Here is a 144,179-nt window from a genome sequence, read left to right as displayed (position 1 = left end):
CTAGAGTTTTGTTTTGTTTTTGCTACTCATTTTGCACAATACAATAAGCAGTGTAATTTTCAAAGAAAATAATTTATTGAAGATAGAAAATATGACAAAAAGTGATAAATTGCTAACTGTTGTGTCTTTTGTTCTTACACCACCAACATAACAGGAAGGAACCACACAGGCACAATGGGGTCCAAAATAACTGGGTGTACTAACTGTATAATAAATGCAAGGCCCAGCTACATATTACATAAAAAACTAAAAGACCATTAAGATTGCAAAATCAAGTACTTTAAAGTTAGGAAACACCAGAGTTAAGTTTGCTGTCCTTACTCAGATATCTGCCATTGAAGTCATAGTTGTTCAGACTAAGAGCCTGCTCCATGTGAAATGCCATGGAAATTAATGCTGCTGCAAACAAATCCTCTTGTGTGGAGCAGCTTGCAGGATCAGGACCTATTGCTGTATATCACCGAGCGTAAAGTCAGTTTGGGTGGGAAATGGGTATCTATTTCCCTTACTTATACTTTGGTATTTTCTGCTGAGAACAGTTAATGAGAATTGCTTTTGTAAAATATAGTGGTGTCGCTCACGCCACATTAGACTTAAAAATAATGAGAAAAACAGTCATTCATTTAATTCAATTCTCTCTTAACCCTTTGGACCCCACTTTACATTTTTAAAGAACCTCCTTGTTGGCCTGCAAAAAGAAAAAAAAAAAGTCAGATAAATTGCTCCAGACTACTACAACTCCCAAGCACAAAAGGGTGCCAATCAAAAAATGATGAAGGGAGAAATATGTAGAAATGTCCAAGTGTCGATGTGCATTCTCACTGTCGTTTTTTATTCATAATAATAAAAGCAGGGCAATGGTGCAGCAGGCCTTAGTTCCCTGGGGACCTTCATCTTTAATATAGTCTCTTAAAAATACATGCATTGCTACATTTTTCATTACCCTTAATTTTTTCATCAATCATGTTAATTTATACAGAAGGGCACTTAATAATAGCTAATTAACACTTATGACTTTTGAAATTAAAAGACCTTTGGAGAGATTACTGCTGATTGAGAAAAGGTTTTTTGTTCCTCCCATTAAAAACAGAGAGCAAGAGAGAGAGAGAGATTGAGATTGAAGATGGGGCCCAGGCATTTGCGGGGAACTTTTCTTTTCTTGCTTCACTGATCACACATCAAATGAAAACGGCAAAGGCCCACAAAGAGGCAATGATGCTATTAGCCACCACTCTTGAAAGATGCCATTATTTTAACTGATTATTAAGCAGTATATATATTATTCAGAGTGACCTTTAAATAGGTGGAAATTAAATTATAATTTACTGGGGAGATATCTGAAACCATGTAGTTATTACAAAAAAAACCAAGTGCTGGCACATTGTTGTGAAAATATGTTTTATTACTACAAAATGTAGTGAAGAGAAAAAGCATTGGATTCTGACAGCCAATAAAAGGGCTTGCATATGTATAAACAATATTTCTAAATGAAAATTAGAACTCTTACAAGGGAAGGTTGCCCGTGTCTAATTCTTACCTGTGGTATCAGATGGGTACCTCTTTCCCTTTATCTTCCTTAAAAAATGCTGTCTCCTCCTCCCGCCGAGTCTCTGTGTTAAGGGGTTCTAATGTACTCTAAACCCACATGATCCTCCTGCCAGCAGGTTTTGTATTCATGCTGTCCTTTCAAAATCATTATTATTTTGTCCCACCAGTAGATGTCTCCCTTTCCTGTCAGAACCTACAGAGTCACTCAGCTTCCCAGTGTGTATAACATCTCCCAGCAATCTGGTAGTGATGATGGGAAGTCCAATTTAGGATGAAAGTATTCCACACCCAAAGTAGCATTTAATTGCCTCCTTTTGATTCTGCCTTATTCTAATTGTCAAAGAGCCTCTGGGTAGCCTATTTAATACATTGCAGGGTTCCTTCTACATGCACATGACCATGATTTCTTTACTGTGAGGGTAGGTGGCAACCTGTAGCAAATAGTGATTTTTGGTGTATTTTCTGCCTACTATAATGCAGGCTCATGCAATGTGAATGGCGTGGTATTATTCATATTTAACATACATTTTTCGATTTTTTTTTCAAACAAGTTGCCAACTCTGCAGCAGCAGTTAGAAGTCCACATTTCCCAGTAAATCCTGTATTTCTATTTTTGCCTATTACTAATTTAAATCACGCTGGATGCTTTTCAGCTACAAATCAGATTCAATAAAAATCTAATCCACAAATGCAGTAATAGTAAGGATTAAAAAAAAACCCTAGATGGATGTATTTATGAAGTTGATTGAGCATGACAATCTCTGTTTAATAATCTTATGAATTGTTTTTGAGCTTTAGGGTATCATTTCAGCAGTTAAACACAACTGTACAAGGCTATATCATAGTTAGGGAGATCAAAGTCCACTTTTACAGTCAGCCCATGGCACTGATTACCAGAAGTCAATGGGAGCAATTAAAAAGAAAATGTATATACATCATAGAGATACACAGGTGGCTTCAAATCTCTCTCTTCATGGAATTTGATGAAAGAACAATCAAATTTTGAATTGTAAAACCTCCTTTCACTCAGAATGCGGCTCAATTTTGTTCTGAAATTAGCTCATTGTTCCTGAAAAATAAATCTGTCTGGCGCATGAGTTCCACAGACATGATCACCTCCTGACGCAAGGCATAGTGGTAGAGGTTTCAAAAATATCTCCACACGAGTGGAGATCCTTTCCAAAAAAGAACCAGAAACCAATTAACTAAGTGAATAATGGATTTTTGGTTTGGGGTCCAAACTGAAAAATCCAGGGAAAAAAAGCCAATTTGATTAGAACTGGAAACCCAAATTTTTAGTTGAATTGAAAACTTAAAATAATTTTGTTTTGGATCAACAAAAACATTTCAGGTTGACAGGAAACAATTCTTCCCCCAGTTTTTCAGTGTATTTCAAGTTGACTAAAATGTTTCAGCTGACTCAAAATGATTTATTTTTCTTTTGCTTAGCGTTGGCCACTTTCAGGTGTTTTTCACCCCTTTTAATGGTTTTTTTTGTTTTTAAGATTGGACTAATTTGAAAATGAAATACCATTTCAAAATGGAAAGATAAAATGAAATGAAATGTTTTGATGTTTTGGATTTTTTCCACAGGTCTTTTCAGCCAAAGCTAATTGTTGAATTTGACTTGAATTTGGGAATAGTTTTGTAGGTTCCCTCACCGCCCTCTCCCCCCCAAAAATGCATTCCGTGAAAAAACTATTGACTTGACATATTTCACCCAGGATGTCATTGGTGTGCAAGAGTGATTGGAAAGCTTCCCTGAAAGAAGGAGGGCCGAGATTGGGTGGTAATTGTGTATACACGTAAAGCATATGTATATATATTCTGAGAGAATCCACAGTTATAATTTGATTGTGAATGAGATTAGGATTCAGTCAAATTATTCACTTACAGCAGAAAGGGGTTGTTCTGACGGAATCTAAAACCATAATGTTTAGGATTCAACTCAAAAGACTGATCTAAGCAATATCTTTTTAAAAGAAAAAATCTTTACTAAATTTTAAAATAACCAGTATGGTTACATATCATCTTGTTAGTATCATGCTTTCTTGCTTCTCCCGAGCACACACAACTGCTGGAAAATAAACCATACTTCCACCTCCCTGAGTGAGAAGTTGAGGACACCAGATAGTCAGTGGCAAGAAGCCTGACAAAGAATCCGAATGATGTCATCTGGGACAATAGTTGCATCATAGGGGTCATGTAAATATAAGTGGCAGATATGGCATGCAGCATCATAGTCAAAGCACACTGGCTAACCAAGGTGTCTTTCTGACCAAACCCTTCAATATGGTGGAATGGAGGGGTGCCCAAGAGGCTTTTGTCTACCTCAATATGGGCCTGATCCAAAGCCCACTGAAGTCTTTGGGAGTTTTTCCATTCACCTCAAAGGGCTTTGAATCAGGCCCTATGTGCTGAATGTTGGGCAACTAGTCAGGCTAGTGTGATATTCAGCATGTTAACCAGGCACAACTAAGCTTATAAATGATAATTCGTGGGTTCTATGTATTTACAGCTGTGGACTCAGCTCTGGTCTGATATTCTCTGCATTAACCATATGACATCACAACTATCTGAAAACTCCATTGGGGAATGGAGTTAGCCTATAATGGTCCCATTTTCTCCATATTGTATGGGTTTTTTCCCCCAATTTTAAAAAATCAGTATTTTATATAATAAAAGACATTTTGAACGCTGAGCCACAAATGAGAAAATGGATCTAATTTGTCCTGACAGATCTTGTAAACTATGGTAGAAGCAGCATTGTCATCAGTGATGTTTGCTAGCAAGGCTGTATATGGTTGGACCGGAAAGGTGGCAGGGGCAGCTATTGATCTTACATTAATGGGAGCAGCCAGCTGATACTCAGAGTCACAGAAGTAACAATACAGGAACCCTCTGCAATCTAACTTTGAAACTTCTAAACATCGTAATGAACTAAAACGGCATTTACACTTTAACAATGTCACACGTGTGTGCTACATGACACTTTGCCAATAATCACTTCAACAGTACTCATTTTGACATCAGCGTGTGTTGTGACAAAGGGAATGAACCAAGCATGTTTTACTGTATTCTATTAGATTGGAGGGGGAGGAGAATCAAAACACCCATCATTATATTTTGGCCATTTACTTGAAAATGGCTACAGTAGTTACAACCAAAGTCCCCCATATTGGAATTTCATGCTACAAATAGCTGCACTGTTTAAAATAAAACCAATATGCTATATTGTGTTGAATGGCAAATTGCCTGAATAATAATAAAAAGAACACAGAAGAAGCTAAAGATCGACAATATAATAATTTTCAATAAAATGAAGACATTTTTCTAAGTCATCTCTTCCTTTGTGAAGCCCATAATTCCAGATTACAGATTTCCCCCACCTCCAAGCATCTCTGTATGGAAGAGCAAACATTTAGCATAATAATAATATTGTTAACATTTTAGCATAATAGCTAATATAGCTTATTGCATTATGAACATAAAAATTGCCATATTGGGTCAGTTCAATGGTCCATTTAGCCCAGTATCGTGTCTTCTGGCAGGGGCTAGTGCCAGCTACTTCAGAGGGAATGAACAGAACGGGGAAGTTATTGAGTGATCCATCCGCTGCCGTCCAGTCCCAGTGTCTGTCAGTCACAGGTGTAGGGACACTCAGAGCGTGGAGTTGCATCCCTGACCATCCTGGCTAATAGCCATTGATGGACCTATCCTCCATGAATTTATCTGAATCTTTTTTAAACCCAGTTATACTTTTGGTCTTCATAACATCTTCTGGGAACGAGTTCCACTGGTAGACTATGTGTTCTGTGAAGTAGTACTTCCTTATGTTTGTTTTAAACCTGCTGCCTATTAATTTCATTGGGTGACCCCTGGTTCTTGTGTTATGTGAAGGGGTAAATAATTCCTATTCCTTTCTCCACAACAGTCATGATTTTATAGACCTCTAGCACAGGCCTCTTTAGTCGTCTTTTCCAAGGTGACCAGTGCCAGTCTTTTTAATCTCTTCTCATATGGAAGCTGTTCCGTATCCCTAATAATTTTTATTGCCCTTTTCTGTATCTTTTCCAATTCTAATATATCTTTTTTGAGATGGAGAGACCTGAGCTGCATGCAGTATTCAATGTATGGGAGTACAAGGGCGTTATATAATGGCATTATGATATTTTCTCTTAAAAGATCTCAAAGCACTTTGCAGACACTAATGAATTAGGCCCCTGATCCTGCAACATACAGTGGACAAGTGGAACTGGAGCCCCATAGGTTTCAGTGGTGGAAAAAGAAAAAAAAGTTCAGGATGAAAAAACTTAATCCTCATTCCTTTGTGTTACATTATGTAGGGGTTACGATTATTCCCTTACATAACATGGTATGACAAAAAGTGATGTCTCAAAATGTACCTACCTTCATGTACTACTTTCTCTAATTTCTAAATAATGTACATTTATGAAAGTTTTGGGATGCTATCTTTTTTTGTGGGAAAACCTGGTATAAACATTTCTTAGAAAGTCAGAGAAAGAAATATATCTTTGTGCAGAGGGAAATAAAATCCAAGAGTCCATATTCACTCAACTCCAGATATTTTACTATACTATAAATCCTCACATACACCCTGAAAGGAGACAGCATATACTGTTGTGTACCAGACTATTTACTTCACTGGTGACAGACCCAGGTTTTAGGTGTCAGAAATTACTTCAGTACTTGAGTCTAAACAAATTGGGTGAAATCCTAGCTCCAATTAAATCAATGGCAAAACTCTCATTGACTTCAGTGGAGCCAGTATTTCACCTGTGGTGTTTGATTTTTGAGTAAACATCAGAACTAAATTTTGTTTTAGGGTTTTATACTTACACCCATTGCCATAATATCTGAGCATCTTCCACATAAAATTGGTCAGCAGTAGTAAATTCCCTAGTGGAATTCATGGAATTGCTGAAACAACTCCCTTTTTGGGGTAAAAATTTTGCTTGAAGTAGGTTGCTTTCCTTTTTGGGGGGGAGGGGAGAAGGTTTGTGGTAGGGGAGTTGGTAGGGGTTTGGGAATAAAAGGGATGTTCAAATTGTGAACATCACTTGTGGTGAATAGGCTTTCTCAAAATGAGAAAGGTAACCACACAGGCAGTCATTAAAGTGGTATTGCGAGGCTAATGACCCAGGTTTACCTCTTGGCAGCAAGCTAAGGAATGTAGAAGTAAGGGGTTCCAAACACCAGGCTAATTGTTGGTTCAGTGCTGTGTGGGTAAGCCAGAGCAGTTGTAGTGTGACCCTGTGAAAAAGCAGAGATAGAGAAACAGTCCTTTCTTGAACATGGGTTTGGCATGCCTAGCTTGGGATTTGAGTTTTTACTGTTGTTCACAGAAGCAGGACTTTGTGTATATTTCGGCATTTAAATAGATTACCCTGATTCCATGTCACTGATTTCTCCTCCCACAAGGCTAGAATTTTGACTTTCCATTTGGCCAAAGGGGCAACATTTATACTGTGCTTTTAAAAGTCCATTTTGTGTTCACGTTTGCAGATCTGTTTTCCACATTAAAAACAGAACTTCCATCCCTAAAGAGACATTATGGATCATTTGGAGGCTTGGATGAGTGCACAAGCATTTCCAGAATATACATATTTAAAATTTTGGTTTCTGTAAATATTACCAGGAACTTTGAAATGCATTTTCAGCAAACATTTATGCCAGTAAAACTTAAACCCTCAAGTATTTTTGGAAAGAAGAAACAAAATGGCACTCAGATACTATAGTAGGCACATATCGGGGTGATTTTCTAAAGCCACAGTTATCTCTACCACTCGATACCAGGGGACAGTAAGGACAACCACAGCTTCACATACATTGACCTGTGAGAACCATGGTTGCTGTATGTGTAGCCAAAATGGACTGAAATGGACATGAATGTTCTTTTCCCTTGTTTAGGTTTGTTCCATTAATTTATTTCAGAAGTTTTTATTGCATTTGTTTTTAATTGCACACAGTTTCTATGCACTGGTTCTGGTACATAACACAATCTATTTTGGGAGCATAATGTATCTTTATTATTTCACAACGTATGATACAGAATGTCTAGAACTACTGAAAACACTCCTTGTTATTGTATAGGGCGTCAACTCTCATGGGATCAGTGACAAACACAGTGTAATAATTATAAAAGTATATCAAGCACCACAAACTTAATAGGTGTGTTAACAGACAGCGTTATATTCATAGATGTACACCAAGCACCACATCATTCCTAACAGTTCCCAAAACTACAGGGCCAGGTGGAGCACAGCCCCCCACACCACACTTCTGTGGCTGATTGTTGAAAAGCACTTTCAAGGCCTCCCTCAGCCACATAGCTCTGCATTGTGCTCTTCTAATAACCCTTGTGTCTGGCTGTTCAAACCCCACAGACCAATGTTCCACTTTTGCCCTGGCGGCAACTTTCCCCCACTCAGCTCACAGATATTATGCAGGGCATAATAGGCAGCTATAACCATTGGGATATTTTTCTCACTGAGGTCCAATCTTGTGAGTAAACAACACCAGCATTCCTTCAAGCTACCAAATGCACATTCAACTGTCACTCTATACCTGCTGAGCCAAGATAGCTATGCCAGCAAAACCCACAGTGTAGATGCAGCTACATTGCCAGAAGCTACGCCAATTGAAGTATTATAAAGTCATTCAGGAGGGCGCTGGTCCTGCAGGAAAACTTTCTCCTCTGGGGATTATGCTGCCATATTTATGCAGACACAGCTATGTCAACAATGGCTCTGTACCGTAGCCATAGCCTTATACTAGTGTAGCTTGTTCCCCTTCCCATACAGGAATAAGTGATATCAGTGTAAGAACTTCCATACTGTTATAATTGTATCCATACTAGGGATATTGTACCACTTTAACCACCCTGGTATAATTAAAGACGTACAACTTTATAGTGTTGACCAGGCCTGTCTCTCCGTGACAGAAATGTACCCAAAGACCATAATGAAAAAGGAAAGGAAAGGACAAGGGGGCTTGTATTTTTACTTAAGAAAGGCAGATATTTATTTTATTCATCTTCAGCTGCTACCTCCAAAATTCACCCTTTAAAATGACATCCCTTTTTATTTCAGGGAGCAGGGGACGATGATCTTCTAGTTTCTTCTTTCCTACAAATCCCCTACATATGAGTCTTACTTTAGCACAAGAAAAGCTTGTGTTCTATCCTGGCATACTCATTTGCTCTAGGTATTTTGTAACCCCCCGCCCCCATCCTTCCCCTGATCTTGAGAGTTAAAAAAAAAATAAACCCAACCAAACAAATAAACAATTCCTAGAGGGAAAATTTTCAAAAGTGCTTCAGTGACTTCATAGCCCAAGTCTCATTTTCAAAAGTGACGCTGGCACTTAGGAGCCTAATTTCCATTGAAGTCTTTACAGCTTTTTCAAAATTTTACCCTAGATCTCTAGATAAGAAAGACTCTACCACTGTTCTGGGATGGAGTTCATCCATCCGAGTCTCTACGTCAGTCGTTCTCAACCTTTTTTTCATTTGTGGACCCCTAAAAAAAATTCAAATGGAGGTGCAGTCCCCTTTGGAAATCTCAGACATAGTCTGCGGATCCCCAGGGGTCTGTGGACCACAGGTCAAAAACCACTGTTCCGTGGTAAAGATAACCTTTGTGGACCCGTTAGACATAGTCTGCAGACCCCTAGGAGTCTACAGACCACAGTTTGGAAACCACTGTTCTACATACCTTCCCTGCACATAAGGAACAACACACACACTCACACTGTGCTTGCCACAGAAACAGCATTTAAAACACACCTAAAATGAAAATAACCAGGCAACTTATTAGTAGTAATAAAACAAATAAAAATAATCATTAATAATAAACTCCAGACAAGGCAGGAAAGGGGTTAAGCAGTTTGTACCAATTATTGACTACAAGATCTGCAAATGATTGCATAAAATTTCCAAAATATGCCTGCGAGCTTCTATTATTGATGTTATGCCCCGGGAACTGCACATATGGGTTTAATTGTCTAAACTGTTTTATTAATTAAATTGCTGTGATTTACCTTTCCCATGTTAGCATTTACAGTTTATGAAACAGCTCGTAATTAGAAAATGACTGTACTGATGTTGCTTGTTTACTTTGCAAGCAATACATAATAGTGCCACATTCCTCCTTTAAACCCACCCTCCCAGGCTACCTTTTTTCTCGTCCGATTAATAGGCAACTGCTGCTGGAGCGTTAAATTGCTTTTTGGGTGTGTGTGGGAGGAAGATAACTGGCAGGGTTACTGTTTCAGCTGAAGTGTAAAACAGCAGCCATTTATCCAGACAAAAAGCTTGATCCAAAGCCCATTGAAGTTAATGGAAGTCTTTCGATTGCCTTAAACGGGTTTTGGATCAGGCCCACAAAGTGAAAATCAGGAAATTCCTTTCCATGGAATCTGACTCCTGGCTAGTCTAATGCTGAGCTCTCTAACCACTCAAAGCTCTGGTCAGGCAAACGCTATTTTATTTTTGTAGCCAAAGGTATTTTGATTTTTCTTTAATGACTCATTTAATCATTTTCTAAAAAATGTACAGCTAGATGCCTTGTAGTTGTACAGATCTGGATGTATTCATATTAGAGACAGTGGAGAGGTTTTGTGTATAATAATATGAAGTCATTGGATGGCTGATTTAGGAGGAGATGGATATTGAAATAGTTACTTACCTGGTTTAAATGATAATTTATCTCTTTTTGAAAATAATTATTCAAACTATAATTAATCTCTATTTAGAGCAGAATTTTTTTGGTTTTTGTTTCCCTTATAAGGGAAATGCAGAAGCAATATATTTTGAGAACTATAGTATAGTTATTTTTAAGGACAGAAGGGACCTAATCGGACCTGCAAAACATATGCCATAAAATTTCAGCCAGTAATTCCTATAAATACTCTTAGTTAGTTTGATTATGCTGCTTTTTCCACAGTGATATGATCTTACATTGTATGGCAGCTTTCATCCAGATGAACTCCAAAATACTTTACAAACTTTACTAATGGACTGTATAAACTCTGAACCCAATCCTGCTTTGATCAAAGTCAATGGCAAAACTCCCATCGACTTCAAAGGGTGGAGAATGGGGCACAAAGCAGTTCCTTTAAAAACATGACCTGGCCATCATAAAAACAACTGTGCACAAGTGATGACAGAGGCAGTGCTCTGTGTATTGCTTTGTTTATGCTAAGAAGTAAATTGATTCATACATTGGGAAGAAATGGATCTTTCAGTGAAATTTGGCTTTAAAAAGCATACTGACAGGAATTCCTAGTGTAAATAAGAAAAAACAGAACACATTTAAGATAATAATGTGGGCAGAGAAACCTTGACAACATTACATGATAATATGTATGTTCCACACTGCAGATAGGCAAGTCCACTCTTTTCTACAGACAAAACACACGGCCAGTGTCTTGCCTATGTAAAGGGCTATTTGTTCTACTGAGATAGCACGAAAGGGCCTTAAGACTGCCCTAAATTGCCCCCCCCCCCCATACCACAGAGCATAGGGATTTGACTTGGGAGTGCTATACTTTGGCTTTCCTTGCAGGTGTTAATGGCTACTGGGGGCAGAGGGCTGTCCCAAACCAGGGCATTTACAGAGCCTTAGGGCTGGCTGCTTTAATTGGCAACAGGGGCTGAAGCAGCCCCTGGCTGCCTTGCTTGCTTGGTTGAGCACAAAGCTGGCTTAACAGGGACTTTTTCTTCTCTCACCCCATCACCCAGTGGAAGCTCTGGCACAATTGCGGATCGGGACCATCACGTGTGTGCAATAACTGTCATTAAGGAGAGGGAAAATAAGGGAATTACATGTGGAAATATTGGCTGGAAGTTCTTAGGGGCAGAAATTTGTCAATGGGTGTAGATTGTCATCGCTTCGGTCACTGTAGCTCGTATAATTTACACCAGCTAAGGATCAGCCCCTTTGGCTTAAAAACAACCTTTTATGGAGAGTGTGGTGGGGTGTAAGCTCCACACAAGTGAACAAAGGGTTAACTGGAGTCTGAGTGCTGATTTAGCCCAATGGCCTGCACTGGGAGAGTGAATCAGGCTTGATTTGTTATCACGCTCAGCTGGGGAGAAACTGGATGTTCTTCAGAAAGGAAGGAAGTGAAAGCTATAAGGTCAGAGAGACAGACAGAGATCTCTTCCTCCCTCCCCCCCTGGGGTCAAGCAAGTTGTGGGAGAGGGGCTACTAGTCCTTGTAGCAGGCCCTGAAAAAGGGGCTAGGCTCTAGGGAAGTAGCTTCATGGCTTGGTGTTCTGCAACAGAAACCCAAGGAGAACCCAGTGGGACTGAAAGGTAAAGCCTGGATGGGTGGAGGTTGTTTTGGTTAGATTTTTTGTCTGTTGGGGAGAAACCTGGGAATCGTCTACTCTGAGAGAGGAGTGGGGCTGCAGAGGAGCTCTGATGGAGCAGAAGATGCTGTGTTGATAACTAGTTGTATTGGACACTGGTCACCCAGAAGGGGTGAGACTTCAAAGTGACCTGGCTGGAGGGCTAAGTTAAGAGATGCTGACCACCAGAGTACTGGAGTGCCTGTTAGTGGGGGACATCAGATGAGGAGAGCCTGTTATGTCATATGCAGCTATGAGAGAGTGCATCACCGGTGAGTCCATTCTTCTGCAGATAGCACTTGATTTTGTTCAGATTCAAGCTAAAACAATGGGTAAGGGGAGACAGGATAGCTGCCTGCATGCATAGGAAGGATGTAAATGTGAAAGTAGAAGAAGAATTTCTTGCAACCCAAAGGCTGTAACTATTAAAAAAACTGAGCAAAGTAAAATGAACAAAATCCTAACACAGCGGTGTGTGGTGTACTCTCCTTAGGGAGAATGGTGGAACTTCTTCTTTCCATCCCCTTCTTTCCAAAAGCTTAAGATATTGAAAAATCCTGAATAGGGTATGGACTGGATTTGATGTAATAGGCCACTTCCATCTCCAATTTGAATGATATATTGGTTCTGGTTGTCCTCCTTCCCCTTTTTCTCTAATAAGAAATAGAAGTGAAAGTGACAAAGCAGTGCAATACAGCATAGCAAAGATCTAGTAAAATGGGAACCTCAAAGGAAGCTTTTAAAGCCTTATTTAGGCTCCTGAATAGTGACCTGTCTTTCAAAAGTGCTGAGTAAAGTAGTTTCTATTCAGTTCTGTGGGAGCTGCTGTGTGGACAACACTCTTGAAAATCAGATCTCTTGTGTAGGTGCATAAATGTAGCAGTCTGTGGAATGTAAGATTGGACCTCAAAATAACTGGAAACAATATAAAAATTGGTTTGATAGGTAAAAACTGCTCCCACGCAGGCCTCTGCAAGTATAATATAAACTATATTTCCCTTTCAAAGCAAAAATAGTATATCACTGTAGAAATGTTCAGTCTCAGGCTAAGCTTCTCAAATGTTTAAACCTCTTCTTTACTGTCTTGGGCATTTAGTTGGGGAGAAATCCAATTATAGATAACAAGCAGGAAATGTATTGATCTGGATGCTCTCAAGAGCTGAGGCCTGATTATTTCTTACACTAGTGTGAAGCAAGATGAACTCCATTCAAATCAATGGAATGATGCCTGTATAAATTGGGAGAAGTGACAAGAAATTAGGCTCTTTTTCTATCACCGCAAAAGATGCGGGTGACTAAGGCCTCGTCCACTCTTTGGCTTTGTTTAGTCTAGGGAAATTTTGGTGTGTTAACTACTGTTTGCCCCCCACCCCCGCCCCAGTACACTGGTAATACCCAATGTGTCCTAACACAAAATTGCTCTTACCAATGCACACAGGTGATCACATACACATTTTGGTTAGGCTTGCCTTTAAGCAACGGTAACCACTATGTGATTCTCCACTACCTACTGGTGCACAGTCCACATGGACAAATCACTTGCTTAGTGATCCTAACAGTGCAAACAGTCCTCTCACAATGCACCACTCGCTACTTAGGTGGTCTTTCTGGTTTATTTTCTGAACTCTAGTGCTCAAGGGTCAAGCAAGCTGGGCGTCATTTACATTCTTCAGGTGTCTCATTCCTTTGCAAGAGGAAATCAGAATCCCAAGGAGATGCACTTTCTGGACCTGTGAAGCAATACTTCTGTTGGTTTGCAACTGCAGAAGGTCTGCCTGTTTGTGTATAGTAAAGCTGAATCTTGAAAAATGTATCTGTATAACTAGCACATCAGTTATACTATTCTTTAATATGATTAAAACAACAATTCACACTGTAAACTACTTCACTATGACTAATCCAAATCAATTATTAACTGGGAGAAAGAGACGCATGAGATCATCAAATGTATAATCTCTGCATTACAAAACACACAAAAGAGCACTTTAGCAGTTGATGCCATAATAATTCTAGCCCCATCGAAACAAGATACACCCTAATAAAGATCTTATTGAACACCCCGCAGCACCAAATGACTCCTAATTAATTAAATAATGGCAACAGTTCACTGCTCCATCTCCCATTCCCTCCATCACTTTGAATGTGTGTGCACAGAAAATTTCTAATTTGGGAGGTAGGTTGACAGCCCCTCCTAATAGCAGCATCAGGTACAAAAGCCTCGCATTGTGTAACCCGCGGTGCCTACATTGCTGGAAGTCCCACTGTGTTCTCATGTTATGCTCACCTTAGCTCTCAGATACTAAACATGCAACCTGTCGTCCCTGCTGAACTCTGCTACTGCCACAGCACATGCCACTGCCTGGCTGCAGCTACCTCAGAAACCTTGCTACGGCTTTTCAAAAGCTCCAGCAGAAACCTTTCTTGCCAAGCAAGAAATGAGAGCTGAGCATTCCTTCTGGCGTCCGTTTTCAGCAGTGGCCTTGGAAATTGCACTGGTACCTGGGCAAACTGGGGAATTTCCAGAGTGGATCGCCGGAGTTTGAGCTCCTCTTCTTAGGCTTACCCTGGTTCTCCTCAAAAGCCTTTCAGAATCTCCTAGAAGCCATTCCTCCAGAGAGCTGTTGGGAGCAGTGCTGATAATCAGAGGGAGTGTAATGGTGCTGCCCAGCACAACTGTTTAATGTGGGGCTAAACTGCAACCCAAGCAGGACTTGTTAGTGCGGGAACGGCTGCCCTACTGGTGCCTACACAGGTGCTGTCCCACCCATTCACTTACTAACACTTCAGTTCTCTAATATAGACACAGCCTGAAGCAGAAGGAAATGATAAAAGAGCATCAGCATAGTATTGAACTCATTTGCATCTGTCTCTGCCCATGTTTTGGGGCACCGAAGAACTGACTCACTGTATATGTAATAAAAAAGGCAGAGAGCTGAGTGCCTCGTAGGAGGTACTCATCAGTTCAGAGGACCGGAACCAACCTATTGATACCAACTGATGCCTAGCAAGAGTCTCGCCCCAATAATCTGACTTCCCTGCATGCCTTTTTATTTTAATAACTAATATAGCGTTAAAAGAAAAGGACTTGTGGCACCTTAGAGACTAACAAATTTATTTAGTCTCTAAGGTGCCACACGTCCTCCTTTTCTTTTTGTGGATACATACTAACACAGCTGCTATTCTGAAACCTAATATAGTGTTAAATGCTTTGGCAAAGTGTTCTCTTAATAGGGTTCCCTGACTGACCTATTAAATACATGGCCTGCAGTGTGGTGTGGTTACACAGTTTGGATATTCTGTTAGAACATTGTGTAGCCAATACACATTGTCTTGTACGGAAATAAAGGGTTGTAAGAGTAAAGTAAGTGAGACTGGAGCCTTCAATACCTATATGTTAATGCTAAAGTAGCATGCTAAAATGTGATACTTTCATTCCATCTCTTGCCTCTATAGTAGGCTGACCCAAGTGCTGTCTTCATCTAAGTGGTGTGAAGTTTTGAAAGACTTGCTGGTTAATAGACATATTTTAAATATTTACTTTTTATAATTAAGTGTAAATAAATTAAATTGAAGGAGAAACTTCTCTAAGGCCCCCCTTTAATATCAGGTAATCGGCACATTCACCACCTTTTTGATCAAGGGGACTGTAAGAAGGCATGGATAGCAGAGCAAATCACTGGGAGTGTTTTGAAGAGTAAGGTCTAAAACACAAATGACAGGGAAATAAAGGAAGTATTTTTTTTAAGGAAGAGGGACTAATTCATAGGAATATTAAAAATTCTGCACTCAAACTACCTTCGTTCTTAGTGAAATATGATTTCCTAACTTAGGGTCTGACCCAAAGCCCATTGAAGTTAAGGAGAGGTTTCCCACTGACTTCACTGGGATCCGTAAGCACAACTTCCCTCTAATTGTGCTATTTTGAATAGAGTCAGGAATGTAATTTTTCTCTTCTCCTGTATACAACACAGACTCCTGGCTTTGATATGATGTCTGTCCTGTGGCCAGAATTTTCAGCAGGACCCAGCCCCCACTCTTATGGTCAGATTTTCAAAACTGCTCAGCTACTTTTTAGGGACCGAGGGCAGATCCTCAGTGGATGTACATTGTCATAGTTCTATTGCAAAACTACTTCAACCCACAACAGCTGAGGATCTGCCTCCAAATGTTTAGATGTGATCAGCACATGGAGTGTTGAGTTCTTTTGAAAATCTGCCCATTGGTACTATAAAGGGAGCTGCTGGGTGTTGGGAACTTTTGGAAGCCTGGCTTTATTTTGGTGCCTAAATGGGCACTGAGCACTAGGAAATTTGGTCCTGAACTTTTTTTTTAAATGTAGCCCTGTGTCTGTATGTGAAATGTGTTCCATATAAATACTATTATAACATTTCCTCCTGTCTGGACAGACAGTACAGCCTAATATCTGAGTATCCATAATTCCTTAAATGGTGTTAATACATATATTTCACAATGATCTAATTCCATAATATATACATAACTCTTAATACCACTTGTGTACATATATCACACAAGAATATTAATGATCAATGAGTTATATTTTTTCAAATGAAACATCACAAGGCATATTTATTGTAATAATCTTTGTACAAAGTATGCAGGGTGTGAATACAGGCGTGCTTAGTATCACAACTATACTAATGGCCAGATTATAGTGCACCCATTTTTGGTACCCTGAAGGGTGAATTTGTGTAAGCCAACTCCTTGATCTTATCTCTTGTAACAATCTTAATCTTACCTGAGTGACACATTTTATTGCATTTTTTTAAGTGCTGACCAAACCCTGTATTTCTCTAGAGCACGTAGGGGCCACTACTGTGAATTTGTCATTAACATGCTAAAGAGTTATGCTCCAAGAATAGTGTGACCTATTTGTCTGCATTTTAATAGAACTCTCATCTAGAAAGATTTGAAAGCGGTCTTCGCCAGACACAGGCCGTGTTCATTAGAACAATGAAAGGGTTTCATTTGAAATAATAACAATATATACTTCTACAGTGCATTCCATTCAAGCAACTCAAAGCACTCTGCAAATTAATTGTGCCTCACTGCACTCCTGTGAAGTCAGTATTAGCCCCTATCTGTCTAACATCTTGTAGGACGTAGTGTCTAGATGCCTGAACGCGGAAACTGTAGTAGAGTGATTAGCCCTAAACCTCACTTTGAGTCAGTTGGAGAGCTGGGGAAGGAACCCAGGAGTCCTGATTCTCTCATCTTCCTGAACTACTACTAGAAAACATAGCTACACCTGCAACACGAATATACATAGACAGTACTGACGATTGGGAAAGAATTGATTGATTAAATGTTCATATAGGGCACAATTTTAAAAATCTGATTTAAATGTGAATGCATAAATATCAATTTAAGTGGCCTTATTTTCAAAGATACTGAGCACATGGAACTAGAAATCAGGCCACTTGTATTTATGTGCCGAAATATGGATTGAGCACCTAACTCTAAACATCCACTTTGAAAATGTTGATCTTTTGTCAGAGCAGAAGAAAAGTTGGACTGTTGGGTGTTACAGGCTTTTTGTCACTTACCAGTTTGAGACCTCTTCACACCAAGGCTATGGGGCAATATAAATAGGTCAGGAGTTTTCACAGGAGCACATGCAAGGATTGTACTTCTGAAAAGAAAAGGCCTGTGCCTACAGAAGGGAGCTTAAACACGCTAGTAGCTGTGGACCATAGCTGGCTGGCAACATATTTATCTGTGACGTTTTCTACCCTTTCCATAGTGGACCCTATCTTCTGCTGATGTAAAATTGGTGTGGCTCCATTGAAGTCAAGGGCATATTGCACAGTTGCAATGAGGAGAACTTGCCCCTAAAATCCACACTGTAGTAGGCAATCATCTGCCTAATGTTGAGGAGGTGTTTTAGTAGGAGGGTGGCAGAAAACATTGGGACTGCTGCCTAGAATGAGTGCCAGCATCCCTCTGATGATCCTTTGCATGTATTTCCCATGTTCCCTAATGCCCTGCTACTTGGTTCCTGTGCCAGCTGACTCCTCTTAAGGGTTTAGTGCATAGCAGGTAGAACAAACATTCTTACCGTACCCATTGCAGAATTTAAATGTATAAAACTTCAATTATGCCCTCTTATCAGTTCTATTAAAGAAGCCATGCACTTGAGGGAAATAAATCCAAAAAGTCTCTGCTGGAAAGAATGGAAAAAGGTTTTTCTCCCTTTCTATTTGTAGTTCATCTAGGCAGGGTTATGAAAAAGCAATTGCCTTTCATCTTTGGGACCACAGTTAAAATACGCATCCAAAGAAAAACTGTGAGCTGTGCTCTCCCAGCTCACTCCATATTCTTGACAGCTTTTCATATCACATTAACAGTGTAAATGGGCTCAATTAAATTTATTAGGTCAGAACAGCACAGGGAAGTTTATCCAGCAGCTTTTTTTTACTGTCTGGTTAAGTAGTCATTGGTAACTTTAAACCCTTTTGTCCGCCGTCTATATGAGTGGATTAGTGAGTGATACTGTGAATTATCTATACCTGTTCTCTAGAAACAGTTATATCTTGAGATAGGGAGACCCTGTGGTCCATCTATGCTTATCTGTGTATATGTTGTGCACTAGTGAACTACGCAGAGCTACACAGAACATGGAGTAAGCAAGATACCTGCCTTGAGGAGGTTATAATCTGAGACATGAGAAACAACAAATCAGATGCATAGTTACCTTTTTATATGAATATTAGTACTGCTCAAGGTGGTGGATTAAGACTAACTAGCTTCAGGACAGTGTGTTTGAGGAGGAATTTGTGGGAAGATGGGTGGGAGCCTATCTTGCCAGAATATGGTGGATTATAGACATAGCATTGAGGAAGAGGCAGAGACTGGAGTTACAAAAGGAGTGACTTTAGTAGTCAAATCATTCTATGCTAATATTGTCACATTAGGATCTATTAGAGGTCAAATAGAAGAGCTATCACCTTCTAGAGTACATAACATTTTCTCATTGACAGGCCTCTCAGGAAGGTGCTGGTGCCCTCTCAGGGTTTCAATGTTTGTTCAAATTCACTGTGTTCTTTTGATCACTGACTTTATCTGGACTGTATTTTCTTAGGGCTTGTTTCCACTTACAGTCGATTGATGCTGCGGCAATTGAGCTACCGGGGTCGATTTAGCGGGTCTAGTGAAGACCCGCTAAATCGACCGCCGATTGGTCTTCTGCCGGTACTCCACTGGAACGAGAAGCATAAGGTAAGTAGATGGGGGAGTTTCTCCCGTCGACCCAGTGCAGTGTAGACACTGTAATAAGTCAACCTAAGGTACGTCGACTCAGCTTCGTTATTCACGTAGCTGGAGTTGCGTAACTTAGGTCAATGTAACCCCATAGTGTAGACCTGCCCTTAGAGTGAGTGCCAGTAGTGGGCAGTGTATGATAAACAGATGAGCAAGTTTGATTGAAACTGAAAGAGCATAAAACAGCATATACATCTGCTACATACTCTAGACTTGTTAGTGTAGTCATTTAGAGCCCTCCTCTAAATAAATAATTTTGTCCTGTTTGCAACTTTGCATTGAAATTTTTCCAGTTTCCTTCCTGAGGTTAATTTGACTTTTCAGCTGAATCACTCCATAGTTTTTTCTGCCTTTTTTGTCCAACATAGAAAGTCTTATCACAGAAACGATTCCATACGGTACAGTCAAAGAAAGGTGGGTGGTATTTTTCTGAAATGTCTCCTGACTGAGCCTTATGTATTCTTCTACATCAGCTGTCATCATACTATGCTGAGATGTAACAGTTCAAATAAAAATCCAATATTTCTCAGTTGTAGACTTTGATAACCTTTGAATTTGGGGTTGTCTGCCAACTAACAAGTAGGGTAGATATTCTTATAAGCACACTTATTTAACCATGAGGATACTGCCACTTTTTTATGATGGAGTGCCCAGAAATATCACCTGTTGAAATAACCAGTGAGTGTCTTTTTTTTAAAGAAACAAACAAATTGGCTTATTTTCCTCTGCTCCTTTTATGCTTGAGTCAACAGGTTAGATCCCATATGCATCTTTAAAAGTAAAACATAACAAAGTTTTCCAGGCTGTAGCGTTTGGAACACATAACATGTCTGGCAGGAGAATTAATGCAGATTTGTACAGCAGAAGGAACAGAAATAAGTTTAGAACAGCCAGGAGGTATGATGGAGAAAGGAAGTGTGAAAAAAGTAGAGGGAAAGAGGGAGCTGAGCATTATAAAATGGATTAAGTCAATATCTCTGGTTTTTCAGTTCATGTTGTCTCAGCCATATCAGTGTTTGGGGGAGGGGGTGGCGCAATTTAGACCGAGTGAGCAGTTGTCACCATCTGCTTTGTAACCTTGTGTGTCTCACAATGCTTTGCCATTGTAACTCACAACCAGCCTACCAATATACTTGGTTTACACATGCATTACAGCCATAATTCCAGCATGTATTCATAACTCTTAATACACATTTGCATCCATATATCATGCAAGAATATTAATGATCTGTGAGTTATTAGTTTTCAAATGATACCTCACAAGGCCTATTTTGTACAAAGACTATTACAATAGTGTGTAGGGTGTGAATACGGGCTACTTAGTGTCACCCTCAAATGTGTTTGGTACCTTGATCTGTATTGTTTGTGATCATAAGGTCACATGCTTGAATACAAACTCCAGATTGAGTGATCATGGTAATTTACTGCTTTGTCATGTGACTGCTTTAGGCTTTTGCAATCCAGGATATTTTTAAAGCCCATTTTCCCAATGAAGATCAGTTTCCCATTAGGATAAAGAGAGATTGTTTACTGTACATTCTTCAACCTAGTGGCAAAACTGTGAATAAACTTCAATGGGCAACCCCATGTCACTAAGAGCAGTAAATCGTGAGGTGCAACAATCCAATTTAAAAGTGATGAATCAGTTGAGTAAAAATTGTCATTAGCCCATGACAACGCTTGTGAGATGCTTCTCAGGAGGTGAAAGGACATTTTGGTAACAGAATTAAGATACCTTATAAAGAAAGAGTTGGGAGTTAAAAATGGATCTCTGTTAGCAAGAAGGAATATCAGTAAAGTTCAGAAAGGTTAATATTGTTGCATCTAGTGTAAAACTGCTCCTTTATGTATTTATATTTTTCTGAAATATAAATACCTATTTACATTATTAAAAGAGGATGTAATTAAGTAGCAAGGTTCTTTTCTACTTCACAGGAAAAATCCTGCCAGTACTGTGGCAGTAGGCCCAGGGGGCTGCATAAGAGCACAGTAAGTGGAAGAGAGAGGGAGGAAACAGAGAATGTTTAACATTCAGAATTTGTCCACAGCCGATAATTTATTGGAACTCATCTGTAACAAGGCCTGGCACTGATTTATAAGTTGATTTGAAAAATAAATAAAAGTGATAGAAACCTGCATTCGGTTTTAATGATAGACTGTTGCAGCGTGAAAAGTAAGGATATGAAACATTGCAAGGAAATTAGATATTATGCCCTGAAGACAACAGCAGCTACCAGCCCATTAATTGTTAGATATTTATTATTAAAAATTTCTTTTCATGAGTGACTGCAGAATATTTGCTCTGTTAAAGTTGTTGAGTTCTGACATGAATGAAGTGTATGGAGCTAATTTTTTTGTCGCTCTGTGCGAGTATGTGTATTTGTGTGTGTGGCCGACAAGGCAACTGAACCGAATAGGTGATGAATGTTTACGGCACAAACACACAAGTGCTGCCTCTAAATTGACACAGAATAGGGCAAAGGAATGCTGGGAAGTTTGCTGCTGCTCTGTACTTTAACAATGGAGGGCTAGACTATAACCTGAAATAAAGGGTCTGCTCCTGCTCCCAGTGAAGTTGATGGCAAAACTTGGATAGACCTTCAGCTGGTGTAAATTGTCACAGCTCAATAACAATTTATACCAGCTGAGGATTTGTCGTGCACTTTGCCAGAAGTTAGTGTACTGCATGATCACTTATCTGTGCAAAAAACACCATGGAGCAGGGTGTTCATAACAGCCTGGAAGAGGGAAAAGGAAGGTAGGTGTACGTTTAAAAACTGGTCCTGAGTGGCATGTTATCTCAGCAAACTAGATGCTGTATTTTTGTCACTCTTGGTAAAGTTATTTTTTTTAAATAAAATTTAGCACTAATGAAGGATCCACAAAAATGAGACCATCAAACGTTTCCCTCCTAACCTTTCTCATGCTGCTAATCTGCCACTAAAAATGACCCTTTAAAAATGCAATATGATTGGGGGAAAGATAGAGATCATGCACATTTATTGAGATGGGACTGATGCTTCCTTAAGGCACTGGTCCAGCAGTTCTGTGACTTATTCCAAATTTTACCACTGATCCGCTCTGGGATTTTGGGTAGGTTCATTTCATTTTTCCGTGCCTCTGTTTCCCCATTTGTAAAATGTGTACAAACACTTACATTGTTTTGTAAAGCACTTTGAGGTCTACAGATGAAAAGTACTGAGGGGGAGAGGTGTGTGTGTGTGAGAAATATTTGCTATTTGTATTGCACCTAGTGGCTATGGCCCCATTTTACTGGCACTGTAACAGAGATAGTCCCTACCCTACAGATCTTATGTTCTAACTAAAAGACTTTGATTATTTTCGTTATTAATCCAGCAGTATTGTATTAGAAAGAGAGAAGTAAGATAAAGCAGGGCAGGAAATGTTTTCCTGTCCTGCTAGAATTTTTGAGATTGAAACACGTTCTGATATCAAATTTTGGGATGAAAATCTCCATGAATTGACTATGTGGGGGAAAAAAATCATATTGGGTCAATCAAAATGTTATGATGATTTCGAAAGGTTTCATTTCAGTTCTGACCCTTTTTTTAAAACTACAAATTCAAAGCTTTTAAAAATGTTGAAATGGGATGTTTTGAAAATTTCAAATTTTGTTCTCCCAATTTGAAAAAAAAATGATGGAAATCTGTCAAAACCGCAAACTATTTTGGTTTTGATGAATCGGCATTTTCTGATGGAAAAACGTTTCATTACAAATTTTTCGACCAGCTGTGTAAGAGAGACTAGGTCTATTTTAAGTCTGTTTGTTACTTAGACCATAAGCCAGGGGTAGTCAGTTACTTTTTGTCAAGGTCCAAAAATCTTGGTCAAGGTATAGTCAAGGTCCAGACTCCCAGAGAAATATTTTTCATACTGCAATGATGATGATCAAATAAAAAGATTTCATGGTCTGTTCAAAAGCATCTGGTGGTTTGGATTTGGCCCGCGATCTGTCTATTCACTACCCCGGACATAAACTGTTTGGGGCAGTGACCACCTTTCCATCATGTGTACAGCACCCAGCACAATGGGGCCCCAATCATGTTTGGGACCTCTTAGCTGTATCAGAATAAAAACGTAAGTAATTATTTTTGCCTCTGTGCCTCCATTTTTTCCTACTGACTAACACTGTAACTAACCCCATGTTTCTATTGCCATTTATCATGGCCCATTAGACCAGTTGTATTTTACTGGGGGATTTTCAAAGGCATGAGGGGAGATTAGGTGCACAGTTCTCCCACTGAAAGCCAATGCGAGTTGGGGGCCTAAACAGTCCTTTGTGTTTTGAAACTCTCCCCTTACATAATCAAACATAATTTACAGTTTGAAGCGAATGTCTGTATTCGTGTTATGTTTACAAGCCTTTTTAATGACAATGAAGTCTGTGAGGCCATGAACTTTGTTTTTCAAAATATGGATTTAAAAAGGGAACTTGGTTATGTTTTATGCAGCGCAAGGAAGACAGGCAGCTATTAAAGAAGATTCACGGTTATAGGCACATATTAGTGTTGAGATTCTCTCTTGAAATGAGAAGTTGTAACATGAATTTGCATAATCCCACATTAAAATAAATTATTCCCTCCCTCAAGGCCCCACATCACAGCTAGAGCTAGACAAATAATTAGTAACATTTTTTTGATCAATTTCACCTCTTTTTCTGTTTGTGAATTGTAAACTAATGCAACATAAGTTTCTTAAATGTATTTACTCAAAATTATTTGCCCAAATATCTGAAGAATTCATGGTCTGACGCTCATTTGCAAGTGGTTAGGTGCAAGTATTAGGTGGTCTAGATGTTTTGAGTGGGTGCATAGGTCATATGATACATTTTTGTTCCCTGACTGGATGAGTGGAACTTGTAGAATCAGCATTACTTTGAATATACGGGATTAGAACTCTGAAACTTGCTTTCTATAAAATATAAAATCCATTGTTTCCATGACCATTCTAACCCATAACTCATTCACGAGGGCATGGATTCTCAGCCTAGAGGTCATGACCGCTGGAGTAGTCACTAACCAAGCCAGAATTTATCCATGCATTTTTCTTTAAAAAGTAATTGCTCAGTTCTTGTCACAGCCACCCTTCTGCCTGCTGCGGAAGAGCGCATGGGACTCCACTCAGTACACGTGGCAGCTGGGGGATTGAAAGGCTGTGAAATGAATTGGGGTCTCTGGCATGGCCATTCAGAGCACTATTTCTGGGCCACCAGGGCAGCCCTGGAAGGTATTTTTAAATTACATTTTTCATTTTAAATCACCTAGACCCAGAGTGGTTATCAAGCTAATGAAATTCTCACATCCCTCTTTCTGCTGATGGGAATAAAGCATGCAGTACTGTGTCCTAAAACTATAGCATAAAAGAGCGACCTAAATGACACCACAATATAAGAGTAAAGAAGAAGAGGAAGGGCAGTCATGTTAAGGCCCCAGACTGGGTCTGGGGAGTTCAGGACCCAATTCCCAGCTCTGCCACAGATTTCCTGTGTGACCTTGGGCAACATTTTAGCTCTATGCCTCGTCTGTAAAATACGGATAATATTTCCTTCTCTTCCACCCTTCATTTGTGACTGTTTATTTACATTATAAGCATTTCTGGCTTTTACTGTGGGGTTGTATAGGGACTACCACATGGGGGCTGCTCGGCACTTCTGTAATAAGTATTGCAGTTGTTGCTGTTAAAGGATTTCCATGCAACTTAAAATTAAGGGTATATATTATCCCAATACCAAGCATTATAAACGTAGGAAATGCAGAATGTTTGCATTTGAATGAAATTAAAGTAAAACATGTAGTTAAGGCACCCAAACAACCTTACCTCTGCCCTGTAGTGATGTGTTGATTTGCTATACTGGTGAATCTGTCTTGAAAAGATAGCTATAACTACACAAATATGATTAAAGCATTTTAGTATTTAAGTCCCAGATTAGATTAAACTGATTTTTTTAAGGACAGATTTTTTTTTCATATTTTCCCTTCCTCCCTCATTCACTAGAGGGCAGAGTTAAGGTTATTGGAGTTTGTAGTGCTTTGTTTTGGGATACCTACAATATCCCTGTAACATTCTGTAACTCCTAAATTCCAAAATATCAAGCGTAATCTCAACCTTACTTCCATTTTAACTAGTTTTTTGCCTGGCAATTTCCTTAGGTATATTAAATTATTAAACGTTTCATAAACACTCAACAAGAAACCCAAAGAGAATGCTATCATGTAATATTTCTAACTATTTGAAGATCTACTCTATCAATCTTAAGTCATCTAAAAAAAATTCTAACTTTTCAGGACAAATTCACAAGACCGCCAGTAGCACGGGCAAGACAGTGCACAGCAGCCAGTTAAATTGGGGTTACACCTGTTTTGCATTGCAAGAGCAATGCAAATCAGGCAAAATGGGCTGAATTTGACTCTTTAATTTGCAGTTGACTTACTGGTACAGTGGGCTGTGCTAGTCTGGTGCTATGTAAAGTGAGAGCCCAGTCCTGAAATCTCAATGTCTTTGTGCTTTTAAGGGCTTCCCCAGAGCTCCTGACTCAGTTCCCCTGGCAGTGCTGCACTGAACTAGAGGTGGCAGTGCCGTGGGTTGTCTATCAAATACTGAAACCCACGCTGGTATGAAGCCACGGAACCTCTAAAGAAATAAACTAACGGGGTTCTTTATAAATTCTCAAAAAAAAATCAAATTGTATTAGAAAGTGCTGTAAAACTGGGGAGGATACACTGTCTTTTTCATACAAAGCAAAGATGCAGAATCCCTGCTTTAAATTCAAAACAGAATTCAACCTTACTTATGGAGAAGCGACCAGTGCTTCCACAATAACCTGTACCATTTTTGGTTTTCAATAATTTCCATGGGCCTCAATTTGTATCCAAAATGTTTCTCTTTAAAAGTGATTGTTAGTTCTGCTGCATAAAAAGATTGTTTTCTGCATATTAAACATATGAGCTGGTAATAGGACTCCTGTATTTCATCTACTAAGAGAAGTATTTTAATTATTTTACTTTTCTTTAGGACAGATGTTCTTCCTGGGCTGCATAATAATACCAGCTCTTTCCTTTCAACAGGAAATCACAAAGATAGGGGGTTGGGTGGTGTAACTTGTAATTCCTCCTTACGTTGAAAGGAAAACAGAAGTCTTAGAATACCAATCTTCAATGCAATGAAATGAACAGACTTGCATTGCATGCTACTTACTTGTGTCAATGGGTTTTATGTTAGTTTGGGAAGCATGCTATTTCTGATTAAATCTGCAAAGATTTGCCATCACTGAGCTCCTTGCAAATCTGCAAGCTACATTTGTATGTACATGCTAGAAGTGTATGGAAACATCCGATTGAATGGAATTTAATGGTCATGGGTGAAATCTGTGAGTAGGATGAGGGAGAAGTTCCACTCCCCACACTGACTTCAGTTCCCTCCCTTAATGGTTGACTGGTTCCCATGCTGTGGTCCCTCCCCATTGCTAATCAGAGTAGCATATACCAAGACAAACCAAAGCTGGCTGATTGCCTGTCCTCTGCAGAAAGACATGATTACATGTTATATAGGACTATTTGAAAATTTCCCATAAATACTTTTTTTACATAAAGCAGGTTTTGACTAAACTAAAATTTTTGAGGAAAGTGCTTGTGCTTTTAAGAAATGTCAGTATTTTGTCAGAAAACAAATTTTTTTCACTTTTTTTTTGCTTTTAGATGACCATTTTTCAGGTTTCAGTGTTTTGAAGAGAAGTTGAAATTTTCCATGGGGGAAAAAACCCATTTTCCAACCAGCTCTAATATTATCATATCCTTTATCTGAGTTGTCATAAATATAAAGGTAAGGGTAAACACCTTTAAAATCCCTCCTGGGCAGAGGAAAAAACCCTTTCACCTGTAAAGGGTTAAGAAGCTAGGATAACCTCACTGGCACCTGACCAAAATGACCAATGAGGAGACAAGATACTTTCAAAGCTGGAGGGGGGAGAAACAAAGGTTCTCTCTGTGTGATTCTTTTGCCAGGAACAGAAAAGGAATGGAGTCTTAGAATTTAGTAAGTAATCTAGCTAGATATGAGTTAGATTCTGTTTTGTTTAAATGGCTGATAAAATAAGCTGTGCTGGATGGAATGTATAGTCCTGTTTTTGTGTCTTTTTGTACCTTAAGGTTTTGCCTAGAGGGATTCTCTGTTTTGAATCTGATTACCCTGTCAGGTATTTACCATCCTGATTTTACAGAGGTGATTCTTTTACTTCGATTAAAATTCTTCTTTTAAGAACCTGATTGTTTTTTCATTGTTCTTAAGATCCAAGGGTTTGGGTCTGTGTTCACCTATGCAAAGTGGTGAGGATTTTTATCAAGCCTTCCCCAGGAAAGGGGGTGTAGGGTTTGAGAGGATTTTGGGGGGAAAAGAAGTTTCCAAGCGGGCTCTTTCCCCGTTACATATTTGTTAGACACTTGGTGGTGGCAGCAATAAAGTCCAAGGGCAAAAGGTAAAATAGTTTGTACCTTGGAGAAGTTTTAACCTAAGCTGGTAAAAATAAGCTGTGGGGACCTGCATGAAAAACCCCCTATCTGTACCCTAGAGTTCAGGGGGGGAAGGAACTTGACATGAGTACTGCATTCCTAGCACCTCAGGGTGCTGGAACAATTTTTATAGTGGAGGTGCTGAGAGCCACTGAACAAAACTGTAAACCCTGGATATGATAGAAACCACTTCAAAGCACCCCTAGTTCCAGCACCTATGTACCATGATTACTACAGGGTATCAAAGCTATAGATACAAGTGTTCTCTGAAACAGAATTTAAAAAATGACATTGAATTGGGAAGCAATACCAGTTGACTTAGCTGAACCAATCACAACAGCATCAACTGTTCAGAACTATTAGTAATCAATCCATAGTTTAAAAACAATCTGTAAGAGGTGTAATTAAAATACTTCTGAATAAGAAATTCTAGTAAACCATAATTTGCCTTTGGATACCAGTACTCCGTGGACAAACAGGCAAAATTCAGTTAAAATAATTTATCAAGTACTTGCTCAACTCTAGTTATTCCACATATTACAAAGAAAGCATCAGCAAGGGCATTATGTCTACACACAATTGATTCCTATTAATCTAGAGACGGAAAAATGTGGATGGGTTTAATATGTGAACCATAATGGAATCACATTCGCTAGAACTGGTCAGCGAGATGAATTGTATTGATCCATCATTAGGGTAATGTATATAAAAAGTTGCACATTGCTCTGACTAAGCAAGGGCGTATCTTATTTCTAGAATACTGGTTAATATGAGATGCAACTTGTCAGGATATTGGTCTTTTGATAGTTCAGTATTAATAGCTTGAAAAGAACCAGTGAGAACTTGCCTGTGTTAGCACAGGAGCTAGATTATACCACCCTTATACAAATAGCTCCTTACCCCTTGTGGAAAGATGCTTTTGTAGTTTTTAGACCAGACTAGTACTCAAGAGAGATGGATTCAATTCCTTGCTTTGCCTTAGACTTCCTAAAGCATCTTGGCCAAGTCACTTAATCTCAATGCTTTAGTTTTCCATCTGTATAATGGTATAACATTTCCCTATCTCACATGAATGTTCTGGGAATAATTCTATTAATAGTCCAGGTGGTGTTCAGCTAGTTAGTTACCCTAATTAGTTCTTTACCTGACAAGTGGGGTGGCTACTCAAGCATTCCCAGAATACTGGGATCGGTGCACGAGGTCATGGCGGCAGGGTATGGGATGATCTTCAAAATGGCATTTCTCCATCCGATATCAGACAAAACCACACCTGTTTTTGTCTCGGTACTGAAAGGGGGACAAATCTTAGACAAGCAGGAGTCTCTGGATTAAAACTAGATGAATGGCCTGTCTACTGACAAGTAGTCTCTCTGGTCCAGATTGTAAAGGTATTTGCAGTGCTGACCACAGCATCGTCTAATGTGTAGCTGATTTAGGATCCAAAATCTCTTTTTAGTTGCAGCCTCATCATATCAGAGGACAAAAATAAAGCTTTTTGCCTCAAATAACTTAGGTAATGGATGGACTGCCAGCCCTCCCTGCTGTGGCAATTTTGAGCAGATGTTATATACCACCCTATTTGCTGTTGTGATGAGGCTTTAGACATCTGCCATTATTTATTACAGAAGGCTGAGGAAATAACAGGTCACCACTCCAGCTGAAGTGAGAGATTAATAGAAGGGAGAAAATGGAGGAAGATAAGCAGAGAACACTTTGTAAGTGCATCTCAATAATACACCAAGAAGAGGATAAAAGGCTAATAACTACAGATTTACTAAGAATCCTGGTCTGCACAAATCCCAATTAGTTTAAAAAAAATTGTGAATGAAAGTGGCAGTGATTAGATTTTTAAAGTGTGGCTTTAAATCATTGCCAAAATGAACCGAGCATTGGAAGATGTGAGATTTGAGTTGAATCGGAGTGGGAAGGCTGAAGAAACTGACCCACTTCCTGTTGCTTCATGCAAAAGGGCAAAAACTTTTCTTTATTGCCCCACATACTCAAAGCATCAGTGATGAAATGCTGACTCATCCTTCTAATGTGTGCATGCCAAAGGCATAACGTTGTATCCTCCTGCAGTGAGGATAAGCTGAAAGAGGCCAAGAATCCACCACTTGCTGCCCTTAGCTTGGAAAGGGGATTGTAGTAGCTATAGCTGTATAAATGTGACCCTAATCCTCTTATTTTTGTAATACTTCATGGTTCTTCTGTTACTACTTCCTCTCCTTCCCCTAAATATAGTCAAGGATTATTTGTATGCACCATCACAGCTTTCCCCAGGGAAGTCTGTGTGCCTAGAACAGAAGGGTCCAACTCATTCAGGGCCAAATTCCATTTTTTAACTGTGGGCCTCTGTCCATAGTGGAGCTCCCACTGATGTCAGTAGCAGAACCACAAAAATACATCAAGTGGGCTGGATCCAGCCCTGGGCTGGGAATTTGACACCATTGGCCTGGAATCTTCATTCTCCCACCAAAGCTCTAGGTACCTCTATATATGAATGTTAAATAAAGGGATCAGACTTGTAAGCTTGACTGAAGTTTTTTTTAAAAAGGGATTTGGAGAAGTGTCTTTACAACTGTAATTTAGCTGTCCTATTACTTATGGAGAAACTACATTCTTTCCAACATATGCAGCAAAAAAGGACTCTGGTACAAGATGTTCTGCTGTATCTTTCTGATACAAAACTGAGTGGCAGATGTGTATAATTTTAACCCATAGGTATAAAGAGCTAATGTTTTCTCTATTTACTAATAGCACTGCTATTTAGAAACAACATTTGTGCAGAGTACATTTTCCAAGTTATTAAAAAAATCTGCAGAGAAATAGCTGATGTTAGGATTGTTTCTGCAGTGCAAGATTAACTATCTCAGACTTTGTTAATCCAGCTCTGCTTTACCCATATGCCTGGAGAGCCAAAAGTACTAAGTAATAGCTATTCTCACCACAAGCAGGCATGTCTGATTTGTTAATCTGAGGTTGTTTTAATCCCAGGAAAAATGGAGTTTGATTATTGAGCTGGTATAGCTAGGACTCACTCATTTATTAAGGGTGTGGATTGTGGGACAGGAGGAGGACTGGGTATGATTCATAACAGGGATTAGTTGCCTTTGAAATCACCTATTCCCTAGGTATTTAGCTCTCAAAGGTGAGGATTTTTATCATGAATGGTGATGCAGCACAACAGCAAAGTTACACTTCCTCCCATGAAGAAGCATGAACACTTACATCCAGATTTTGCCCTTGATTACACCTGCACAATGGGGCTATACAGATGTGACTGAGCGCAGAATTTCTGTCTATCCAAGAGCTAATTTTGAATTGTGTATTAAGGCATCCAGAGAATTCCTCAACTATAACTTCCCATTTTCAAAATATGAAAAAATTTCCATGTAAAAATGATCCAGATTTGGTGTCTTACTAGGAGGTCGAAGGAGGAAAACACAGTGCCTTTTGATATATTTTTGGATTGTATATTTCTTGGAGCAAGAACTGGAGTCCTCTATGGACTCAATCAGGAGAGTAAAGGCTAGATTTTCAAAGGTAATTAGCACCTAAAGCTGCATAGTGAGGATTTATTTTTTCAGAAGAGCCTAACATGCTTATGTGCTTTTGAAAATCCTGCTAGTCCCTATCTGCATCTTTAGCTTTAATATAACTTACTTGTGTACCATCCATGTGCTGTACAAAAATATGGCTTAGTCCTGAAAGCTTCCTATGAGGCTCTAAGGGTCAGATTTGCTAGGTTATTTAGGGACCAAAAAGTTCTGTGCTTTCTCCTGTGACAGCCAGTATCCCACCCTCTTCTTTTTGTTTCCATAGTGTTAAAAGAAATAAAACCTGTATGTGTATGGGGGGGGGGGGGAAAGCTTGTGACAAACATAGAAACTAAAAATTGAGGCAGTTATTCCATGTTGAACTCAAAAGTTGCATGTAATTTAGAAATCCTTTTAATATCTAGATACAATAGGATTGAGCTAATGATGTCCAAATCTCTCCAAGGCCAATCTTTAAGTTGTCATAGGAATGGGGAGTCATGTATTAGTTCTAGTCCCAGTTCACCATAAAACAGGCAACTTTGGGCAAGTCACAACCTCTCTGCCTCCTCAGCAGTAAAATAAAGGTTTATTTCTGCCTCACCATGATACTGAGAGACTAAAAATGATGGTAAACCACTTGGGTAGTCAAGTAGAAGGAACTATATAAATATTAAAATTAAGATATAGTATTAGGAAAATGAGTTTAAGTCTTTCATCTAACAAACTGAGCAATTACCTACACTATAAGAACCACTTCATTTAATTTCTGCCCCAACTAGTAAAGTTTGGCTTTATTTTTCCAGCTCCCCAGGCTGTACAACTATAAACATGGTCATGGCCAAGGGAAAAAAATGCCATGTCTAAATAAGGAATGGTCAAACACACAGCGTGGTTTGTGCATGGGAGCAAAGGAAGAAGGAAACAAACAACACCGATCAGTGAGGCAGGCACTCATCTCTATGGGTACTCCTACCTTTCTGTCTCAGGCAAAATGGCAGAAGTGAGATTTTATGGAAAGACTGCATGAGACTAAGGACATGGATTGGTGAACAGGTTTGGGGAGGGCATTCAAGCATGAAGGAAAACATGAAATTACTTTATTTACACAAATTAGATGTCTTCAAGTCACCATGGCCTGATGAAATGCATCCTAGAATTCTCAAGCTGACTGAGGAGATATCTGAGCCATTAGCGATTATCTTTGAAAAGTCATGGAAGGCGGGAGAGATTCCAGAAGATTGGAAAAGGGGCAAATATAGTGCCATTCTATAAAAAGGGAAATAAGGACAACTCAGGGAATTACAGACCAGTCACTTTAACTTCTGTATCCAGAAAGATATGGAGCAAATAATTAAGCAATTAAGTTGAAAACATCTAGAAGATAAAAGGTGATAAATAATAGTCTCAAGGTCCCTTCCAGTCCTATGATTCTATGAAAGAGAGCATTGAAACACTTGTGAGAAAAGTGAATGAAAGGGACATCAAAGCTGTTGTCACTGACACAGACTAGACTTGGTGTCCTCACACATTTTCAAAGTTAGAGGCAGGGGCTGTGTGATTATGTAGGGTCTAAGACAAGTAGTAGTAGTTAAAACTTGGAGCCCAATGACGGAGTGATTTAAGAGGAGGACATGGCATCACTGAAGTGATGGGAGATGATGCAACAATCAGAGAGAGAAGTGTGTATCCCTAAATTTTACATTAAAACTAGCCACTGACTGTCACCACCTACTATGTTACCTAGACTAAATCTATGATGTCACAAAATGCTGAATGTGTGATATTTTGAAAGTTAATTTTTATAGGTTCATACACACACACACAAACCAACAAATGTTCGAATAATACCTTGGCAGAACTGACATAGGAAGATGACTAAAGAAACGAGTTAATGGTTATCAGTTACTTTAATACCTTTGGCATACGAAGGTGCCCAGGAAATGCAATAATGCAACTTCACAGGGGAAAGCCATAGCAGATGTAATCTCTTTTCAGAGAATTGGGCCCCAGTCCTGCAGTGGTGTCTGAGTGGACCTGTGTGCCTGGGCTGTGCGCAATCCTATCAGATCTGATTGCAGAACCCAGGCCACCTGAGGTTTAGAATTCACTTTCATCGCATTTTATCTAGATGTTTTTTAGGATTAGTCCACACATCTCAGACCTCTTCAGGGAAGGAAGTTCTGTGGGGAGAAGGTGGGAAATAGTTTCACTCATTTAATGCTTAGATTGTCAGCTTTTTCAGATAGGGGCCATCTCTTTGTTCTGTTTGTACAGTGCTGAACCCAATGGGGTTCTGGACCTTGACTGAGGCTGGTAGGTGCTAATGCAATACAAATAACCAGCTTTACTGACCTGATATAAAATGCCATTTTATGAATAGCATGCATATAGGAGGGAATGTTCCAAAAAAAAAAAAGCCTTAAATAAAGAACACTTGAAGGTGTGTAAATTTCTCTTACCACTTGCATTATAAAGCTCATTATAAAATAGTAATTCACTGAAGTGAATATTCTCTTAATGTCACTACACCATAGTATAAGTAGCATTCTGACTACAAGCCATGAAATTGAAACAGACCACGACTGGTGGCAAATTATAGGCTTTTTCTCGCTTTTGTGAAGTTTGCCCTTGCATAACTCAGTTATATACAGAGGATTAGTGAGTATTAAAATTCACACCTATGAAAATACCAGCTCCCCGCCCCACAAAAACCCAACCCTTTAACTTGCTCTAGCAACTCTAAACCCACAACAAGATTAATTTGAGAATGTATTGCAAATTCCAGAACATCTATAATCTAAAGCAAGCAATTATTTAAAAAACTGTACATTTTCTAATGTGCAGTCCACTAGCTCAATCTTGTATGAAATAAAGAAAGTTATTCAGTTTAATTCCACTAACACTACAAACCATTACCAAATGGTGAAATTTCAGACAAAATGCTGATAAGAACATTAGTCGCTGCAATCTGTATCTTTTAATTTCAGTCAGAAATTGTGATTGGACTGATTTAAAATATATGGATGTACCAAGGATACAATTAATACTTATATAGTAATTTTCATTTGAAGACTCTACTGACCTTTGTTAAAATTTCTTTATTCACATTTTACAGATGGAAAAATTGAGGCACAGATACAGAATCCAGTAAATCAGTAACACTAACCACCAGATTATAGTGAGGCAGAGAACATTGCAGTTAAGATTCCATTACCCTGGTTTCACTTGCTCAAAAATTCCTGAGAAATTCCTTTGGGACTCACCTCTTCCATTCTTGGTCTCCAGCCAAAGGTTAAACCTTTGCATCAAAGGTTGCAACAAATCTGAGAGGAATCCATTCACCTGTTCTTGAATTAAGGAAGACTGAAAACTTTTTTTTTTTTTTTCAGAATTGGTAAAAAATTAAATACCTGGAAACTTCCCCCCTCCCTTGCAAACTTGGCATGTGACTTGCCCTCATTGGGAAATAGCTGCTTAAGGAACAAGAGCTGTGATTGGTGAAAAAAATACATCTGAACTTATTTCAAATTATCTGATTGGCTCTTAATCACTATTCCATCAAATTTAAGATTGTCACCATCTTCAGGCTCCTCTCTGTCCCACCCTGCTTATCCCTTGTCAATTTTCATGTTGCCTTCTACTCTCTCCTCTCTGCCACTGTTTGAGTCTCATTCACTTGTCAGCCCCTCAGGGCTTGTCTACATAATCACTTAGTTTGTGGCAAGCTGGGCTGTAAATCAAAGAGGGGTAGATCAAAGCACACTAAGGAACCATTAGTGTGCAGCAGCAGGGTCCACACGGACACTTAGTGCCTGGAATATATACATCACAGCTTGCCACAAACTAAGTGACTATGTAGACAAGCCCTCATACAGTCACCTCCATACCTTCTTTCATCCAGCCCCCTATGTATGGCATAACCAGTTAATGTTGTGAGTCCAGTAGCTAGGAGTTTAAGAGAAATCTTCTTACTATATGTTCCATTCTATGCATCTGATGAAGTGGGCTGTAGCTCTTAAAAGCTTATACTCAAATAAATTTGTTAGTCTCTCAGGTGCCACAAGTACTCCTGTTCTTTTTATCAAATATTGTGAGACTCTCAATAAAATTGAGAATTAGCAACGTGATGCACTTGAATTCTTTGAGAGTGTTTACAAGCACGTGGACAAGGTTGATCCAGTTAATGTGGTGTACTTAGACTTTCAGAAAGCCTTTGACAAGGTTGCACACCAAAGACTCTTATTAAACCTAAGCAGTCACGGGATAAGAGGGGAGGTCCTTTCATGGATCAGTAACTGGTTAAAAGGTAAGTGTAGGAATAAACTGTCAGTTTTCATAATGGAAAGAGGTAAATAGCGGAGTCCCTCAAGGATCTGTACTGGGACCTATGCTCTTCAACATATTCATAAATGATCTGAGAAAGGGGATGAACACAGGGCAAAGGTTGCAAATTATATAAAATTACTCAAGGTAGCTAAGTCTAAAGCCGACTGTGAAGAGTTACAATGGGACCTCAACCTAGGTGGACCAGCATGGCCTCCAAGATCACCCAACGGTACCTTGCCCCTAGAAGGTCTCTCACTGCATCAAAAAAAAAAAAAAAAACCCCAGACAGAACTCATCCACAGAAGGACCAGTGTAGTTCCAGAAACTCCCACGCAAGACCACATCCCTAAAAGGGCCCGTACTGGTGCCTCCAAAACTGTCCTTCCTAAAAAGACCAGTGCTGCCCTAAAACCTGTAAGGGAAGACACTGTCATCATACCAGAGATCCTGCCTCAAGATTGGTCAAAAGGAACTCTCAACACCGGGAGGAAATGAGGCAACAGGCTAATTCCACAGCAATTTTCCAGCATGAGCCTGCAGAGATTGAGCAGCCAGAGGAGCAACAGCCTTCAGCAAGAGCTGCCACACCATGGCAAGCCACTTGGATGGAGGAGTTGGCAAGGACAGCCTCCTTTGACTTAGACCTCCTTGTAGACGGACTCACTAAAGACCTGTCTGCAGAAATTGTATCTATGAGAAAGGGAACTCAAGAGAACACACCGACTGCTCACAGAACTCCTGTGTTGGGCCATAACATCATCATCAGAGAAGCCAGGAGAAGGAACATCAGTTGCTGCTACGATCAAGCAGCAGGATCCAGAAGCTCTACCGGTCAAACTGCCCTAAGGCTATGAAAGAGAAACTTGAGATGGGTCCTCATCCTGCTGCGCAATCCCATCCGAGAGACTATTCTCTTACTTCAAGGGTGTGTTTGAGCCTGTAGCTCAGAACGAAGTGCAGCGTCCAGGGTGCCTTCATCCTCTACCCCAGGTTGACTACGCAGGAGACCTGGAACAAGACTTTACATCATGGGAAGTAATGACCAGACTTACAAAGACCAAAAACACATACCCACGAAAAGATGGCATTCAATATTACTTCCTGAAAAAATGAGACCCCGGTTGCCTGGTATTAAATGCCATTTTCAACAAATGCAAACCGTTCCGCTGTACTTCCAGCTCCTGGAAGAAGTTTATGATGGAGCTCATCTACAAGAAAGATGAGCAAGACAACCCCAGCAACTGGAGACTCATCTCTCTCTGTTCCACCATGTACAAACTGTACGCCAGCTGCCTCGGGGCTAGGATCACAGACTGGTCAGTGAACTAAGGAGCCATCAGCTCCATCCAGAAAGGCTTCATCTCAAGCGAAGGCTGTTATGAACACAATTTTGTCCTTCAAACTGCCATTCACATGTCCAGGAGGGCACGGGAGCAATGTGCCACAGCGTGGCTCAACCTGGCTAATGCTTTCGGATCGATGCCCCATCAGCACACTTTTGCCACACTGCGAGAGTTCGGGATGCCCTGAAAATTTTCGCCAACCGGTCCGGGAACTTTATGATGGCTGCACCACCACCATTCGCTCCATGGAAGTAGAGACACCTGAAATTCCTATCTATAGTGGAGTGAAGCAAGGCTGTCCCCTCAGCCCCATCGTTTTCAACTTAGCCATGGAGCCGCTCATTAGAGCCATCTCCTGCGGTCTAGGTGGTTTCCTTGAGTGAATATCCTGGCCTATGCAGACAATCTGATCCTGATTGCAGACAACCCTGAGAGTCTCCAACAAATGCGCAATGTCACGGGCCAGGCTGCCAACTGGATGACACTCTGCTTCAATGCCAGGAAGTGTGCATTTCTGAATATTGATGGCAGTGGAAGGGACTTGGTCTAGACAACACAGTTTCAGATCTAAGGTGAACCCATGATCTTCCTCAAGGATGGGCAAGCATACCAACATCTCAGCATGCCCATGGGTTTCCGCATCCAGCAGACACCTAAGGATACCATTGCAGAGATCCTACGAGATGTAGCAAGGATGGACTCCTCCCTGCTACCACCATGGCAGAAGATCAATACCTTGAACACCTTCCTGATCCCCCGTATTTCATTCGTCTTAAGGGGATCTGCCATGGCGAAGCTACCTCTTAACAAAGCAGACAACACAGACAGCTAGTGAAGACGTGGATATTTCTTCCTCAGAGGACCAGAAATGAACTGGTGTACATCTTGCACAGGCACGGTGGTGCCAACGTCCCTCATACGGGTGATCTGTGACATTGCAATGATCACTCATGCCTTCTGACGTGCCCAGACGCCACAGTTAGGAACATCGTGGAAAGTGCTATGCAGGATGCCATCAAGAAGTGAATTGAAGGACCCTTTCCAAGCAAGATGTTGCTATCCTGAATGGCTCCCTGGAAGGCAAATTTGAAAGGGGGGGGGAAGACTTTTTGCTTCGTTCTGGATTCATGCCCACAATGCTACTGGAGAAGTGTATCGGCTGCCCCTGGATGTGGTGTGAGGAACACCACGAGCTGAGTATCCTGGTGCCACTGGCACAGATGAAGAACATGGAGTGCACAATGATCACTCCAAGAGCTAGAACCATGCTGGGGAGGACCTTGAAAGATTCCCTCCACTTGCAGTACATAGAAAATCTGAAATGGAAGCCAGACCACAGGAAGGACTTTTGAGGTGACGTGCAAGTGGGACACGAGCAACCACTTTTTCTCCCTGGGGGCAGCTTCACCCGATTTGCTGATTGGTGGTTCATCCACAGGGTCTGGCTCAACTGCATTCCGCCGAATGGACTTCCGCCAAGGGAACTGGAACAAGCAATGCAGGAAGTGCAGCTATGCCAATGAGACACTACCCCATGTCCGGTGTAGCTGCAAGCCCCATTCCAGAGCCTGGCAGCTGTGCCACAATGCCATCCAAGATTGCCTGGTCAGTCATCCCGCCACCTGTAGGGAAAGTCGCTGTGAATGTCGCCATCCCTGGAATGGACAGACAACTGTGACCGGACATCATCATCACCAACGAGGACTGGAAGAAGATCATGGTGGATGTCAGAGTTCCCTCTGAAAACAGGACTACTGCCTTCTGCGACACCCAATCTCGAAAGCTGGAAATATAGGCTCCTCTGGCCAACACCTTGGGAGCTAGGGGCTATGAGGTTCAAACTCACATGCTGATCATCGGAGCTCTGAGCACATGGGACCCCAGCAAGGAGTCAGTGTTGAGAAACTGGAATTGGTCAACACTACGCTCAGCTGACGGGGCAACTCATGATGTCGGATGCCATCAGGTGGTCAAGAGACATCTATCTAGAACATATCACCGGACATTGGCAATAACAGGAGGGATGAGTTGGAGCGCTGATGAGAAGCACAGTCAGGAAAGTAACTCGTACTTCCCTGGTGGACTGTATTTTCTAGTTCCATGGTGAGAACTAATGTACAACAATGATTGCCATTTCATTATGTACTAATGCTTAGATCACAAACCCAAAAGATTTTGGAATAGTTCAATCTCTGCCCACTTTTTTTTTTTTCATCCAATGTTTTCCCATCACAAATTGAGAGTAGCCAGTGCTGAGCAAGAGCATGCTTAACTGCTGAAAAGACTTTCCAGACAGCAAGGGGATGGCCAGCTCCTGGGAGAGGGGTGAGAGTATTTAGAAGTGAGCTGAATTATTGGTTTTATGGTGGGATCTTTTAACTCCACACTGCACCCAATTAAATACCTGCTATATGAGAGAGTATGGGCAGATAAAATGGAGAGGGGTGTTGTTAGTTAAGTTTGTTGCTTGCCCCTTGAATCCATCCCTGTGTCTCTCATTTACCCACACTTCCTGATCAATATGACCTTGTGTGTGCACTCTGTCCATTGGAAGAGAAATCTCACTGTCATCTACTTATGTTTGGAGTTAAAGCTTTAATTTGAGGACAGTGAAGAGAAATGATGTTTAATATATTAACCTGTGTGCTGTTAGAGAATTTTCACTCACTGTTTTATACCAGTATAGTAACAGCAGACAACTCCTCTGATGGTGAGAAAGTACTGCAAGCAGACAGAGATCTTGGTACTCTTTTTTTCTACACTGAGATTAACAGTAATGTCTATGTGCACTCTTTAATAATTTTTAAAAGCTGAAGGGGGGGAATGGAAAAAAATCACGATTCTTTCAATCTCAAATTTAAACCATTAATCAGATTTTGATTTCAATAGAAATGCCAATTATATTAACAAATGTACAATGTTGAGAATCTCATCAAGAACTTAAACTGAATTTTTATTTAAAATGAAAAATCATGACATACCGTATTCTACCTCTTCCAACTTTAAAATTTCAATTTGGTCAATCCGTTGCTGATTAGCTTCCATTAAGTGTTAATACAGTAGTACTTTTAAATAATCCCAGCCCAACAATAAAAACAAAGAACCACTAATCTCAAATCAGCCACATCTGATATGATAAAAATGCCCAAATTAATGTGCTACTGTCCCCCATTTGGAACACAGTATTTCAGCAGTCTGCCAGGAGTTGCTTTCCTTCATTGGCTTGATAATGCCTTCTGACAATGGTATATAACACCTATGATGAATTCAAGTGCTCTGAAGAGAAGGCTCACATAAAACTGTTCATTTCAGCCTTCAGCTCTTTTGGTTTTAATAATGTTCCCTTTGGAAAGTGAACCAGTTGAAGACTGTTCCAATAAAATAAGTCAGATTCAAGACATGGCATAAAACCATTGTCTACACAGTTTGTGACAACGTCCTTGTCTGTCTGTCTTCCACAGTTTTGTTGCAAAGACCTCGTAGTGAAGGCAGCTTGATTTTATCCATATTTTTACTGTAAACATTCAGAAATATACCCAGGACAACTAATAAACCTGACCACACGTACCTGAAGGGTGAAAAAGAGGAAAATAATCATAGTATTAACAGTTTATTTGTAATGTGCCAATGATGTGCCTCACATTCTACAAGACAAAAATAAAATCTCTGCCTCAAGAAGCTGACAATCTAAAAGATGGTCTCCAATAAGAGAAAAGCAAGTGGTAGGACCCAGTCAAGGTGTTAGCTTAAATCTTTAATTTTTATTATCCTCTCTCCTTCCTCTTAGGTAAGTAGGCTGGAGAAGGGAATTTATTTGACATAACCTGTCCGCATATACTAAGCTATAATTAATTGTAATGGTTCTTACCTATATGAATAAAATACCTTCAATCCGCTATACATTCCCATGTTTATAGGAGCTATATTTTATGACTACTGCTCCTACATAGGGCTCTTTTCTCCATCATTATCTTGGATTGCCTGACTTCAGCACCTTTTTACATAAGATTTTCTTAAACTACCAAAAAATCCCCCAACCCCTCAAAAACCCATCACCTTCCACCCACCCCCAATATGTACAATGGATTTGTCTTCTAATGTTTTTGGGGAAAAATGAAATTATTCTCTGACATAATCAACAAACTAGCCAATATTTACAACCCATTTCTATTACAAATGTTTGAAAGTTGAAGAAAATCCTACTCAAACATTTTGATGGTTAACTGGTAATGTTATTCAATTTCAGTGATCAAGAACCTGATTTTATGAAATACACAAGCCATAAAAGGACAATTTGATACTTACTGGAATGTGAATGGCTTTGCAAAGAACAAAAAAGAAAGCACAATGGTCATTGCCTTTCTTCCTGTTGTTACTGCAGAAGAAAAACAATGGTTAACTATAATTTAGATCTAGTTATAATCCAACTAAAGCTGTTATTAGGAGGTATTAATAAACTAGGTAATTAAGGGCCTATCTATAGCAGGGATAGTTATATTGGTGAGCTTCACTGGTACAAACTGGTAGATGACTCGACCAGTGTCAAATAGGGGGTGTGTCTTCTCCTGGTTTGAAACTGGTGCAGCACATCCAAAGTGAGGTTTGCATCAATATAGCAAAACCAGTAAAGATATTCCTACTACAGACACTCCGAAAGTAACCAGACTCATTTATCCCAATGCTCACTTTACTCACCAGATCACAGGTATCATGGGAATGTGATAAACCATCTTTGAAACTGCTACCAGTTGGAAATTGTGAACTAGATTGTGTACATTTTTTAAAACAAAACTAAGAGTTTAAAAATGTTAAGGACTTGGATATACTGTATACTTACTATTACAATCTTTCTTTCTTTTGGTCAGAATCTACCGGCATAGATCCTTGCTTTTGGTTTTATTTTGAAGGGGATAGGTATTTGCATCTTAACTGTTTTGAAACTATTTACATAACAGCAGGCCTCAGTACAGAGAAATAACTCTGGTGAGGACACTGAACATGACAATGGATTTCAGAAGGCCACATTGTACTATTTCACTAATCTTTGCCTACCTGTGATCTTGTCACTAAAGACTATCTGAATTGTAGTTTGAGGACATAATCCTATTAACAGATTTAGGTAAAACTATAACCTGCTGGGTTACACCAAAATTAAACACAACTTCCATATATTGCATTGAAATATCATATGAATTATCTAGTCTACATGGCCATGTTCTGACTTCATAACTGTTTATATAGCAGTCAAATATGAAACTGCTCAACAACAACACTCATAGATGGTAAGGTGAATCTTAAACTTTTCCACAAGTGTTCTCTTAAAACTAGGATTAAAATGGACAGAAGTGTTCTCTTGTACCTTTGCTTTATCTTCACCTGATCTCAACTTTTTTTGGTAATTATCTTTACATTTTAAGAAGTTTATGCACATCAAATAATGATTTTCAATTACATGAAAAATGAAGGGAATAAAAAAATTGAGTTTTAATTAGAAAAGAGTTTAGATGAATAATTAAAAAATGGTTAAATTACATGAGTTTTTCTAAGTACTATTATTTCTGTTCTTTCACCAAATCAGTTATTAATTAAAATATTTATGTAACCACTTCCTTCTAAATTAAGTGATTTCTCTTTTTTTCCCAATTAAGTCTGATAATTTCTCATTCTGCTAATAGAAACACAATTTTCATTAAACTCTTTTCCCCTTCTTGCCCAATAAGGGGAAAGATAGGGTAGTCAGGGGGCAGTAATGAATGGGATGCTCTTCCACGGCATGGTAAACTTTTCCCCATTGCTACAAGCAAAGTAGAAAGGAATAGAGTGCCAAGACTGTCAAGGTCAGGCACAAGAATTCCTGGGAAGGTTTTGCTATTCCAGCATTCTTTAACACAGTAAAATACACTTTTTAAAAACTGTTTCAAGGCATGAAACAACTTCTCTCATCCATGCTCATTTGAAATCAATGCATACAGTGAACTTGGTTAAAAAAGCAAAACTCAAACTATGAGAGTGGCAAACTTGATTAAAATCCTGTATAATAAATTAGATAATTAATATTTTAAGTCAAAACTGTCCATATTCTCCCTTCCACTACAGTAAATGAAGAACATTACCTTACACAAACCAGCTTTGGGGGCAGAGGGAAGGGAAGTAAGTTCCCTGGCATCCTCCTGCTCTCCCCCCCCCACTCCCCAATCCCTTGTGACTGACGTTTGTCGTTATAAAAAGGGGTCACTTGAGGTAGACATAGCCTGACGTAACTGTTTTTGACACACAGCTATTACATCCATATAAACTACAGGGGGATCAGGCACACAATTTAGTCTTGTGAAATATATCCAAATGAAATCTTGCGCTCTCAAAGTCTAACAATTCCATTGTTTTAAACAGCTCTGGGTATGACTGTGTGTCATAGTTGATTATGACAAGGAGCGTTAATTTTACAAGGAAAGAAAAAACCCAAATCTCTCCTGACTTTTTGTGTTGGAGACAACTTGATAAAGTCATTTCGAGACATCCTAATAAGGTCCTTTCTCCCCCTTCCGATTCAAAACCAGAGACAACTTTGATATGCAAGCAGCTTCTATGATTGCTGACTTGTAAGGTCACGATCGTACAGGATAATAATGTTCACTTAGAGATGTAATTTTGCTGTAGCGAGTTATACTACATTAAAGTAACACTATGTGCTAAAATATTATGACCAGCTCAATGATGAAGGCTGAGTGAACACAGATGTAAGCCACAGTAAATTAGTACAGATAACCCCTAAATCATGGTTTGTCATACTCTCCATTCTGGTAATACATTTGATTTTAGAAACTATTTAAAGCTTAAACAAATTATTGATAAGTAAACATATTACTCCTGACAGTGGAATCATCCTCCATTAAGTATGTTAGGCAGACAAAACATTAATAGACCAAATCAGTGGTTTTCAATCTTTTTTTACATTTGCCGATGCCTAAAAAAATTTCAAATGGAGGTAAGGACCCCTTTGGAAATCTTTAGACATACTCTGTGGACCACAGGTTGAAAATCACTGGACTAAATTAATACTTCCCTGTTGGAAAAAGTACTGGTGTCCAGTGTTTCATGTAGGATCTGTTTAGCACTGATCATTTTTCATTATTTTAAACTGCAGTTCCTCTTCTCCGAGCAATGGGAGGAAAAAAATTCATTGCTAGCACATTCCGTATGTCGGTTCCAAGACTGAGTGAAGACTGAACTATTTTTAGTGTGCACATCACCCCGCTGCACTGCGAAGTTCATGCATAAGCAAGTAAGGTTCCTTGCTGCTGTGGCACTAAGGGCTTAGTAACTTCAACATTTATGTAGATGGCAAATCTTCTGAGTTGGCTCAAGATTTTCATGCTCACCACACAACTATCCCAGATGACTGACTACTCAGCATATGTAGCTGGGCATATTCTTGATATACTACTTGGATGGAATCAGTGGTTTGGAGACTGGAATTTCTATCTAGGTCATGGATGTCTCATTGCCACAGATCGCCTTGATACTTGTCAATCTGGGTACTGACCTGCACATGGATACAGACTGCATGGGTGGTGCTGGCATATCCTCTCCTGCTAATGAGTGGAAGTCAAGTGTCCATGCCATCTGTAGACGATACTATCAATAGTACTGATCCTGAGACTAGTGATACTGTTGATGCTACAGGTCATAAGATTTGCCTTTGTACCCAGACAGGACAAGGGGACCCTAGGGTGGCTTTTTTCCTTTCTTGTGGAACATTCCCAGAGAATGGAATTGGGTATCTTCTTTCCTTAGAACACTCTCTTGAGTCCCACAGGATTCCATCTTGTCACCTCTCTTGTTCTTTGCATATATGTTGCTCTTAAAAGCATTAATAATTACTTAAGTACTTTCAGTATATTGATGACACAGCATAGTAGAACTATGTCTTCTGACGTACCTAATGCAGTCATGTGCCATACTAAGCATCTGGCAGAAAATGGAGCATATATAAGGACTATCTGGAACAAGATCGGAGTAACACTGCAAGGTTGGGCAAAGCATCTGGAAGATTAAACAAAGAGTTTATCTGCATCTTTGATAGAAGGTGTTGTCTGATACCTCCCAGCACAGGTTGCATTCCAGATATACAGTAAGACTTCCATCTACTATTAAGAAATCAAATAGCAACTTCCTTGGTTTGGAAGAGAGAGAGAGCTGGTGGCAGGGTATTCAGCTTTGGAATTCACACACTCCCTTGGTTTAAAATAGTTTTTATCTGTTGACCAGCAGGGCATGCTACAAAGCCCATCTGTTTACAAAGGCTTTTGTGATGGATGTAGTAAAATGGAACTGGTGAAGGTTGAAAGGTGAGTTGGTGTTGTGGGGAGGGAAGAGTATTCTGACTTTTTTGCTTCTACTTGACTGGTTGTTGTTTAAACTTCTGAATGAAGGAGAATGACTATTGGACTTATATTTATAGATGGTATTTTTAATGGCTGTCAAGGATGCCTAGCGCACAGGACCGGCACTTATTTTGTATTTATATATATTACAAAAAAAAAGCTACAAATCAAAACTAACATAAGTCAGATAGGATAAGATGCCCTGTATCTCTAAGTCCTGACATGTACAATTCAACATATTTTGTTATCCTAGTCAAATGAACAAGCAAGAGTGCAGGGATTGAAAAGACGATTTGCTGCTCTTGATTTGTTTTTGCACCAAACCTGCAATGTACATTTACTATTGCCTTAACAGCATCTAAGTATAAATGTCTGAAGGTTCAAGGCCTTAAACAGAGTGCACTACATTAATCTATTGAGAATATATGTAGAAACGCTTCCTGGAATTTCTGAGGCTGTGATTTTATGTTTGGGAAGCATGATACTGCCTCTTGCACATATGTGCCCCATTTTATTTTAACACTTTTTCCTCCCTGTCCCAAATAAGTCTTACCTTTTTGCTTATATTTTGGTGCGTATTTCTGATTCCACAGATCTGTCAAGTGTATTGTTTATGTATCTAGCAGGGCTCCTGGTGTTCATATATTTGTGCACAAAGCCCTTCTAGGTGAAGGCACTGGGTTAGAAAGAACCTTGGTTTCCAAATATACTGCAATAGAGAAGTCATGCTACATGAACTCAGGTAAATCAGCTCAGAGAGTAGAAGCAAGAGAAAGCAAGAACAATTCTCACAAGCTTTGTCCTAAATGGGAAAATAGGAGTAGATTCTTTTTATATTAAAATACTAAATATGTAATTTGTTCATACCTGTTACAGCTAGAAGGGCACCGAAGATTTTAATCAACGCTAGAACAAAGGATATTCCAAAATATCCAGTCAGGGAAAAAAAGAATGCATAACCATAGGTCTGAACTGGATGCTGCAAAAACAACAAAAAACCTGTTAGGAAAATGCAAAACAAACCCTGAGGTGTTGCAAAATGAAATAAAACTATAGACTTTAATCAACTGCGTGAGCAATAATAAGATGTTTAACAATGCATTCATGCAAAGGTTCTTATTTCATTTTCATTAAATAATGGAAAAATAAAATTATGAACTCTGCTATGGGACTTTTTTTAATTCACCTACTCTATTGATCAAGGACTAAAAAAAGGATTAATTTGTAAGTTGGACAAGTTTACCTGTACTCCAGATCAGAAAATTATGTTAAGAGAACAGCAAGACTTGTCACACTATATTAACAATAATCTTTACCGTGAGGAGTCCTCAGTACACAGAACTATTTAATCTTTTTAAAATAAAAATATTTAATTGTGTTTACCTTTGAACAAAATGTTACTGCAGGGCTTAATCCACTACTGCATGTCAATCCCAATAAAATGTACACAAAACCTATTGAATAGGAATACAGAACCTGGAACAGTTAAAATAAAAATATTAGCTAGTTCTACTAAACAATTAAAGTAGTAAATTAAATGCTGAGTTAATATACTCAATTTTAAATGTAGCACATAACATCCTCAAACAGTAGTATTCAAGTAACTATATGAAAAGTGAGAGTGGGTAATAGGATCATGATCTTCCATTTTACCATCACCCCACAGAAAATAAAATCTTTCATATGCAGGAAGTCAGTTACTAATATCCTCAGGCCAGAACTAAAAGAGAAAGCAGTTACTTCGAATTCAGGATTTTGTTGTTTAAGTAAAACTTCAAACAATTATAAATACATGCAGTTGTTTTAACTATTTTTAATTTACAAAACTCCAAGTAAATACACTTATAAATTACACAGACAAAACTACATTGTTAACAAAGCCAAGCATTCATAAATTTGGAAATGCCTGAATTAGGGTTGCCTGTGCAACCTTAATTCAGTCCGCTTGAGCATGTGCATCATGACAGTCTTTAATTTACATGACCACATATTTTTTCCACAGAACCCCTGCCTCATTTAGTGAGAAGGATAGCCAGTGTAAATGGCTAGCTATTTAACATTTCATTTTATCTTCATCATTTGGTGTGTAGCCCTGTGTATTTACTGCACATCATCCGAACACTGCACTAAATACAGAATTAATTTCCTCATGGGCTTTTCTACTATAATCTCATAGTATCTCGGTTATTTACTGCCATAAATGAGTTATCTTCACAACACCCCTGTGAGGTGAGATGGCATTTTCCCCCAATTGTCCAGATCAGGAAATGAGACACACAGACTAGACCAAAATTATCAGAAGTGTCCACTAATTTTGTGAGATAGATTTCAGACATCAAGGTCTTGATTTTTTTAGAGTACTTAATACTTTATGCATTTATAGCATAGCTCCTACTTCTGTTATAGTTGTGAGTGCTCAAGCACTCCTTCAGATCTGGCCCTACATGTCTCCTGCTGGGCATTGAGAAAACATGTAACACACAATTAGTGGCCATTGTGAATAGTTTGATTTAAGCAACTTGCCCAGCTTAGGAACCATTTGGTAGAACTGGCGGCGGGAGTGGGAGGTTAGTATCTCCACAATGTATCTCTTCAATAAACTCATGTACGTGTGTGAGGGCAGAGGCAACAGCAGGAACTGGAGGAACTGAGGAGTAGGTAGGAACTGTTAGCACCCATCTTCTCAACCTGTAGCCTGCTCATTCACTGTCCTACCGTGCCCCCGCCCACCAGGTGACAGAAGCAGGGACAGAATCCAATTCTCCAGGGCAGCATTAATCTGTTTTGACCATGACAGTCCCTTCTCTTCCCACAATAATCCCCTGCCTCACTCACTAAACACTTACCAACTTCGTCAACAAATGAGGCAAAGGTCCTAAGGACAACAAATTCATACATTACACAATCTCGAACAATTCCCAAAGCATTGTCCAGTGTGTGCACAGAACAAGGCAGATGTCCTGTGAAAAAAACAATATGCAATCAAAAAGATTTTATTATAATGCATATGTACAAAGGGGTCAGGTAAACTTAATTCTTGCATTTCCTAATTTTTGAGTGCTTGACTTTGCAACCTTAATGTTCTTTTAACATCTTTATGGATGCCTCTTCCTGAATTCTTTAAAAACTTAAAAAATTAGAAAAACAAATTTCATCATCATGTAGAACCATATTGACCATTCTGCCCCAGTAAGACATCACACAATACTCTACCACTGTAGTTAATGGAGTAACTGGTGTAAGTAGAAGGCTGTTATTTTGTATGTGGAATTGCCACTACAGGCATCTATAGACATATATTTTGCCAGTGGGTTTCACAGCTATTTGTTCGACAGCAAAGCAATGTGGAGACTATATGGAATAATAGCTTCTATTCCAGGCTTTGTAGGGGAGTGTTCTCTCGTAATTAGACCCTTCTGCCACTGTTCCTATGACAAAGTATTAGGGAATCTTAACTATAGGAATCATTATCTTCACTGAATACAATTTGAAAAAGCAAATGTAATTGAAGAAAAAATGTTTTGCGTTATAAAATATGTACTGAAATATACTATTGAAGTAAACTGATAATTACAATGCCAAAGTCACAATTTTAATTATCAGTTTGAATAAAATCCAGCAATAGCAATATTTTTTAATTAGGTTAACTCCAAAAAATGTGTCCACTTACTCTGGCCTTGTTGTCTACTATGAAAATTGTATTAATTCCACTAAGGGAAGAAAGCCCACAGAGTTCTCAGAACCATATTTAACATTTTCATTTTGACTAACAGATTAAGGGATTGGCTATTAATGTGTATTTATTCCAACGAACATCAACTCTTTTTCTGAGCTCACGGGCATTGAAGTTACTTCACACTTTCACTTCATTAGTACTAGACACTTGTTGTTTTGATTAGCTGCAGGTTCTTTTACTTGGTAGAACTTGTTCATATCCCTGGTGGTTTTATTTTTCCCTTTCTGCTATGGTCTTCAACAAGACAGTAAGCGTATATAATGGTAAAATTACCAAAATTGTTTAATCTTTACCAATGTTTTGTATTGCGAATCATTCTTTCCTCAAATCTTGTTGGCACTTAGGAGGACAAGGATTTTAAAAAGAGCTGATTACTGCTTCAAAAAGTGATGAAGAGCTTCTGGGCTTCAGAAGAATTTCAAAATCCCATACTGCTCATTATTATAAAGGCACTTAATTTTCAAGCTCTGATTATTTTCTAAAGTAATTTCTAATGGGGTTAGTCATAGTGCCTCTGTTCTGTACTGAGGATAGATTACTAAACTCTGATGAGGTAAAGTTTTAATGGATGTGCCTCTATTGATATCTATATATAATGTAAATTTTATCAAAGTTCAGAGGAGTTCTCCAATCATTTTAAACTTTTCAGCCACATCTGCTGGTTCTTTTATTCTAAGCTTTATGCATCACATTTTGTATCTTTTGGAACTAAATAACATTTGTCAAGTCAATCTGAAGATTTTGTCACTGCTCTTTAGAAAATTAACTATTTCAGAAGGTTTTTTTTTTTTTTTTTAAATAAAAAGGGTGTCGGTACCGTTGTGGTTTCACTTTAACAGCAGTCAGTCACTCTTGATGTTTAGTCTGTTTTTTTACACTGCTTATGGAAAAGGTAGTTTAACTCCAAGTTCTGGATTTTTTTTTTTTAAATCAGTTACAACGTTAAGTCCATTAGGATTCTATCAGTTTTTTCAGCAGCTCTGGACAATCTTGACTACAGCAGGTGTTAGAAACTGCATATGTATATATGCAATACAAATATTAAATGTTGGACTACTTTCCCATATTATTATCTGGGGCAATTATGCAGTAGTGTCAACTCACTGCCCAGTGTTTTTTGGGGTTTGATATCCCCTGTCTACTTGCTCTCCCCTATAAATGTAATTTGCCAATACAATTTCAGATTTCACTGTTATGCTACTAGTCCCACAGTTGTTTTTCTTAGTTACATCTACAGCACTATAATATGGATGGTTGCTAATGGCGCCAGATTTTTAGAAGTATTTAGGTGCTGAGTGGGATTTTTAAAAACATTGAAATCAATGGACAAAATACAAAATAATTCAAACTAAGGGAACATATTATATTTTTATTAAACCTGGAGTACATTAATTATATGGAACACCCTCCATTGATTTCAGTTATACCGGAAGGATGCATAAACAAAGATTATACAAAAATAGGAAGTATATCCTTTGTATAGACAGGAGAGATTATTTCAACTTCAAAACTTGTTTCATTTAATAATGTACACAAATGTGTACCTTTTGATGGTAAAAAATGAGTAAAGCAGCACAAGCACTTTCTTTTTATATGCATGATAAACAGATTAAGTTTTGGTTTGCCATTACATGATCGGTATATCTTGACTTTATGTAGAGTATCTCTTAAAAACATGAGAGAATTCCAACTCCATATGTATTGGTATAGTCTGTCAGTGATTCTCAACCGGGGTAAGTGTATCTCTGAGGGTACGCAGAGGTCTTCCGGGGGTACATCAACTCATCTAGATATCTGCCTAGTTTTACAACAGGCTACATAAAAAGCACTAAAGAAGTCAGTACAAACTAAAATTTCATATGACTAGTTTATACTGCTCTATATACTATACACTGAAAAGTAAGTGCAATATTTATATTCTAATTGATTTATACTATAATTATATGGTAAAATGAGGAAGTAAGCAATTTTTCAGTAATAGTGTCCTGAGATACCTTTGTATTTTTCTCACATTTTGTAAACAAGCACTTTTTAAGTGAGGTGACACTTGGGGGATAAACAAGACAAATCAGACTCCTGAAAGGGGTACTGTAGTCTGGGAAAGTTGAGAGCCACTGGTCTGTGTGACAGAACACTAGATTAAAGAGTCAGGTATTTACCATTTCTGAATTGGAACCATTGTGCAACTTCATAGCTTTTTCCTGCACGTTTCCTATAACAGCATCTGCACAGAGAGCAAGGGATATAAGGACCACACCTGCAAAGAAAAGAAAAAGGGGGAAAAACAGTATTAATTAATAAGACAAATGCCACTCTACACTCGCCCTGTAGCGATAGGTGTAGTGTAAGATGCTAACTCAAACAATTTTCACTGTGCTTATACTGGTTTAGACCTTAAGTTCTAGAAGGCAGGAATTGTCTTATTTTACACAGATCAGCACCATAGGGCACCAAATCCTGATATAGGCATCTGGGCTCTCATGCACTACAAATAAGTAATAATGATTAAACTTTAAGATCAAATTAATGCTGAATATTATTTATATAAAATAGGTATGTCCTGTTGGAAAGAAAATAAAAAGCAAAAGCAGTATATTTAACAAACACAAAAAAGGAAAAACACAGAAATACTGAAAAAACGACAAAACAACAAAAGCAAGAGGATTCACAGTGAAAAGTTTTCAGTTTTCTGAACTACTTTATTTGCCTAGATGCTGTTCAGGTACAAGATGAATGTACGCCTTTATGTATATGCTGCACTACTTGGCCACAACAAACTCACTGCATGGCAGGTAATGTTATCAGCTTAACAATAACAAAAATTAATAACTCTTTATCCATCACAAGTCAATTAATTTCTAAACTTTGATTCTTTCACTATTTTACCAACTAGTATCTCTGCCATTCCAAGAGTTAGGATTAACGCTGGATACTGTATGAAAACATGTTGGAATCCCAGCTTTGATAAAAGTATAACATTAAATTAATTAGCAGCACACAAGGTGTCAAAAGTTAGTAATGTCCATTTTCTATTTTGTTTCTTATACCATGACCACCATAATTGAATGGAGAGAGCAAAAACAGGAAATAAGTAGGTTAATCAGCATGACATTACTTAAGATTTCATATTTCACTTGTAGAGATTTTGTTGGACTAGTACAAATACTTTAAGGAAGGAATAAACTTTTCCTATCAGAAAGGGAAATGATTGATCCTTGGGACTGTTTGAATTGGAGAACTTTTTAAGTCCCAAATTTCCTTAAATTTAGTTATAAAGTTGCCTCCATGCTACAATTTTGGGCCTATTCCATTTTCTAACCACCAGGAAGCAAGCAGAGGGGGAAGAATCTATAATCTATTCAATCAGGTATCTAGGGGCACTGTTACAACAATGGCATTGTATATGCCAAAAAACGACTTCATATTTTGCAGCAGAAGCCAGAACAGGAGTAATAAGCCTGTAGAAACACCTGATGCCTGAGTGAAATGCATTGATGGAAAAACAGGCCCTATGGGACTTCATTAGTGTGTTTATAACTTGTGGGGGTGAGTGTGTGTGTGTGGGGGGGTGAGGGTGTGTGTGTATTTTTTTTTGTTTTTGTTTTTTTTAAATAAAAAACACTCTTTTCTCCCTTAGTGAGAGGAGCACATAGTAGCTGGTCAAGGAAGTTTTGAGTCAGTCGTATTTCCTACATTTTTACATCACACCCATTATATGACTTTTAAACTATACTTTTTCACATACTGTGTCAATCTGTAGCTTGAATCCATTACAATGCCAATATGGGTGTACCAGTATAAAATAAGATAATGCACATAAACCAGTTTAATCTCATAATTCGATAGTTTTATTTAAAGACACAAAAATCCAATCCATACTACTGACAGAATCTGAAAAAAGTTTTCTTAAAAAAAAAAAAAACCCAAAACAACACAAAGGGCCTGATTTTGATTTCACTTTACATCAATATAAATCAGCAATAACTCCACTGAAATCAATGATGGTAAACGGTAAGATCTGAACCTGGTCCAAAGGCTTAAGACCTAGCAGGGCAAACATAATTTGAATCAAATGGACCATTTCCTTTGTACTTCACAGATTCGGGGGGCCAGGGGAGATTTTGCACACACCATTTTAAAGAAAATTCTTTGCTATATTAAGATTGTGTGGACTAAAACTTTGCACTAAGTTTCTAAACCACACACCTTGCATTTAAGAAAAAACACACTTGCCTCCAAAATGGGTTATTTAAAGTTAATGAATAACTAACAAAATTACCTTCAAATTCAAATGCTTTATAATGTATTTTAAAAGTCCACACTACAGGTGATTAGCAGAACACACTAAAGTTACTCAGCCAAACACCATTAATTAAGCTCTGGGCTAAACTGTGTCTCCCATTGCAGATGTAGGCTTGAGGAGATGTGTGTGCAGGAAATTTGTATCCCATATTCCTTCCATGCAGGGACCAACCATGATAAGGTTCCCATCACTGGAGAGTGGATAGATAGTACTGCCAGTAGAGTGGCCAGAGGAGGAAGAGTTTGTTGCACAGACGTATCATGATGTGCCGCTTCCATGCATCCTCCCAGCCAGTCACTCTAGATATTAGGCCTTTAAAAGGCATGATACTTCCAAGCGCTACTCAGTCAGACAATGCCAAAGCCATTACTGAGCCCTAAATATGAATTCTACTTTTAAAATATATTTCCTTCCTTGGTACAAGACTGCACTGGGAAAAGTAAACGTCTGTTTCCTTTGCCAACATCTTTAGTACACGAATGGAACACTGCGTGAGGTATGTTTCATTAAGTCTATTTGCTGCTTTTGTACAGCAATGCTGATCCTGGACTCCACTGCTATTAAAGAGCCTTAAATCTAATTTACAAAATTCTGATGGCACAATACGGGCAAAGTTGTTCATCCAGCTGATGCTTTAAATACACTCAGGTTTTATGTTTGTAACATTCATATCAGACAGCAAAGATTACTTGTTCCGTTTAACCTCTCAGCATAGTTTTGCTTCCTTAGGCAAAACTGTGACATGTAAATAGATTTGCCCTTGACAATGTGCACGTTTAAAGAATTTTGATTAAATCATGAATGTAAAAAGAAAAGCTCCAGATCAAAATCATACTAGTTTGTGTGTAAATGCTTCTAAAAAATGCATTATTATAAACCACTATAAAGGAGGAAATGTGACATTATTTAGTGACTAGCAACTTGGTGAAGTGATAAGACAATGAATTCTTAGGAATTTGTCATTTTAAAGTTACACTGTAGAGTAAAAAGTTAACATTGTTTTGAAAAAAGAAAAGGAGTACTTGTGGCACCTGAGAGACTAATCAATTTATTTGAGCATAAGCTTTCGTGAGCTACAGCTCACTTCACGAAAGCTTATGCTCAAATAAATTGGTTAGTCTCTAAGGTGCCACAAGTACTCCTTTTCTTTTTGCAAATACAGACTAACACGGCTGTTACTCTGAAACCTGTCATTGTTTTGAATGCCTCAAGAAGCTTAAGTCTATAGTTCACTTTTCTTTTCACTCTGATCTGCATACACTTCAAATGTCAATATATATTCTGTTTCATAGAGGCACCATTACTATGCTTTTCTTCAGTTTGCTGTCCCTTTGCAGAGAAAAAAAATTACATAAAATTATTAAAGGACAAGGTACATCAAACTACATAGTGAGAAAATTCTTAGGTTAATTCCACTGGCTTCAGTCGAGTTACTCTTGATTTATACTGGTGTAATGTCAGAAGTAAGCCCACTTTTTAGGAAATATACTAAGCTGCCTCCTACCGCCATCATTCAGCTAAAATAAAATAAAATATCCAGCTTCTAAACTGCAGAAGCCCCAATTCAGACTAGATTCTATGACCTGGACAGATACAGAATGGGAGGAAGGTGCAGAGAGGTAACTTGCTCAACTTACACAGCAGGTAAACAGTAGAGCAGGAAAGAACTCCGACCCAGTCTTCTGAAAGAAGACTCTCTTTTGAGCCCCAGTCCTGTGCCCTAACCCTTCAAACCTGTCTTTCTTTATCCTTTTGTATCGTATGTGTCAAGATAGATCTTTGGTTGAAATGGGTCCTAAATGCCTTAAAAAGGAAAAAAGCAGTGCTGTTTGTTGTCCTATATAGATAATACTCAGACTACATACAGAAGATGTACTTGCATCAAATTACTGAAGGCGTTAGGACCAACATGGTCCTCAGTCCTTCAGTTTGTAGAAAGATATTTTCACACAAATTTAAAAATAAAAATCTGACATTTTAAAATCTGATTTTAAAGAACGTCATTTAAAAATAGCTTTTAACCATTAAAAACCTCAGTAAGAACGTATGCCTAGATGTGTTTTTCCTGGGATATACTCATTTGGTGGGTGCCAAAAAACATACCCACATGTTGTACTCCAAATACATGTCTCTTTGTTCAACTACACATCTAGTCTCTTGTTCCACTATGTACATGTATACAGTAGATCCTATAATTTAGATAGGTAGCAAGTCATTTTTTCCAGTTGTAATACCACTAAAGTGACAAGCATTATAAAGCCAACATAGCAAAACAATGACAAGACTAAATAAACATCTGAGTTTAGACATCACTACTATTTGAGCACTATTCAACACTAGATGGATAACATTTCTGAAAAGGAAAGGTTTCTTCCCTAAAAAAGGGCTCATTTTGTTTAAGGATCAATCAAAGCTAGAATGAATGAAGGTCCCACAATGAATTGACAAACAATTACTATGTCTCATCTGAATCTCTTGAAATAAAAACAGCTTCAATATGGACAGCTCTAAATTTCTACATTGTACATACATGTTACTATTACATTAACTCCAGTGCCTTATTATATAGCACATAATTCATGGTTACTGCATGAAACAACTTGAAATTGCACGATGTGGGCATTAAGTATGTGTAACACCAAACAATCTTGCACTAAAATTGTTTTAATGTCACTGGTAAATTAGTAAAATATGAAGCAGTGTGTTTACATAATCCTAAGAACATATGTGCAGTTCCACTGTGAGGTATGCTTTCCAGAGGTGTACTCTTTAGAAAGCATATACAGTTTTAAAGTAGCAGCATGTAGAGTAACAGAAAGGCTGACAGACTTGCTGGCCTCAAGGGATTTGAATGGTGATGGATATCAAAGTCTATAGTCCATTCCACTTTAAGATGGAATCTGAAGAGGCCCTACCTTTCTGTTGGAGTTTGCTAATGCTGATTTCAAAGTCTGAAGCCCTGTAATACACCAAGTGCAAACTGAGATGACTGCTTATTCAAATATATATATTCACGATATTGTAGATGAAGCACTGAATTAAAGTTGACTGTTTCCAGTTAAAGAGCCTTTTTCAGTCACTTATAACTTTATTCAACTTTCAGGTGACATTTTTCCAGTTTGAGTGTCAGTGCAAAAATGGTTAAGCCATTTCTGAGTAAGAACATAATGAAAATAAGTAAATTTGTCTTTATTTAAAAAAACTGGCTTTTTTGGACAGTTCGAGTACCTCTGGGGAAAGGGGCAGAAACTTGAAATTAGTCCCAAGGTTAGATCTGTTGTACTTTTTGGTGGGCCAGTGAAAGTTCCTTTTGATTTCATAATTTATACAAAAATGAATGCATAGTGATCCTTTTCCTTTTTAATTTTAGATAGGAATTTATGAAGTATCACATCAGTTAAAATATCTTCTGCTATTTCTAACTTACATGAAGAAATTGTATGTCAAGAACACTAGTTCTCACTGAGGACTAATTCTATAGCAAATATGAGGTAAAGAAAAAAGTTAGTTACCAGCTGCAAGAAATAAGTCTGAAAAAGTTAAAAAAAACCCACCACTTTTTATTCTATTTAAAGTATTTCAAATGGAATTTTATGAAACATCTCAAGATATATTTACTTTTGCACTGAGATCCACCAGAGATATTTCAGCTCCAAGGGTAATATCTGGGGAAGTTTTAAGTGCTTGAGAACTGAAGCTTAGAATGATAGTGTCTCTTTTATTATAACTGTAGTGCTGCTGGTAAAATAACAAAATTTACCTTTTTACTATGACATTCCAAGGCAGTACCACCAAAGGCTCCCGCTTTTATGCAATGCTCATTCTAGGCAACATAAGAATGATTAAACCATAAAGTAAAATGAATGCTGCTTTACCTGTCAAGTTGAAATTTGGTGCGATTGTGCTGTCAGCTAAAGTAAACCATATTAGGCCAAGACTCATACACATTGCAGCAGACACGTCTGCAATATTATAACGTTTTCCTATACAAAAATACAAACAAAAAAATAAGGCCATGTAATAATAGTCTTAATTTTAACTCCCCTTTATTAAGGAGGGAATGGCAGACAAAGGAAAAAAAACTCCCATTCAGTATGCCACCAAAACATATGGACCTAATGTTCTCCCTCCCAATATTTGAGTAGAAGGCCCGGCTGCAACTCTCCACGATAGCAGTTCTCAAAAACTTTTTTCATAGTACATACCACATCTCCACAGAGAAATCTTGTGAGCAATAGCTGTTACCATTCACAATGGTACAGGCCACATCTCCTCCCCTAAAGTGACTATACACCTCTTTGGCAACTACAGCAATTATTTACATGGAAAAGTAGATTTACAGATGTATTTTAGTTATCTTTAATGTAACATCACAGAGGAAACAAGGAGAGCCAGTACCATTTAGTCAGCCAGTTATCTGTAGAACATCAGCAAAGGCTCAGCAGACCAGTTTGGGAACTGTTGGTCTAGAACTTAGCAATGCAGCCAGCTGTATTTTGGGGGGTCCTGAGAATGTGATTTGAATAATATATTCCATTGCTTCCCAAGGAGTTGTGTGCACCATATAAGTGGCCAGAAATAACTGTTTAACACGTACATTTTAAACTATGTTCTCAGCTTTCAAGAACCTAGCACTATATAATCCAAAGGCACTATACAAATATTACCTACAGAGACCTGAAAGCTCCAAATTTAAATAAGAGGATTTAATTGTGAGACAGACCTGAGTTGTTAGTTGCACACACATTTACTTTTTAGTATAAATTTGCATATTTGATTTTCTTCTTTAAACTGGCTTATTATTGCTTCAGTCTCAATACTGAAAAGTGTAATATTCCACTGTAACTACAAGACAGAACTACAGTAATAGGAATACTACATTCTGGGCTCAGTTCTGTAGTCCTTTGCCATGTGGAGAATCTTAGGGTACGTTTACACTGTGAGTGCCAGCAAATGTCAGGGCCTGGGTCGACAGATTCGGGTTCGCATAACAGCATTAAAAATAGCCATGCAGAAACTCTCCCCCGTTCTCCCAAGGCTTCAGAGCCTGAGCCACAACATCTACACAGCTCTTTCAGTGCCACAGTGTGAGCCCGAATCTGTTTGACTCAGGCTCACTGGTGCTTGCTGTACAGATGTACCCTTACTGACTTTGAGTAGCAACAAATCTACAGATACAAGTGAGAATTTTTCATAATATATATTATAAGGATTATCAAAATATTGAAATATGCTATGTATTTTATTTACATGCTCAGAGTTATGAGCTTCAGTCAGATTCACCATCCAGAACCTCTTCTGGTATATCAAGCATTAAATACAATTTTAGAGGTAATCCTGTATTCTCTGAGCAACCCAAACCAGAGCTGGTTGGGAATTTCATTTTTTGGGAGGTCAAAATTGTTGATTTGTTAAAACCAAAACTTTCTGTGGGAAAAGTTCTCTTTTGACAAATTTCCCATTTCAAATGATTTTTTCAAATTTGTCAAAATATCCTATTTAGGCATTTTCAAATGAGAAGTTCTGGGTTTTTTGGGTTCAAAATTACATTGTTTAGAAACGTAAGTTAATTTATAGTAAAACCTTTTGTTTAAAAAGGTCAATACTGAAAAAAACAGTTTTGATACAAGCTACATTTTATGGGCAGTTTCTGCCCTGCCCCGCCTCAGAACAGGAAAACTGTTTCCTGCCCAGCTCTACCCAAAACTTCCATTAAGTCAATGGAATACAGGATTTGGCCCTTATGTGGTTATCTTCTAATAAGAACATTTAATAGTAAGAACAGTGCATACCTTGTATAAAGACTCCTCCTATCATAACGGGAATCAGTTTACAGCACTTAAAGATGACTTGAGTAGGATAATTCAGATATCCTAGGGAGGTATTTGATAAACCCATAGTCCCTACAGTTAGAAAGGCTATTATCATGTAGGTTTTCCCTGGGATTCTGCAAAACATAAATGTATGAATCTTGGTATTATGAGCATATTGTATTTTTAATAGGTGAGACTTTCATACTGGGAGAAGCTAGAAGAAAGGGTACACTAATAATAGAACTGGTTGAAAAAATGGGTCAAACTTTCATTAAAATTTCATCTCCAACAGTTTTTATAGTAATCGTTAATTTCAGTGAAATTTTCCATTTTCAACTGGGTCTAATGAATAATGCTTTAGTCTTCTATAGTGCCTTCTACTTAAGGATTACAAAGCATATCACAACTGTTAAAGGACTTAACTCAACATTACCCATCAAGAATTATCCCTATTTCACAGAAAGGAAATAGTCACAAAGGAGTTAAGCGACTTATAAAAGAACACACCGGAAGCTGGGAACAATACCATATCTCCTGAATCTGTTTGTTCTTAACCACCTTTCTCTCATGACTGTATAACAGTTCTTCTTGCGGCCACCTCCATTTTTAGTTGTTTGTAACTTTTTGAAATCTGTTTGACTATGAATTTCTTTGTGAAGTTTAAACTAAACACTTTCCCATTTCTGTATGTGCAGAAAATGGGGGGAAAAAATACATATCCTCTGTTTACAAAGTAATTCTGGTGCCTTTTTATAACTCTGGAGAAATGGATGAAGACAAAGTTGAGATTTGGCCTTGAAATACCCTAACTGAGAAGTGCCTTTGAGTATCGTGGTGAATACTGCTTTTGATGTGGCGCGTTATCACCTGCTGACAATTACACTTTGCACATGTACATTTTAAACCATTATAGCACTAAGTTTGAAGTGAACACCAAAGGCCATGCTGCACCAACCCATGCAGCTAACTTTACTGAATTTTTTGTATGCAGCTACGGGGAGCAGTGAATAAAGAGTGGTCTTGCTGGAACCCTCGCCTTATTCACAATACATTCTGTACCATAGTTATAAGAATATTTCACCAGTTTTTACAGGTGGTTACTTTTTTGTCAAAGATATTGTCTCTTTAAAAATAAGCTTAACAGATTAACAGTTCTGTGTAACCTGATAAATCTGACTTCATTTTAGAAATAGATTTTCTATAATTTAGAATGTCAGCATGTAAAATATAATACATGTTTAACTGAAAAGTGTACCATGAACACAAATTTAATATATTGGATATCAGCTGAGGATCACTATTGGTGGGAAAAATTGGGGAGGAAAATAACTCCTGTTTAATTTTAGAAGTCAAAAAGCGGACTGTTCTGAGATGTGAGAGAGAGAGAGTGTGTGTGTGTGTGTGTAAGTGAGAAATATATGGAGACTCTGGTTGTATACTACAGAACCCAAAGAATTCTGAAGGGGAAAAAAGAGCAAAATTTGGAAGAGGATTTATTTTTAAATATTCTCTTTAAAAAAAAGTTAGTAAATATTTTCCTAAACAACTATAAAGAAAATGCAATTGTCCTAAAAGAGTTATTGTGCCAAATTTGGATACTCAGTTCAGCCAGAAAAGTGTGAAACAGATTTCAGTCCTGCTTTAAGTGCAAATCTGAACATAACTAACTATGGAGTCACTATCAATACTTCCATAAATTATATTTAATAAATTATTGTAAATGTGTGTAATGCACTTCTGAAAAAAATGAAATGAATCTGAAAAGTACAATAAAAAAAAGGTAAGCTAAGTGAAAGGGACTAGCCTAAACAGCTGCATCTCCAACCAACTTCAAAATTCCCAAGATCCTGATCCCATTGAAACTTACGCATCTGCTTAGCTTTAAGCACTGTGTGTTCTCCCACTGACTTCAATAGGAATACTTACAGTTCTTTAAATTAAGCATGTGCATGTCCATACTTTCTTGCAGCATCAAGGCCTAAACCTGAAACACTAGCCTCCTGCTTACATAGTACAGTGCATACAATATAATACTAGTGTACTTGTTCTGCAACCTCTGAAATAAATGTATGTAGCACAATAATATAGTATATTAACCTGGACACTCAAATATGTAGTATCATATCCTGATAGTCATTAACATGGGAGTGTCAATTTAAAAGGTACCTAACAAAGCATCAAGAATACCTAAAACTTTTCAACTTGTGTGTGTATATATATAATTTTTTTAAGTCAACCACTGGTGCTAGCGTTCCATTTCACTATTACAACAGAAGTCAGGCATAATAAACAGGAACAAAGGACACAAGTATATGGTTGAAAACAAACAGTGATGTATATCTTCAATTGCAAATCCACTCATCAAATCATACTACATTTTATCTTATCACTATCCATACAAATCTACTCAATTATCTGTGAAATAACAGCAATATTCATACACAAATTATGGAAGTCAGATTTATCAAACTGATTGCCTCATGCTAGGTTAAATGTGTAAAAGGATATATCACTTACCGTCTCCTTTTATCCTGAATAAGCTGCAGTTCTATTAGTCCAAAAATAGAATAAAACCCAAATTGCACTAAAGTAAGGTACCAACCAAAGGGCTTAAAGCCCTCCACTGAAAATATCAGTTCCTATAAAAACAAAAAACACACACATACCAACTGTTAAATCAAAACTTAATTAGCAGACCTATTTTCTCAATGTGAAAATGCAATTCTCATGCTTTTAAGTTGCAAAGCAATAAGTAGACAGTACACGCAGTATACATAACTTAGAAGTATTAGAGAGGCAGCATTTAAAGACTGAAAAAAGAAGGCCACATTTATTGCTGGTGTAATTCCTCTGAATTAAAGTGATTCATCAGTGATTGGCATTTGGCCCATAAACATTCATCTCAAATTAGAGAGGGCTTTGTGTCTGCTTTTAACTTGGTTTTCAATTCATTTTACTCATTTTACTTCATTTGACTGTTTCTAGACAGCACTCTCAAATGACCCATAAAAGATTAAGTACAAATTGTTAACATTAACTTATTTAAAAGACAAATTTACTGGTAATTCTAATTTCTTAGGAATCTACAGGCATTTAAAACAAGAGAGTCATTTGTTATGGAAAAACATACACACTGTCTAAAGAATTATGCAGATGTATCCATTTTAGCCAGAGCTGGCAGCAAGACTGATACCTTCCATTATAAGGCCCTGTTTTCAATTACTAATAACTTCGCCAAATTTAACTATTTGGGCTGCAACTTTCCATGTCAGGTGTTTCTTCAGACCGTTTAAGTTTCAGCAGAAGTTCTCCCATCATCTATGAGAATAAGGTTGGGAAAAATGTTTTGCCAATGTTTTAAAAAAAAATAAAAAATTCTACTGTTATTTTGGTGAGAAGCTCTAGCACCTTCACACTTTGAAGCAGGAATTAAAAATATGCAGTCAGAGTTTAAAGCCAGGAGGAACCACTAGATCATCAGTCTGACCTAGAGTATATCACAGGCCATCTACACCATCCCCAGCACCCGCACACTAAATCCAACAACTGAAATGAGACCAAACTATTATAGCCTATAAAAGGCTAGACTACTACGTGCCACAGACAGAAAACAGGAGGGACAAAGGAGCACAAGTGCTTGAGAACCCCATAATGGCAGGGAAATTAAGTAAGCTATAGGAGATAATCCTGGCAAGTAACCCAAACCCCCACACTGCAAGGGACAGCAAGAGACCCCTAAAGTCACTGCCAATCTGACCTGGGGAAAAATTCCTTCCCAACCCCACATATGGCAACCAGTTAGACCCTGAGCATATGAACAAGAACCAGCCAGGCAAGCACTTGAGAGAGAATGGTTGGTGTCACCTCAGAGCCCAGTCTCAGCTTGCCCAATGTCTCCAGCTGTAGCCGTTCCTGATGCTTCAGAGGAAGGAGATTTAAAAAACAAACAAAACCCCTCCTCCCAGGAGTCAGGTTGGCAGATGGAAGACAGGAGCAGAAAGGTATGTAACCACTAGAGAACATTCACCTACAGAAGCGGGAACAAAACCCAGGATACAGGAGTCCTAAAATTCCTCTGCAGTTTAGAAAACAGCTGTGAAGCCCACTAGCACACCATGCATGTCATCCCCCTCTAGTGAATGTGCAGAAAGGATAACAGCCTACTAATAGTTAGCTGAAGTGGCAGAAGTCCATACTGTAGACCTAAAGATTTCAACCCTGATGATGACACGTGGTCATTATGGTCCCATACAATGTAACTTTTGTTTTTTCAGTTTGTTTTTGTAAAAACTTAGAAAAATCACATACAAATGTTAAGAAAATTAAAGATGCAAAGTCATGCACTCAAAAGGTAAGGAAAGAAAATAATTAAGGTAGCACAAGCATCCTTAATTAGGTCCTCTTCTGTAGATGCATTATGATTATAGTTTTTAATTATATGGTCATGCACTATTTTTTCCCTAACTTCAGTGTTAGACTTTGATCTTAATGTTCTTTTAATGTAGTTTTTTTAAAAGGTATAGATTAGGACAGATTTTTAGACCAATCAAGCTACACATTGCTGAATATTGTTCAACAAAAGAAACAGAGGTACTAGCATAAAACATAAATACAGAATTTACCTGTAAATATCCATAGATTAGATAAAACATAAAAACTCCAGAAACACAAATAAAAAACTGAGTGGGTTTGTTAAATTTGCTGAGATTCATGCCAAGAACGATTATGTCATCTACTGATTTGATATGAGGTGACATGGCTTGCGATTTGGAAGGTACGCTGATCGAAATATATTTCCTTGAGGAGTTGAATTTCAGATCCATGTTTCCTAATTTGCTGCATTCAGTGTCAATGGAATCTTCTTCTTTTTCTTCCTCTCTCTTTTTGTGTCCTTTGTTTGGAAGCTGAAAGAAATCAAAAAAGTGAGAGAGGCCACTTGAGTATGGAATTCCAAAATTAAAACAAAAAGAAAAGGAGTACTTGTGTCACCTTAGAGGCTAACACATTTATTTGAGCATAAGCTTTCGTGAGCTACAGCTCACTTCGTTGGATGCATTCAATTTCCATTGAATGCATCCAACGAAGTGAGCTGTAGCTCACGAAAGCTTATGCTCAAATAAATGTGTTAGCCTCTAAGGTGACACAAGTACTCCTTTTCTTTTTGCGAATACAGACTAACATGGCTGCTACTCTGAAACCCAAAATTAAAACAGTATACAAATATGAAACTTAATGAAATTGCTTCAGACAAAAAATTGCACATGAAAACATTTTACAACTCAATTTCAAAACTTAATGGGAATTCCTAAAAATCACAATAGTGCAGTACATGTGTCTCCCCTATGATACTACTGCCTGCATAACAGATCTAATGCAAGAGGTAGAATCAATGATAACATTATGGCACTAGTGCTAAGAATTAGTGCATGAGTACTTTATACAGAGGCTTGGTCTACACTTACAAATGCTGTTGGCACACCCCTGACCAATGTAGCTATGCTGACACAGCTGTGCCTACACTGGGGATTATGTTGACGGAAGAATGCTTCCCTTGACCTAGCTACTGTCGTTTGGGGAGGTGGTGTTTCAGCACTGACAAAAAACCCCTTTTGTCACTGTAGGTTGTGTCTCCACTATGGGGTTGTTAGTATAGCCTCCATAGTTCAGACATACACAGAGATGGAAAATCTGATCTGGACAAATATTAAGCCTGACTTTTTATTAGTATATTTTACTTTTCTGAAACATATAAAAAGTTAAATACCCTTTAAAATCCTTCAAAAATAGTTTGCTTAAAGTGGGGATCAATCCTTCTACTGCAGGGGTGGACAAACTTTTCAGCCCAAGGGCCACATGTGGGTGGGGAAATTGCATGCAGGGCCATGAATGTAGGGCTGGGACAGGAAGCAGGGTGTGGGAGGGGGGTGCAGTGTGCAGGAGGGGGCTCAGGGCAAGGGGTTGGGGTTCAGGGTGTACAAGGGGTCTCAGGGCAGGAGGTTGGGTTGGGGTGCGGGAGGGTGTGGGGTGTGGCAGGGGGCTCAGGACAGGGGGTTCGGTGCAGGAGGGGTTCGGGGTGTGGGCTCCAGCCTGGAGCCGCTTACCTGGAGTGGCTCCGGGGTGGCAGCGGCATGCAGCGGGGCTAAGACAGGCTCCCTGCTTGCCCTGACCCTGCGCTCCGCTGCTCCCGGAAGCGGCCCTGCAGCGCCGGGGGAGGACAGGGCAGAGGGTTCCCTGTGCTGCCCTCGCTTGCGGGTTCCTCCCCTGAAGCTCCCATTGGCCACAGTTCCCCGTTCCCGGCCAATGGGAGCTGCGGGAGGTGGTGCTTGCAGGCAAGTGCAGCGCGTGGAGCCCTCTGCCCCCGCATCCCACAGGGGGCTGCAGGGACATGGTGCCAGCCGCTTCTAGCAGCGGCGCGGGGCCTGCGACTCCACGGGGTGGCAAGCCCCATGGGCCGGATCCAAAGCCCTGACGGGCCGGATCCGGCCCATGGGCTGTAGTTTGCCCATCCCTGTTCTACTGCCTACAGAAAGCAATGCTGCACAAATCTGTCACATCAGTGTCACAGTGCTATGGTTAAGCAGTCAGCACAGGGCCAAACCCAGCCCTCTTATACCAATGTTCACAGGCATGAAAACAGAATATGCTGTCATGGGATGATCCCATTACTGTGATCACACTGAAAGTACTGGTGCAGAGGTACTATGATTATGGCCAGCCTACTTTATTTGCATGGCAAGGTGCACCACACTCAATACATCCATTTCTATATGCAGAGCCTAACTGTGAAACTGGAAAGAATCTTCCCCTCTACCCTTTGCTTCCAACTCTCACTTTTGCTTGAGATTACCTATTAATGTTCAGGAAAAAGGGTGTGCAGACTAGGAAAAATAACCTTAGTGACTGTCCAGGAACAATCAAGGTCTCAAATATGGTCACATGACAAGAATATGGTGGTCCCAAAGTTTTATAACCACTATCAGTCACATGCATTCATCTCCAATTGTAGGATGAGGCATAACTGGATGAGTACAGCTAAAGAGAAGGAATTTTGCAGAGTATGGGCGTGGGCAGGCAAATCATCCATTTCTTCACTTCAGTGAAATATGTGATAACTGATGTTTGAGGCTAATTTTGCATTTTTCAGTCTCAAGCTAACTCCACTGGTCAATTGCTGCTCCTAGTCAATTGCTGCACTTTTTAAGTGCAGGTCAACAGCTAGTTCAGCCCAGGGTCAGTAATTAAATTTTTATTGATCTAAACTGGTGTTTTGGTTATTCCAGCCCAAAGGTATTTTTTCTCACCAGAGTATCTACCAAAACCCATCTTCCCAGTGCTCCTTTATGGCAATCATTTATCCTGCTAAAGGAAACTGAATGAGACTCCCTCCAGGAGTCAGTCAATGCTGCTCATTTAACTCCACAGACCAATAATTAAAGAGTTATGAGAGGTACTACCTTCACCAGAAGAGGAATAGTGTGCTATATAGTAGTACTCAGTCTAAACTTCATGCCCAGACAGCAATTTAGTGTGAAGGCATTTATAAACTAATATTCACTGCCACTGTCTTTGTTAGCCTCTTTTTGTCAATCTCTCTTGCTTCCCACTCTCTCCCCCATGACACCAGTACAGTATAACAAGCCTTGTGGATAAGGGGGAAGTGGTAGATGTTGTAGTCTAAGGCCTTTCTGCAGTAAGGAGCAGCGGCCATTAGCTAAAAGTAAGGAGTCATGTTCCCTCTAAATGACACCAATATCAGGTTGTTAAGAAAGAGTTCTAGCCCTAGGGAAGTATAGCAGAAACAGTGACCAGATAAACAGAAAGACATTACGATGTTTAAAGGAAAACTTTGCAAGATAACACTGTCTGGCAGAACCTCTTATCAGCAGTTTCAGTTGGGAAATCTATACTTCCCTTTTGTTTGACCTTTAATTGGTTCTGTCCTTTGTTTGTTGCAAAACTGATTTAGCAAAATTTAAATTGACTCTAGTATGTAAAAGGTAGTGTATTAAGACTAGTGAAGAACATTATTTCGTAATACTTTAGTTTAAATGATAGGTCCCGTTTATCTATACCTCAACCAAAGTTTGACTATATAAACTGGGCTCCAAGAAGAAATTCTTTGGAACCTAATTCCAGGACACAGCCCAAGATCAAAGCTGCCAAAACTCAATACCCTGCACAACCATTCTGTGCAGAAGTTGGAGCCACAGACTATCCGATTCCGACTGACCAGCAGGAAGAGATCGCCTGCTTTATCAGGAGTGGTGACCATTGTATGCTTGGTGTGTGTGTTCTGTTGATCAAGTGCTAATAAATTCAAGTTAAGAATTTACTGTGTAAAGGCTCTTTTAGCTGGGAAAAGGTCCAGCCAACCTGAAGAGGGTTATGCCCTGAGCCCACGGAAGGGTAGGAGTGGGTGCCCTAGATTGTGCGGGTAACAATGTGAGATATCTCAACTTTAGTATTGCTTATGATACTGTCTCATATGACCTTATAAACAAACTAGGGAAATATAGCCTAGATGAATCTATTATCAGGTGGGTACACAAATGCTTGGAAAACTATTCAGAGTAGTTATTAACGGTTCAGTCAAGCTGGAAGGGCATATTGAGTGGGGTCCTGCAGGGATCAGTCCTCTGTCTGGTTCTATGCAATATCTTCACAAATGATTTGGATTATGGCAGAGAGTACACGTATAAAATCTGCAGATGATACCAAGTGGTGAGGGGATGCAAGCACTTCAGGGGACAGGATTAGAATTCAAAATGATCTTGACAAACTGGAGAAATGGTCTGAAATATATAGGATGAAATTCAATAAGGACAAATGCAAAATACTACACTTAAGAAGGAATACTCATTTACAAAATGGGAAATGATTGCCTAGGAAGGAGCACTGCAGAAAAGGATCTTGGGGATTAAAGTGGATCACAAACTGAATGAGTCACCAATGTAATACCATTAAGCTAAAAACAAACAAACAAACAAACATTCTGGGATGCATTAGCAGGAATTCTGTAAGAAAGACATAAGCAGTAATTCTTCCACTCTACTCAGCATTGATAACTGGAGTATTGGGTCCAGTTCTGGGCACCACTCTTCAGGAAAGATGTGGATGAATTGGAGGAAGTCCAGAGGGGAGCAATAAGAATGATTCAAAGTCAAGAAAACGTGACCTACAAGAAAATATTGAAAAATTGGGTTTTAGTCTGGAAACAAGAATACTGAGGTGGGAGGTAACAGTCTTCAAGTATGTACAAGGTTATTATAAACAGGAGGGTAACTATTATTCTTATCCATGAAGGACAGGAAAAGAAGTAATGGGCTTAAATTGAAAAAAGGGAGATTTAGGTTAGACATTAGGAAAAACTTCTTAACTGTAAGGGTAGTTAAGCATTGGAACAAATTACAAAGAGCAGGGGTTCTCAAACTGTGGGTTGGGACCCCAAAGCGGGTCACGACCCTGTTTTAATGGGGTCACCAGGGCTGGCGTTAGACTTGCTGGGGCCCAGGGCCAAAGCCCGAGCCCTACCACCTGGGGCTGAAGCCAAGCCAAGGGCTTCAGCCCTGGGCGGTGGGGCTCAGGTTACAGGCCCCCTGCTTGGGCTGAAGACCTGAGCTTCGGCTTTATCCCCCCAGCCCCTGCATAGGGTGGTGAGGCTTAAGCTTTAGCCCCCTCCACCCAGGGTGGCAGTGCTCACGAGGGCTGAGGCATCGGTCTCGCCTCCTGGGGTTGTACAGTAATTTTTGTTGTCAGAAGGGAGTCACAGTGCAATGATGTTTGACAACTGCTGACCTAGAGGTTGTGGAACCTCTGTCACTTGAGGTCTTTACGAACAGGTTAGACAAACACCTGTTAGGGATGGTTTAGATAATAATTAGTCATACCTCAGTGTATGAACTGGACTAGATGACCTATTGAGATCTCTTCCAGTCCTACACTTCTATAGATCCCATACGTGTACATTGCTCTTTCCCAGCAAGAGCAGCAGCTGCCAAACTAATCCCACCTAGTTTCATTTCCCTGGCCAAACTGGACCACAGAGGATGTGATATGTCCAGAGAGAGCCAGAATACTAGACTAGTTCAAGGAGTCCAATTTTCAATTTGTCTCTTTTCCTTAAGTCTCTCAGCGAACAGTAGTGGACTGCATAAATGTCTACTTTTGTACAGAAAGCTTCCTGTCTGGCCCAATCCAAACAGAGTTATGACTAATCACACTTACTGCTGCTATTCAGGCATGTGCTGCACGATGTTAAAGAGTACCAGAACAAGCATGATTTTGCCTTAGAAGAATTTCAGAGGTGCAGGGGACCATAAGAAAGACTACTTTCTGCAAATCTCATGCTAGCTATGATGTTTCTAACAATACAGAAACTACATCCTTTACTGCTTTAGATATTAACAGCAATTGCACTAGCAGAGAAACAGAACCCTGAAATTAGGTCACAAAAAGGAAATAGAAGAAGAGCTGTTTTTAAAATATTTTATTTTCTAATAATTTAAGGCAATATGTATTCTGTTACTGAGTTTTGGATTTAAAGATTAAAATACTACTTTAAAAGAACAAACTTTCACGAAGGATACCAGAGTTACAGTGAAAAAGCATTTGTTCCACTCAAATACATACAGTATTTAAAAGAAGATTGTGTAAAATTCCCTTTTCTGTGTTAAATTATTTGCTTGAGAACATGTTATCATAAAGGAATATTCTACAGTGCCTAACACTAAAATGAGAAACAGTAAAAGCAGTAAATATTTGAAACAAATTCTCTACCAAATACTATTATTATAGACAACGGGACTCTTCTGAAATATATTTCTCTAAAAACATGCACAGCAACTGTTTTTCTAAGCAAAATATCAGAGGTATCATTCTTCATCATTTACTCAAAATACTCAAAGTAACTGATCCACCTTATGTACTAATGAGCAACAGAACTGCAATTTTACAAATGCCACTTACAAGCTTAAGAGGTGCTTAATTCTGGGGGAAATCTGCACCACTGCGTGCATGCAGAATTTATGTCCCCGGCAGAATTCTTTGCTTCTCTACAGAAAAATGACTTCTGACGGGGAAGCAAAGGAAAGCCCCAAGAACAATCACGCACCCCTCCTCAGCAGCACAGGAGTGTTGTTTTGGACGCCTAGCACAGGTGATGGAGAAGTAAATCACTGCAGGGGGAGGGGGAGGCCGAGGGGAGGCCCCCAGATGGGGATGCCATGGCTGCTGGCTTTTACCCTGTGTTAGGCTCAGCTGCTAGTCCCAACTGCACTGGGAAGGATGGGACTTCCTCTTCCCCTGCAAGGATTGGTCGGGGCCAGGAGAAACCTCTCCCTGCTGAAGAAAGCTCTGTTCCCCACCCCTACTTTCTGCCCCCATTGCTCCTCAGCTGCGGAGGGAAGGGTCACTGTACAGGGAGCTGCTCCCCCCTGCCCACTCCCTGTGCATCTGGACTCCCACCCCATCAAGTCTCACCCCCTCCCCCTGAATCCTGACCCCCATGCCAGCACCCAGACCACTAAGCCTCCTGCACCCAGATACCCCCACCCCACTGAGCCTCAACCAGCTGCACCCAGACCCTCACACCCTGACCCTCCTTACTGAGCCCAAACCACCTTCACCTGGACCCCCTCACAGAGTCCCATTCCTGCTGCACCTGGAACCTGCAACAAGCCCCTAAGCATCCAGATCCCCCCCATAGATCTACCCCCACCCCTCACACCCAGATTGTCCCACACAGAACCCTCCCATCCCACACCTGTATTTTCCCCCATCCCCTCCACACTTAGATCCTGCCAGGCTGAGCCTGCTTGCCCCACACCTGGATCAGGGCTAGACACGCATGTGAGACTGTGTCCCTCTCTTTCACTATCTTGGTGCACCCGGCACAGAGGGGGCAGGACCAACCCTTGGGCTGTGTCAGGGTCTGGTGCAGCCACACCACTAAGTCCGTGTCCTGGGAGTAGAGGGTGGTCTCCTACCTCTGTGGAGGCCTGTGTTCCCTATTGCCATGCTGGAGCCTCCACATTTATTGTAAAATAAAATACGCAGAATTTTAAAATACTGTCCGCAGAATTTTTATTTTTTTGGCACAGAATTCTCTCCGGAGTAAAAGCTTTCCCAAACTACATGTTTAACATTTCATTTTTTGACTCTTAATTTTATTTAACAGGTTTCAGAGTAACAGCCGTGTTAGTCTGTATTCGCAAAAAGAAAAGGAGTACTTGTGGCACTTTAGAGACTAACCAATTTATTTGAGCATAAGCTTTCGTGAGCTACAGCTCACCTTGATTATCATACACATTGTAAGGAGATTATCACTACAAAAGGTTTTCTCTCCCCCCAGCCCACTCTCCTGCTGGTAATAGCTTATCTAAAGTGATCAAACACCCATTTTTTCATGGTTTGTGTGTATAAAAACATCTTCTGTATTTTCCACAGTATGCATCCGATGAACTGAGCTGTAGCTCACAAAAGCTTATGCTCAAATAAATTAATTTTATTTAAAATGACTGAAATGCTTCCTCTTGCACAAATGGTTTGCTAAAATAAAATATCCTCAGGAAAGTTTTTACCAGAAGCAAAGCTGAGCTAAACCTTCTAAAAATAAGAGACCTTAACCTAAGCTCCAGCGCATAATTAACATTAGCAACTGTAGTTAGAGAGAACCACATGTCTGGAGCACCAATTGAAAATAAAAATCAATATAGAAATGATGTTTCTTTTCCTATATCTATGCAGGCAGGGGGGCCAGAAGACATTTATCATCTTCTCTGTGTCTTGGTGGATCAGAGGGAGGGTCAGCATACCATTTTTGAAAGTGTCAGCCTTAGAGAGACAATAGCGACACAAGGTGGGTGAGGTAATCTCTCTTATTGGACCATCTTCTGTTTACTCTTTTGGTCCTTTCTGACCTTATGATTCTGTAGGTGAGAAAGAAAAGCTTTTAAGCCACTCAGAGCTCTTCTTCACGTCCAGGTTCAAGAGCTCCGTGTGGCTCAAAAGCTTCTCTTTCTCACCAACAGAATTCTGTCCAACACAAGACATACCTCACCCACCTTGTCTCTCTAAAATCCTGGGACCAACATGACTACAACACCATTAAAAGGACACTATCAACTTGACAGTTTTAGGCTATGTCTACACTACCACTTATGACGCTCAGGTGTGCGAATATACCACCCCCTTGAACAACATAAATTATACGAGCATAAATGCTAGCGTGCACAGCGCTTTGTCAGCAGGTGAGCCACCCCCACGGACACAGCTACTGCTGCTCGCTGGGGGCGGATTAAGTATGTCAAGGGGGGAGCTCTCTCTCCCCCACTGGCATAGAGCAGCTACACAGGAGAGATCTTACAGTGCTCAAGCTGCATAGGTACAACTGTAAGGTCTCTAGTGTAGACATAGCTGTAGTCCAATATAGAAAAAAACCTCAAAAGCAGTTTCAAGTAATATACCTGCCCCTCACTCCCCTCCTGTCTGTGTATGTTTTAAGTCACACGTTCCTCATTCTTCAAAGTGTTCTTTTCCCTCCCTGGTTGCTATGTGAAAGATGGTTACAGCGCAGACGAAACGGCTCGACTTTACAGGGGAAACACTGAAACTCATATGCAAAGTGGAGTCAAATCCAGAAAGGACCCAAGGAAACCAAAAACACTTATTGCCTCCAATTTCTTTTAGTTCTCGGACGTGGGGGGCGGTACTTGTGGCACACGAGTAGATGAAGCCTTTACAGAGGCGGTGCAACGCCTGGACCGAGAGACCCCCCCCAGGGCCAGCCCAGCTCAGCCCCCACCAGCAGTAAGCTCAGTAATTTGGTGGGAGGTGTCACCTGGGGACGCTGCTGCTGCGGGGACCCGACGCGGGGAGACCCAAGGGCCCCGCCCAGGGAGACCCGCCCGCCCCCTTGGGGCCCCGGAGCCGGCCACGTCTCATTGCGCACGGGCTCGTCCCGCCCGGCGCTCCGAGGGGGCGGGGGGGCAACTGCCCAGCGGACCCCCCCACCCCAGGCGGGGCCGCACCCCTTCCCCAGCCGCGTCTCACCGCTCATGGCCCCCAGCGAGCGGCTGCGGCCCACGCCACCTCCCGGGAAGCAGCCTGGCCCCGCCCACGCCCCGGTGGAGGGGGGGGGGGGGCAGTACCTGCTCGCGCCCCGGGAGAGGGGGCGCGGCGGCGGCGGCGGCTGCTCTCGTCTTCTTCCGCCTGCCGCCGCTCTCCCCTCGGCGCCGAAAATGGCGGGGGATGGGGTGTGTGTGCGCGCGCCGAGCGCATCGAGCCAATGAGATCCGTCTGCTCGGCGCTCTCCTGCCGGGACTGGGCCCCGTGTCATTGTCCCCGCCCCGGCCGGCGCAGGGAAGAGCAGCCCCCCCACTCCTCCCCGCTCCCTCCCCCGCACACAGGGGGACTCTCCCCTTACGGGAAACCCTCCCGCAGAGGAGCCCCGCGCACAGGGGAGCCCCCATAGAGGAAACCCCCCTCCGGGAGAGGAGATCCCCGTGTAGGAAACCCCCCAGGACAGGAGACCACCGCACACATGCAGGAGCCCCCATATAGGAACCCCTCCAGAACAGGAGACCCCTCACCCCATCTAGGGACACCCCATCCAAGAGAGAGGACCTATATGGGAACACCCCCTAGAAGAGCAGACCCTTACACCTGGGGGGAACCCCAGATAGGAACCCCCAAGAGAGGTGACCTCACAAATGGGGGAACCCCATATAGGAACACCCACCAGGTAAGGAGACCCCCTCCCACACGCACACACACATATGGCGGGGGAGTGCCCTAGCACTGTACCTGGACACACAGCCTCATGTCTGGCTGTGCCCCACTGTGTTATCTGTGCATAGAGTGATCAGACAGCAAGTGTGAAAAATCGGGACAAAGGGTGGGGGGTAATAGGTGCCTATATAAGATAAAGTCCCAAATATTGGGACTGTCCCTATAAAATTGGGACATCTGGTCACCCTACCTGTGCAGGACCCTCAGACCTTTGCTCTGGCTGTGCCTCCACACGCAGGTAAGGCTCCCCCCCCCCTTCCCTTTGTCTGGACTAGGGATGCAAGGGGTGGTTCATTTGTTTTTCAACTGAGATCCACCTCCTTGTATAATCCCAGCATAGGTTCAGTTTAATGTAGCGAGTCAAGGTGAATATATATGGTGGGGAGGCCTAGGGTTTACCGCACCCAGTTAGGTAATTGAGTTTAAAAACACCAGTCTTACAAACCACTAACTATATGAACCATTCTTCCAAACTGCAGGGGAGGATTGGGAATATCCCATAACCAGAGGCGCCGACTCCATGGGTGCTCTGGGGCTGGAGCACCCATGGGGAAAAATTAGTGGGTACTCTTCACCCACCAGCAGCCAAGCTCCCCTCCTCGCCCCGCCCCACCTCACGTCCGCCTCCTCCCCAGCGTGCCAGGTCTACGCTCGTCCGCCTACCTCCCAGCTCTTGCTGCTGCAAAACAGCTGTCTCGCGGCATAACAAGCTCCCTGAGGGAGGGAGGAGGAGCAGGAACGTGGCGCACTCGGGAGGAGATGGGGAAGAGGCAGGGCCGGGGCAGGGATTTGGGGAAGGAGTCGAATAGGGGCAGGGAGGGGGCGGAGTTGGGGTGGGGACTTTGGGGAAGGGGTTGGAATGGGGGCAGGGCAGGGCAAGAGGGGGCGGGGTCAAGCCTATGCCCATAACAAAAGCGATGTTGATGAGAAACATGTTCACAGCCCTTTACCTCCTGATTCCTTCAGTGCATCAGAAATTGCTTCGCAGTATTGTGCAGGATGAGAATTTTGCAAAGCTGGGTACTGTACTGCAAGTTCTGCACTGTACCTATTGTAATTTTCATTTTATGAATTTTGTGATCCCCAATTAGTTCATAAAATAAAGTAGTGGTTCTCAAAGTTTTGTACTGGTGACCCCGTTCACATAGCAAACCTCTGAGTGCGACCCCCCCCTTATCAATTAAAAACACTTGTTTATATATTTAACACTATTATAAACGCTGGAGGCAAAGTGGGGTTTGGGGTGGAGACTGATAGCTTGCAAACCCTCATGCAATAACCTCGTGACCCCCTGGGTGGTCCAGACTCCCAGTTTGAGAACCCCTGAAATAGAGGGTCTGCTGTAAAACTACCATTACATCCATGTTTCCTTCTCTAGACTAGGATTTTACTATAGCTATTGTAAAACCTCCCTTTTCTGGCAAAGACATACCCCTAGCATAGGTGCAGAGTAACATCTTCAGCTCAATTCTAGCATACAAGATAAGCAGCTGTTAACCCTGCACCTATCGTAGAAAAAAGGTCTAGTTTAAGCTCAGATTTTGCTAGTACTTTAGCTAAAACCTGCCTAATTTTAGCTACTTTTCCTAGAAAGAAAAGGTGGGTGAGGTGTAATATCTTTTATTGGATCATCTTCTGCTGGTCAAAGACAAGCTTTCAAGCTCCCTGGAACTCTTCAGGTCACCAACAGAAGTTAATCCAATAAAAGATATTACCTCATCCACCTTTTCTCTCTCATATCCTAAGACCAACATGGCTACAACATTGCAGAAAAAGTCAAGACAGCCACGCTCATTAGTTGAGAGGTGTTGCTGGAGGAGGAAAGAAGCCTCAGATGTGGCTTTTTAAAGCTAATGGGGAATAGATTATATCTCCTGATTGAAATGTTGTATTAACATAACGTATCACTAGAACAGCTAGTCAACACAGTGAACTTATCTTGTGCCACTTTTCCTCTATTTATCTGGCTTTAAACTGTGAGCTCCTGATGGTGAGAATGGGTCTTCCCTTATTGTGTGTAAATATGCTGTGGATGCCACCAGAAATAAATAATAGCTTTGAGACTCCTACAGAGCTTTGAAGGTAGGATGAGGGAAAATGTTAAGTTACTTACGACCTATCTGCCACAGGCGCTTTTCAGTAAAGTTAAAGCAGTGTTTTGTTATGATTAACTAGATTTTTTTTTTCCCCCTTGAGATTTGAATACATTGAAGAGGGGCAGAGGATTTTATTACAGATAATAGATCACCAACATAAGGTTGTTTTTACAAAAGTCACAGGATGTAATTAGCTGTTCAGAGAACATCAGACTTCTTTGCTATTACATGAAACAAAAAACAGTAAAGCAGCACAAACTTTGAAAAGCAGTTTAATGAAGGTACCAAAAGGCAAACGAATGAGCACATACATTTGAGGATACAAAAACAAAAAAAACAACTGATAAATACCTGCTGAGAAGAATTACCTTAGTCACAAAAAAGCAAAACGATATCTAGAAACACTGTCATGGGGAAATATGGATTAGATAGAATTACTTTAAAATTAATACACAAAGTAAATATTAATAATCCATATCAAGATGGGATTCTGCAGGAGGTCTGTGACAATGTGCTATTTTATCTTAAAAACAAACAAGTTTGGTTTTTACTGGCTGAAAGAAAGATGTTGCTAGTTACACAAGAGCTAGTTTAGGCTGAAGTTGTTGAGCTATGCCAAATTTAAAGGATTAGCTCCAGATGCATGCAGGGGGGAAAATGTTCTTATCATCAAGCAAGCCTGTTTTGGGCATAGATTAATAGGAACCAGGGAGTTAAGGAGAATATAAGGTAGTTTGGGTGTTGCTCACGTTAAATACATTTTAATTAATGCTGTCCCCAAGGTTATTAATGCTCCACAGGAGGGAGTCCTAAAAGTTTCATGAAGACAGTATTGGTAAACCTAAGCATTCAAAAAAAAACATACTAAAATTGACTTGAAAAATCATGAGATTTAAAAATAATAAATTCTGGATTTTTTTATTTGTTTGCTTGTGTTGGAGCATTTAGGGTTTACTTTTTCAAGCTTTTCTCTGCAAGCACTAGGATTTATTTATTTTAATGAAAGGTGAGATTCCCAGTTAAGCTAATTCCAGCAAACTCCCAAAAATCACAAGACTTGTGATAACTTAAGAGAGCTGGTAACATGGTAGAGAGCAAGGAATTACAAAATACATGAATAGGAAATATCCATATAAAGTTATTACTGAATTTGTGTTTAAACAGTGTTTATTAGTAATTGTTTTGCAGAGGATCACATAGTCTTCTCCTTTGCCATAGAAAGCTATGCAACATTCGGGTGAAGAAACATCTTCATTTCTCTTTCATCTTAGTTGTTTTTCTGCTTTGGGATTCAAAGCTGCACAAACCCTTGCTGGCTAGTCTTAATACAACTAGAATAATCAGTTTTTTAAAAACCAATTTAATGAAAAATGAAAAGATGCAGAGAGACTAATGAGAGTTAAAAAAATCCCTGCATTTGGCAATTTTTTTATGGGATTGTCTCTCTCTCTCTCTCTCTCTTTTTTTTTTTATAACCCCTTTGGAAGAAACCTGAAACACTCTCGGATCTGTGCTTTGTCCACATTGTTACTTCTTGTGTGCTGATTGCTCTATCAGTTATATGTAGGTATTCTTTGTCTACAGAGTATTTTATGACCTTTTAGCCATAATTGTAAGGTTGGGCACCAAGATGGACTCTCAGTAAGAGAGAGATGTGGACTCTGGCCAAATACCCTTGTAGCCTAGGGCAGTGCTACTCAAAGTGGTGATCTGTGGACTGGTGCTGGTCCGCGAGCCATCATCTGCCGGTCTGCGCACACATTGGGGGAAAAAAATTGCTGGTCCCGCACATCAGATAGCTTGAAAAGCACTGGCCTAGGGGAAGGTTTAGTGACTTCAGCAGTGTGAAAACAGAAGAACTTCCCAAATGCATGGAATGTCTAACAGATGTGCTGATCTGATATAATTAATTTAAGCACATGAGAACTGTTAAGGATTTGCACCAAAGTGCAAGATTGATGAAAGTGGGGTATATACTGCTGGAGGTGGAAGCAAAAGCCTTATGGAGGGTTGAAGTACATTATTAAAAGCATTGTAGGTATTATGGAAGTAGAAGAGAGCGCACATGTCTTTCCCCTTTACTTACTTCTATGCTTTTCAGATATTGGGTGGATGTTGTGTGACCGGACTCAACCTAAACTGTTATTAAAGTACTATAATAGTAGTATAGAGGCTTTTGTTTGCTAGTTTAGTAGTTGCTGCAGAGTTGCATAGAATAGGTCTCTGAGCTGTCAATCTACAATAGTAAACTGATTTGAGAAAGAGATTAGGTGTACATTTTCAAATGTGTGAAATTAATTTGTTTTTAGAAATTATGTAGCTAACTGCTGTACTGCTTGGAAAATATTTTTCTAATTTTTTATATTTAAAATGTTGTTTTAAAGGCGCTTTTTCTTTTGAATCAAACAACTCTAATAAATCAATGTGTATTTTATGTGGAACTGGTAGTGACTCTTCCCCACCCCTATAGTTAAGGTTGTCTGACACTTTGTACTATGACTCCAAAGATTTAATCTTTATTGATCATGCTTTATCCAGAGGGTGCAGGTGCAGGTGCTGAGCAGGGAGACTAGCCTATGCTCTCAATTCTCCCGCTTTTGCCACTCATGCAGCATAGGAGAGGAAACTCTCACTCAATTGGAGAGGGGACAAGAGCCAGACCTAGGATGGGTGACAGATTGGGAGAAGAAACCTGTGGGGGCAGACTGGGAGCTGGTGGAGCACGTTGTGGGGGAAAACTGGGAGTGGCTGGACTGGGATGAGAAGCCTTGAGGGGGCTAGAGACTGGGACTGGCTAGGCCAGGAGGCTCGGATTAGAACTAGGAGCCTGGTGCAGAAGAGGGAGACTGGGATGAGGAAGGATGCACAGGCAAGCTAAATTCTGGTATTTCCCAACTTTTGAGTGTTTGACTTTGCCATCTTAACATTCTTTTAATGTAGACTTTAGACAAAATGTACAAATTAGGCTGATTGTTCATTGTCATATAAGAACAAACCTTCGGTGCCTTGTCTATCTTTTAGGAACATGCTGTTTTTTCACTCTGAACATTTCACCCAAACTGGAAATTGTAAGGTAAAATAGGCATATGCTGGAGGATGTTTTCTTTAAATGGAGTCCAAGTGTGAACCACAAGTAGGATGTTTGTTATTGATCTCACAGATGCTTTTGCTGTCTGCAATATGAACACAGATATAGAGTACTGATAAAGCCAGAAAGCAAATTACATTTTCTCTTATAGTTTTTTAAAACGAAGTTAGGGTTTATGAAAGTCACTGTATTCACACCTCTGGAGAGCAAAGTTCTCTTTTTATCTGTAAAATGGATATTGTACAGCACCAGCAACGGCAGTGGAAGTATTAAAGCTCTGCAAGTTCCCACACTGTCAACCAGTGTACCTCATTCTTGGTTTGGAAATGCCAACTCCAGAGATAAGTGGTTAGCTCAGTCTCTGTGCACGTTCATTTCTTGGTCTCCCTGCTGAAATTGCTAGCAGGGGTGCTAACGGAGAAGGTGGCATTAGTGATATGAATTTTTGTCCATTAGGTTAGGATAGAGAATGCCAAATTCACATGGCCTGGGCCAGATCTTAACTTGTGCATATCATTGGCTTGATATGAACATTCCATATATGCCTATGGTTGAGAAAACCAATAATTGCTTTGCTTTAGTTAGTTTGCTACCCATTGAATATGGTGTATGCAGTTGATGGGTTCATACCATGTTATAACTGAGGGATTAGAAACAGATAAGCAATGAAAAGTGTGAGTGAATGTTTCTGAATGAAATATGTTTCTAAATTACTTGCATTTAAGGAGAGAAATTGATACCTAAAATGTAATTTACAAGGGATTAAATGATAGAATACTGAGATTCAAAACCATTCACTCATATTTCTCATTGCTTGTGTGTTTCTAATTCCTTGGTTATAAAACGGTATAAACTCATCAACCGCACACACCCTATTCAACAGGTAGCAAATAAGGCAAAGCAAAGCTGCTATTGGTTTGTTGTAGGGCTGTCAAGCGATTAAAAAAATTAATTGCGATTAGTCGCACTGTTAAAAAATAATAGAATACAATTTATTTACATATTTTTGGATGTTTTCTACATTTTCAAATATATTGAGTTCAATTACAACACAGAATACACAGTGTACAGTGCTCACTTTATATTTATTTTTGATTACAAGTGTGTGTGTAACCCACACACCACCTGGGTGTGGTGTTCTATCCCATCTAGCGGTATTGAGACCACTGAAAGAGAGAAATAAAATGAGTCTGCTCTACAGCCTTAACTAACAGGGAGTTGTCTTTTAGTTCATGTGGTAGAGGCTCATGCACTAAGCTCTAGAGGTCCCCGGTTCGATCCTGCCTGCGGACGACTGGGGTCTGTCGGCATTACATATGCACTGTTTTAAAAAAAAAAATAGTTTTTTTCAATTCACCTAATTCAAGTACTGTAGTGCAATGTCTTTATCATGAAAGTTGAATTTACAAATGTACAATTATGTACAAAAAAACTGCATTCAAAAATAAAACAGTCCTCTCCGTCCTACTTCTTGTTAAGACAATTGCTCAGACAAACAAGTTTGTTTACCTTTGCAGGAGATAATGCTGCCCATTTCTTGTTTACAATGTCACCTGAAAGTGAGAACAGGCATTCTCATGGCACTGTTGTAGCCAGTATTGCAAGATATTTACCGGCCAGATGCGCTAAAGATTCGCATGTCCCTTCATGCTTCAACCACCATTCCAGGGGACATGTGTCCATGCTGATGACGGGTTCTGCTCCATAACAATCTGAAGCAGTGCAGACCAACGCATGTTCATTTTCATTATCTCAGTCAGATGCTACCAGCAGAAGGTTGATTTTCTTTTTTGGTGGTTCAGGTTCTGTAGTTTCTACATCGGAGCGTTGCTCTTTTAAGACTTCTGAAAGCATGCTCCACACCTCGTCCCTCAGATTTTTGGAAGGCACTTTCAGATTCTTAAACCTTGGGTCGAGTGCTGTAGCTATCTTTAGAAATCTCACTTGCTATCTTCTTTGCGTTTGTGAAATCTGCAGTGAAAATGTTCTTAAAATGAACAACATGTGCTGGGTTATCTTCTGAGACTGCTATAACATGAAATATATGGCAGAATGTGGGTAGAACAGACCAGGGGACATGCAATTCCCTCCCCCCCAGGAGTTCAGTCACAAATTTAATTAACACATTATTTTTTTAAACAAGCAACATCAGCATGGAAGCACGGCTTCTGGCATGGTGACTGAAGCATGATGGGGTTTACGAATGTTTAGCATATCTGGCACTCCATGTATCTGAAGAAGTGGGTTTTTTACCCACAAAAGCTTATGCCCAAATAAATCTGTTAGTCTTTAAGGTGCCACTGGACTCCTCACTACCTATTTTGTTTATCATTTTTACAGTGCAAATGTTTGTAATAAAAATAATATACACTTTGATTTCAGTTACAACACAGAATATATATAAAAATGTAGAAAAACATCCAAAATATTTAATACATTTCAATTGGTACTATATTGTTTAACAGTGCAATTAAAACTGTGATTAATCGACAGCCCTAGTTTGTTGGTTTTGTCAACCATAGGCATATCTGAAATTTTCAAAAAGGGCAAATGAATACCATTGTTTGGAAGACTATAAGTAACATGACATGCTCAGAATACAGAATAATGTCTCTGTTAAACATTAAAGGAGATAAATATCTACTCTGTGGCTGCAAAAGTTACCCATTTAATACGGGTTTTTTTCTTGTCTAATAAAAAAGTGGGTCTGCTAAAAGTAGCAACAAAGTTTTCCAACTGGTTCATCAATAATATCGTAATGCCAATCGGGGAAAAATATTTGTTATTTTTTCTTGTCTTTCAGTATAAAGCACAAAGTAACATCACTCTAATTAGGCTGATCCTTAAACTCAATATTGTGTTTGTCAACTCTTAATATTTGTTATTTCAAAATCTACAGTGTTGGTTAAGAATTGATGTGCATAAATAAGGACGTAGACTGGGAGGCTTAATAAGTGTAAACACAATTTAATTTACCACATTGTTCTCTCTAGAAGAAATTTATGGGATACAACATACTAAGTGTGCAATCTTTTTTTCATTTGTACTGTAGTTTTAGATTGAATGCAAATAGACTGGCTTTTATACAATTGTTAATATATAGGTTGATAAAAATGCTAATTTTGGTTTGATCCAGCTTCTGTTGGATTCGGTGTCAGATGGATTGAGCCCAGAAACTGGTTAGACAGCACAAGAAGGAAGTTTGCCACAAAACATAGCAGGGGAACACAGGACCGACTTTTAATATCTATGAAATAAGATCATGATGTTATAGAAGATTGTTTAATGCACTACCATTCACATTCTGTTTTTCCTACAAATTTATATTCACTAATGTTCGCATTAGAAGTGGGTACTGCAGAACTGAAAACAAAATAGGTAAAGCACATATAAAAGCATGTTTGGTGACTGAATTTTTGCTAGTAATGTCTATTAAATTAGGAACTCATGCTAATGAGATATCACAGTAGTATTCAACTAAAAATAGGCCGCAAACCCCCTATTTCTTAGGCTTCTGTGGTGTATAATATATGCTTACTTTGTTTCTAACAGTTTTTTACTCTGTCCTTGAACCATTTTTCTCAGCCTATTTTTTAACATTTTAAATATGTTCCTTATAATACTGACTTTGGCTGTATTAGAAACTAAATTACAGTTTCAATAGTACAAGTAGTTACATGACTATGTAGTATCTTGGTTAAAATGTATCCTAAAGCATTTTGAATTCAAGGAAAGGCTAATACATTTAGAACTGTAAAGTTAAATTAAAGTTCTGGCACTCAGACTTTACAAAGTACAGTAACACTGATTTTAAACTGATTTATAAACATGCAGAGAAGCACCTAGCCGGATAAGTTAGTAAATTTTGATGGATCTCCAAAATGACACCTGCATTGTCTGTATACTGTCACTTGTGCACACAAATGATAGGCCATACAAATATAAAGACCTGTCTTTGTGCACAAACAGCATAGTTTTTTCACAGATTGGGATTACACATGCACATTTTGTGATTTGTGTGCAATAACTATGTGGGAAAATTTGAAGTCACAATGATTTGCATAAGTAAAATTGCTTTCTATAAAGAGAGGCCAAATTGAGATCACTTTGAAAATATGGCCTAGTGTTTAAAGAGACATTATCAATCAGTTTCATTTCCAAATTTGACCTTTCTTTAAATCAGCTGTGTTTATTTGTAAGCTCTTCTGGGCAGGGACTATGGCCTAGATTTGCCTCTGTTACCCCAGTGAAAATCCAGAGTAACTAATGGAAACTGGTTGTTTAGCATGGAACTTGAGGTACTCTGATGCCTTGGGGACGAGAGCAGTATAAAAGCCGATAGTTAGGTAGACTGGTTTCTCCTTAAAAAAAACTCACATGGCTATAGTTGTACCCTTTGCAATGGAGTGGTGCCCTCCAGGTTGTAAACAACCAGAAGTTCTATAGCACATCTAGACAACATTTTTTGACTGAAATATTTTTTTGTTGAAAAATGAAGATTTGGCGACACCAAAAAATTTCACACATTTGTGTCTGTTTTGTCAAATTGTTCATTTGGAACAAACAAAAAAAATCTGAAAAAATAAAAATATTTTGTTTCAACATTTTCAGAATGAAACATTTTGTTTTTTCATTTCAAAATGGTTTTTCATTTGGAAACTTCCTTACATTTTTTAATTAAAGGGAAAGAAAAAAGCTTGAAATCAAAATGAAATGTTCAGTTTTGGCTGAACATTTCATTTGACCTGAAATTATTTTATTTTTGATTTTACTGAAAATTTTTAAATTATTTTTGTTTTTTCAGTCTGACCTCAATGTTTTTGGGGGACTTCTTGAAATTGCTAACAAACTGAAAAAAATCACTTATTCACTCAGCTCTACTCCGTGTCTGAGTGAAATCTGAACTCCAACCCAGCTCATAAGAGCTAAAGATCTGATGGACCTCTTCATCCTTTCTTGACAGGTAGGAAGATTTGGGCAGGCCAGATGAATGGGAATGGTGTATATCATAGACCTAGAACAGAAAGGATAAGTGTAGGTGCATAGTTGGGGTTGCAGAACTGGAAAGGAGAAGCAAAGTAGAACTGGGTGAGGGAGCCTGACAGAAAAGTGTTGGCAGGTCTAGAGCTGGTTGAAAATGTTCATGACTGGACTGAAATGTTTACTTGAATCTATGCATGCAGTGTTGTTGTTGTAGCCTTGTTGGTTCCCGGGGTACAAGAGAGAAAAGGGAGTGAGGTAATATCTTTTATTGGACCAACTTTGCTAGACATCAAAAGTCATGGACTGAATAGAGATTTATAGCTTATTCCAACCATCTATAACCAACTGACAACCCCATCTCCCAGCTGCCTTTCCCTCCCTACTTTCCTTTCTCCCCTAGGATTGGAAAAATGTAAAAGGTCCATTTCACCTTGAATGGGCCCTTGAAATATGTGTTAACTACTTATGCTAAACAACCTGTTCCACCTTGTATTTAGCTGTGACTCTCTGGGTATGTCTACACTGCAATTAAACACTTGTGGCTGGCCTGTGTTAGCTGACTTGGGCTTGCAAGGCTCAGGCTATGGGGCTGTTTAATTGCAGTGTAGACATTTGGGCTGGAGCTGAAGCCTGAGTTCTGGGACCATGTGAGGGGGGAAATCACAGAACCCGAACACCAGCTGAGGCTGTGCTGCGAGTCTTTTATTCAAGTGTAGACATACCTTCTGAGTATGTTTCTCAGAAGAGTTCTGTATAAGCTCGAAAGCTTGTCTCTTTCAACAGTAGTTGGTCCAATAAAAGATATTACTTCATCCACCTGAACTATTGTAGATTTAACAAAACTTTCCCCAAAGCATAGGTGTTCTATGGTCCATGGCTGAGGCAGGAAGCTTACCAGCCTCCGGACCCACAGCTGAGCCAGGACTGATGGCTGGCAGACTCCCCATTCTGTGACACCAGCACTAGGATCCCTTGTTGGAGCTGGAACTATAGGGGCTGCTAGCCTCCGTGGCAGCCTGCCAGCTCCTGAATCCCTGACTGGAGCAGGTTTCAGAGTAACAGCCGTGTTAGTCTGTATTCGCAAAAAGAAAAGGAGTACTTGTGGCACCTTAGAGACTAACCAATTTATTTGAGCATGAGCTTTCGTGAGCTACAGCTCACTTCATCGGATGCAGGCAGTTGTCATCCCAAAAGCCTCTTCAGGCCAACTGGCAGAGAGGTCCCCGTACTGTAACTCATATCAGGCCTGACACACTCATTGCTCCAATGCACTGTTGTTACTTTACATGATATCTTTGAGATATATATTATATCATATGTAAACTGGTGACACACTGGTACCAAAAATCATTGCATGATGTATGTACGAGTTGGGTACAGAGAGATACAGATGTGTGCAGGAAATATGTTTTTAAAATGTGTTTGGAAGGCAGAGCATAAAACCCAGTTTGTCCAAGACAAAGGAATGTCCATTTACCTGTTTGAGCACCTTGGTCACTGGCAGAACACAATGAAAGTACATTTACGTATAAGTGAGGTTAAGATTTTGTCATGGTTATTTTTAGTAAAAGTCACGGACAGGTTGCGGGCAATAAACAAAAATTCACAGAAGCCCATGACCTGTCCCTGACTTTTACTGAATATAATGGGGTGGGGGCTGCTGATTGCTGGGGGAGGGGAAACTGAAGCCTGAGCACTGCGGTGGGGGGGGGGGGCTCTAGACCCTGCCACCATGGGGGCTGACAGCTCCATCTCCAGCCCCTGACTCTGCTGCTGCGGTGGGGGCTGAAGTTGAAGAAGACACAGAGGTTTGTTAAAGTCACGGAATCAGTGACCTCTGCAACTAAATTGTATCCTTACATATAAGGTAAACTAAGCCACCAAGCTAAACGAGCGGTGGAGATGACTGCTTAACAATCACCCCAGAGCACAGAATCTGCACCCCAAGAAGTCTTCCTGGCTCTTGAGGCAGAGACAGTGAACTTTGAGTGATAAAAGGGGAGAAAAAAGACTTTGTGGTTATCCATTACTATGGTCACAAGAGAGTAACAGCATCCTTTGAACCTATGAAAGCTAGAGTTTATTGGCCAGAAAGGCAAGAGCTGTCAGGTACTTGATGGAAGTGAGAAATCTGCTTAAATAAAGATTGTAACTAGCTAAAAATTAAGTTTTAGTCAGGTGAAAGCATGTTTTGTTTTGTTTTTTGTTTGTAAGCCTACCTGTCATTCTTATTCTTGCTTAGTATCACTCAAATCTCTGTTCTTTGTTAGTAAACTTATTCTGGTTTTATTTACAAACCATCTTGGTGCAGTGTATTTAAATGGAGTGAGAGTCCTCAGCTAAACCAACAGGCTTGTGTGTGTTCTGTCTCTTTGGAGGCACCGAATTTGATTGTTTCTATGCGTCAGTGAGAGAGACTGGACACTGCAGAGAGACATCTCTGGGGAACTGGTGTTCACCAATTTTTACCTGTGTGATGCAGACTAAAGGGGAAGGTGGCTGTCTTCACTAATATGGTCACCATTGTTACAAAATTGTGAAATCTTGTACAAAGTATACCTTGTGAAGTATCACTGGAAAGGTCGTAATCTGCTAAGTAGTAGTATCCTGTTTGAATGTGTGGATCATTGTTTTATATGAAGTTATGGAATTTTGCTATGTGTTTTGTATCTCAAAAATGTTGTGAGGTTGAGGAACGCCGACAGGTTACCTCTTCAGAGATAACAAACCGTAAACAAGAGTGAAGACACCTCAGGTGGCAAGTTGCAGATGGGTGCAAGCAAAGATTTGCAAGGGACAACTCATGGGAGCTGCATGAAGGGCCAAGTGCACCTCCAGCAGGGTCAAGTGCCTCCAGCAGCTGGCCTGAGGAGGGAAAGGAAGGGGTGGGGCCAGAGTCGGAAGGGAAGAGGTGGAGCCAGAGCCTCTCCTCTTCCAGCCATGCTGCCTGGGATGCTTCCCGGTGAGCACAGTGGCTGACTGAGAGAGCACCTGGCTGTGGCAGCAGCAGGCTGTCCTCCGCCCAGGTTCAGCTTCTGGGTCCAGTGGCTGAGTGAGCCAGAGCCCCCTGCCTCTCCAGCTCAGAGTCGGCTCCCAGAAGCTGACCCTGGGCAGGGAGCGGGCTGCCACTGTTCCCTGTCCAGGCTCACCTTCTGGGGACAGGAGCCAACTCTGAGCATGCCGGGAAGGGTGAGGGGGCACCAACTCGCTCAGCCACTGTCCCAGAAGCCAAGCCCGGGTGGGAGGCAGCCCACTGCTGCCATCGCCAGGTGCTCTCCCAGGCAGCTGCTGTGCTGCACCGGGCAGCATCCAGGAGTGGATCTGGGACCTGGCTGCCAGGAAGAGCAGCCGAACATGCCAGGGAGAGTCAGCACAGCGGGAGGACAGAGCCCCCACCCGGGTAACGTGGGATGGGGAGGGGACAGGGAGAGTGTGGGGGCCTTGAGCTGGGGGCAGGTGGGGAAGAGTCGTGTGGGGGGGTCATGTGCCCCCCTCCTTTACCTGGTGCCCCCTTTGTCTCCCTCCCACAAATTGCCTCATGGAGAAGCGTGTAGGCCATGGAGATGCTTACCCCATGAGACAGCCAGTATTTTTCCAGCAAAAGAGTCAAGATAGAGCAAAGGCTCCTGGCCACCTCTTTCCTACCGCATCTCTTGATTGGTGAATTCTAACAAGGGGAGATTATGAACAAAATGACTGAGGTCCCCAAACTATTTGAGCAACCCAGAGAGACTCATAGAAAACTAGCAGATTTAACATCCCTGTTATTATTTTGGACTATATGCTGTGATCCAACTGTAATGTATTTTATCTGCTTTAACCATTTAATAACACTAATTTCTTTCTCTTAGTTAATAAACCTTTAGTTAGTTTCTAAAGGATTGACTACAGCGTTGTCTTTGGTGAGATCTGAAGCATATTTTGACCTTGGATAAGTGACTGGTCTTTTGGGACTGGAAGAACCTAATGTGTGGTGAATTTTGGTTTTAATAACCTTTCATCATAAAGTCCAGTTAGTCTGGGTGGTAATATGGGCTGAAGGGTCTAAAGAGACTGCCCGTGGCTCCGTGTTAAGCTAGTATAATGATCCAGGAGCACACATTTGTGGCTGGTTTGGTTAAATCTGATTATAGAATACCCACTAGTGTGGGAGTGTATGCCCAGTTTTTGTCCATCTGACTTGAAATTGGTTCACTCAGGGTATGGCTACGCTACAAAATTAGATCGATTTTATAGAAGTCAATTTTTAGAAATCACACAATCGACTGTATAAAATCATGTCCCCACTAAGCGCATTAAGTCAGCGGAGTGCGTCCTCAATGCGGTGGCTAGCATCAACCAATGGAGCAGTGCACTGTGGGTAACTATCCCACAGTTCACGCAGTCTCCGCTGCCCATTGGAATTCTGGGTTAAGCTCCCAATGCCTGATGAGGCAAAAACATTGTCATGGGTGGTTTGGGTATATGTCATCAGTCGACCCTCCCTCCATGAAAGCAATGGCAGACCATCGTTTCACACCTTTTTTCCTGGGTTACCCGTGCAGACGCCATACCATGGCAAGCTTGGAGCCTGCTCAGCTCACCCACTCAACCACTACTGTTGTGAGCAGTGTAAACACCTTGCGCATTATCCTGGAGTATGTGCAGAACTGGGCTAAGACGCCAGCACGAGGACGATTGTGATGAGGACATGGTTGTGGCAATTGGGACATCATGGTGGCAGTGCGGCTGGTTGATACAGTGGAACACTGATTCTGGGCCCGGCAAACAAGCACAGAGTGATGGGACTGCATAGTGTTGCAGGTATGGGATCATTCACAATGGCTGCGAAACTTTCGCATGCATAAGGCCACTTTCCTTGAACTTTGTGAGTTGCTTTTCCCCGCCCTGAAGCACAGGAATAACAAGATGAGAGCTGCCCTGACAGTTGAGAAGCGAGTGGCGATAGCTCTGAGGAAGCTTGCAACGCCTGACTGCTACCGGTCAGTCAGGAATCAATTTTGGAGTGGGCAAGTCTACCGTGGGGACTGCTGTGATCCAAGTAGCCAGTGCAATCACTGATGTTCTGTTAGCAAGGGTAGTGACTCTGGGAAATGTGCAGGTAATACTGGATGGCTTTGCTGCAATGGGGTTCCCTAACTGGTGGGGTGATAGACAGAACGCATATCCCTATCTTGGCACCGGACCACCTTGCCAACCAGTACGTAAACCGCAAGGGGTACTTCTCAATGGTGCTGCAAGCACTGGTGGATCACAAGGAACATTTCACTGACATCAACATGGGATGGCCGGGAAAGGTACATGACGCTCGCATCTTTAGGAACTCCAGGCTGTTCGAGCAGTTGCAAGAAGGGACTTACTTCCCAGACCAGAAAATTACTGTTGGGGATGTTGAAATGCCAGTAGTTATCCTTGGGGACCCAGCCTACGCCTTGCTCCCATGGCTCATGAAGCCGTACACAGGCAGCCTGGACAGTAGTAAGGAGCAGTTCAACTATAGGCTGAGCAAGTGCAGAATGGTGGTAGAATGTGCCTTTGGATGTTTAAAAGTGCGTTGGTGCTGTTTGCTGCCTAGGTTAGACCTCAGTGCAACCAACATTCCCATTGTTATTGCTGCTTGCTGTGTGTTCCATAATATCTGTGAGAGTAAGGGGGAGACATTTATGGTGGTGTGGCAGGTTGAGGCAAATTGCCTGGTGGCCGATTACGTGCAGCCAGACACCAGGGCGATTAGAAGAGCACAGCTGGGTGTGCTGCGCATCAAAGAGGCTTTGAAAATCAGTTTCATGACTGGCCAGACTACGGTGTGACAGTTGTGTGTGTTTCTCCTTGCTGCAAACCCACACCCTTTGTTGATTTTTAATTCCCTGTAAGCCAACCACCCTCCCCACTTCGATCACAGCTGGCAAAGGAAATCAAGTAACTATTGTTTTGAAACCATGTATTCTTTCTTTCTTTTTTTAAAAAAAGTGAGATAACTGCCAAGGTAGCCCGAGTGGGGTGGGTTTGGGGAGGAGGGAAGGACAAGGCCACATTTCTTATTGTAGCCACACTACAAATCAAAACTGTTTTTTGAATGACAGCCTTCTGTTGCTTGGGCCATCCTCTGGAGTGGAGTGGCTGGGTGCCCGGAGCCTCCCCCTGGCCCCCATCCCGCCCCCTGCGTTCTTGGGCATCTGGGTGAAGGGGATATGGAACTTGGGGAGGAGGGCAGGCGGTTATACAATGGATGCAGCGGGGGTCTGTGCTCTTGTTGGCTTTTCTGCAGCTCCAACAGACGCTTCATCATGTCCGTTTGCTTCCCCATTAGCCTCAGCATCGCCTCCTGCCTCTGCTCTTCATGCTCACTTAATGCTTTCCTGGCCTCTGCCATTAAATGCCTCCATGCATTAAGCTGTGCCCTATCAGTGCGGGAGGACTGCATGAGCTCGGAAAATACTGTCAGCGCGAGTGTCTTTTTTTTTTTTCGCCTTCTAATCTGTGGTAACATCAAGGATGGAGATGATAGGGGTTGCATAGAAACATTTGCACCTGGGAGGAGATAAAAAGGGAGAGTAAAATTTAAGATGATACATTTTTGAGAACAAAAGGGAGACTCTTTCACAGTGAATCAAGCAATTCACAGCAGACAGCTCATATGCTTTAGGTACAAGGTTGCATTTTGCCTTTTATATTGAGTGCCTGCCGATATGGTGACACATCATAAATGGCTGGGCAAAAGAATTTGGTTTCCAGGCAACCATGGTAAGCCTTTTGGTACGCAGGGTTGGCTTCTTACTCGTTCATAACATGTGGGAATGGAAAAGGATGGCGCTGCAGTTTGAAACCCATAGCAAGCAATGCCAGTTGGGTTTCACATTTAAAAGGAGGGGCTGCGGTTTTCAGGTGGATATGCAGCACACACCTCCCCACACCCCACCGCGTGGCTATTCTCTGGCATGATCCTTCACCCCTCCCCCTGCAGCGTGCCTATTCTCCAGGATAATCCCTTTTAGCCAAGCGCAAACAACCCAGCATGAATGGGGTTCTTTTACTGTTCCCTTACAAAAATTCCCCTATTTCAACCAGGTGACCATGAATGATGTCACTCTACTGAGGTTAACACAGAAAGATATAGACCGAATGTTGCTTGAATGCGACCAAAACTCAGGACCATTCGCTGTCATGCTTTGTGCTGCAATGGTTCCAGACTACTTGCTACTGGCTTGGCATGGTAAAGTGTCCTACTGTGGAGGACGAAATAAGGCAGCCCTCCTCAGAAACCTTCTACAAAGGCTTTCAGAGTACCTCCAGAAGAGCTTCATGGAGATGTCCCTGGAGGATTCCCGGACACATTAACAGACTTTTTTCCAGTAGCTGTACTGGCCGTGAATGCATCCCAATTCTTCAAGGAAAATCTAACATTAAACACTATTGCTTTTAAACCCTGTACTGTAGTTACAAAGGTGCCTTCTCCGGCTTCAGGGTCGGGTATCCCGCCTTGGGAGGGTATTGGCTCCAGGGTGATGAAAAGGTCCTGGCTGCCGGGGAGGACCGATTCACTGCTTGCCTGCTGCGCATTCTCCTCCTCCTCCTCCACTTCCTCATCCACAAAATCCTCTTCCCTGCTGAGTGAGACTCCTCCCTTGCAGATGTCCACAGACAGTGGTGGGGTAGTGGTAGGGTCCCCCCCCCAGAATGCCATGCAGCTGATCATAGAAGCAGCATGTATGGGGCTCTGACCTGGAGCAACCGTTTGCCTCCTTTGTCTTTTGGTAGGCTTGCCTGAGTTCCTTAATTTTCATGTGGCACTGCTGTGTGTCCCTGTTGTAGCCTCTGTCCATCATGCCCTGTGTGATTTTGGCATATATATATATATATATATATATTAGCATTTCTTCTTTTTGATCGGAGTTCGGCCTGCACAGATTCTTCTGCCCATACAGCAATCAGATCCAGTGTCTCCCTTTCCTCCATGCTGGAGCTCATTTGCGATTCTGAGGGGACTGCATGGTCACCTGTGCTGCTGAGGTCGCCACGCTGATCAAACAGGAAATGAAATTCAAAATTTCCCAGGGCTTTTCCTGTATACCTGGCTAGTGCATCGGAGCTGAAAGTGCTATCCAGAGCGGTCACATTGGAGCACTCTGGAATAGCTCCTGCAGGCCAATAACATCGATTTGTGTCCGCACTACCCCAAATTCAACCCAGCAAGGTCGATTTTAGCACTACTCCCCTCACCAGGGAGGAGTACAGAAGTTGATTTTAAGAGCCCTTTAGGTCGACGGAACGGGGTTGGTTGTGTAGACACATTTATTTTAAAATCGACTTAATGCAGCTAAATTCGACCTAGCCCTATAATGTAGACCAGGGCTCAGCGTGACAATCTGTAAAGCATGCTTTAGAGTGGCAGAGTTCAGAAGAGTTTGCTGGCAAGGCAGATAGGCTGGTGAGTCAGGGAGCTGAAACGCAGCTTAGCAACAGCAAAACTCAGTTGTTGAGGCAAAGAGTGGTAACACAAGTGGCACACAATTCTGGGTGTCCTGACCACAATGTCACAGCAGGGCTCTGCTCCACAGGAAGAGCAATGGCTGGAGCCAGATCTCTAGAGCCTGGTAGACTCCCTGCGTTACAGCAGGGCTCTTGCCAGCCCCTGGAGCCCTGGCTGAAGCAGGGAACCTAGCAGCCTGAGGGCTGGGAACAGCTAAGTGAAACTGACATTCTCTGTTTCAGGGCTCCTGTTCAATGAATGTCAAATTTCACCTTTTTTCAGGATAACTTTATTTCAGTGTTTCTGAAACAAAATTTTCAGGGATTACCATCTCACTGAGAATGAAAGCAAATTAGAAAATACTGAAACTTCGGGCAACCTGAAATCCCTGAGTTTCAGCCAGCTCTAGGAAGGTGATACACTGTTCCTGAAAGAGAAATGTGATAAGATTGGTGTGTTGGTGTCAAGGGGGCTTGGAAGGGAAGAGAAGATACAGTACAGGTCTGGCTCCGAAAGGGGAGGGAAAGCCTGTTTGGGCTGCTGGTTTGTAGTTTTAGGGGGGGAAAAAGGGGAGGTTCATGTAGGTCTGGAGGGAAGAACCCTCCATTTTTATTTAGTGATATTTTTGGGTAAGCGTCCAATTACTGTGTGTTATGTGTATTCAGATTTGTTCATTTGAACAAGTTCATTTGAAATCAGCTTCCAAAGTTTCCGTAGCTTATCCATCACTATGTTTTAATTTGGCTTAAAGCTGTATTGATGTCACTTTTACATTTCAGTGGTTTCTGCTGCTGAATTAGTTAATCACTGTGCTGATATGATGGGAAAAAATTCAAATAGCTGGGAATTAGATTAGTCACAATTGCAATTAAAACCCAATATACTGTATTTATTACTAAATAAACGAAGTAAAGACTTGGTGCAATATACATTCTGATTTTTTTTTGAAGGCATATAACAATTGCTAAAGATCCAGCAACATAACGTAATTTAAGGAAATAGACGTTACACCTGGGCAGTGTTGGAAATGAACACTCATATAATTTATTTTAAATTCATGAGTATTTTTATGGTACTCTTCACAGTGGTTTCTGAATGCTTCTCAAACATGAATGAATTAATCCTTACAACACTCCTGTGAGTCAGGGAAGAATTATTATTATCCCCATGAAACCCATGAGGTGTTTAATTCCTATTTTGCTTCAGACTTCACTAAAAAGGTTAATGGTGACCAGATACTTAACACAATGAATATTAACAACAAGGGGGAAGGAACACAAGCAAGAGTAGAGACAGAACAGTTTAAAAAATAGTTCGGTAAGTTATATGTATATGTATATTCGAGTTGGCAGGGCCTGATGAAATTCATCATAGGGTACTTAAGGAAATAGGTGAAGCAATCTCATAACTGTTTGCAGCTATCTTTGAGATCTCCAGGAGAATGGGTGAGGTCCCAGAAGACTGGAGAAGGGCAAATATATCATCTTTAAAAAGGGAAACAAAGAGGACCCGGGAAACTATAGATCAGTCAGTCTAACTTCGATATGTGGATAGATATTGGAACTAATTATTAAACAATCAATTTGTAAGCACAGAGAGGATGATAGGGTTATAGGGAATAGCCAGCGTGAATTTGTCAAGAACAAATCATATCAAATCAACCTAATTTCCTCCTTTGACAGGGTTACTGGCCAACTGGATAGGGTGGAAACAGTTAACATGATATATCTTGATTTAAATAAGGCTGTTGACACACTCCCACATGACATTCTCATAAGCAAACTAGGGAGATGTGGTTTTGATGAAATTACTATAGGGTGGGTGTACAGTCGGTTGAAAGTCAGTACTCAACGAATAGTTATCAGTAGTTTTCTGTCAAACTGGGAGGGTGCATTTAGTGGGGTCCCACAGGGATCTGTCCTGGGTCTGGAACTAGTCAATATTTTCATCAATGACTTGGATAATGGAGTGGAGAGTATGCTTATAAAATTTGCAGATGACACCAAACTAGGCGGGGTTGAAAGCACTCTGAAGGGCAGGATTAGAATTCAAAGTGACCTTGACAAGTGGTCTGAAATCAACAGATGAAATTTAATAAAGACAAGTGCAAAGTACTTCACTTAGAGAAAGGAAAAATCAAATGCACAAGTGAAAAATGGGGAATATCTGGCTAGGCAGTAGTACTGCTGAAAAGGATCTGGGAGTTATAGTGTATCACAAATAGAATATGCATCAACAGTGTGATGCAGCTCTGAAAAAGGCTAATATCATTCTGGGGTGTATTAACATGCGTGCTATATACAAGATATAGGAGGTAATTGTCCCACAGTGCTTGGCACTGGTGAGGGCTCAGCTGGGTAGATGGAGTGAGCATTCTGGAGACAAGACAGAAGATAATAACAATACCTAGCTCTCATATAGCGCTTTTCATCAGCAGATCTCAAAGTGCTCTACAAAGAAGGTCACTAATCTTATCCCTAGTGGGCATGGTTCACATCATATGTATTCATATTTGTTGAAAGACAACAGGAGAGTACAATACAAAGTTGCTTTAGATGCTGAAACCTAGCAGGGACTTTAATATTAGAGCAGAACTCTAAGAGGAGTTAGATGTTATTTATAATGACTTCTAAAATTCCTATTTTACAGTTTCATTTGCATCATTATAGCAATTGAGTTACTACTTTGGGCATGAACTAATGTGAAAAACATTGCATTCCTTTAAGTGTTTGAGTTATCAGAGGTGTTTTATTTTTTATTTCATTTTTATTAACAACTCATACGCTAAGTGGGGGGGGGGAAAGGGGGTCATGATTTTAAATGAAATTGTTAATTCCACAGCAGGTGAGTGCCCATCTCAGCATGCTGTAAAATATATTACAGTTCCTTGCAACTTTCTCTTAAAAAAAAAAGAAATCCCCACAATTTTCATCCCTTAATTTTCCACTGGTGCATAAGTTGTAGTAAAACAGCACCTATCTTTTCATGTATACTGCAGCCTCAGGATTTTTTCCTGCTGTGGGAATAAAGTAGAAAGAAGCAGGTGTGCTGGGGGTTCAGTAGCACCCACTGGCTTGAAATGGTTTCTATCATATACAGGGTTTACAATTTTGTTCCATGGCTTTCAGTACCCCTACTATAAATTTTGTTCCAATGTCACTGTAAAGTAGTTACTTCCGCTTTACTGAATAAACAAGCAACTATATTTTGACTATGAATAAGTGAGCATCATTTATATATGTGGGGCAAAAGGCTTCATTTTCCCTATGTCAAATTTTTATGTACAGGCCAACATGTATCCAGGTAAGATAGTACTATATATTTCTCAACTCGATATGCAGTTCCATAGTCCTCCTCTTATTACATATGCAAGAGCTTTTGAAAATAATGCCACATGCATTCGTTTAATGAAACAGCCTAAAATCTGCTAAAGATATCATGTAAACAAAAATGCTTTTTTGAAAAGTAGCTTGTTACCCAGCTATTTTAATGTGTATTGTTTCTTCTTTGAAGCATGTTTAGTATGACTTTGGTAGCCAACCAATATTACCCCATATGATAAAATGTAGTATCTTTTTACTGCAATAGTTAGTGGCTTATTGTTGAAGGTATAATCAAGTCCAGAAATTGCCAACTCTGCTGTTGAATTTGGGCCAATAATCTGCAGTCTTTTTTCCCATGGTCCACCTTTTTTCCATCCATCCTTTTTCTCTGCTAAGCAGTATAAATCAATATTCACAAACAAGTTATGTAAAATTACATCATGATCATTACTCAAAGTTTACTACAGTTTTTTCCCCAATGGCTTGGTTTTACTGTTGTCAGATTTGGTTCTAAATCTACAGCATTATTATTTTGAGCAATTTGGCCCATTCTACTAAGACCTTCAGCAGGTTCTTTATAGACCCAAATCCCATTGCAACAATATGGTGAAGTTACAGTTTGTCAGAACCACTACAGTTGGGCTCTATAAATTATAGTATTTAGTGGTACCTGGAGCAGGAGAAATATTAGTGGTATGTGAGAAAAATAAAAATTACTTGGGGCACAAAAGTTGGTTACAGAAATGCCTTCCCAAAGCAGGAACCAGCAGGATTCACTAGTGAGGATTAAGACAGCATGGAGCAATATGTTTCTAGAAAAGTTAATGTAACATTTAGGCCCTGTGTACCTATTGCATTTAATCATGAAGTACAGCTAAACCTCCATGTCGTTCTATTTTTCATATATATATATTATAGTGTAAGAAAAAATAAAGAGAAAAAGGTGTGTTTTGCAGATTCATTGAAAGGAACACCAGCAGCTCAGACCAGGGTTGTGGCAGTGGGAATAGCTGAGTGATTGGTGAGCACAGTGGGGTATCATTCCATTAGTTGCTTAAGTATTAATCACAATCCATTCTTCTGACAATATTCTATAGTGCAAAGCACTATGAGGAGCACCTGCTTCTATGAATGTGCTCAGTTCATGGTCTCTTCTCTGGAGGAGATAATGCTTCAAATACCTTAAAGGCCATTATTGATGGGAAGACACTGGGTATCTAGAGTTGTGCACACGCTGAACTTCTCCATTAGGAATTCTTTGGATGATAGCTCATTAACCAATATAATTGTCCCAGAGCTCATTAACCAGCGTCATTGCTGTTGGCTGAAATATCTGGGCATATTTCCATCAGTCTTTCAAAGCTAACACATATTTTAGACATTTTTAGTCTGAAAAATATTTCCTCCGTGTCATCTTATTTGTTGGAGCCAATGAATGAGCTGAAAGAGGGTCTAAATTCCATGACTACAAAACATGACCGAATAGGAATCTAATACCACAAGGGATATGTTAGGCACATACATGGTGGTGATGAGCACACTAAACAGTGATGCTCAGTGACCTGGGCCATCAATTGTATTTATTCTGTCAGACCACTTTGACGTCAGAGGGAGTTTGACCGGTGGGGGGCGGGGGTGGTTTGGTAATACAAAAGGTGACCTAATTTCTTCACTCAGCTGAAGATAATAGAGTTGCATCACTGTTGTCAGAATTTTTCCCTATGTGATTGTCACCTTGTTGGAAGAAATGTTTAGGAATGTAAGGATAATTGTGGGAGACATAAGGAATAATATTTGGGAGTGTCATTTTTAGTCAATCTAACTTCAAGACTTAATCAGAGTTACAAAAGCTGTGCTGCCATGACTGAAGTTGGGTGGGGAAGGATGGTAGTACTAATTAGAGTACTTTCTGCTCATATAACAGTTAGTGGACTAAGGTTAAACTTAAACCTGTCTCATAAACAATAGATGAAGGTGCGGGGTTGAATCCGAATGATGCTAACGGGAGACCACTGAGTTAATCATTTTACTGAATCAAAACTTTGAGGTTAGATGTCAAATTCTGCAATGTAAAGAATCAGTCATGTCAATCACTGACACAAGAGTCTGAAAATTGCAGTATGGGTGTTGCCCACACAGGTGTGTGCACTGTGAACTTGTATTCAGATTTCGTTACCCCATATGGTTTGTTTTTGAAACTAACGTTGGTCTGAAAAATAATTTCACCAGCCAATCAACTGGATTATAAACACTGCATGTCTAACAATGGCCACAGCAGTGAGCTTCATCTGTCACTGAATTGGAACCCTGGAGGAGAGCAAATGCTTTGCACATGTTACTGCATGGAACTTTCACTGCTGCACACGTTGACTGGTGGCACTGCTCACTACAGTGTGCTGTGTCTGACATTTGCTGGACAATCCTTGTAGCTCTGCAGACCTGGGGAAGGATTTTGCCATGGATCTATTCCATTACAAATAATTTTTTCTAATGTGATGGCACTTTCTACATTGTATCATTACACAGTTTGATTCCAAATAACTTTTTACGTGATAGATCTGAGCTCTTCTCTCCTTTTTTTTCCTCCCCAAAAGCCTATAGATGTTAGACATTTTCAGTTTTGAACATGTTACTCAGTGTTGCCTGATCTGGGATCCTTAGCTTATTTTGGGTGTTTTCCATATTTGTCTGAATAGTTGAGCATAGAGGCAATTCAGTCTGTGCCTATCAAATGTGAGATGTAGCATTTTCCCCTCCCAGAGGCAATAGGCCATGCTGGGGGCATTGTTGAGGTATTTTCTTTAATAAGCAAAAATGAATACACTAATGAGTGATACAGGGATACTACATTACATTTGAACAAGTTTGTTTCTTCCTGAACTTGCCACTGACATTCAAAACAGCACAAGAATTTTAAACTAAAATATAACTACTACCTCATCAATTTTCATTCACTACTAAAAACCCCTTCTAAAAGACAGGTAGACTTCCTGCCGAATGTGTTTCATTTCATTTAGATTTAGTGGACATATTGAACAGATATTGAGAGCGAGACTAAGTTTGCTCTGACCAGCAAGTATTGTTATAACATTCTCCATGAAATAAATTGTTTAATTTTATGTGTCTCCTTTCAACACAATCCTCTACATTAATATGAATAAAGAATTCCACAAATATGCTACCAATTCCCATCCAAAAAGCAATACTTCAGTAACACTAAGGGTATGTCTACTCTGGCAGAGTTACATCGCTGGCAGTTACAGCGCCACTCAGAGAGCGCGGAAGGGAAACTGCTTTTGTGTGTTCACACTGTCAGCTGCCTGCGCAATAGCGTGTTCACACTTGCGGCACTTGCACTGGTATTCGGAGTGGTGCACTCGGGGCAGCTATCCCTCAGAGCACCTCTTCCTCTTCTGCCGCTAAGAGTTGTGGGAAGGCGGAGGGGGTCGTGGGGCATCCTGGGTCGTGTCCCAATGACCCGTGATGCATTGCTTTGCATCCCAGCAATCCCTGTGCTTCCGTCTGCATTTGGCACCATCTTTCAACGGTTTGTGTACTGTGCGCTTTGCCTCTTCGTTCTGAAAGAACGAATCCCACACTGTTGACCAATATGCTGCTCGGTCTCACTAACACGTCATGAGTGGCAGTGGAATTATTCCTTAAACTACAAAGGCAAGAGGAGTTTGACATTGATCTTGCCACGTGTAGTAGCTACAACACGAGAATGCTTGTGACATTCATGGAGGTGCTGCTCACGGTGGAACGCTGCTTTTGGGCTCGGGAAACAATACTGAGTTGTGGGATCACATCATCATGCACATCTGGGATGAAGAGCTGTGGCTGCAGAACTTTCAGATGAGGAAAGCCATATTCATGGAACTGTGTGATGAGCTTCTCCCAGCCCTGTGGCTTGGCGGTGTGTACACCTCAGGAGTTACACCGCAGAAAGCTGCTTTACTGCACAGAAACTTGCCAGTGTAGACAAGGCCTAAGTTACAAACTGACATTAAGATTAAAACTGACAGAAGCAAAGAGATGTACGGTGAAGACCAATATAGCGCATATTGTCAATCCTCCAAAAGCTAGATATAATAGTTATCCTTAAAGAGCCCCACTGGTTTAAAAATTATAAAAGGCTCTATTAAAGTTCTAAGAGTCAGAAGGACCTTGGATCATAGGATAAGAAGTGGTGGTGATACATCCAAGGGGTGGCTTTTTTAGGCCAGGAGCCTACTGGGTGTTGGGGGAACGTGGTTACCAGCAGCAATTATTACATTAGATATCGTGTGCTTTCTCTCAGTGGAGCCACTGCTAGTGTGCAGAGGGTGGGACATTGGTCCAGCTGACATGTCCTTTTAGGGCAGTAAATTCTGCTACTAGGAATAGTGAGAACCCTCTTGTGCTCAGCTGTTCTGATTTTGGTTGCCAGGTGTCTGAGTGTGCTGGAGTGGAAGAGACGCTGAATTCTTCTCTACTAGTGCAAACACATCAGGACAATAGCCTCTTCTACTTTGCTAAGTCTCCATTAAGCTTGTCTATAATTTTCTGAATTCAAGTTATTTCTGATTGAGAAAGTGATGCGAAAAAGCAAGGCCTTTTTTAATGTATGTTTTGCTTCTGCCTGATTCAGTGATGCCACAACCAACTGTGTAGATGTTTGTTGGTAGTTCATTGTGATGTTACAAGCACTGATTTTGTGGAGTTACTGATGATATCATTTAAGAGGAAGTGGAGTGAAGGGGGAAAAGTTTCTATGCACACAAAGTGTCAGAGGTGGATATACCATATACATCATCCGTCAGTTCTTTTACGGGCTGTTCTAAGTAGATCTAGCTTCATTAAGTCTGATTGTTTTCTCATTTACACTGGGTTTCAGTGGTGTTACTTCTGATTTACACAAGTGTATATGAGAGGAGAATCATGCTCATTATATGTAGTCTACTCTTTCTATACACATCACTTCCATAAGCAATAAGCTATGTTGGAGGGATACTGTCTTTTTTTTGTGTAATAAAGAATTGATATACAAATACATGACACAGATATATGATTTTCACTGCCTTGTGCTTGTGCCTAGTAAAGACATTTAGGTCAAATCAACTTTGTTAGGCTTAGTATGCCTTGATACAGTGGTCACATGGGGTTGCATCTATTCCATTTCTAACAGTGAGAGTTTCTGCAGCTTAGTATTTACTAGAAATGCCAGGAGAGGTTTTAGAGAGTTGACACTCATGAAACTAGATTACGTGCTATGGTATGATACGGAAATATATACAAATTTTATACTGCACATAAGTCTTTCATCCCTTATTGAGTATTAATTGCCCCAGAAGAATGTCTGTGTTCTTTTCAAGAGTATGGAAAGATAGAGCATTTATAGAAATTGATGCTCTATGGACTTACAACACCAGGACCCCTAAGAACTTAGGAAGCATGACTAAATATATTCCAATTACAGACTAATGCAGGTAATGGGTTTATGGTACTTAGAGGGTTGGATCTGTTCTCTGACAGCCTGCAGACATTAGGAGCCCCTCATGACTGCCTGCAATGTAGGCATTATGGAGTGATTTTTACTTTACTGCCTTTTCCATCAGATCATCCCCTTCCTTTCACACACAAGGTTAATTCACTTCTTGATCACATTATTTCCTCGCTGCTCTTTGACAATATAAAAATTCTGAGTGGACAGCTCAATCCCTCTTCCATCTCAGATTTGATTGTTATGGTATTGCCTGGCGTCCCTCAGAGGCCTCCAGCCGACTTTGCTGCACTTTATGACACTTAAATGGCTGGGCTACAATTTCTCCATCTATTCACAAAATGCTGTTAATAACTCATTTCCAAAGAGGCCCTTCTTTATGTCTTGGCATTAAAGGATTTTTTATTAGGTGCCAGGATAGGTGACACACAGCCCCAGTAACCAAAGAGTTAATTAATCTGTTGAAATTTATTGCCTTTTATACTGCACTCAGTGTGACAGTCCCTAAGAGAAACAGATACTATATTTACAACCTAGCTGAAATATTCAGTAATATAGTCTGCATACTGACCCACTCTATCAGTGTATGGCTTTTGCTGGAGTACCCATTAATCAACTAAGATGGATTTGTGTAATCTGTCTTCTTTCTTATTCTGAGATTCCAATAAATATTGAAATAATAATTTATTGATTATCCTGCAATATAAATGTGTAGTAAAGGCACCCAAGATATTTGCATGGTAATGCATTTTGAAAGCTCTTGGCATCCTGTGAGTATGGAGGGAGAGGCTGTAACACGGGCTAGTTATGATGGCATTATTTCAGTACACCAAATTTAATGCTATCATGTGCAGAGATCCTTTAAGGTAGCTCTTGAGCTCTGGTGAAGTATAAACTGTAATGGGGTACAGTTCTCCTTCTCTAAAAGCAATATATTAACAGTAAAGTTATACTGCATGATTGACCAAGAATTTGAATACTAGCAAACCCAAGGGCATATGACTGTGTCTCTGTATATAAAACGATCCTTTCAACTCTTCTTGTGCCAAGTGTTTATCAAAAAAGTATTTGCTTAATTAGTTCTAGAAAGGAGAGAGCTCTATGACTATTAGGCTGCCTGCTACATTAATTGCCTACCTTATAAGATACACTTCTCTATAACATACACAGCGCATGGGGTCAGATTTTGTGATGTGGCTGTCCTGAGAGAAGCAGCACAGAAAGCAGAGTCTGGGGTGGGTGGGGGAGCAAAAGTAGCTTTATGCCACACAGCTTTGTTCTGCCTGGAGTCTCTGGGCTTGGTCCAAAACAGCCCCCAGCATAAGTTACAGCAGCTGTGGGGACTGCTCTAATTTATAGCAGCCTTTTCTAGGGTTTCTATGATATGCAGTGTACCTCATAATCTCCATAGTACTGAGCTTTAAGGCTACCCTCCTGACCTATCCTACCCATGGCATACCTTCTATGCTAAGGCTTGGTTAAGAGGCAATACAGAGCTGCTTATGTTGGCCCTACACTGCTCACACTGAGGAATTCTCCCCTGGCTCCTTGTGACTCATCTATGGGCCCAATTCACCACTTGTGCGTGGGAGCCAGGACAGAAGCCAGAGTCCACTCCTTAGTTCTTATAGGAGTGCCCTCCGGAGGGAGAAGCCCTGTATATTAGTTTACATGGCTAAGTCCCATTGCTGTTCATAGCCTTGTGTGGTGTATATTATAATGCGGCAATAAATCAAAGATACAAATTATTTTTTTCAAACTACTGTTTCAACCAGCCCAAACCTTTGTCACTCCTTAGAACAATCACCTTTTGAATACAAAAGCAAACCTTCTTTTAAGGTTTGAGAAAGTTTACTTAATACACTAACTCTCTTTTCTTCTAATTTTTGCATACTTTTATGCTGGTGGGACCAGAAGATCTATAAATATAAAATCAGCAAGGCCTGTGATATTTCTGCCAGAATAGAAGCAGGAAGCTCTAAAAATCTTATGACCTGGCTGAGCAAGATTTCTAAATCAGTTTTTTAGAAGCGCTTAGCTACAAATACTACTTTAAAATTAACGCAGTGCTTTACATTTGCAAAGACCTGTGTTTTTCCAGATAGCAGAACAGAAATTAGGCCTCATGATTTTCTAGCTCTCAGAGCAATTCATAAAGATTACGGTGCTTTCTAGAGGACCGTAAAAAATGAAATCACTATTCTAGCAAGAGAAGTTCCATTTCCTAAGGAATTAGAAGAACTAATCAGTTCATGTTGACAGTTGACATTCACCTGCTGGCATCATATGAGTTTGTGCTAGTACTTTGGTAGCCCTACTGTGAAGAGTCAGTTCTAATTGCTCAATTGCTGAGGAGACTCTGTTTTCACAGAATGTACTTCCCGACTCAGAGAAGTATATTCCTCCGATATGTACTACATCTCTTCCTGACAAGTCACTTACGGTTACCATGCTTCTGTGGTGGATATCATATGGATATGTTGTTCTGTTTTCCTTATGCTGTCCCTTAACATGTAAGGAGACTCTCTCTTTTTGTGTGGGCATTGATGTGAGTCATTCCAAGATGACTGCTATGGAGTAAGTAACATACTGTATGCTCTCTCATGGAGATTTATATTTGCTCTTTCTTTCTTGTTGTTTAATCGCAAATCAAAGTCAACCAGCTTGAATGTATGTTTTGCTCTTTGTGTATGAAAACTTTACCCTTGCCTGCAGACCCTCTGAGAGATCCTGTAAAACCATCACGCCAACTATATGTTCAGTCCACTAGATCATGCTGTCTCTTTACCATCACGAACAGCATCACACAATGTGGTTTGTTGCAAAGTGCAGCAACCCTTAGTTGAATTCAGTCACAAGTGGTTTATACAGCACATTTCAAGTCTCCATAACAATTTGTCATAGTTTTGGGTAACTGCCTGTGATCAGGATAACTGAGGTATAGATAAAATTGTACTGCACAGGATTTGTTTTCTAGTGCCTTGCTTATAAGGTTAACCAGATGGTGAAGTATAATCATCTGGCAATACAATAGATCATCACAAAAGTGACAGTAGAGGAGAAGGAGAGGATGGTTTTTTAGTTTGTTTTCCTGAGCCAGAAATTGAAAAAAATAACCCCCACCCCTTTCCCCATTTCTTTATATAGCACGGAATTCCATGGAAGGCTAAACCTGTTGGTTTGTATTTTTTTTTCTGTAATGGATCATCATTCACCCATTTGCTATGCATTTTTATAAGGGGTGTGTGTGTCTTCTATACCTTATGCTATACCATCCAGTTCACAATCAGAAATCTTATGAACCTTGGGAAAGGCAAGCACTTTGGATTTCAAAATTGAATCATTTTTCTTGCACAGTATTTTATGCTAATTACTATATAAACCACTTCACATGATGTTCCTTTTACATCGTGGCCCTATGAGACATCCTCTTAAATCAATCACTGTCAAAAGATCACAGAATTAAGCAGCTTTGCAGGGTGACCTGACTATTAACCTACAGATCTTATGGATGGAAGGCATTTATTTTTGGACTTGATTGCTAACAATCAGGAATAGAGGCTCCATAGCAGAATGATTACAGTGATGATAAAAATGTCAACGTGTTCAAGAGTTTCCAGTGGGAGCTATCATCATGTATATTAAGTCCTCAGTTGTGTTTCTTTAGGTACTAGTGTTCCAAAAGACTATACAAGTTAATGCCAAGTGACCACAAATACAACGTCACATGATACATGTTACACAATAAGTATGCACCATAAATCAGAAGTTAAGTTGTATTACTGAAGTACTATAGAGATTAGAAATGATTAACTTTGAGCGGTACAGGGACTGAATGGTATGATCTTTCTGCTATTTTAGGGCAATGGGAATTTTGCTATTGATTCAATGACTGATTTATAATAATGTTGAAGATCATGAGATTGTAGATTGTAAGCTTTTCAGAGCAGCAATCTTGTCTTATGATGAGTGTGTACAGCCTAGCACAATGGGGCCCTGATCTTGATTGCTATCTCAATACAAATTGTAAGTGATAAATAACCATAAAGATGTAAAGCTTTATAGAGGCAAGTGATAGGAAGATCTTGGCTACTTGGAGGCATAGTCATGTTGGGCACTTATCACTGGAGATGTAGGAAGGTTTGATTAGATAAGAGGAGTGGGAGCAACTATGGTTGGGGTGTGTAAAGGAGAATTTTGGCAGCTGGTAGGGATGTTGGTTTTGGAGGCTTTTAATGTGGAAGCAGTTGTCCTGTCTGTACATGCCAGATATGATGGTGGGTCAGTGAGTCACAGCCATTAGAATGGCTGAAAAACAGGATGTCCCAACAAAAGCGAGACATTCCAGGTACATTACTCCATGGACCAGAAATGTTACTTTGAGTAAGCATCATCATAGACTGTACAAAATGTATACTCATGCCACATTCCTGATACAGACTATGTCAATGTAGCCATTTGGTTGGATTACATTGTATTTCACAAAACACTCATGAGTTGATCAGCAATGCAAGGATAGCTAGGAATTTGTGGCACAATGCCAAGAGCTACTGATGAATATTTTGATGTTTTATAGTAACAGTAGTGGAAATAAATACAGCGTTAAGACCCTCTGCACTTGCCTCCCCCCCACAAAAAATCTCAAAACAACAACAAAAAGTCTGACCAAATGATGTATAGAAATTTTCCAATGTGTCTGGCCTGATCTTTTGTCTTTCAGGAAATTCCCTAGGATCCCAGTTTCCCCAGTCCTCAGCACTCAACATATACATTTTTACATCTCCCCACCTTCAAACATCTCCACTGATTTAAACAGAGTTACACTGGCACAAAGCTAGAGTAACTCATCAGTGAACCAGGCCCTCATATTTTAAAACTGCTCAAATGCCTGTTTATATCTGTCTTCCCATGACCATAGATAGATTTGGAATTAATTTTGCCAAATTAAATCTTTGTAGATCTGCTTTATGTTATGGATTAGGCATTTCAACTATTGTGTTTATTTTTACAGAATCAGCAAACCATCTTTCCTCAAATGAAGCATTGTATAACTAGCTTCCGTGAGACCAGTTTTTAATTTAATAAGTTCATTGCAGGGTATCTTTCTCAAGTTCTCTGCAAAAATGTCAGCCTTTCATTGTGTTGTTTAAGCTTCATAACGTAAATTAAAATATCAATCATCATAATCTCAACCCATTGTTATCCCTCAAAGATCTATGCAATCACTGGGCAATTTCTTAGTTCTGAGGATACAAGCCATCTCCTGCACAGGAATTTTTATCCAGGCTGATTCATGCACCCCTGTAGCTAAGACCTCTGTGGCTTTGTTTTTAAGGCAAAATCTTCCTGTTAGGTCTACAGCAGTAATGATATTGTAGCCTTCTTTTAGTGTGGAAATAGTCCTTCTGTGGATGCTTGTCTGCCCCCAATAGGCACCAGTTGAGCATGTTTGTGTTGAGTCAAGAGTATCTATGGGGGGAGCGGGAAGGGGGGAGAAGAAAGGTTCTTTTTTTTGACCCAAAAGTGTCATTTTGCTTCATTGTGTTCAAAATCCTACCATCCTAACCCTGACTGAAATGAAGGTTATGTTAGACTTAAAAAAAAAAAAAATTACACAATTGAGGTAGATTAACTAGTATACAACAGCCACCTCAGATGTGAAGTATGTAAGGAGATAGATGGACATTTACAAATACAGCTTGGCATAAGCAAGTGTCACTCTTTCTGAAGTCAATGGGAGCTGTGCCTTTTTATGCCAGGGTGAGTTTGGCCTCTGTCTGTGTAGCCATACTACATTAATATCATTTGGATATTCCCCAGAGGTTATGTTTTCTTACAAGCCACATATTATGGTTGGCAACTTGTGACAGGTGCAGTCTGACTCCTGTATGTTTTATGCAAAACCCCAGGAAATTGTATCCATGCTTTTCATATCAGTATGCCAAAATGTCAAGAGGCACCTCTCAGCATAAAAACACTCCGAAATACAAAGAAAAATTCTTGGCATCATCCCTTGATAATGCAGACCTTGCTGAGGAGCCATTTGAGGAAATCGGTATGTTAATCATCGTTCAGTACCATATGTGAGGGAACACCAGGTAACATTTTTGTATCTTAAATGTTACACGTTGCTTCCATGTAATGGTGCATATGGCATGGCTGTCAATCAACCAAAAAAACCAACCCAAACACCCAACCTGGGTCTGGCATTAGCTATCTGCTTTCATTATGCCACTAGCCACTTGCATAGATTTAGAACTAGGAAATTGTGAGAAATTAATTGTGAATCTTTAGGCAATTTCTAAATAGAATTTCACTTCCACTGTTTGCATCCCTTTTTATTTATTGTTTTTGCAGACATTTGTGTGAGCAAATTTTTGTTTGTTGTTCACTCAAAGTGGTTTTCAGACTTAAGATACATCACTAAGGGTCAGATTGCCCTTGACTCTAATGAGGCCTGCTGGGATTGTCCTACCCACTCCTATTAGTTGCGTTTCTTGCTCTGTTGCTGCCAGTGTTGCTCATAATATAGACTTCCATTCATTCAATTAGGCTCAGAGGGTAAAATTCAGAGGGGATGTGTAAAGTGGGGAGTATAAATTATATGCTATGTGCATGTGAGTCTTAGTAAATTAATTTAAGAGAATCTAACTGGAATTTAAGTTGGTGGCCAGAAGAAAGTGTAAAATGCACCAAATTATACTCTTTTTATATGCTTTCCTGAATTTTGGCCTGCTGCATAACTTAAGAATGAGAGGGGGAAATCCTGGTCCCACTGAAGTGGATGGCAGAACTCCCATTGTTTTCAATAGGGCCAGGATTTCACCAAAGAGGTTATTTAAAGAGTGTTCTCACTTGAATTATGAGCAATTGAGATATGAAAAATAATATCCTTAGGCCAAATAGTGCCATGGATGTTAAATCAGAACTTCCACTGAAGTCATTTAGTTCTGAGTAAATACTGATGGGATGATCTAGCCTCCTGTTAGTAAGGAGTTTGTAAGTATGATATGGCCCATTGATAATAGGATCTGGAATTAAAATCTGGATTAGGTTTACACTATGGTTTAAAGTTCTGGTCTGAGGGCATTTGAGGGCTAGGGTTTGAGTTCATAGTCAAACAGCACCAAAACCTTGCTATCTGTTCTCATAACACTTCGGACAAGTCTCATCTGAAACTATAAAATAGGCCACTTCAATTCAACCCAAACAGTAGAGATGGGTACAGATCTGGGGTTAAGAACCACCCTCCCACCTCTGAAATTTGCAGGAGCTCATATTCAAGATTCCAATTTTGGCCCCTCTCTGATTAGAAATATGTGGAAAACATAAACAGCACCAGAGAGAAGAAGTCTCACTTTTTTTTGTGAAGATCAGAGCATTTGACAAACTTTCCTTCAACTTTTTTTCATGTTTTCCATAAAACATGGTTTTCAGATGTGAAAAAGTAAACATAGTTTGTAACTATTGTTTTGGTGATGGTGATCATATATTTGCTTGTGGAAATGGCAATATTATGCCTTCAACCAAATTCATATATTCTGGTGAAAACAGATAAATTTGAGAAATTTTTTCAGCAGCAGGTGAAATGTACAAAACATGGTGGAAAAAGGTGTAAAGTATTTTATAGTATTTGTATAATACTTCTCATGTTCAGATTGGTTTACAAATTTTGGGGCTCAGTCCTGAAAGTTTTACTCACATTAGATGTGATTCTTCACTCTTGTTGAATACTTTACTTGGCATACTACTTATCATGAGTAAAGTAACAGAATTGGTCTGCTAATTATTTCTACTTAGTTCAGTGCAACTCCTTGCATGAGTAAAGACTCTGAATTACCTAATAAGTCTTAACAAGATTCCTTAGAAGTAAATAGGTATTATCCTTATTTTGTAGATGGGGAAGCTGAGGCCAAGAAATTAAGTGAATCACCTGGGACAAGAGACAATGTCAAAGTTGGTATTAGAATTCAGGACTTTCTGATTCTATGTCCTTTGCTTAAACCACTAGACAACCCACATCTCTCTCTCTTCTCTTCCCCGGGGCCCCTTCCCACCTCCCAAAAAAAAAAAAAAAAAAAAAAAAAAAAGGAATGCAAGGTACATAGATTTCTGGAACAGAATAGTATTTAAATCATAAAATAAAGTTTCATGGAGTAGCAAGTTGTATATGGATTTCTTAAAAGAGCATGCATGAAACGCTTTGATATTACTGATATTATTGATATAATGTGTGTTGATATTTATACCATGTATCTGAGGAGAAGCCTTTTAATGACCGATCAGAAGAATCATATAGATGGAAAGTCACTAGTGCAGTGTTCACACAAGGCCTTTGCCTGACTAAAGCCCCACTTAAGCCCTATCTTGAGGTGAATTTCAACCAAAATGTATTTAACGTATTTTTTCTAATAACATTTTTTTGTATATTTTGTAATTTTTTAATGACAAGACATTGTGATAGGGATAGCTCGGTGGTTTGAGCATTGGCCTGCTAAACCCAGGGTTGAGAGTTCAATCCTTGAGGGGGCCATTTAGGGATGTGGGGCAAAAATTGGGGATTGGTCCTGCTTTCGAGCAGGGGGTTGGGCTAGATGACCTCCTGAAGTCCCTTCCAACCCTGATACTCTATGATCCAATGATATTCTTTATTGGATTATATTTTTATCAAAATATGGTCTTGCTCTGAACTTTCAGGGTAAAATCACTTGTGGGAGGCAGAATGTGGTCATTTGAGTCCATCTAATTTTCCTCAGTACTAGAAAAAATATATTATGACACTTATGTAGAGCACTGTTTCATAACAATAGCAATTAAGCTTTGAATTTTTATAGCAAATTCTAGTTGACGATCTCTTAAATCAGAGGTTCTTAACCTTTAGCAGCCTGCACCCCTTTGGTTCTCAAAATATGTTCTCTCACCCTTTATCAAAAATCAAAAAATGTTCTCCCACCCCTTATAAAAATCATTGAAGTAGGTCAGTTCTTTAAACCTAGATATATTTTTTGTTTGTATATTACAGTAATCGTTGTTAAACGTATAATGTTAATAAATACATAGGTTTGATGAAACAAAGTAGTTGTACTTACGTGTCTGTGCTTAATTTGTGTTTTCGATGATTTACCTTCTCAAAAAATCTGGCTTGTCTCGCACCCCCAGAAAGGGCATCTCGCACCCCCAGGGGTGTGTGCACCTCAGGTTAAGAACCACTGTCTTAAATACTTGCAAGGTACAGAATTAATCTTCAGAGCACTTCTTTGAGAATAGGTATTATGACAGAAATGGTTAGAAAAAGCTTCAACAGAACAATTTTGTCAGAAAATCCAGTTCCATCAAAGTCTAGTTTAAGTTCTTTACAAAATTATGTTGATTAATGGAAAATTTTGTTTCAGAGGGGAAAAAAGGGGAAAAACCAACACTGACTATGTCAAAATGTCCCATTTTGATATTTTGGAACAAAACTTTTCAGTCTTTCTGTTTGCAATAACATTGTGTTTCAGTTTTTTAATTATTGCATTATATTCTGTATTAAAAATAAAAGTCAAAATTGAAACATTTTGATTGACCGAAAACAATTTTTTAAAATGTTCGTTTGCACAGAATTTCAAAATGTTCATGTTTTGTTCCAAATCAGAACGAAAACAAAATTTCTCAAAATCCTTCATGAAACAGAATCTCTGTACTCTTCCCAGCTGAATATTCAGATCCACATTTTACAGGTAGCAAATCCTGAGACCTAGAGAGATGATATACCAGGAAATTCATGCCCCACAGATCTTCCAATTCCTAGTCCTATGTTCCTCATAGGAACTTCAGGCTTTAGACTATTATTTTGTTTGTTACGGTCTTAAGTTCTTGCTAACTGTGCTCCCTGGAGGGTCCTCTGCACTTTAGAAGGGGCAAGGAGAGATTCATAACTTTGTGTCAATTAGCAGAACTGGCTAGTTGAACAAGGGGGAGTGTGGTGCATCCCTTCAACAGTAGCACTCTGTGTACAGGGCAAGGTGCACAGCAAGGAGCTACAGGGGGAGGTATTTTGACTTCTTGAAGCAGAATGCCTCTGGATGCTCCCTCCAGGTTAGTACAACTCCACAATGCCCCCATCCTTTTACAAAACAAGGCTGTTCCTGTTTCCTGTACCGTATGCTGGAAAATAACATTAGCTATTTTGAAGTAGTCCTATGGCCTAGGTTATACAGGAGGTCAGCCTAGATGATCACAGTGGTCTCTTCTGGCCTTGGAATGTATGAATGAGAAGACTCCATTCATACTAAGCGAGAGGTGGCTCTTTGGTAAAGCAACAGTTTACAGAGCTATTCCAACTGCATGTTAACATTCCTAGTGATCTATGTACAGACTGACTTCTTGGTCCTTCTCAAAACTCTTCCATTCAGCAACCCATAATCCTCAGGTTCCATGCTGATTGCTACAGTGCCAAAATGGCACAACGTAGCTTTTTGTTTTTAAGTAGGTCTTCCTCAAGCTTTTTCAGGGAATGGAGGGAGCCAGAAATTTATCAGAGGATGGGTTGGAAGAAGGGGAAATCATAGACATGGGGAACTGGGAGCGTTGCTGGCTGTGGGAAACCTGTTGGTGGCTTTTGTCAGGAATCTGTTACAGATCATTGGGAACTGCAGGAAAGAGGGTTGCAGGGAAACGCTCAAGGGGTTAACAATCCGGGATGCCGCTGGGAGAGATGGAGACTTGTGGGTGCCCGGAGCCTATTGGAGAATGTTCAAACTGGAGCTTTGGGCAGACGGCCAAATTTTCTATGCTTATCTGAACTAAAATGAAGCTCTGAAAATATTTGATGCCCACCCATCACTAATTTTGAATACATTTGCACAGCTAGGTCCGATTGCTGTGACCAACCCTGAATCCTTCAGTATTTATCAAGGCTGCAGAACCATAGTAAACAACAGACCCTGTGTAAGTGCACCCTTCTCTTTTGTCCTTTCCATTTGTTAGAATTAACTGGGATATATTTTACTTGCAGTTTTCCAACTCTTGCTTTAATATTGCCATCCTTCCCCAACAGATGATAGAAATATTGACTGGTATCCTAGCAGTGTTCTGAATCTTTTCAGGCAGTTTATATAATCTCCCAAACTACTGTTCGATTTTTCTAGTGATTTTCCTTCATCAATATTTCTGAGCAAATGCTAGGTATCTGTTGCTCTTCAATCCTCCCTAATTTCAACAGTATTTATTGTACTTACCTTATTTCCTGGGATGAGGTTCAAATTAGCTTCTGACCATGTAAAACCAGACAATGGTGTATTCAACCTTACAGTTATATAATTCACTTAAATTTTTTTTTGCTAGTTGCCCATGGAATCTCGCTTTCAGTTTCACTTGGTATTTCCTGACTTCTCAGTACAAATTCATATGTTAAATTATTTTTATTTGCCTCATTGTAAAAATATAATATATACTACTGAATGGACTCTGGCACTGTTAGCAGAGTAGCTAGATTCCGATATTGAATACACAGGAAGAAGCAGCATTAGTTTGGGGGAATTTATTTGAATTTGTTAATATTTAATCATATAATGTCAGAGATTTTAAAGCAGAACTTCCCATTAATGAAATAAGTGGTTTTGGGGTAGTGGGGGCTCAGTTTAAAAAATGATTACATAGCATGGTGCATTGTTTTCTATGTTTGCTTGGATCCTGATTCCAAACTCACTGAAGTCAATGTGGGTCTTTCCTTTGACTTTTCTAGGGCTCTGGATCAGACCCTTGGTGAAGTTACAATATTAGGCAGTGTACTGAGAAGAGATAGTGTTTCATTTTGGAATCTGTCATTAAACTCTGTGGGATAAACTTGAGCAGTTTTTCATCCCTTCCTTGAAGAATCAAATTAAAAAAAAACAATAGTCAGTGATTCCAATACATATTCTTTGAGAATTATAATGTTTGCATATCAGTAACAGGGTGCACTAAACATGAAGCATTTCAGAGACCAAAAACATTGCTTCCCTTTCAGACTTTGCTGAAAACTATGATTCATCACCTTTATGCTAAACAATTTACAAGATATGTTATTTTCCCTATCTTTAATCAGTATTTCAGTTCTGTCTGAAAAAATGCATTGGTGATAATGTCTAAACTTAAATATTTTTTTTTCTTCCTGATTATCCCATTTTCATTCAACAATAAAGTCAAAGCTCAGTCTCCTCCAGCTTTGGCCAGAAGAGGGAACCATCTCACTGCATCAGCACCTTTGGTGACTTGTACCCTTCACAACTTTTTGCTTTCTTTACTTCTTCCTGCATTGCAAACCCCTTACCTAAAAGTACACAACCATTTCTGGAATTTGCCTCACCAAGCCTTTTCAGGATCACTAATATAATTATTTACCTGAGGGTTCATTAACACCTTGCACATAACTAATGTTTGCTTTCTCTTGTACTGCATTCATTACTTTGGGCTTTTTTATCTGCACATAGCCAAATGTTGGCTGGCTAAATTGATATATTTGTACATTGTAGGTTTACTCCTGCGTTCCTTGTGCACCCCCAAAATCCCATTGACTCCAGTGGGAGAACAGGATGCACAAAGAATGCAGAATCAGGTTGTACACATGTGCTCATAAGCAATCAGACATCCCAAATTCATGCTATGCAGTCTTTATGCTACACTACTTCATCCTGTATTCCAGAAGGTCCCAGTGTATTTGAGCCAGGGAATGGAATGGATGGGGTCGGAGCATGCTCCACCGATTATGAGCTCTTTAGTGCAGGGATCTTGCTGTTTGGATAACACTTCCCATAAACAAATAATAATAAATCCTCCCTCTCACCCCCCCGCCACTTGACAGAAATGCCCTGAGAGGTGCTCTGCAGATATAGGGTTCCACTGATTGGACAGGGAGAAAGGTGATATCCTCCCATCTAAACTCCATGGGCAATATTAATAGAGAGAATGGTATTCCAGTTTCTCTTATGTAGTGTGTGGGCTTCTGCCCAGTGAGTCCCTCTCTTCTTGCTGCAGATGTTGCGTAGTAGTTGTTATTGAGACTAGGAGGCAGAAGGCCCTGATGCTGATGTCTCTGGCCTCTACAGATCTCCTGAGAACCTCATGAATTCCTCCTGTGGAAGCAGGTGAGGGGAGAGAAGGCTCCCTGAGTTTCCTGCTCCTATGTAGGTTTTTCCTATGTTGGGGACAATGTGGCCTGTAGGTAGATAGACACATTACTTCCCTTCCCCTCCCCTCCTAAATCACCCCCTACATAGTTTTCTTATATACACCAGGATTCTAAACAAAGCAATTCTGGAACAGGGGAAGTGAAACATATCGTTGTAATGTTTTTGTTTTTTTTTTCCACAAACCTTCAAACTCTAATCCATGGCTTAAGTAATGCTTGTGTCTAAATACCAAGGTAACTTTCGTAAAAGTTGGCTTTGAACTGGTCTTTTCTTGCTGAGCTTCATTGTGTGCCCGAGATTATCCACTTGTCAGGCTGCCATTCTGGGGCTGTGATGAGTAGCTGGAGCACTCATTCATCTTGCCCTCAGGACAGCATGGCCTTACATTTCTGACGACTCTGGAATGCATTAGTGTATTATGTCAAGGTTTCTTTTGTTTTGTTTTTCATTTTGTTTTCAGGCTTCTGTTTACTAGTTCATCTCAGCTAAATTTTCAACTACCTGTGATGAAACGACAACAGGTGACCAACCATGCAGTGCACTACTCAACTGACCTACTTTATAGGTTTGGACCTGAATCAAAATCTCATGGAGGAGAAACTCAGCTAGCGAAATCCTCCCATTGCTCCCATATAGAAGCAACTAAAAGTTTGACCTTACCACAAATAACTATCCATTAGACATATTGTAATTACAGCTCTGATTTTATTTACCTTGGCCAAAATTTTCAAACATTTTCCAAGAAAAGTGGCACAATTTTCAGGTATACTGAACAGCCACCCACAAAACACATTGAAGTCAGTGGGAGCTGCAGGTGCTCAGCAGATGCTCTGAAGTTACTTATATTTAGGGCCCTTAACGTGGGTTTAGGAGTCTAACTTTAAGCACTCATGTATGCAAATAATAAGTACACTCTTTGATATAATATATGCAAAAATGGCCTGGAAACCCTCCTTAGAGAGGAACATCCACTTTGCTAAATTTGAGACTAGAAAATGGTGTGCATTTAACAAAGTTTTATAACCATTTGAAAATACTGTACTGACCATAAGCAAGCAGTAGAAAATTTAATTGTCTGAAATAGGCATGTCTCAGGGGACATGATTAATTGTAGTGGAAATGTTCAATTGCTTGTAACTTTGCAGGAAATTCCCTTCTGGGCTCTGAAACTTTACATGCTTAGTCATAGCTTAATGGAGCGTTTTCTTGGAAAGTTCAGCTGTTTTTGAGTTATATAAGTGGGAATAAAAAGACTTTTCGGGACTTAACTAAAAAATGGCTGATTCTGACATTGGCATACATTCAGAGTAACTCCTTTGATTTCTGGGTTTACACCAGAGTAACTAAGATCAGAATATGGTCTTAGACATCAAATTTTAGATGTGTCTAGTTCTCAGTGAGGAAGAGAGTCTGTGGCAAATTGTGGGGAAAAAAATGAAAGAAATATAAATTTAAAAGTGATATGTATTTATTAGGGAAATATAGCATTTATAGCATAGCATAATTTTTATTCACATAGCTCCCTTTGACACTATAAATGTGGGTTAATCTCAGAGGTACCACTGGGGTTTTAGGATCTTCCTACACAGACAATCAGTGCCTTCACTTCTTAGGATTGGGTGATATTCTGTAATAGCTGTTCCACATAGCTCCCTATGTGCACACTCTTATTCCTCACTAAAGCTAGGTATACACTGCACACCACTGGTGGTGGCATGTTGGGTATAAGTAGCTAAACTCTGCAGTGAAAAGCAGGCTGGGTCCACACCGCAGCGTGCAGCTGGATGTGTCAGTGAAAGGCTCTGGGGAGAGACTGTGGTGAAAGGTTCTGGCAGTGGGACACTACACTGCTAAAATTAGCTGTGAGGTGGGGGAGACTCTGCTTGGGTCTGTAGAGAGTTGTGTAGGATACATACCCACCGGCTTCAGGCATGTTTTTACCTGTGCCTCACTGGCTACACTGCTATGTATCCTTGTGCTACGGGTGCATGTACTGAAAGTACTCTACACACCTTGGGGAGTGCCTTTGTGCAGTTTAGCTTAATCCAGCCACAAAGTAGGTTAAACTACAAAAAGACACTCTTCGGGCTTGGCTACATTTGCAAGTTAGAGCGCATTAAAGCAGCCCCAGGTGCACCAACTCCAGATGTGTCCACACTGGCAAGGCACGTAGAGCGCCTGGATTATCTGCAGCTGCAGCACTCCCGGTAATCCACCTCCATGAGACGCATAAAGCTTGCTGCGCCCCGGCTGAAACGTCCGGGTGTCAGTGTGAACGAGGTGTTGCATTACTGCGCTATAATTGGCCTCCGGAAATGTCCCATAATTCCCTGAAGTCAAGTGGCCACTCTTGTCATTGTTTTGAAATCGGCTGTAGGAATGCGGATATGCCCTTTCAAAGCTCTGTTTCTGACAGCCGGCTGCTTATCTGCTCTGGGACAAAGCAGCCATTTCTGTGGAATGCTGCTTGCTGTGAGTGTGTGTCTATGTGTGAGAGAGAGGTGGGGAGGCAGGTTTGCTGCTGTCTGATCTTACTGGACAGCATGCTGACACACTCTCAGCCCCCCAAAACACCGACACACATCACACTCCCTGTCACACTCCACTCCCGCCCCCCATTTGAAAAGCACGTTGCAGCCACTTGCACACTGGGATAGCTACCACAGTGCACTGTTCTCTGCGGCGTTGCAAGAGCTGTGGCCATGCCAATGCACTTGCAGCTGACCGTGTAAACACACGGCAGCATTTTCCCTGCTGCGGTCTCCAAAGGCTGGTTTAACTCCCAGCGCTCCACATCTGCAAGTGTAGCCACGCCCTTAGGATACACTTGCCCTGCAATCTGAGGTGTGACCGCAGGTGCAGTCCTACTTGAACTACCTTTGAGCTAGATAGCTTGAATAACAGTAGTGGTGAAGCTGCGGCAGCTGGGCTCAACATTTCCACCCAGGATCCTGGGTGTACACTCGAGTGGCTAGCCTGTGCTGCTGTGGTTTCACTGCTAGTGTGGTTCAAGCTAGCTAGATCAAAGCGAGCTCTGGAATGCCTACGCGTGCTGCAGTCAGGCCTCTGATTGCAGTTGAGATGTCACCTTAGTTTGGAATAAGAGTGTCCACATGAGGAGCGAGTAAGGAAGAGCAATTGTGCTTCAAATTGATGCAGTAGCTTCACTGTGTCGACAAGCCCTTATCAGGCACCTTATTTAGGTGACGGACAGAACTGGATTAATAGTAAGTAAAATTATGCAGTCATTTTTGTGAATGTTTAGTAGAACTGCATTTTTGAGCATGTTTGCAGCCCTTTTCAGGCGCTTATTAAATGGTTGTTTTCGGTGATTACTCGTATGAGTAAATTCTTACAATCTGGCCTGAATTCTTGAAAACTCCCAGTGAACAGTTCGTGAGAAATCCAAAGGTTAGAACTGGTTCTTGCAAAACATGAGTCCAACATCTTTGAACAGAATACCGATTCTTAAAAATTGGAGTCTATTCAAGGACAATTCATGAACAGGACTAAAATTTCAGGGTAAAGAAAAAAATCACAGAATATACTGTTTGCTGTGAATAGTCTGCCAGCTTTAATTGTGAATTTCCTTCCAATATTAGAAAGTATGCAACTGATTCTCAAGCCCAATTGCACTGCCAGAATGGTCTACAAGGGGCTTTAGTGTAAATGAGAATCAGGCCCTTCATCTGCAGTAAAAATATCTTACTGCAGGCTGTTCCTGAGAAAAACTGAAGGCTTCTCCCTCTGCCAAAATAAGAGCTCATATTTTACCTCCATTTAACTAGAATGTGGGAAACTCTGAGCTGGATCCTGAGATACCTATTAAGGAAATGGGTCCATGATAGAATGTCTGTCACTGAAACAGTATTTCTAGTGTTAAGTGACTTTGTTTTTCACCTTGTCTTTTTTTTTTTTTCAAGCAATCTGGCTAATATTTAATAATTACCATGAGCCTCCATGTGGTATCCCATCCTACTGCTTTAACTAAGGTCCAGATTCTGCTACCTTTATGCATCTTGGGGCAGATCCTCAGTTGGTGTAGATTGTCATGGCTCAACTAACTATAAGACCACTATGACAATTTACACCAGCTGATGCACTCCCCCCCCCCCCGCAATCTCATTTATTTCAACAGGAATGGTGATGGAATAATTTATTATTCAGTATAAGAAATGGTGGCAGAATATGGCCCTAAAAGAACAAAACAAAAACAATTTTGCTAAATCCAGTAAGAGGTAATTACAGCAAGTTTTGAAATGAAAGGATCATATGGGTAACAGGCTTTCAAATTAAGTCAAAAGACAGGAGTAAAAAGTTTGAAATCAAAGAACTTTGGGGTTTTTTTACTCTGATACCTTATGTTGAATAGGTAGATCATTTTATTATTGCAAATACAGTGGCAGTAATCTTTTATTGCATGCAGTGTAGGCCTACAGCATTAAGTTGGTATTAAATTGCATATAGTTTAATATATCTGTACAACACCTTTAAACAAGCTTCTCTAGGCAGGAAGGTTATCTGTCTTATAAATCTATTATTCCATTGTACATCTTGATAGCCTAGCATTGCTCCTAGCCATGTTTAAGCATTAAATAGTGCATTATTATTTCACATAAATCAACCAGAGATGTGTGAATTCATAAATTTTGCATTTGTACAGACAGTATTTTAAACGTTTTATGGCTTCGTGAGATCTCAGAGCAGGAGCCTGTACACAAATCAGCGCCCAGGAAACTTCAATAAAATTTAATATCACAATTACTTCTTTTCAAAGTCACTGCATGCATATTTTAGAAGTATGTTAACAGGGTCTAAAAATAAAAACAAAACTTGCAACAGGGGCCTTGTCTTGCCCTATTTCAGTTGGGGTCTATATCATTACAAAGAACAGTTGAACAGTTTGTCTAATGTTGACTTGGTTAATTACCTATGTCATTGTTTCCATCCCCATCTCTTTTCTTCTAATCTTTTTTTTTTCTTAAACTCTGGCTTTTTGTTTATTTTCACCTTTCATATAAATCCTCCCAGGGCACAATCATGTAATGCATATGCTTAATTTTATGCATATAAGTAGTGTGTCAGTGTAGGCACAAATGTTTGTCTTTTATCAGTACTCTTTTTTTCCTTCAAGAACACCATGTGTGTCCTTACAAAGATGATTTTCTCATACCATGTGCTATAAGTATTATCAGTACAAAAATGTGCTAATGCAACATTAATATTGCACTGTTAAAATCACAAAAGTCAGGAAATGCAAAAAAAAAAAAAAATCTGATGTGTTATGTACATCTTATTACATAAAAAGTAGCTACACATTTAACAAGAAAAACAAGTACAGAAAATACAAAGCAGGCAAACAACTATTGCTATCCAAAACCTAGCTTTCATATTTCTTGACTTCTTGGGCCAAAGTATCAGTATGATATTTATATATTGATAACCTTTCATTGATGCTCATCACCTGATTATCTGAGCTATCCAGGTAAAACACCTGTGGGGAATAGCAGTATTATTATCCTCACTTAACAGATGGGGAACTGAGGCACACTGATATTAAAGGGTAGATGGAGCCATTCTGGTACATCCTCTAGTAAGAGTTGCCCCACACACGGGGAGGCATTCCAAGTGCCTATTACTATGCTCCTTTGTGAGGTAAAGCTTTCAATCTCCTGCATGCCAGGCCAGCACTGCTATCTAATGCACAGGGTGATGGGAGAAGGGGAAACCGTTCTCTGCCTCTTTGGGGAGCCATGTACCTGCATGGCAGTAGGGATGGAGCAGTCCTCACACTACCCAGCCCTTGGAGAATGATGGTCTGCCTGACCCTTACAAGGAAAAGAGGGAAGTCTCCTTATTCCCTCCCTCTCCAGGGTACACCTGTATATAGGAAAGGATGAGGCCATAAGTGGCTTGCCCACAGATCATGGAAGAGGTCTGTTGCAAAGTCAAGAATGGAATCCAGCTCTACTAAGACCTTGTTTTGTGTTTTAGTCTGTCTACTTTTTCTCCCTTAAATACAGTGGGTCCCATCCATTTCCCACTGAAGTGCATGGGAGTTTTGCTATGGACTTCAATGGGAGGAGATCCAATATCATCCTCTCTATGTGTGTAAAACTTGCCTGTGTAATTATTTGACCATGCATTTTTGAACTATTAGCTATGCATGTAAAAGAGAAGATCCTTTGAAAACTTTGAATTCCTTTCAAAGTGTTATAACCCATGTGAAAACCGCCTATGTACTTGTAAATTTTACCATAGCATAACAAGTGTAAAGGTTCATGCTTCAATCATTTTTGCTGAAGCAAAAAGTGGTTAGTTTTTCTTTTCCCTTACAAAGTTAGAACAGTGGTTTTTTTCCCTTCCCATAAATCAAAAATGGCTGAAGGGTTTTGGTCAAATCTTGTAAATATTCCAACTCCAGGCAACAACCAAGCATGGGAAATTATACCCCAAAAGACAGATGCTTTGGAAAGCGATAAGCATGAGAAACTGTTCTGTAACCTTAATGACAACCGATGAGACTGAGCATGTGGCAGAATACTTACCTCCTCTTAATTAATGCTTGCACTGTGTTATGTGTAAAATGTAAAGTTTGGGTTAAATTCTAAAACCTTTACTTTGGTCAAAATTCTGCTCTTGGTAACAGCAGGCAATTCCAACATATTCAATAGATTAACTCCAGATTGACATGGGGGGTAACTGAGAGCAGGCTTGGGACCACTGACTTCAGAGGGAAATATGCCTGAGCCAGGACTGCATAAGGACTGTGGGATTTTTCCCTGAAAAATTAAGGGCTGGAATGTGCTTGTCCCTTTATAAATTCCCAAGGGAAAGGGCATCAGGAGTCTTCCCCTGTGCAGAGGCAGGTAAAATTGCAGTTGTTGCACTTCCCTGAGCACAAGAACTACTCCCTCTTGCTTTCTTTTGGAGAGCTTGTCACTTCCAAGCAGGAAGGGAGCTGCTGGGAGGAAGTGGAGCTAGACACCTTCACCTTCTGCTCTTACACACACCAGGCAGCAAAGCCGGTTTGAGACACAGTGTTGAGCATAGTGCCCTCTCCTAAGGAGTGGCGCAGTAGCAGCGCTTTCCCCGCATACCTGGGACGACAGCTGGCTGGGAAATTGGAATTTCCCATTAAACAGGAATTCGACTTTTCAAAAAAGCGTTTTGTTCCAAATCAGAATGAAAAACTGAAATACGATAAAACTTGATTTGGGACCGTAGAAACATTGCATTTGATACTGTCGGAATGTTTTGTTTCAGTTCATTTTGTTTAGACTTTTATATTACATTAAAATATTACGTCTAATAGATATTCTGTACATAACATTAAATATAATAAATATTAAATTGATGTTATAATATCAATTAATTCTGACTTTGACAGGATAAAGTCAAAATGAAATATTTCAACATTGTTGAAATGAAATGTTTTGACATCTTCCTGTTAAAAAAAATTTCAGTTGACATGTTTGAGTGAAACATTTTGATTTTTACTGCATTGCCTTTTTGACATAAAACTGTTCAATCAAAACTTTTTTGACCAGCTCTGCCTGGGACCTCTTGGAGGGATTATGCTGTTTGAAATCACAGCTGCTCTCCAGGAGATCCCCATGGGTGATGCAGCTCTGTACCGCCTCTCAAGACAGCCAGTGCCTCTCAGGCATAATAATCAATAATCTGGCCCTAATTATTTTTCTTATTGCATTCATGTCACATCAAACCTAACGTCCATAACTAATCTCTTTTTGAGCCCTTCTTTTTTGGTCATTCATTCCTTAGTCTAGGGAAATATTCCCAATTTCTGCAGTTGTTTTGCTACAGAAATACACACCGCCTGTTTAATTCAGTGAAAAACAGATGTCTAGTATGAAAGGAGGGTTCCATTTTCAAATTTCAGTTTGGTGTGAATTGTGAAAATTACCTTCCTGGAGAAAGATCAGCTGTGGATGCATTAACTAGTACTTGATATAAAGCTAACTTGAAAACAGAATATTTATCACCTCTAGCAACTGATTTGGACATTTAAATTACTGTGAAAATACAATTCATTTCCCACCTTAACATAGTGATAGGGTGGTGGAGAGGAAGACCAGAAGTTGTCATATTGCTTGACTGTGCATATGAATTTAACTGCTCGGGAAACAGTTTTACTGTTTTTTGTGTTTTGTTTTTTTTAAAAGGTATTAGACAAAATGGCAAAGGTCTTTCATTAATTAAGAGCATGATCCTGACTGTTTTGTTGTTGGGCAAATGGGAGCAGGATCCAGGACTGAGTCCTAAATGAACTTCTCTAGAAATATGCTTCCACCCCAAGTGACATCTCTTTAAGACCTGTAAAGCTTACTGAAATTCAGTGGAAAGAATCCCATTGTTTTTAGTGGGCCTTAGCTTAGGCTCTTTGTGAAAGTCTATTCAGTCAGAGAATCTGCTTCCTCCAACACTGCTCCAGAGCATGTCTAGGTGTTGTGTGAATTGTGCAATCTCCCATGGAATCCCCTTGCCCATAATGCCCCCAAAATGGCCAAACAACCAAGAGTAGGACTGGTTGAAATTTTTTCACTGAAGCTGTTTTTTGATGGAAAATTCGGTTTTCAATTAAACTAAATTTTTTGTGACAAGCGTCTGTCAATAGGGGAAGATTTTGATTTTGTTGTTGGAAAAACTGAATTCTTGTAAGCTGAAATATTTTGGTTTTTTCAGTGGATATTTTACAGTATTTGAATTACGGATGAAAAATCAGAATTTTTCTATGGAAAATTTAAACAAAAACTTTTCCCCCCACACTTTCTGTAGGAGGAAGATACTTTTTACAACCAGCTATAGCGGAGAGTAGAAAACAGGAAGTAAATGGAAAGGGCAGAAGTGGCAAAAGCCTCATGGAGTTCATGAGTCTTATTGAGGGGGTCTTGGAAAATGTGGGTGGGTAAACATTTGAAGCCTCTTTGTGGGGAAACCCACCACCTCTCTTCCAGGAAATGTTCCCACTTCCTCTAAAAATACAGAAGATTGGCTCTACTGTCCCAGGGCCAAGCTCACTATTGTCCTGTGCACTGTATAATCATATACATCAGGGCAAAATGGGTAAAAAGCCCTACAACCCCTATTCTCTATTCTGTTGCACTCATTTTACATCAGTGTATCTCTGTTGAAATCAATGGAGTTACACTGGTGTAAAATATGTGCAATGGAGTGCAAAGTCAGGCCCTGCCATTCTCATTTGTTAGCATTTTCTGCTTACTTTGCACTGTTGTGAAAGATTACACAAAATGCACTGCTACTATGAAGCAGGTCCCCTGCCCCTTCCTGAAGCGAGGCATACTTTCTGACACTCTCTTGATTACTGGGCAAAGAACAACAAACAAGTTCAAGACTAAGATTAACGATATCAGGAGATCGTTGTCTAAAGATTAATCTTTCCAAAATGATGAGAAAGGGATAGACATAGCTTTTAGCAGCCTACAGCTACAATGAGTAGTAATAAACATTCCCATGGCAGGGCTGACTTTGGAATACTAACATAAACATATCTAGTTATCATCAATAAACACTAATGGTGGTTTTGTGTCATTGTTTTTTTGGCTACTGATGAGTGCTGAAAATGGTGTGGCTTTTTGTTGTTGTTTCAGGAACAACAATTGTGTGCTTTCTTTTTATGTCTGACTATTTAACATTCATTTGTTTGGGTCCATTCTCCCTTTGATGGTATTGCCACTGTCCTCTTTTCTCTTTTGAAAACTTCTATATTATTGCCTGGATTAAAAAAAGAAAAAGAAAAAGATTCATTGTAGAAATTATATTTTCTCAGTTAACCCAGAAGGCATTGTCTTTCCTTTAGCTCTTGTATAACTAAGACTTAGTGTTATGTATATTTTCTGTGTGTGTATGCCATATATTTTAGCAATATATATATATTTATACCACACAAGTGACCCATGTTACCATTACATAAATCCTTTTATTTTTCAAAGGCTATATCTCAGTGATTGATGGCATAGAAATGGTATGTGTAAACAACAATGTATAAATATTCTTTCTTTCTATGTCAGCTCTATTTATACAGTTCTTTTCTATGTCACAAACTTTGAGTTGAAAGGAAACTGGAGATTGTGCTGAGAAGTTGAGACCAGAGTGAAAATTCTAAACAATTTTAAACACATTTATCCAAAGTGTGTAAGTTTTTTCTATTTCTTCAAAATCACTTACGGAAACATCCTAGTTTGAAATCCGATTCTGCTGCTTATTTAATAATCAGTGAGGGGCACATTCCTTAGTCATATCGCAATACCTTACTAGTCATATTACCAATACCTTACTACATGAGTAGTTCCACTAACTTCGATGGAACTCTTTGCATAGTAACAATCTACTTCATATGATTGTTTACGGGACCGACACAACCATTAACTGTTGGTCCCTTGTAAAGTGCACTACACATTATAGTCCTGTTAACAGTGGTTATGTTGGTCCCTTGTATAGTACAATAATATTACAATAAATAAATTCAATATTAAAAATATAGAACTTGATTCTGCTACCAATGATATCAATGGACATTTTACCCTTTACTTGAGTGGGATCAGGCTCCTACTCTCGTATTAATAATACACGTACCCTGCACCAATCAGTCTAAAAACTGAGGGCTTAATCAAGCCACGTGTTGCATGTCTCCTAAAGTTTGAGTGACCTCCACTCTGATTGAAGTTAAGGGAGCTCAGGATCAGGCCTTATGATAGGTAAGACAAAGACATGACAAGGGAGAGCGATTCAGATATGGGGGAATGTGGAGACAGTAATTATTAAAGGCAACCAACATTTCCTAAGGACAGGAAGTACTACCAAAGAGCAGAAAAAAAGCAGGAAAGCTGCAATAGCAGCCACAGAGAGGCAATGCTGCAGACAAGAGTTGGGAGAAATTTTTCAATCCCAACAGGTTTTTTGGTTAAAAAAAATCAGGTTTGGTGAAACCAAAACATTTAATGAATTCATGCTGATTTTGCCGATTTTGGTAAAAACAAAACCTACTTAAAAAAATAGTTTAAAAAAAAATTTTCCCCAAAACTCTTAATTTAGACATTTTTGAAATATTTCTGGTTTTTGGTTCAAAATGACTTTTCATACCAATTTTTTTATTATATTAAAAAATCAAAATATGAAATGTTTTAAATAAAAATGAAATGTTTCAATGTGGATCAAATGAAACATTTTGTTTGACCCAAAAAATAAATGTTATACATAGTTTTAATTTCTGAGTATTTATCTTCCATTGAAAATTGTGTAAACATTTTAAGATGTAATCTGCGATGTGCCTTCCAATAGTGGGTGTGATTTTGATTTGAGGATTTGCTTAATGGTGCCATTGAAATCAATATGGATATTTGCTTGAATAAAAACTGAGTAAAAATGGATTTCAGGGTTTGGCCCCCAATTAGTGTAGACTGTTTTAAAAGTGAAATGCACATTTCACTCTTGCTGCCATTTAATGAAGAGGGGTTTGTGCAGCTTAAAAGTGCTGTGCATCTTCTGTCTTGTAGGAAGCTACAAGTTGTTTTCAAAACCCAACAGGAGGAAATGCCACCTGGAATCAAAATAAAATTGGAAAACAATGTCCAAATCTGTCAAAGCCAACATAAGGGGCCTGATTCATCACTGTGTCCTGTCAGGTTCACACCTGTGTAGTTCCAATGATTTCAGTGGATTTGCACCATTATAAAACTGGAGTAGTGCACTATTAAAATGGGCCCATTGTTTAACAATCATTTCTAATGGAAAAAAGATCTTCACCAGAGCTGTGCAAACTCAAATGTTTTGCTTTTCAGGGATTTACATGGATGCCTCTTGCTTTCAATCAATGTGCGTTGGCAACCATTGAATGCTCCTATGAGTTTCAGAGTCAAATGAGCCCATAAATCTCAAAGTGAAAATTTAAAACTGCTGAGTTTCACCTGGCTTCATGTCAATATAACAGTTTTCACCTGGTTTTTATGCCAAACCAATAACTGGCCAGACTGGCTTAGACAAAGACCTAGGTTCGTTGAAAGATGCATGAACCTTCTCACAAAAACCCAGTCAGAGTTTTGAGTTGGGAATCACTCCTTAAGTTAGAACTGCTTTGGATGACTTTACTACCAAATGTATGTGACATTTTTTTAGTCTTAAAGAGCCCACTGCCTGATTAATTGTATGTAACTTTTCAAAGGTAGTAAGCAATTATATTTTCAAAATATATCTTCCTATTCTTGTAAACTAATTTTATATATTGTTATGGATCATGACTCTCTCATTCTTTAAATTACAACTCATTTATTTGAAGGAATACTTGTCAAAAGAAAGCTGTAAGTACTGATTTAAGAAAGCAGTGTTAAATAATTGAAATGACTGTGATAAAATCGCCTTAGTTTAAACAGACCAGTTTTATCAGTCTGTTTAATGAATTGTGCTTTTATAGGGTGAGATAAATCTAATATGAATTCAAGTGGTTGCACCAGAAATACAGCTCTTGGTGAGATTTCTTCAAAGAATAAGTCAAAGAATTTTTTTTGCCATATGCTGGTATGTTTCATTTAGAAACACTCCACCTGTGGTAATCAATGCAGATGCCTCTCAGGCTCAGAATAGAATTCTGTAAATATTTACATTTTAAGATGTATTGTGTGATATATGTAAGTATCTTAAAAGAATTGGAGAAACTCAAACCCCAGATATTTCTTACTTTTTTGGGGGGTGTATGTATATATGAATTAGAAATCACATTTGTAGCTTAATTATAGAAGTAAAAACAGATACATTTCAGGTGTTTGTGGAAATTAAAATCAACTTGCACACTCATCTAATCTCAGGGTTGCTATTGTTCTATTACTAGAACTGTGATGCAAAATTGATTTGCATTCATTCCAAGCAAATTTGGCAGACTTTGTTTTTCCCATATAATACTAGTTAATGCTAGTTAAGGAGGACTTTTCTCTGTCTTTAATAGACACAGTATATATACCTACTGCACAGTTACAACACTGATCATTGTTTGAAATAAGAGAATCCTGGAACATTTTGGGCCCTGTTGATTGTACTTCTGTGTAATGTTGAAACCCTGTTTGTTTATGTGTGAAATGAATGATTAAAAATATGTACTGAGTCTGTTCTCATTAGAATGATCCACTAAAGGAAGTTTTAGGTCATATGCTCTTCTCTTGGCCAATGCATTCATCCTAAAATCAGCAGAAACATTTTCTTTTAATACACAAGAATGGAGATAAATATCCAAGGACTTCACTAATTTAGGGACAAATCTCACTCTGATTTAAGAGCCGGATTGTGATGCCCTTCCTCACATTGAGTAACACACCTTAATTTATGTGCGGTCCCACTGATTTCAATAGGACTACTAGTAAGGCACTCAGTGTGAATAAGAGTATCACAGTCTAGCCCTAAGTCAATAGCAAGATTCTTGTTGACTTCATTGGGCAACAGTCTGTGTCCTTACCTGCCATGCAATCCTGTTGAAATCACTGGGCCTGAGTCACCAATATCCTTGACCTCTTGTAGTTATTTACACCAGTTTACAGTGGATATAAAATGTTACCATGTTGATTTTGGAACATTTTACACCCCCTATGTCCTCATTTTCCACTGGTGTAAATGATTATCTTAGGTCCATGGCAATCAATCAACAGGGTTGTAGTAAATGCGGGCATTATTTGGCTCAAAATTATTATTATGATTGGTTTCCCATAGAGGCTATAGTCTACCCTCAGTTAAATCCATGCTTTGCTCTCAGCTATGCCTGTGCAACCAAACTCACGCAACTAATTCTGCTGCAGGGGAGCTGGGAGAGGTCTGAGGCTCCTGGCTCAGTGAGCTGCCAAGGAGCAGGGTGGGCAAGACGGCAGATTTCTGATGATAACCTCTCTGGGGTTCATCAGTAGTTTGCAACAATCAAACCTTTCCTATAAAACAGCTTGATTTCAATGAATTGGAAAATTCAGATGAAAAAATATTTTGTCTGACTTTTTCCAACCATCTCTGCTCAGCAGTTCTTTATAGGGCTTTTATTGTATGGAAAATGAGGCAGAAAAATGGAAGAGAAAGGAGATATGAAAAATGAGGGGGCCATTTGAAGTAGAAGAGGTAGAAATAAAAATATTTTATAAATAGCAAACAGTGATTAGACAAAAAGGGCTTTACTACCCTTTTCCCCTCCTCACTATTTCTTATCTTTCTACTATAAAGTTTTAAATAGTGGAAGGATATATTAAATATCAGGGGAAATTATTTAAAAAAGTATTTTCAAAAATTAATTTAAATGTAGACAGCCATAGTATTATAGCATTAAGACACCCCAGGGCCTTTTTTATTGGTCCATTAATACTTGCCTCGAGTGGTTGAACACACCTGAGGCAAGATTTAATGAACCAGTAAAACATGCCCATAAGTATCTTAAAGCTATATTACAATTTCTATTACACAAATGTACTGTTTGCATACTTCTTCACACATTTTTAGAAAATCTTCAATTAACTAAAAATACTGTGACAATTCTTATGCCAATTCTTATCAACAGACGACTATTCTGGAGTTATTAAACTGATTACCTAGGATATTCTCAATTGACTCAATTGATGGAGTACGTTGTGCTTAGAACTCTATAAACTGTCCACACTGATTCCTTTACATCCTGTTATGTATTGAGACTGAATGTTTCCTCTTAGTCATAGAGACATTTCTAAAATCCACTTAAACAATTTGGATCGAAAGGTTTTATTTCCTATAAATTCTTCTCCATATCCCTTCCCAGGGCCTGATTAATGCAGGGGTTTTAGGGGCTGCAGCCAAGGGCCTCGACTAAGCGGGGCCCCACAGGCCCATGGGCCAGATGTGGCCCACTGCTTCTTCTCATCCGCCCTGCGACAAGTCTCTGCGCTGTGGGCTGGACACTGGTCCCAAAGCCTCGGTGCCCACCTCAGGGCTGGAGCCACGAGTGCTGGCTTGCCGATGTGCCCCTACAGTCCCTAGCTCCACTGAAGCCAAATGTAGCCAAACTCCCTCCCAGACCCTGTGCCCTCACCTGCACCCCACCTCCCTGTCCCAGTCCTGGCCCCACCCCAGAGGGCCCCCCCCGCCAGCTGAAGCTGCACCCCCTCCCGCACCCCACAAAATCTAATAGCTCCAGGACCACAGGAAAGTTAATCCAGCCCTGTCCCTTCCAGGCAGACTCCTTCACTTAGAAATTGCACTAGGGGTGAAATTCACCCCTGAGCGGTGGTTCTGTACAAGGACTATGCATCATTTATGTCCCATTTTAGCCTTCAAGGATGATACTAAAATCAATAGAATTGTGTCCCCTTGCACTAAGGATGTAATTAGCCCACCGACTTTAAACTTTTGGGGCCAGATCTTGAGAAGGGGTAAGTCATCTGGCTTCAGTGGAACTGGGCTGATTTACACCAACTGATGATCTAGCTCTTTGTTTTTTCAACCCATCTTTGCCAGAGAAATCAAAATTCTGATCCAGAAGGGCCAGATATCTTATGCCTACATTAAATAGGATTGTTCAGATGGAAAAATATGAAAGACATTTTTGGGGACATTTATTGCATTAAAAATGCCATAGTATAAATTTTTGAGCTGGGTTAGGCTTTGCACTCATGGTCCAGAATGTCTTATTACTCTGAGTAAAAACTGTGTTTTAAGTTACATGAACACACGCCCTTTATATAACATAAAAAAGACTATGTGGATTAGGTTTGATTCTATAGAGGTACAGAACTGCAATATAATAGTAACTTGCACTTTTACAGTATCTTCCATCAGAGAATCAAAATGTACTTTACAAATAATAAATTTTGCCTCACCCCTGTGAGGTGGACAGGTTCTATTCCTTCTTTTACAGGTGGGGAAACTTATTCTCAGAGAGGTACATTTCAAATTTTAGCTGCCTCAACTTTGGGGGAGATACCTCTCAAGCTGGCTATCAAAAACTGAGATATATCCAATAAGCTGACACTTGAAAACTTAGTCCCATGATCATACAGGATGTCTGTGGCAGAACCAGATATACTTCCTGTAATTCTGCCCATGATTACTCCTATTAGTTACTGAAATGATTCATTTGCTCCATTATAAAGTGAGTATAAACACTTACCATCCGGACTGGATAGTGTTTTACATTCATTTTGAACTCCCTTTTCACTGGCATAAATGACTACACAATGTGCAAGGCAAAAGTGAGCTCGGTCCTAAACATCTGAATTAGAAGGATCCTTACAAAGCTCAGGAGGTAAAAATCCCCTGGTGTTAGACTGACACAGAAAAATAAGACCAATAGCATTTTGGACTTTGTCAAGGAAAAAGGTTTAGATGAAGGTGTAACAAAGGCCATATTTGATCTCTCTAACTGGATTTGACAAATCGGACACGTGAGCTATACAATACTTGTAATGACAAAATTATATTACTTTTAAGACCAGATCCTCTACTGTTGCCAATTGGCATAGCCCCGTTGGAGACAATGAAGTTATACCGATTTACACCAGCTGAGGATCTGACCCATAATCATTCAAGTAACAGACTCATTAACTGCTTAGGACCAGATGCTCTGCTGGCATGACACCATTGAACTTCTAGTGTGTATATATATATTTTAAGATACAGATGTGTGTGTTGGGATTCAATTATATCATCTGACTTCTAAAATATCCTCAGTGAACAGGAATTGTAACCAAAATCACTGTTACTAGAGAATTTTTCTGTAAACGTTTGGACTGATAAAAGGTCAAGATATTTGGCCAAATTATGCCTCAGTTGCACTGGTGTAACCTTGCTGAAGTCTGTTGGGCATGATTTTCCTGGCTCCTTTGATAGCTATTTTAACCTATACAAAGTGGGGGTAAACACCTACCAAATCTGACTGTAAATGCGTGGGATGGAATTCCGTCAGGGCAATGGGGTAAACATCTTGCAAAATGTGCCGTGGGGCATTTAATGATCACAAATGGCCTGCTTTGGTTTAATAACATCATCCCAAAGTTGAATCTTTCCCTCTCTTCCAGTACTGTGCCTTTTACCCTGCCCTATCCCCACCCCTAGTAAGAAGTAGATTCTGCTAACTCATCCACTTAGTGATTCACCCACAACACTCAGGCATGGGCTTTCTTGGAGGTATCCCATCAGAGTATCCTATTTAGCTAAAATATGATAAGCCCAAGGTGGTGTAGTTCCTGTAAAAAACAGGGCATACATCTCAATGATTTTTTTCCCAAGAAAAGGCATGGCAGCACAGCTTTCTCACAGCCATCAAAACTCAGGCTGATGCAGGAGTTAGACCTCAGAACTTATAAATACAATTCAACAGTAATAGGCTGACTTTTGTGCACTATTAGAGAAACATGCATAACCCAAACACTAAAATCCAAAACAGAATCACTGGCCCCCCTCTACAGTTCTCCTATTTAAGCTGAGCCAAGAAGGATCATTGCAAGCCATTTGCAGTTGCGGGTGATGTGACATTGCTTAAGGGCATTCTGTACCTGGCAAGCAGTGCTATCCTTTGAATGGGCTTAGATAAGAGACCACAAGAAAACAGAGGAAAAAAGAGGAAATTGTTAGAAGACAAACATTGCCTATTAGTACCCAATCCTTTCAAATAAATAAGAGAAACTTCACAAACAAACCAGCTGGGGGTATGAAGAGTCAGACATAGTCTGGAAGCCAGGTGATAGGAAGGAATGACTTTAAGTTAGACATGAAAACATTAATTGGATGACAGGGAGTCTGAATAATTTCTTCTATGCATTTATGTTTCATGCTAATATTTTCAGATTAAAAAAACCCAACTATTTAGGACCAGGTTTTGAAGGTGCAAAGGGTGGGAGTGCCTTTCCCCATGAAAAGATGAGACACAATTGCAGTCCCTGCTACTTTCCCTGAGGCATTAACTGTCATGGTATATAGAATCACAGTCTACCTCAAATAGAAGGTATTTATTAAACAAAACATATATAGCTGCGAACACAAACGGGCTTCCACATTGCTTGAATTCCAGCCTTGTTTCCCTTGTTTACCAGGGACTACCCCTATTTGTAACTATAAATCACAGAGACATCCAGTGGCTGAATAATTCACTGCAAGTCAATATTCTCTTCACTTACTACCTTATATGTGGCAGGAGAAGTTGGGGCTATGACATCACCCTCACTCTGCACCAACCTTCAGAGCTGGCTGGTTGTGGAAATGAGCATGGTACATCCTCTTATGGTTGTGGGGGATGCAGTGGATGCATTGTCCCTTTATACTAGGTAACTGGAGGCTAAAGTACCTCTTGGAGTTCTCCCATAGGCTGGTTACCTTATATACAAAATCTGAGTCTTAATATTTGATTTTTGAGGGAGTACACAGGGACTTGTGTACGTTTTCAGTCACACCTTTGAAAATAATTCTAAATATTTGCAGGCACAATGTTGTGCACCTACAATAAATCCCCAATTATTTTTTTAAAAAGTATTATTCCATTGACTAAATATAGGGTACAAGTATCATTCCTAACTATATTAAAAATGTCTGTTTAAACAAATGGCCATCCTCCAAGACTAGTTTTGCTGTCTTATATGTACATTTGGGTATATCAGTACTTTTTTGTGCCTAAATATAATTTAAGGAAAAGGTATTTATGTGGGATTGCACAAGTAATTAGCTGTTTTTGTTTGAGCAATTGCATATACAGATATTTTTCTACCTGGAACATCTTTTTGGCAACATTTCACTTAATTACAGAAATACTTGAAGAAAGACAAGGATATGGGGCATACTAAAAATGTATGATACAAATGGAAAGAAAAGATTTAGGTGAGCAGTCACTCTATAATTACCTTGCAGCTAGAAAGACCCCAACATCACATGAAACCTGTTAAAAATAAGGAAAGGACTAATTTTCTTCTCATGGGAAAGGAATTAATTAGCAGTGTGCTAAGGGCCTAAGGATTGGTTCTCATTCAAAGTAGATAAATAAAGCAAACATTGCTCCATACTATGGGTGAGATTCTGTGTGGTACACCACACAACGTGTGGCCCATGGAGGTGGGGGGAAGGCGCTGATATGGCTTTAGCTATCTTTGCACTCTTCTGATCTTTGCCTGATCCAGGCTCCTGCGATATTTAGACAGCTCTGAGGGCCTGTTTAAATGACTGCAGCCTCCCTGGGCTGCCCTATGGGTCACGTTACTTCCTGGAAACTCTGTGGTTCTGTGTGATACAGACCCCGCTCCCAGTCATGTCCTTGGTATTTCCTGTTAGCCAAGGATTGCAAGGAGATCCACAGAAGGTAGCTATACAGCTGTCTTCTGTAGGTTTGTGCTAGAAGAATCCTTCCTTTGCCCCATGTGGGGAGTTTAGGGCCCTTTCGTGCTGTTCCATCCCTCTTACCTGTTGTAGAAGGGCTGGAGCCTGAGTGATGATCTTGCCTTCTGTCTTAGAATCATTCTTCAAAATAATGCTCTGTTTCTGATGCTCTCGTCTGTAACGTGGACATAAGGATACATCCTGTCTTTGTAAAGTGCTTTGAGATCTGTGAATGAAAAAGCTATGCAAGCATGAACATTGTTTTTTTATTTTTAGAATTGGGCTTGATCCTGTAATCTTTATTCAGATCCTGATCTCTTCTGCTAAAGTGGAGGAAATCTCATCAAAGCCCTCCTTATAGGATTTTCTTCCTAACTGTGCTATTGAGGGGTGGAGTTTGTCCCCTGCAAGAATAGGCCAATTGTCAAATCTTTACATCTAAACAACTCAGCAGTGATCCCTGAACAACTTACAAGATTCTCTATACATATTATTATTATTATTATTATTATTTATTTTATTTATTAATTATTTGTATTGTGGTAATACCTAGCGACCCTGAACATAGATCATGGCCCCGTTGTGATAGGCACTGTATAAACAAATAACAAATATCTTATCACACAGAAAAATATTTGACCCTGTTACCTCTCATTGACTTAGTTATGAATGCTCAGCACCTCTGAAAATCAGGACTATTCAGTGTATATGTGTAAATATGTTGGGTGAAAACCTGGCTGCATTGAAGTCAATGGAAGTTTTGCCATTGACTTGGCTGGTGCCAGGGGTTCACCTATATGCTTATATTTGTGGTAGAAATAAACCTACACAAATTGCTATAAATATGTCCATATAGCACATCTTTCAATTAGCCATTGCAAGAGATTTTACAATCAGTATTAAAGAACAGTTACATTGTCTATCCACACATGAATCTATCTATTTCATGACTGTGAGTCTTTTATATGATTGTAATCCTCTGTAATTTGCAATCTCCTATTTCTGGATTTAGAAAGGAAAGTGAGAATCTGTTAAATATCTTTAAATTGGTTCTCCCGGTGACATTAGTAACATTTTGCATTTTTAAGGCTTTTGTTTTTCCAGGACTTAAATTTTTAACAAGAAATTGCTTACAGCATTTTTCCCTGCTTTGGAGATGGCATTAAAAAATGGGTCTTTCCTCGTCTTTGGTTTCCTGGGATGCAAAGAGTATCTAATTTCACTGAAAACTATTTTTTTAACCTTAACATTAAAAGTGATGGCTATGTTTGCTGCGGGCTTCCGTGATAACACGCAATTCTTTTACCCCTGAGCTCCTGATTCAAGAATACAGAATGTCAACGTTTTTAGAGTTTCGGAGGGAGGGGGTGATTTCAGTTAATTTCCTGGTAGCCGATGTTTCCACATCTCAGAATCATCATCTTGTACTCAGCCCAACTGAAGGTAAAATGCAGCAGTGTGGTATAGTGGCACGGTAGGAAGGAACCTCTTCTACCCCATGCAAACAGCAGAGCAGATCTCTCCATAGTGCTTAGAGAGAGCCAGGGAGAGGGCTAGGTAATGTGCTTTGCCATGCCACATTTCCCAAAATTGGGACTGGCCTGCTATTCAGAGGGCATGTCCCATTCTTCAAGCCATCTGATGCGTGTGCTGCTGTCCGTGGTACCATCCCTGGGAGGAGAGGATGCACCACTAGCATTTCTCCACCTTATGGCTCTGGCCAGGACAGTTTTTTAATCATAACATTTTTAACAGATGTGGTGCCCAGGACCAAGGTTGCTCAAACTGAAATTACCTCCGTCTCTCAGAGATGTTAGTAGTATATGTTAATCATGAACTAGAGACTATGTACTATAGGAGTACTTCAGACATATGCAGTGAACAAAATGGTGAAAAAAGTGAATGATGGATGCCACTAGAGGCACTAGTGCTTTTATCGATACTGTGAATTCACATAACCTGTGTACATTCTGGGGTTGTGTGACTCTTCTGTTGTATATTAATAAGACTTGCGAGATACCGTAAAACCCCTGAAAATGCTCTTTGGGCTTTATCAGATGTATTGGTTGGATTAACAAAAGTGATGAGAGCAGGTCGTGGATATGAGAACCCAGTGGGACACAACATCTCCTGTCCTGGCCAGGTATTGAGATAACTCTTTTGATGTGCCTTTACGCTAAAGGTTCAGCTGTTTGCCCTGTGGCATACAGTAGTAAGAGAGAGTTCTAGAATGCCAGAGTGTCTCAGATTAGCTCCTAATCTCTTTAGACATTACTGCCTGTTGCAGGGTGCAATCCTGGAGCATGCTACCTGGTGGTGTGGCACTGTAATCGTCCTGCCTCAGTTTCCTTCTTGGTTCTCCCAGTAATTCACTCACAGCCAGGAGGATTTAACATAGCATTCTCCTTGGGATCCAATTTATTAAGTCCTCTCAAACATACATTTCTTTTGGCCTGTCCTGGTTCAAGCCTTTTTCTTGCTGGGGTCTTCCAGTTTAACTTTTTGTTTCCAGGGCTTCCAGGCTATTTTTATTCCGACCTTCATACCCTGGCTCCCAGTTCCCTGTAAGCAGGAGAGCTCTGCTGTTCCTACTCCAGCCCTAGGCCTCTTTGGAGAGTCTTTTTCCTCAGGTCTTTTCTGGCCCCAATCCTGGGCTCAAACTACTTCTCCTGCCTGGGCAGTGCTTCACATCTGGCAGGCATCCCATCAGGGTTTTGTACTACCCTAGAGAGCCTCCCTCTGAGTCTTTGAGACTGCAAGATTAACCCTTTCATGCTGGGCAAAGTGCTGGGCACTGTAGCCAAATCCAGCAAAACACGCTAGCCTGTGCTTAGATTTAACAAGGTGAGTAGTCGGACTGAAGACAGTGGATTATTTCTAGGCTTAAAATTAAGCACAGGTTCCAGGGTTTTGCTGGATTGAGTTAGAATGATCAGCACCTGTCAGGATTGAGCCCTATATTAGTGGCATTATTTCATTTTAAAAAGCTGAGAGTTAGTGTAAAGTTTTGTATCAAATCATCAGAAAATTTTGCCAATGCTTTAGGAATGACTGTTATATCATTTACGTGTCTCTGCCACAGTCCTGGAGAATGATAATATTTGTGTGTACCTGAATAGATTGCCAGAATCAATCCACTTCCAGGAGACAAACGTGGACATGTCCTCTCTTCCACTGTAATGTGAATACTCAAATCTTTCTACATAAGGAACTCATATATTTGAGTTTCACAGCACTCCCTAATAAGGTTTTATAGCCATTAGTGTCAGTGTCATCTATCACTAAGGCATTGAAAAAGTGGAGTTTCTTTCCCATACCACCTCTCTAAACATCCAAGATGAAGTGATTTTATACCTTACATTTCTGCAGAGCTTTCAAATCCCACAGTACAACTCATTTCACCTGAGCCTGGAAGACTTTGTAAATGGTTTCCCAGAAATTGTTGAAGGGGCCTTTTCTTCCCTTCTTAGTTTCCTATTGTTTAAATTTAATATGCTATGCGGTTTTGCTCAACATGAGAAGAAGAGCTACAGGACACATTGCAGACAATGTATGTGCAAAAGGTAAGTTACATGATCTAATAAATAAAATTGTAACCGTCTGAAATTTCAAATGTTTGGAAGCGTGTTAACTTTTAGGCCTCTGACAGTTTTCCATGCTGACAACTAAATAATAGCCTGAGGGTTTCAAATATATGTTTAGTCAAAATAATTGGTGCTTTAATCATTCTTTATGAACCAACAACGTTCCTTGGTCATAAAGGAGTGGTTCAAAGTAAAATGTATCTCTGCAATGAACGCTCCATTGTGTATGTCTAAAACTATCTCTTGGTAGACTGGGTGGCAAGATGTGGTACCAGTGCATGCCCTTCTATAAACCCCTCCTATGTATTATATAAGTCCATTGTCTACATTGTACCTGTAAACAAATCACGGAATCTGGTTACAAGATAGTTGTCCCCAACCCAGTTACAACACAATTAAAGCTGCAGTATAGATAGAATCTCTCAATCTATTGGGAATAAAACCCTGGACAGACCAAGGTCCTGCCCCTGCAATGATGGTGTCTGACTAGATTGCTGCATCTGCACATGTAAATGGGGCTCCGCATGTACCCTGCAATGTGTCCACATAATGTCACGTGTAAGGCTTTATTCCAATTAGGACCCATGTACCCCCATTCAGGGGACAATGGCATTGCAATGGGTTCCTTGGCTCAAGTGTAGCTGTAGTGTAAACACGGCCTAAATGTGGAGTAACTAAATGCTAGTTCGGTAGCTCCAATTATAACGGCCTGTACAATTGTGTGTGTCTGTGTCAGTTTTTATGCCATGCCCACCATATAGTGTACAAGCTCCATCTCACTATGGGAAGTTGGCTGCCTGAATTAGGGCTCCCTGCTTTCATTCAGTATCAGCTCCCATCATGACAGGGCTGGGACAATTCCAAGGAGGATGAGCAAAGGAAGGGTCAAGCCAGCTGAATGCTGTGAAGTACTGCCCATCGAAGTGTGAACTAAAACATGCTGTTTGAAACTCTGGTGTGTGGCTCCTTCCCCAGTGTTTGATATGAGCAATTTGCTTAAAAAAAAAATGAGGGTGCACAAATCCTTTTTTGACGGTGGAGGCTCCAGGCACAACCTCCCCCGGGCATACTTGTCAAAAATTCCTGCCACCTGATGTAAGTAGCAAATTTTGAAAAGCAAAGAAACTGTTCTTCAGAAATAGCTTTATGAACCTAGGATAAGATACTTCTGTCAGAATGATTTAGCTTGTATCTAGAGGCAGGGAATCCCTATGCCATCATCCCTCTTCCCTTCTTCATTTTGAAATAGGCCCTCATCCAAGACTAAATTACCTAACTCATTCTCTGAACTCCCTGTGGTACGTGACCTCCTGCTATGGCATGACCAGAAAAGACCTCCTAGTGAGATGGAAGCAGAGGGACATGTGCTTCTCTGTTTTTTTAACCTCCTCCCCCCCATTATAATTGAATTTACATGCTGCTGTCTGGGCATAATTCTTTGAGATAAGTCTCCAAACTGGAGAAAAAAACAATAGTGGGAATGATTATAAAATGCAATTAATTTGTCTGACCATTAATGTAGGAAGAAAATGGCTAATCTGTAGCAGATTTCTTCCCATTTGGATAGCGTGACCGTATCCAATTAAAACGGAACCCTCTGCAGAAGTTTCATTTCCTGGCTCCTCCTAAATCAGGATGTAGTGGGCATCACTACTTCTGGATGTTTTCTTTGTGTATGAAAAAGGGGGAAATATGGCAACGATGCTGTACATATATCAGCTTGCAAGGACTCTGAGGGGTGCAAAATCCTTGAAAGGGGGTGGGGGAGAAAGAAATATCTCAGCAAGACTCGGCTGGCTCTTGTAAATGTTAGATAGTTTTGACAGTCTGCCAAAATGTTTCAGTATTTCTATGAAGCTTTTCTTCAACTTAATACTGTGCAGTAATTAAAGTGTACAATTTCAGCGGCACTCCTTTTTTTTTTGTTTGTTTTTTTGTTTCCACATAACGTTGCTCTGGAGAACCTTACATTCCCCCATGAGCATCTTTTCCAGGGTGAGAGTGGGGGACAGGGAGGGTGGAAAGACATCAACATCTGCTAGAAACAAGTTTTACTTTACGTTGGTGATGATCTATTCTAGCCTCTTGTTATTTATCTTCTCTCTCTTTCCTAGTTATTATTTATCTAGCTATCTGGAAGAGCTTCACAGTTCATTAGATGATTCAGAACAATTTTCCTACAATTAAAAATAAGTCACCTTAGACCTAGTCTATCCACATTTTTTGGTACCAATTTAACTATTTTTGGACAGGGGTGTGGTTTGTTGGGTTTATTATACCAAAATAGTTAAAGTGGTGCAACTCCTAGTGTGGATACGGTTACACGGGTCCCCAGCACTGGTATAACTGCATCTGTTCGAGAGGATTGCACCACTTTAATTATGCCATTTTCAAAATGATATAGTAAGGGCTTGTCTAGACACACAACTTGTACTACTTGAAATATACCCATTTAGTTAAAGCAATAAATATACAAGTAGTTGGATGCAGTTATATGATATAAAGGTGCTTATATCAGTATAGCTTATCCTCATATGGGAAGGGGAACAAGCTATACCAGTATTGGGCACCTTTATACAGGTATAATTGCATCTACATCAGGGGTTGTACTGGTAGAACTATATTGATGACAAATCATATCCCTAACTGACATAGTTATATTGGTGCACACACTGTGGGTAGATCAGGCCTTAATGTGGTTCAAAATCTGTGTGTAGATAGCTCTTAGGAGTGCAAATGGGTTTTCTTTTTATATGTCTGAATTTTTGATTTGAGCAGAACAGCATTATAAACACAGTAGATTTATTGCCTCGCCACCTGTCCTCCTCTTCACCCAAGTAAAATGTTCTTTGAAAAGCAGTAAGTGTCCATGGGCAAATGAAGCAAAGAAAATTTTAAAAATGTCACCAAGGGAGCCCGAGTAAAGTAAGATGCAGTCAGTGCTGGGCTTGCACTGCCAACTTTAATTTTATTAGAACAATTTTAAAATATTTGTATTGTCATTTTTAATAATAATTTCCCCCAGCGAAGACCATTTAAACTGTTATAAAACAAAACACAAGGTGCCCAAATTGTCAGATTGATATTTGAAGTGAATGAGAGCTGCTTGGTGCTCTGATAATAAGGCCCCTCATTTAGGTATCTTAGGTCTTGATTTTGCAAAGACTTATGCACAGTGAGTAGTCCCATTGACTTCAGCAGCACTATTGCAGCCAGTAAAGTTAAACAGAACACAAATCTTTGCAGGATGGACTGAGGGGCTGTATTTGCAAATTTTACCTAAATAGCAAATCAAAATGTATCCTGAAAAGATCTTGCATATTCCAGACATTGATATTTTTCTGTTATTGTGCCTGCAGTAAATTAAAATTAAGTGTTTATGGGTTTGACAGGACTTTAAAACACAGTGAGATTCCAGTGATTCCAGCATTAGGGCTGCCATCCTGTGACTTTTTAAACCAAATCCAACACTCCCGTTGCTTTCAGTAGGGCTGAATTGAATTCTAAGGCAGATAATGGGGGGTTTATCTGAGCAAACTGAGCAAGGACTTTAGGATTTATCTGTATCTGTTTAGGACATTTCATTTAAAAGGTAACATCTATCTCTTGGGGTGGTGGGAGCAAAGAAAGCCACTTGTATTTTTGGTCGATTGACTAGCCACTATCCCTTTTCTATTACTATAAGCTTATTAATGCTAAAGTTTCTTTGGATCTAAGTCAACTTATGGTGCAGTTTGTGAACTTCAATATATTCTACTCAGACAATAATAATACGTTGTCCTGCATTCATATAGTACCTCTCATCTTGAGCGGTTTTGTCTAGTGGTGGGGCTGAAAATGTACCCATTTTACATTAGATAGATGGACACAGTTAACTCAATATTTGTATCAACCTACGGGATGGAACTCGGTTCTTAATAGCATGTTGTGGGTTCACAGTACCGCTGGAGGTGCCATCTTTCAGATGAAAAACGGAAGTTCTGAACTCATGGCACATATGGTTAGAATTATATTTATGGTCCTAGCTAAATTCCAGCTGGGTAATTCCCTTCTGCCTACCTCATTCCCCTATATTACAAGAAGACTTTTAAAATTTTCCTATATTATTTCTTTTCATTCACGAAGAACAACCACACATTCTGAGTTAATATGATTTGATTTTAGATTAAGGGAAACATCCAAACAAAAGTAAAGTCACCATGAGTAAGCACAGAATATATCCCTTCTGTAATATGTTACATCATGTCTACCTCACAAATGGCAGCTGTCTACACAAGCAAGCAGAGTCATTAAAATGTAAAGGGGTAGCATAGAGCAATGAAAGTCTGAACTATTGCATACCACTTACACCACACTTCCTGTTAAGTTAGGTATTTTGTATCGTCTATCTCCTGGCTCAAAATTTCTCCTCTTGAGAGCACAGCAGAAGCAGAAGAAGAGGGAATACCTCCCACCTGAATACTTCACAATTCCAGGCCCTTGAGACCCTAAGTCACCTGATAGTTAACTCCCTTGATGTACATGTGGAGTTCTCAAAAATTGTCCAAACCTCCCCACATTCTGTAACTTTTCTATGGATCTCAAAACTTAATGAAGTGTGAACATTCTTATACGAGGGCTTCTATGGTGGTCACGGTTTTCAAAGTTTTATAGCATACAGTACATCCTGACCTGACAGAAGGAAAATACAGTAAGATGATAATATTTGCCTTGATTCATAACTCTGAGCACTAGCCAGTACAAATGAGGAATCATGAAAATTAGAGCTGGAGAAGATGTATTTAATCAGCCATTTAGGGTGATTTATAATCATCTTTGCTCATTGTTGTTCAGTTACTAGTTACATCCTTTTGTACCCCCCGAACAATTCTGCACAGACTTAAAATTGGGACAGATGAGACTTACCATACATGATCAGTCTCAATATGCAAAAGGAGAGTATATTAAAGTCTATGGGTCAGATCCTCCAATTTGGTATAACCACGTTGCATAGCACTGCTTGTACAAACTGGCCCTAAAGGTGGCATATGTAGCCTTGGAAGGATCACATTGGGCCAGTGGCATCTTCATTTAGAAAAGCCAGTGCAGAGGCTCCTATGCTTCCCATCCCTGCTGCCAGTGTTAGAGGGATAGGTGGAGAAAAGTGCATCCTGGCAGGACTCCCTTTCTCTGCGTTGATCTCTGGCAGCAGTTTGGTTCCTTGGGACCATTAGCATCCATTCAGGCTGCTTAACTGTGTACAGGTGGACCAGTCGTGTGGTCATCAGCTTCAGGATTAGGAGAGTGAAAAGATGAGTTTTATGATATATTTGTGTCACCTTCCCACTCGCACAGACATATAAACCTTGAACCATGAACATGCCCAACATTCAGAAAATTGGAGTTTCAGAAAACATGAAATTCTAATTTATGGGACATTTCCGTATTTTAGGTAATTTGAGTCATTCATATCTGTGTGTGTGTGTGCGTATGTATACTTTAAAAGAGTAGGGCCACATTTTTCAATAGTGGCCATTTATTTGGGTACCTCCATTATTTGGATGCATAGTCAGGCCCAAGGTGACTCAGGGTGGGCTCTCAAATGCGGAGACGCCCCAAATCAGTTACCACTGTTGAAAACTAGGTTGCATATGCGCGGTGATGCTTATGGTACTTTATCAGTCCTATGTAACCTTGAGTACTGCCAACCCCAAGCATTCCAACAGTATGAGGACAGGCCCCTAAAAACTTGTGAGATTGGCTTAAAATAATGGGATTTTTTTTTTAAACAGAATAACACCTTTTTTCCTTTTTATTTGCCTTCTGGTTTCAGAGCTTTTAGGGTGCACTCGTTTCATGTTTCTAAGCTTTTCTCTGCCACCACGAGGGCTAGAAGTTTACTTTTTTTAAAAAAAATGGAGATTCCATTTCTTATCCACTCTATTGATTGCAGCTGCTGTGGTTTTAACAAAAAATACCAAATATCATGAAACTTATGATAATATCACAGGTGCTGGCAATGCTGAGTTTGCAGCCTGGAAGCTGTCTAACATTAAAACCCAGCTAGTAAAGCGTGGTTTCTCTTTGGCCCTGATCCATCTCCAGTGGAGCCACTAACTTTAATGTGAGTTCGACCAACGCCCACCGTTTCAATCATGGGCTAGTATAAGATTTTGCATAGCAATCACATGAAATTTGCAGTTTTCCATGGATGTGATGCAAAACTCATTAAAAATTTGGCAGTTTTGACTGAGTTTTGTTTGAAATTTTGAGTTTGTTTAAACCCAAAGCTCAAGATAAAGCTTGATGGAGAGGAAAATGCATGTGGATTGAAAGTAAAGAAAACATTTGCACAAAACCTTCTTATGTGAAATCACTGAGTTTTTCATAGATCTATCAAGAAAGTGTTTTGCAGATTGCTGAGGGCCCTGTACTGAGTGTTATAATGGAAGATGATTTCTTGTTCATAGTCTCTGTTTCTGATATTGCCTTTGCAGCAGTTTAAAAAAAAATTGCATTCACCGATTTTATTTTCATTCTGATTTCTCTGTCCTTGACCTAAAACTGTCAGGCCAAGATGATATTATCATCTGCAGCAGATTGTGAACTATCCATTCTTTTCCTTTATGTACAGTAGCAAGCAGAATGCAGATGGGGCCCCTTCCTGGCAGCGTGTGTTTTCCACTTTTTGAGGATTCTTGAATCTGATCTGTCACAGACGTTCCATTCTAAAAC

General features: G+C 39.9%; 1 protein-coding gene across 9 annotated transcripts; it reads right to left on the bottom strand.

Moving 5' to 3' along the window:
• Window positions 1-33,170: 33,170 nt before the first annotated feature.
• On the bottom strand, window positions 33,171-73,412 carry SLC35B3 (solute carrier family 35 member B3). Of its 9 annotated transcripts, none has more exons than XM_077810653.1 (11): window positions 73,317-73,412; window positions 68,159-68,344; window positions 63,792-64,073; window positions 61,687-61,808; window positions 59,149-59,303; window positions 57,232-57,339; window positions 51,213-51,310; window positions 46,701-46,793; window positions 46,185-46,296; window positions 41,239-41,308; window positions 39,866-40,501 (listed from the first exon to the last, which is right to left on the bottom strand). In XM_077810653.1, exons 3-11 carry the CDS (start codon window positions 63,990-63,992, stop codon window positions 40,351-40,353), a joined length of 1,110 nt encoding a protein of 369 aa, XP_077666779.1. In that variant the 5' UTR covers window positions 63,993-64,073; window positions 68,159-68,344; window positions 73,317-73,412; the 3' UTR covers window positions 39,866-40,350. The 9 variants fall into 9 exon arrangements, 8 of the variants coding, with proteins under 8 accessions (XP_077666784.1, XP_077666785.1, XP_077666779.1 ...); XR_013345201.1 differs by lacking the exon at window positions 68,159-68,344 and adding an exon at window positions 45,871-46,026 and having other exon boundaries at window positions 40,435-40,501; window positions 73,317-73,406; XM_077810658.1 differs by lacking the exons at window positions 39,866-40,501; window positions 41,239-41,308; window positions 68,159-68,344 and adding exons at window positions 33,171-33,444; window positions 34,528-34,606 and having other exon boundaries at window positions 46,240-46,296; window positions 73,317-73,406.
• Window positions 73,413-144,179: the final 70,767 nt, after the last annotated feature.

Source organism: Eretmochelys imbricata, chromosome 2 (genome assembly GCF_965152235.1).
Source record: "Eretmochelys imbricata isolate rEreImb1 chromosome 2, rEreImb1.hap1, whole genome shotgun sequence".
In the NCBI taxonomy this organism is placed as follows: Eukaryota; Metazoa; Chordata; order Testudines; family Cheloniidae; genus Eretmochelys; species Eretmochelys imbricata.
This window is presented reverse-complemented; position numbering and strand designations above follow the sequence as displayed.

Coding starts and splice junctions, on each gene's coding strand:
- SLC35B3 (XM_077810653.1), bottom strand. CDS start 63,992: ATGGATCTGAAATTCAACTCCTCAAGGAAATATATTTCGATCAGCGTA. Junction 57,340..59,148: donor AGGAGGAGTCTTTATACAAG/GTATGCACTGTT, acceptor ATTTTTGTATAG/GAAAACGTTATAATATTGCA. Junction 51,311..57,231: donor ACCAAATTTCAACTTGACAG/GTAAAGCAGCAT, acceptor TTTTCTTTGCAG/GTGTGGTCCTTATATCCCTT.